General features: G+C 42.1%; 5 protein-coding genes across 11 annotated transcripts; 2 read left to right on the top strand and 3 right to left on the bottom strand.

The window, feature by feature from the left end:
* Positions 1-4482: 4482 nt before the first annotated feature.
* On the bottom strand, positions 4483-15592 carry LOC100499175 (interferon regulatory factor 8). Of its 3 annotated transcripts, XM_021613502.3 has the most exons (9): positions 15371-15592; positions 14700-14899; positions 14128-14314; positions 13217-13302; positions 9691-9862; positions 9154-9246; positions 6380-6769; positions 5762-5874; positions 4483-5014 (listed from the first exon to the last, which is right to left on the bottom strand). In XM_021613502.3, the coding sequence occupies exons 1-9, from the start codon at positions 15378-15380 to the stop codon at positions 4775-4777; spliced, it is 1491 nt and encodes a 496-aa protein (XP_021469177.3). In that variant the 5' UTR covers positions 15381-15592; the 3' UTR covers positions 4483-4774. The 3 variants fall into 3 exon arrangements, with proteins under 3 accessions (XP_021469177.3, XP_021469178.3, XP_090039270.1); XM_021613503.3 differs by lacking the exon at positions 9154-9246 and having other exon boundaries at positions 15371-15492; XM_090183144.1 differs by lacking the exon at positions 15371-15592 and having other exon boundaries at positions 14700-15168.
* A 2131-nt stretch (positions 15593-17723) lies between these two features.
* dusp22b (dual specificity phosphatase 22b) lies at positions 17724-31653 on the bottom strand. 2 transcript variants are annotated; one of them, XM_021613500.3, is made up of 7 exons: positions 31426-31653; positions 29699-29732; positions 29434-29516; positions 28569-28618; positions 27299-27373; positions 18503-18674; positions 17724-18245 (listed from the first exon to the last, which is right to left on the bottom strand). In XM_021613500.3, the coding sequence occupies exons 1-7, from the start codon at positions 31507-31509 to the stop codon at positions 18093-18095; spliced, it is 651 nt and encodes a 216-aa protein (XP_021469175.1). In that variant the 5' UTR covers positions 31510-31653; the 3' UTR covers positions 17724-18092. The 2 variants fall into 2 exon arrangements, with proteins under 2 accessions (XP_021469175.1, XP_021469176.1); XM_021613501.3 differs by having other exon boundaries at positions 31275-31484.
* Positions 31654-40811: 9158 nt separating this feature from the next.
* On the top strand, positions 40812-58155 carry LOC110530438 (receptor-interacting serine/threonine-protein kinase 1). The gene is made up of 12 exons (XM_021613499.3): positions 40812-41104; positions 41427-41636; positions 41987-42143; positions 42334-42471; positions 42863-43106; positions 44459-44608; positions 50797-50873; positions 51077-51152; positions 54894-55550; positions 55702-55854; positions 56271-56566; positions 57330-58155. The coding sequence occupies exons 2-11, from the start codon at positions 41479-41481 to the stop codon at positions 56564-56566; spliced, it is 2106 nt and encodes a 701-aa protein (XP_021469174.3). The 5' UTR covers positions 40812-41104; positions 41427-41478; the 3' UTR covers positions 57330-58155.
* Positions 58156-72960: 14805 nt separating this feature from the next.
* On the bottom strand, positions 72961-87956 carry LOC110530437 (opsin-5). The gene is made up of 6 exons (XM_021613496.3): positions 87804-87956; positions 83928-84021; positions 81385-81547; positions 79601-79728; positions 78349-78683; positions 72961-74697 (listed from the first exon to the last, which is right to left on the bottom strand). Exons 1-6 carry the CDS (start codon positions 87855-87857, stop codon positions 74011-74013), a joined length of 1461 nt encoding a protein of 486 aa, XP_021469171.3. The 5' UTR covers positions 87858-87956; the 3' UTR covers positions 72961-74010.
* A 165-nt stretch (positions 87957-88121) lies between these two features.
* LOC110530436 (E3 ubiquitin-protein ligase RNF138) lies at positions 88122-133980 on the top strand. Of its 4 annotated transcripts, none has more exons than XM_090182455.1 (8): positions 88133-88270; positions 109497-109679; positions 109910-110063; positions 116372-116520; positions 119528-119575; positions 119665-119797; positions 131973-132080; positions 132427-133980. In XM_090182455.1, the coding sequence occupies exons 2-8, from the start codon at positions 109516-109518 to the stop codon at positions 132505-132507; spliced, it is 837 nt and encodes a 278-aa protein (XP_090038581.1). In that variant the 5' UTR covers positions 88133-88270; positions 109497-109515; the 3' UTR covers positions 132508-133980. The 4 variants fall into 4 exon arrangements, with proteins under 4 accessions (XP_090038583.1, XP_090038581.1, XP_090038582.1 ...); XM_090182454.1 differs by lacking the exon at positions 88133-88270 and adding an exon at positions 106683-106788; XM_090182456.1 differs by lacking the exons at positions 109497-109679; positions 109910-110063 and having other exon boundaries at positions 88141-88270; positions 132427-132610.
* Positions 133981-144179: the final 10199 nt, after the last annotated feature.

Genomic DNA, 144179 nt, shown 5'->3' with positions numbered 1-144179 from the left:
CCCACTCCTCAGGAAAAAGCACATGACAGCCCACTTGGAGTTTGCCCAAAGGCACCTAAAGGACTCTCAGACCATGACAAACAATATTCTCTGGTCTGATGAAACCAAGATTGAACACGTTGGCATGAATGCCAAGTGTCAGGTCTGGAGGAAACCTGACACCATCCCTGCTGTGAAGCATGTTGGTGGCAGCAGCATGCTGTGGGGGATGTTTTTCAGCGGCAGGGACTGGGAGACTAGTCAAGATCGAGCGAAAGATGAATGGAGCAAAGTGCAGAGAGATCCTTGATGAAAACCTGCTCCAGAGTGCTCAGGACCTCATACTGAGGCGGAGGTTCACCTTCCAACAGGACAACAACCCTAAGCACACAGCCAAGACAACGCATGAGTGGCTTCGAGACAAGTCTCTGAATGTCCTTGAGTGGCCCAGCCAGAGTCTAGACTTGAACCCTATCGAACATCTCTGGAGAGAACTGAAAATAGCTGTGCAGCGACGATCCCCATTCAACCTGACATAACTTGAGATAATCTGCAGTGAAGAATGGTAGAAACTCCCCAAATACAGGTGTGCCAAGTTTGTGGAGTCATACCCAAGAAGACTCGAGGCTGTAATCGCTGCCAAAGGTGCTTCAACAAAGCGGTGAAGAGTGAAGGGTCTGAATACTTCCGTAAATGCTTTTTTATTTTTTTGTAAAAATATGCAAGATTTCTAAAAACCTGCTTTTGCTTTGTAATTGTGGGTTATTGTGTGTAGATTGATGAGGGGGAAAAAACAATTTAATCCATTTTAGAATAAGGCTGTAACATAACATAAAATGTTTAAAAGGTCAAGGGGTCTGAATACTTTCCAAATGCATTGTAGGTCCTACACTGACTGCACCTGGTTGGACACGGCTGGCTTCCTCCACTCGCGTTCCACATCCGTACTGCTGATATTGTGAACCGCCACATTTGGCTGCATAGCCATACTTTTGAGCTCCACAGAGGCATTCATTCGTATGTGGTAGAGAGAATACCGTGGTCACCTATAGAGACCTGCCAAGAGGAAGGATGTGCTATATAAATAAAATGTATTTGATTGATGACATTGCAGCTGTAGAATATTTAATAAACTGTCATTTTCACGAGGACAAGTGCAGTTTTTCCATAAACGTTTAATTAATAACTTGGGATTTTATTACTTGACATATCAATCGTATAGTGGGAAGGATCCTATAAATCAAGACTGTGTCAATGCATGTACCACTCTGGATAAATAAATACTGTGTCTTTGAAGATTTGTCTCTCATCATGAAACTACAATACAGACTGGATGTCTAAATAAAGTCAATTCTGAATGTCAATAGATTTTTAGGTTCAATCTCATCAATGACAACATCCTAGAACTGAGTTATCACTCATCTGTCTGGTATCCGGGGTGATCTGGTCTATGATTATATAATTGAATAAGTGGCTCTATCCTTGTAGAATGTTGTCAGCAGCATAGAACACATTGTATTGCTAAGATGCTCAAACTTAAACTTAATAGAGCTACACTCACTGACACAGGATATACTTTATCCCTCATGCCTAAACTCACTGACACAGGATATACTTTATCCCTCATGCCTTCACTCACTGACACAGGATAAACTTTATCCCTCATGCCTAAACTCACTGACACAGGATAAACTTTATCCCTCATGCCTACACTCACTGACACAGGATAACTTTAACCCTCACGCTTGCCCTCTCCAAACCGGTAAGTTGCCCCTCACTATAGCTGCACTTCTCCACATGGCCAGACTTATAGTCTTCTCCCCTTTTAATGCTCTTATGCTCATCCTTCAAAAATCCTTCATAAGGTCTGAAATAGACACCAAAGTTGACATACTGTACAAATAATTATCTAGGCTAAGTAATACTAAAATGTATCTACTGCTCTGCTAACTAGCCAGCTAAAGTGTAGTCAGTGGCTAGCTAAGACAGAGAAAAGGGACGAAAGAAGTTCCACACTGTAATGTCTGCGTCCAACTCACATTCCCAAACACTTCGATCCCGGAAACCACTTTCCAGCTCACTCTCCACATCCCAATCACTGGTATTCTAATCACCTGTTCACACACCTGCATGTCATCATCCCACACTATCTAGTTCAGTTCCTTGCACCCCATCACTGTGAGGTGTTGTTTTTTCCCGTCCTTCTCTCCTCCCGTTTTTGCCTGCCTCACTCACGACATATTTGAACTACAATTCATATTCTACCAGGCAGATGGAGTTGACAGTTTAAGGTTGTGACCATGGTGATTCCAATTTTGTTGGTTTAAATCTATCAAAAGTAAGGAGCTTTACAGACCATGAGTGGTCTTGTTGCACTACATGTAATGATGAAATAAATAACGAGTCCAAATGTATCAAATCTTCAGACACATCGTTTAGGAATCACAGTTCTGAAAGAAATATTCTTTAAGAGTCAGAAAGGGCTATTGCAAGACACTACATAAGATCATTTTTCAGTTAATATCCATTATTGACAGTTTTGGGAATTTTAAACACTTTTTTGGAGAGTTTAATATTGGGATCCTTTGCTCCGGACAAGGGCATTTCCAGGCATAGAGCTGACGTGGAAATGTATAATGTTCAAAGTGTTTTGGGGGGTAAAGCTTGTGGGCCCCATGTGGTGTGTGCTACGCCAGTGTCCTCCATCACATCCAGCTGCCAAGGGGAAACAATTTGTTATAACAGCTTCCTCCCCTCCACCACTAGACAACTGATAACAACAATTTCTCTCGAATTGGAGTTGAATATGACTGGTACATGTACAGTGCATTCTGAAAGTATTCATACCCCTTGACTTTTTCCACTTTTTGTTACGTTATAGCCTTAGTATAAAATTAATATAATTGTTTTTTCCCCTCATCAATCTACACACAATACCCCATAATGACAAGCAAAAAAAGAGATGTTCGATAGGGTTCAATTCCGGGTTCTGGCTGGCCCACTCAAGGACATTCAGAGACTTGTCCCGAAGCCCCTCCTGCATTGTCTTGGCTGTGTGCTTAGGGTTGTTGTCCTTTTGGAAGGTGAACCTTCGTCCCAGTCTGAGGTCCTGAGCGCTATGGAGCAGGTTTTCATCAAGGACCTCTCTGTGCTTTGCTCCATTCATCTTTCCCTCGATCCTGACTAGTCTCCCAGTACCTGCCGCTGAAAAACATCCCCACAGCATGATGCTGCCACCACCATGCTTCACAGCCGGGATGGTGCCAGGTTTCCTCCAGACGTGACGCTTGGCATTCATGCCAAAGAGTTCAATCTTGGTTTCATCAGGCCAGAGAATATTGTTTGTCATGGTCTGAGAGTCCTTTAGGTGCCTTTGGGCAAACTCCAAGTGGGCTGTCATGTGCCTTTTCCTGAGGACTGGCTTCCTTCTGGCCACTCTACCATAAAGGCCTGATTGGTGGAGTGCTGCAGAGATGTTTGTCCTTCTGGAAGGTTCTCCCATTTCCACAGAGTAACTCTGGAGCTCTGTCAAAGTGACAATCGGGTTCCTCTCTGAGCTCTGAGGACAATTCCTTCGACCTCATGGCTTGGTTTTTACTCTGACATGCACTATCAACTGTGGGACTGTAGACAATTCGCCAATTTCAAGTGTCATAGCAAAGGGTCTGTTTTGTATTGTGTGTAGATTCATAAGAAATAAATAATAATTGAAAACATTTCAGAATAAGGCTGTAACGTTACAAAATGTGGAAAAAGAAAAGGGGTCTGACTACTTTCCGAATGCACTGTACACCAGGGTTGCCTATTTTCAATCAGTTGTGAGATGGTGAAGTAGTAGACAATAGAAATATATGATTGGAAGATTATGGAGCCGGATAATCAAGAAAATAGAAGAATACAATAATCGTTATTCAGTTAGGTTGCATCAAAGTTACCTATTGTTGTTCATAAATAATCAAAATATGTCAAGGGATTTGTATTCAGTGCCTGGCCTTAAGTGGAGTGAACCCCTTTCATAGATTGTTTGATAATTGGGTGAAAATATACTACACAGAAATTGTCTCTGTGTGAGACACTTCAATATATCAATGATCCATTTGTATTCTTCATTCGTATACATTTGGCTTCTTCTTCCTTCTCAAGTCTTAATTTCTCATAAGGGCTACTATTCTTCCTGTGCACCTGTGACTTGTGCTTCCTGCTTCTGACAGTCCCTCTCTGCTTCACATTGGTCCCCCATCACCCACCCTAAACCCTCTACCCCAAACCACATCCTATACACTGTCACCATGTCACATGCACACAAATACACATGCATCCGATCCCTCTCGTTGAAAGAAAATGAGAGAGAGGAGAACGAGAGAGGCTAAGTAGTGGGGTTCTCCCTCCCACACCACTATCACAGGTCAGGAGCTTTCCCATCAGCACCCACAGATGTCACAGGAATACGAGTAACACACATCACCTCGTGATAGTCCTACACGCCACCTCTTGTGATAGGTATTCACTTTTTCATATCATTTAATAGAACAACAAAAAAAATGGTTGATTACAAAAATAATTGTAAGGCTGTACAAACTAGGGTAGATTCTTTAAGCGCCCCCATTTTTAACATTGATCATTGGCTCAAACTGCTGACACTCACGATGGAGGCACAGTCCAGTCTTACGTTGAAATTACAGTAAGGTATTTTAGTCCAAGACCTCAGTATACTGTACACTACTCAGGAGAAGCGATGTAAAGCTCATTGGTCAATCTACATTCATGTCCATGGCTCCTGGGGCCTGTTTGTGTGTTACTCCTGCATTTGTTGCAGGGTCCTCTGGTAGTCTCCTGGAGCTAAAGGGGAGCTCTGTTGAAGGGTCCTCTGGTAGTCTCCTGGAGCTAGAGGGGAGCTCTGTTGAAGGGTCCTCTGGTAGACTCCTGGAGCCGGAAGGGAGATCTCTGTGTGTCCCTGTAGCTCATAGTCCCTTAGGCAGTGACTGCTGCTCTGCTGGCTGAAGTATATCATGCCCCTGGCAAACATGGGCTCCACCTGAAACACATGCAGGGGTCACACCATGAATGATGAAAAATAAATAAAGATTGCTCCCATTTACCTAATCTCTCTTGGGCAGATTCTGTGTGTAAACCGAGAGAATCTGTCAGGGCTGTAATCGAATGGCTGAGATAACTAGTAGCAGTAGTTTCTGTTTTGGGGTTTTCATCTCTATTTGAAAAAATCACAATTGGGCGAAGGCGGTGCTTCAATATATACATGGGAGGGGGGGGGGGGGGTGATATCAAACCTGTGTGCGCAGTAGTTAATCATTGGAGGGGGTAGACTTTCCTTTACGAGGATGGAGACATTGCTTTCTCCCTGGTACAATGGAACTCTCAATTGTTAACACGTATTGACCCAGAAGTAAATAAGGAAGCTGACCAAATTTCACAAGAATTTATTTCTGGGTAACCAAGAATAGAAAATACCAAATCTCTCCCTTCCCCTCCCCCTTGGGCCTAACTTTCAGTTTCTGAAAATGTGTAAGGTATAAGCAATACGCACTGCACTTCTTATACCTATCCAGATCCTACAGATTTGCAAACATCGATGGGATAGGGCCAAGAGAGTGGGGGAAGAATCTATTTGGACGTGTTGATAGAGTCCTTTGTTTATCATCATGAGTAACAAGGCTATATTTTGTTTTCTTTTTATTCCAGTCTTTATCATGTTGGACTGTTATTTTAATGCACTGTTGATTCCAACCATAATAAGATAGCGAGAGTCTGTAATGTACTGTACCTGTGCTGTGATCATCTTGGCCTGGCGCTGGGGGTCCGGGTACTCGTCTCCGAAACACAGCACCACCTGGTGCCTGGGCATGGGACGGCCATGGTGGGCATACCCCTGCAGCTCTGGAAGGCAGGATGGAGGGAGTGTACAATGATTTTATCACCTTATTTCACCCACAATACACCAATTCGCCCCCTAACAGCTGAAAACATCTACTTTGCTCATGAAGGAAGGACGTTCAGCTTGAGAGAGATGGATATTGTGATTAAGTATCACTGCATGGAAAATGCTAAAAATAAAAGGTTCACAGAATGAGAAAGAGGAGTCAGAGAGAGCTTTTTCCAGTCATTTGCAAGGAAGTCATTGGTGTGAAAAATGAGTGGTTCACATGTAAACTGCAGCTAGAGACTGAGTGGTGGACCACAGGAGGTGGGCGGGGGCTGTTTCATGGAGACTCCACTGACAGGCCGCCGCTGAGAACGTGACAGGTCGCATACCCACTGATACCACAGCATGGAGAGGGACTTCACATTCTACAGTAGGTATCCTCACCACCATCATCAACGTTCAGCACCATCATCATCATCATCATCATAATCAGCTCACAATCAAAATACTGTTTCTCACCAGTGAGGAACTGCTGGGTGTCAAACAGCTTGCAGGTCTGTTCTTTCTCCAATTTATTGGGTTTGTCCGTGTAGGGTGCCAGTGGGCCTTCCCAGTACACTCGGCTCTGGCACAGCCGCTTGGCATAGAGCCCATCTAACGTCATCCACAGGAGCACGCCCCTCTCCAGGACGTTGGGTAGCTTCTCTGCCCCTCTCCTCTGAGACTGGGGGTAAGGGGAGGGGAATTGCACCGTCTCTGCACCACTATACAGCCTGTCCTCGTGGCAGAGGGAGGACGGAGAGGAAGATGAGGAGGAAGAAGAGGTGATCCGGCAGCCTTCAGGACTCGAGGTGGTTACCTTCTTGACCAGAGACTCACGGTAGAACAGGGATACGTGCAGTCGGAAGTCTGGAGGAAAGAGGGGGGAAGATGTTAGAGAAGGAACCAGTAAGTAAAAGTATTCCAAATGAAAGAAGATTGACAGCTGTCTGAAAACAAATGCATTCTTTCCATGTGTGAAGTCGTAATAAACATCTGAATCTGTTTCTGATATGAAGATGTGCCTGGGGAGTTGAAATCCCTTTCAATGGCCAAAAGTCAGTTTCTTCTTTTAGTAAATATACTCTATCTTGCAAACAGTGTATATAGAAAGAAAGTGAATGACGGACTTTAGCAAACTGCTGAACTTTACAACTTTCTTAATCAGCCGAGCTAAACATTAAATACGGTTCCATTTACAGACAATGCAAAAGGAGCCAGTTCTGTATTTTCAACACTGATAAACAGTAAATTAATTTGATATAATACTGCGTATGTTACTGTAACTGTAGTGGTCCCTGCAGTCACCCATCTAAAATATCAACAACATACATTTGAAGTCAGAAGTTTACATGCACCTAAATTGGAGTCATTAAAACTCGTTTTTCAACCAATCCACACATTTCTTGTTAACAAACTGTAGTTTTGGCAAGTCGGTTAGGACATCTACTTTGTGCATGACACAAGTAATTTTTTCCAACAATTGTTTACAGACCGATTATTTCACTTATAATTCACTGTATCACAATACCAGTGGGTCAGAAGTTTACATACACTAAGTTGACTGTGCCTTTAAACAGCTTGGGAAAATGTCATCATGGCTTTAGAAGCTTCTGATAGGCTAATTGACATAATTTGAGTCAATTGGAGGTGTAACTGTGGATGTATTTCAAGGCCTACCTTCAAACTCAGTGTCTCGTTGCTTGACATCAGGGGAAAATCAAAAGTAATCACCCAAGACCTCAGAAAGACAATTGTAGACCTCCACAAGTCTGGTTCATCCTTGGGAGGAATTTCCAAATGCCTGAAGGTACCACGTTCATCTGCACAAACAATGGTACGCAAGTATAAACACCATGGGACCACGCAGCCGTCATACCGCTCAGGAAGGAGACGCGTTCTGTCCCCTAGAGATGGACGTACTTTGGTGCAAAAAGTGCAAATAAATCCCAGAACAACAGCAAAGGACCTTGTGAAGATGCTGGAGTTAACAGGTACAAAAGTATCTATATCCACAGTAAAATGAGTCCGATATCAACATAACCTGAAAGGCCTCACAGCAAGGAAGAAGCCACTGCTCCAAAACCACCATAAAAAAAAGCCAGACTACGGTTTTCAACTGCACATGGGGACAAAGATCGTACCTCTGGTCTGATGAAACAAAAGTAGAACTGTTTGGCCATCATGACCATCGTTATGTTTGGAGGAAAAAGGGGGATGCTTGCAAGCCAAAGAACACCATCCCGACTGTGAAGCATGGGGGTCGCAGCATCATGTTGTGGGAGTGCATTGCTGCAGGAGGGACTTCACAAAATAGATGGCATCATGTGGTAGGAAAATTATGTGGCGATATGGAAGCAACATCTCAAGACACCAGTCAGGAAGTTAAAGCTTGGTTGCAAATGTGTCTTCCAAATGGACAATGACCCCAAGCATACTTCCAAAGTTGTGGCAAAATGGCTTAAGGATAACAAAGTCAAAGTATTGGAGTGGCCATCACAAAGCCCCGACCTCAATTCTATAGAAAATGTGTGAGCAGAACTGAAAAAGCATGTGTGAGCAAGGAGTCCTACAAACCTGACTCAGTTACACCAGCTCTGTCAGGAGGAATGGGCCAAAATTCACCCAATTTATTGTGGGAAGCTTGTGGAAGGCTACCCGAAACGTTTGTCCCAAATTAGACAATTTAAAGGCGATGCTACCAAATACTAATCGAGTGTATGTAAACTTCTGACCCACTGGGAATGTGATGAAATAAATAAAAGCTAAAATAAATAATTGTCTCTTCTATTATTCTGACATTTCACATTCTTAAAATAAAGTGGTGATCCTAACGGACCTAAAACAGGGCATTTTACTAGCATTAAATGTCAGGAATTGTGAAAAACTATGTATGTAAACTTCCGACTTCAACTGTATATGAATAGAATATCATTAATATGAGCACTGTTTCCAGTTCCAACACTGACAAATACCTGACCGTATTAAAAGCCAGATTAGGGAAGTAATTGTCCTATAGAAACAGCTTTTAGTTTCTGGTGGTTGGCAACACGAGATAATAATTCAGTACGCTCCACTACATCGTACTAATCTTGTCTTTGTGTCTATCTGTCATTATCACTGGTCAGTGGTGTGGAATTACAATACAATACACACATGCCGTGTGCACAATAACTGAAAAAGGACTAGAGGTGGTTGTCTTTGTGTAGCAGCAGTAGTAAATTAGTAATCTAGAAGTATAGAATAGCATGTACCAGAAAGGGTAGACATGTTGTGGTCCATTTTAAATGCTGTGGGGTGAGACTCTGAGGAAGAGTAGGAACAGAAGGAGCCAGTAAACTGATAACCTGAGGGGAGAAGATAAATAAATACTGTTGTTAACCAATGAATGGGTTTTTTCAGTGTACATATCATGGAGGATGAATTACTAGACCTTGTCTAAATTATTTCCTATCAGGAGGAACCTGACTAAAGACTATTAAATGAAGCCCTCATTATTTTGGAGAACTGGGGGTCACCAAATCATTCACTGTCAAACTGTAGCTGTTTTAACAACTTGTGTGAGTGTGCGTCACTCAGATTAACATATGTCAAATTTGTCATAGAGACCACTGACCTATACTATAGCCTTTCATTATCTGAAACCAAGTTAACATGAGAACTAGTGAAGTATGGTGTTCACATGGCTCCTCTGTACTTGCACTGAAGGACATATACTGTGGAGTCTATTCTCTCCATGATATTTTCATTCCTATAATCAGTGTCTTCCCCATGGCGATGCCATGTCTCACCGTTATCTGTGTGTGGCCCGGTGTGCCAGGGTCGGCTGAGTGGCTGTGGGTAGTGGCACTGGCTGTACTGCAGCTCTGTGTGGGGTGGCTGGTGAAGCTGAGGCTGGTCCAGTGCGTGGCTGTAATCCCTCCACTCCTTCCTCTCCTGAGGAATCATGAATCCGCCAGACACCTGGGGACAGGCCAGGGGGAGAGGAGACAGCTGTTAGTCAGGTAGTGGTGGGTTCCTGATCCACACCCAGCAGGGAGAGAGCTGTGAAGATCTTTGAAGGTACAATTGAAGTCAGAAGTTTACATACACTTAGATTGGAGTCATTAAAACTTGTTTTTCAACCACTCCACAAATTTCTTGTTAACAAACTGTAGTTTTGGCAAGTCGGTTAGGACATCTACTTTGTGCATGACACAAGTAATTTTTCCATCAATTGTTTAAAGAAAAATTATTTCACTTATAATTCACTGTATCACAATTCCAGTGGGTCAGTAGTTTACAAACACTAAGTTGACTGTACCTTTAAACAGCTTGGAAAATTCCAGAAAATTATGTTGTGGCATTAGAAGCTTCCGATAGGCTAATTGACATAATTTGAGTCAATTGGAGGTGCACCTGTGGATGTATTTCAATGCCTACCTTCAAACTCAGTGCCTCTTTGCTTGACATCATGGGAAAATCAAAAGAAATCAGCCAAGACCTCAGAAAACAATTGTAGACCTCCACAAGTCTGGTTCATCCTTGGGAGCAATTTCCAAACGCCTGAAGGTACCACATTCATCTGTACAAACAATAGTACACAAGTATAAACACCATGGGACCACGCAGCCGTCATACCGCTCAGGAAGGAGACGCGTTCTGTCTCCTAGAGATGAACGTACTTTGGACCTTGTGAAGATGCTTGAGGTAACAGGTACAAAAGTATCTATATCCACAGTAAAACGAGTCCTACAGTGCCTTGCGAAAGTATTCGGCCCCCTTGAACTTTGCGACCTTTTGCCACATTTCAGGCTTCAAACATAAAGATATAAAACTGTAGTTTTTTGTGAAGAATCAACAACAAGTGGGACACAATCATGAAGTGGAACGACATTTATTGGATATTTCAAACTTTTTTAACAAATCAAAAACTGAAAAATTGGGCGTGCAAAATTATTCAGCCCCCTTAAGTTAATACTTTGTAGCGCCACCTTTTGCTGCGATTACAGCTGTAAGTCGCTTGGGGTATGTCTCTATCAGTTTTGCACATCGAGAGACTGAATTTTCTTCCCATTCCTCCTTGCAAAACAGCTCGAGCTCAGTGAGGTTGGATGGAGAGCATTTGTGAACAGCAGTTTTCAGTTCTTTCCACAGATTCTCGATTGGATTCAGGTCTGGACTTTGACTTGGCCATTCTACACCTGGATATGTTTATTTTTGAACCATTCCATTGTAGATTTTGCTTTATGTTTTGGATCATTGTCTTGTTGGAAGACAAATCTCCGTCCCAGTCTCAGGTCTCATGCAGACTCCATCAGGTTTTCTTCCAGAATGGTCCTGTATTTGGCTCCATCCATCTTCCCATCAATTTTAACCATCTTCCCTGTCCCTGCTGAAGAAAAGCAGGCCCAAACCATGATGCTGCCACCACCATGTTTGACAGTGGGTATGGTGTGTTCAGGGTGATGAGCTGTGTTGCTTTTACGCCAAACATAACGTTTTGCATTGTTGCCAAAAAGTTCAATTTTGGTTTCATCTGACCAGAGCACCTTCTTCCACATGTTTGGTGTGTCTCCCAGGTGGCTTGTGGCAAACTTTAACCGACACTTTTTATGGATATCTTTAAGAAATGGCTTTCTTCTTGCCACTCTTCCATAAAGGCCAGATTTGTGCAATATACGACTGATTGTTGTCCTATGGACAGAGTCTCCCACCTCATCTGTAGATCTCTGCAGTTCATCCAGAGTGATCATGGGCCTCTTGGCTGCATCTCTGATCAGTCTTCTCCTTGTATGAGCTGAAAGTTTAGAGGGACGGCCAGGTCTTGGTAGATTTGCAGTGGTCTGATACTCCTTCCATTTCAATATTATCGCTTGCACAGTGCTCCTTGGGATGTTTAAAGCTTGGGAAATCTTTTTATATCCAAATCCGGCTTTAAACTTCTTCACAACATTATCTCGGACCTGCCTGGTGTGTTCCTTGTTCTTCATGATGCTCTCTGCGCTTTTAACGGACCTCTGAGACTATCACAGTGCAGGTGCATTTATACGGAGACTTGATTACACACAGCTGGATTGTATTTATCATCATTAGTCATTTAGGTCAACATTGGATCATTCAGAGATCCTCACTGAACTTCTGGAGAGAGTTTGCTGCACTGAAAGTAAAGGGGCTGGATAATTTTGCACGCCCAATTTTTCAGTTTTTGATTTGTTTAAAAAGTTTGAAATATCCAATAAATGTCGTTCCACTTCATGATTGTGTCCCACTTGTTGTTGATTCTTCACAAAAAAATACAGTTTTATATCTTTATGTTTGAAGCCTGAAATGTGGCAAAAGGTCGCAAAGTTCAAGGGGGCCGAATACTTTCGCAAGGCACTGTATATCGACATATCCTGAAAGACCTCTCAGCAAGGAAGAAGCCACCGCTCCAAAACCGCCATAAAAAAGCCAGACTACGGTTTTCAACTGTACATGGAGACAAAGATCGTACTCTTTGGAGAAATGTTATCTGGTCTGATGAAAAAAAATAGAACTGTTTGGCCATCATGACCATCGTTATGTTTGGAGGAAAAAGGGGGAGGCTTGCAAGCCAAAAAACACCATCCAAACCGTGAAGCACCGAGTGGCAGCATCATGTTGTGGAGGCGCATTGCTGCAGGAGGGACTGGTGCACTTCACAAAATAGATGGCATCATGAGGTAGGAAAATGATGTGGCGATATTGAAGCAACATCTCAAGACATCAGTCAGGAAGTTAAAGCTTGGTCGCAAATGGGTCTTCCAAATGGACAATGACCCAAGCATACTTCCAAAGTTGTGGCAAAATGGCTTAAGGACAACAAAGTCAAGGTATTGGAGTGGCCATCACAAAGCCCTGACCTCAATCCCATAGAACATTTTTGGGCAGAACTGAAAAAGTGTGTGCAAGCAACGAGGCCCACAAACCTAATTCAGTTACACCAGCTCTGTCAGGAGGAATGGGCCAAAATTCACCCAACTTATTGTAGGGAGCTTGTGGAAGGCTACCCAAAACGTTTGACCCAAGTTAAACAATTTAAAGGCACTGCTACCAAATACTAATTGAGTGTATGTAAACTTCTGACCCACTGGAAATGTGATGAAATAAATAAAAGCTGAAATAAATCATTATCTTTAGTGTTATTCTGACATTTCACATTCTTAAAATAAAGTGGTGATCCTAACTGACCTAAAACAGGGCATTTTTACTTGGATTAAATGTCAGGAAAAACTGAGTTTAAATGTATTTGGCTAAGGTGTATGTAAACTTCCGACTTCAACTGTACCTGTTGCAGGGGTAAACACATGACCTTACCTGGCTCTGTAGAGATGGGTATAGAGAGTGCATAGGGTAGCTATTGACTGAGCTCATGTGGGACGTTGTCTCTGCCATCTTGATCCCTACATTACAGAAACGTAACATTAGACATCACATCATAGAACTCTCTATGGTCTAATGTAACATTATGTGGTGGTCCCTCCAGAAATATGTATGTCCTCAATAAGAAGTCAAATCAAATGAAATTGTAATCATCTGTCAACTGTCATCCTTACAATTAGAGCCTTTTCAACAGAGTTCAAGGCCATTCAGCCTCTTCAAACAGTTGTATACAGAAACTATAGAGCCATGCGATAACATGTGTAAAGTGTGTCAACCCCTAGGTTGCAGGTTTGGCCTCGAAGAGTCAATCCTAACTGAGACTGCCATGTGAGAGTGACAAAGGGTTCTTCTGATGGTGGAGCCTTCAGCCTTTGTTATGCAAGCCTGGAGGTTAAGTATGTATGCTGTGCATTCTGCACTGGGTAACTGAAGCCTTCTAAAAAAAGTGTCAAGGCCTTTTTGGTACACACATTGGCTTCCTCTCTGCTTCCTGCCTCATCAGACGATGGAGGCAAAATGAAACATTGCCGGCTGTGTGTGTATATGTCTGCTCGGCTAGGTTCAGAGTCAGACAGCATGAGTTTGGGCTCACCCTCTATGTAAGCAGGGGGGGGGGTGTTCTAGGGAGGGGTAGACTACAGCACTTCTCAGAAGCACAAGTTACGGCAACGCAGGTGTAACTTGAACCCTAGTGCATTATTACCTTTGACACATGAAATCTCTGATATCAACTGCCAGTAGCCTATATCACTTCACTATGGTACAGTACAGTACAGTCAGAACAGTAGGCATTCATGACATGGACTTCACTTTGGTAATACTACAATAAGATGAACAAAACGTGCCTCTCTTAGCTCCCTCCGGTATGATTCTGTAGACTTTGAAAGGATCGGATATGTCCAGTTGGCTTCGCTCCACCAGCTCATCAAAGTCATTGCTTTTGTTCAGAGCACATCGCAGTCTGGTCTTCCATGTGGGGGGGTCTGGTTTGTCCACTCCTTCCCTATGTTTCCCTTTGAACAATGCCCAGGCCTGCAATAATCAACAACATAATGATTTGACTTCCTCTCTGCATTCAATTTCAATTTACCTGGCGATTAGTAAGGCATTATGGGCCTGCATCAAAATCCCCATGTCATGGTCTCTGCCTTGAATAAATACCCACTGCCTTGAACAAAGATCATCACTTGCTATACTGTAGTAAAAATCAACAGGTAGTCTATAGCAAATACTGTAAATTACACCAGACCAACTAAACTTGGTTTGGAGATAAATAAGTATGAATATGATTGAGTTAGCTATACTTTATGGGGTTCCTGCACACTATATTCAATATTCACGAGTTGTAAATAGTAACTTAAAAGTAGAAGAAAAACAATAGAAGTCGGGTAAAGTGAAGGTGTGGGTCCTAACGCACCTTGAAGAGTGCAGCATCCTCGTCACGGTTGTAATCCTGTTTGCCCGCATGTTTCCACGGAATCCTGAAAATGCTTTTCTCTTCATTCTCCCAAACCAGTCCGGGATAGATGCTGCTGTCAATCTGATCGATCAGCCACTGTCTAAGTTTCCCGTTGCCGCAGCTCACTGACAGGCCGCTGTCCCCCTCGAAGTTCATCTCTTTCGAAAAACGCATGCAATAGAAGGATGGGCATAGTGATGATGTGGGACCAATGAGTCGGTTATGCAATGCAAAAGAAACATACATTGTCAGTTGGTGTTGAGTGATGGTGGTTAATGTTATTAGGTAAATCATGTTTTTATCAAATGTATATATTATCACTGATAATTTGAGAGTATAATCATTGAGATTATTACATATGTTTAATCTCCCCCCAAAAAATCACAAACAATAAATAGGCCTAATTTAAGAATTAAACACTTCTGGATTTGTTGGTCATCTTGATTCAAAGACAATTCAATTAATATTTTGTAGGCTCATAATTGCAATCCGAAAAAAAACAATGTTAATATCACATGCATGAAATAAATAACGTAATAGCCTAGTGTTAGGTGCATCAACATCACTGCGTCAATTTCAGGACGTTTACCCTCTCGTATGTTCACTATGAATGAGAATAAACTCCTTACCTCTAACCATGTGAGCGTCTCTGAAAAGTAATGAAATCGATCTCACCGACACTGTTCTCAAGAGAGAGCATGGGATGACCTATTCTTAAATATTGTCACATCTTTATGGCGGTGTCTTGACTAGGAGGAGCCTATTCACTTTATGCGTGCAGCACTATGCGCTACATTTCTTTGAAGCTTATCAGAGAACAACCTACATACAGTAAGTAGCCTACAGTAAGTGGATGGGGAATCCCTCTCGACTGGCAAACACAGGATGCAAACACCGCCATGGAATGGAACAATTACCTGCGCTCAATATCAAAACAGAAACTCCCTAAAATCGTCATTATATCAATAGATTGCGTTACCATTCTATGTTTATACTTTAAATAGTCTACTGTATTATGAATCCTAAAATATAATGTTCTTGAGTTTACAGGGCATTTGGAAAGTATTCAGACCCCTTGACTTTTCCCACATGTTGTTAGTTACAGACTTATTCTAAAATGTATTAAATGAGTTGTTTTCCTCATCAATCTACAAACAATACCCCATCAATTCAATTGATTGGACATGATTTGGAAAGACACACACTTGTCTATGTGAGGCCCCACAGTTGACAGTGCATGTCAGAGCAAAAACCAGCCATGAGGTCGAAAGGAATTGTCTGTTGAGCTCTGAGACAGGATTGTGTCAAGGCATAGGGAAGGGTACCAAAACATTTCTGCAGCATTGAAGGTCCCCAATAACACAGTGGCCTCCATCAATCTTAAATGGAAGAGGTTTGGAACCACCAAGACTCTTCCTAGAGCTGGCCGCCCGGCCAAACTGAGCAATCGGGGGAGAAGAACTTGGTCAGGGAGGTGACCAAGAACCTGATGGTCACTTGGACAGAGGTCCAAAGTTCCTCTGTGGAGATGGGAGAACCTTCCAGAAAGACAACCATCTCTGCAGCACTCCACCAATCAGGCCTTTAAGGAAGAGTTGCCAGACTGAAGCCACTCCTCAGCAAAAGGCACATGACCGTTCGCTTACAGTTTGCCAAAAGCCACTTAAAAACTCTCAGACCATTCTCTGGTCTGATGAAACCAAGATTGCACTCTTTGGCCTGAATGCCAAGCGTCACGTCTGGAGGAAACCTGGCACAATCCCTACAGTGAGGCATGGTGGTGCCCACATCATGCTGTGGTGATATTTTTCAGCGGCAGGGGCTGGGAGACTAGTCAGGAACGAGGGAAAGATGAACAGAGCAAAGAACAGAGAGATCCTTGATGAAAACCTGCTCCAGAGCGCTCAGGGCCTCAGACACCTTCCAACAGGACAACAACCCTAAGCACACAGCCAAGACAACGCAGGAGTGGCTTCAGCACAAGTCTCTGAATGTCCTCGAGTGGCCCAGCCAGAGCCGGGACTTGAACCCGATTGAACTGAGGAGACCTGAAAATAACTGTGCAGCGACGCTCCCCATCCTACATGACAGAGCTTGAGAGGATCTGTAGAGAAGAATGGGAGAAACTCCCCAAATACAGGTGTGCAGGCTTGTAGCGTCATACCCAAGAAGATTTGAGGCTGTAATCGCTGCCATAGGTACTTCAACAAGGTACTGAGTAAAAGGTCTGAAAACCTAAGTAAATGTTGTATTTTTTTTTTTTTATATATATACATTTGGAAAAAAATCTAAAAAGCTGTTTTTGCTTTGTCATTATGGGGTATTGTATGTAAATTGATGAGGCGGGGAAACAATTGAATCCATTTTAGAACAAGGCTGTAACGTAACAAAATGTGGAAAAGGTCAAGGGGTCTGAATACTATCCGAATGCACTGTATATCATTTTCATAACTTAGTTATATTGCTTTTAAAATTGAATTTCTATTTAATTTAGTCAACCCTCCTTATATGCGAGTACAGTATTACACTGATATAGTATATTTTAGTGGAGAAGAGTGGATTAATTTCATTAACAAATAGCCTACAATATAGCCTAAATTGGTTCTACTATGGCAATACTGCTGCCCTCCAGTGGTTGTGAAATGTGCATAACCTTAAATATCATCTGGGTCTATTTCATAGACTGTGTGATATATCTATTGGAGGTCTACACTATAGGTAAGCTGATGGGTAAGCTACAGACAAATTAAATGTAGTTACTTTTCAGAACTAGTTGCACTCATGCCCAGCCCTCTCTATCCCTCCGATGCCGACAGTGAAAGTTGGCTGAATAGGTTGTTTTTACTGCTGTCATGCAAGGCTTCCTTTGCAATAGACACAAACAGGAAATAGACCCGAAACAGAGAGCACAGAGAATGTCTTTCTGTCATCACATGGTATCTGACAGCACACACAGCAGTTAATAACCATTTAATCACACAGTGACTTGAATCCTTTTATTATTGCACAAAAAGCTCACAAATGGCTTCAAGAAGAAACAAATGACATGGTAACAATATTATACATTTTCAAGATTTAGAAAAACAAGTACAAATACAGAACGTGGTATACATAGCTATATACATAAAATAGGGGTAATGAAACCAGTAGTATTAGCCATAATAAAACATCAATAAACCTTCTCAAAATGGTGCATCAATCGGCCCATCCTCCCCCAGTCTTCTCCAGCCAAGGGACAACAACAGAGAGAGAGACTGGTCCAACGGCGTACTGACAGAGAGAGAACCCCCCCTCTTGGGACCAGAGTGGTATCATCCCACAATGCAAGACTTAAGACCTGGATAAGGGGTCTCAGGTACCCTGCAATCCGGGAGGGGTGGGCGGCTCAATATTCACCTCCACCGCCACCCCGTTGGGTTTGAGACTCCTTGTCAACAGGATGCGGATGTCGTCCTCGTCATTGAAGGGACTCTCTTTGTACTCCTGCCGAAGCCACTCCCTGTACTGGAGAGACAGACAGCAACATACAGTATGTCAATACTCTTGTCTGTTGAGGCAGCTGTATTTTATTCCTCAAGTAACTACAAGGCTACTCCACTCTCTGAAGGCTTTAATGCTTAACACATAAATTTTTTATGATAAGAAACTCCTTTTTATTGAACTTCCATTCCCTCCAAGAGTGCCTGCATCTCTTACACTGTCACCTGTACCTAGACTGACATCTTTTCCCCTGTCCTCCCTCTATCCCCCTCTGTATTGACCTGGTCAGCGTGAGTGGTCTCAAACTCCTGGAGCTGGCGCTGAAACCCCAGGTTGGGGCCAGCGCAGGGCCGAGCCACCCTCACAGCAGCCAGAGCCTCCTGCCAGCCCAGCCCTGTCACTGTCATGATGTAGGCCACCACCAGGGAGACACTCCGAGACACACCCGCCAGACTGCATGGAGAGAGGAATGGATGGTTAACCTCTTAAATGTAATGGCAAAATGTAGATTCACACCTAAATAGACTTACCCAAAAGTAACTGCTATTCATGTGTAATTACATGATTCCGACATGCAAAAACACGGCATATTTGGAAAGAAGACATCTGGGAGATTATGTGGAAATGATCAGAAGATATATAGGAGTACGCAAGATCAAGCGCACACAAAATACGTTTTTTATTTTATTGACAAGCTATAAGTGAATAATTCATTACTAGAGCTGAAACACATCAGATGGCTTCTACAACATGTGAACAATATCAGAAAGCAAATGGGATTGATAGACCTAACAACTAGAAATGGGCAGATGTGGTGTCAGGTGTGGACGTTTCCAAGTGTCCCTAAACCTCTCGAAAGTGGCATATGTCTGTAAATTAGATCATTCCACTGCTAGTACATATTGTCAATCCTTAAATGCTATTAGTTCATTATAAAAACACAATGTCTACCATATCAACATTCAAGTGTCCTTTCAGCCTCTCCAAAGTGTCCGAATGTGGTAATTGCCCTGTTTTTGCACACTGGGGGTGCCTAAAAGTTATCGTTCTTTATAAAAAACGAAATGTCTTAAACACCATCCTCTCTCAAACATTGTGGTGGTTTTGGGGGACATACAGGGGATTTCAAGTGTTTTTGTAGCCTCTCCAAAGTGCCTGAACGTTTAGCCTAGGCATATCCAATGTATTGGTCTGTGGTGGTTGTGAGGTTGCTTTGGGCCCCCAATTCAACACCAGCTGCTGTTGGAAGGCCAACTGGGAGAGAGGGGTTTGACCTTTGCTTTGGCCATCTGCTTGTGGAGAATAAAAGTATTTACTGTAGCAATGTCCACAAAGTGGTAAAAAAAAAAGTATTATACCACTCCCTGGTCTTGTGGAGGACCTGGTAGTAGCCCATCAGAGCATCAGATAGGTCGACACCCCTCTTGCTGGCATTGTAGTCCTTCACAGAAACAGAAATAGGGACATTCTTCCTCACCCATCACCCATTGGCATTTTTCACGCTTCTTGAGACATGGTCGTTATTGAATGCCTTATGCTGTGTGGTGAGCATAGTTACTTCCGTAGCAGCTTGTTAGTCCTGATCCAACGTATGGCCCCCCTCTCCACAGTCTTTTCATGTTGTTTACCTTGGTCTTGGGGAAACCAATTCTGTTAGGACGAATGGTGACACAAGACCCTATTTTCTTTTTCATGAGGTCTATGAAAACTATGGGACTAGAATAAAAATGGTCCACTAAGAGCTTGTACCCACCGCCAAGTAACGGGAAGTCCATCAACTGCATAACAGAAATGGAATAATGTGTCCCTGAACAAAGGAGGGGTCAAAATCAAAAGTATCAGTCAGTATCTGGTGTGGCCACCAGCTGCATTAAGTACTGCAGTGCATCTCCTTCTAATGGACTGCACCAGATTTCCCAGTTCTTGCTGTAAGATGTTAACCCACTCTTCCACCAAGGCACCTGCAAGTTCCCAGACATTTCTGGGGGGAATGGCCCTAGCCCTCACCCTCCGATCCAACAGGTCCCAGACATGCTCAATGGGATTGAGATCTGGGCTCTTCACTGACCATGGCAGAACACTGACATTCCTGTCTTGCAGGAAATCACACACAGAACGAGCAGTACGGTTGGTGGCATTGTCATGCTGTAGGGTCATGTCAGGATGAGCCTTCAGGAAGGGTACCACATGAGGGAAGAGGATGTCTTCCCTGTAATGCACAGTGTTGAGATTGCCTTCAATGACAACATGCTCAGTCCGATGATGCTGTGACACACCCCAGACCATGACGGACCCTCCACCTCCAAATCGATCTCGCTCCAAAGTACAGGCCTCGGTGTAACGCTCTTTCCTTTCGACGATAAGCGCGAATCCGACCATCAACCCTGGTGAGACTAAACCGCGACTCGTCAGTGAAGAGCACTTTCTGCCAGGCCTGTCTGCTCCAGCAACGGTGGGTTTGTGCCCATAGGCGACGTTGCTGCTGGTGATGTCTGGTGAGGACCTGCCTTACAACAGGTCTACAAGCCCTCAGTCCAGCCTCCCTCAGCCTATTGCGGACAGTCTGAGCACTGATGGAGGAATTGAGCATTCCTGGTGTAACTCGGGCAGTTGTTGTTGCCATCCTGTACCTGTCCCGCAGGTGTGATGTTCAGATGTACCGATTTTGTGCAGGTGTTGTTACACGTGGTCTGCCACTGTGAGGATGATCAGCTGTCCGTCCTGTCTCCTTATAGCACTGTCTTAGGTACGGACATTGCACAGTACGGACATTGCAATTTATTGCCCTGGCCACATCTGCAGTCCTCATGACTCCTTGCAGCATGCCTAAGGCACGTTCACGCAGATAAGCAGGGACCCTGGGCATCTTTCTTTTGGTGTTTTTCAGAGTCAGTAGAAGGGCCTCTTTTAGTGTCCGAAGTTTTCATAACTGTGACCTTAATTGCCTACCGTCTGTAAGCTGTTAGTGTCATAACGACCGTTCCATAGGTGCATGTTCATTAATTGTTTATGGTTCATTGAACAAGCATGGGAAACAGTGTTTAAACGCTTTACAATCAAGATCTGTGAAGTTATTTGGATTTTTACAAATTATTTTTGAAAGGCAGGGTCCTGAAAAAGGGACGTTTGTTTTTTTGCTGACTTTAGATGAAAAAGTTCCACGTGTAGGCAGAGATTGAATCATCTAGCACAAAGACCTTGTAGCCCCATTTGGTCTGCTTATTTTTCATATATCGCTTCAAGCCAATTCAAGCCTTTGAGGCAACCATGCGCTCATCTATAGATAGATTTTGAGCAGGCTGGAAGTAAGTTTTGCACACCTCCACCATGTCATGATACAGGTGCTTGACTCTTGCAAGACGATCATACCCTGCAGTCCCCTTCTGGTCATTCTCCTGATACTTTTGTGGGTCACTCATGTGAATAGTATGGTTGATGACCAAGAATCGGGTTTCACTCATGATGGAGGTGGGGAACTCGAACCGATTGAGTGAGGACTTTCTCCAGTTGTCAACTAGTCTTGATACCTTTACCAGTCCCATGTAAATCACCAAGGAAGTGTAGTTGAGCATGTCACCCAAGGTGACAGGTTTTCAGGACATCTTCCTTCCCCCTGCTGCTTCTTGTCCCCATACTTGTTGGTCTTACTAATTAGTGTTCCCAGTACAGAGGTTGTAAAGTAGAGCTGAAACAGCTGTAAGGGGCTGTATGTTTCATCACTAACCAACGGTGGGCCTTTGGGTTTAAACCAAAATTGGGTTTGGGTTTAAACCAAAATTGTTCTGGTTCCTCATCATCTTCAAAGACCGTATGCCACCTGTCCTCAGTTTTCTCTCCCTCTGTTGTGCTGCTTCCACTGCCTGTCCCTCTGCCTCTCCCTCTTCTCTATTGAGGCCTAGATCTCCTCCCTGCCCCCTCACTTCCAGATGAACTTGCACAGAGGGGACTGGTGCCAGGGCCTGCAGTGGGGGTGGTAAAAGAGGAGTGGGGTCTTTGCGGAGTAGTGGTAGTAGAATCATCAGACGGGGTGATTGACACTGCAGTGGGGGTGGTAAAAGAGGAGTGGGGTCTTTGCGGAGTAGTGGTAGTAGAATCATCAGACGGGGTGATTGACACTGCAGTGGGGGTGGTTGAAGAGGAGTGGGGCTTTGTCGAGTGGTGGATGTAGAACCACCAGAAAGGGTGATTGACACAGCAGTGGGGGGGTGGACCTTGACCGTCGGGGTGGCGCTTGCAGGGAAGGGGTGGCTCCCAAAAGTCATCATCCAAATCTTCTGCATCCTCCACTCTGTGGTGAATAAAATAAAGGGATATATTGTTGTAAGACACAGAATTACAGTTGACTAAATTTACAAAACAACATTACTGTAAAGTAAAAACACCAAGCCTAAACTTTATCTGTACAGTGACTCTCATAGAAGGTGTGAAGCACACACACAATGCAAACAGTAACTCAAAGGCAGAGGTGACAACCACAACTAAACAATGGCCATGAGAGTTTAGTGGCCTCTCCAAAGTTACAAAGATGAAACTTAGAACAGCAAACAGTGAACTAATATGAAACATAGACAATAACTACTTTGGAAATATATAACATTGAAATGACTTGTTACATAGGCCTATGGTAACTAAATCCAAACCACAAAAAGCAGAACATTTGTAAAAAAAAAACAATACCTATAGTAAATATATAAAGTCATGAAAAGAATTTACTTACAGATCTAAAAGTGGATCCAATCCTTCTAGAAAGAAATCTTCGTCGGCCAAGTCGAAATCTTCGTTCCCCTTTCTTATATATTTTTTTTATTTCACCTTTATTTAACCAGGTAGGCAAGTTGAGAACAAGTTCTCATTTACAATTGCGACCTGGCCAAGATAAAGCAAAGCAGTTCGACACATACCACAACACAGTTACACATGGAGTAAAACAAACATACAGTCAATAATACAGTAGAAAAATAAGTCTATATACGACGTGAGCAAATGAGGTGAGATAAGGGAGGTAAAGGCAAAAAAAAGGGCCATGGTGGCAAAGTAAATACAATATAGCAAGTAAAACACTGGAATGGTAGATTTGCAGTGGAAGAATGTGCGAAGTAGAAATATAAATAATGGGGTGCAAAGGAGCAAAATAAATTAATAAATAAATACAGTAGGGGAAGAGGTACTTGTTTGGGCTAAATTATAGATGGGCTACGTACAGGTGCAGTAAACTGTGAGCTGCTCTGCGAGCTGGTGCTGAAAGCTAGTGAGGAAGATAAGTGTTTCCAGTTTCAGAGATTTTTGTAGTTTGTTCCAGTGACTGGCAGCAGAGAACTGGAATGAGAGGCGTCCAAAGGAAGAATTGGTTTTGGGGGTGACCAGAGAGATATACCTGCTGGAGCGCGTGCTACAGGTGGGTGATGCTATGGTGACCAGCGAGCTGAGATAAGGGGGACTTTACCTAGCAGGGTCTTGTAGATGTCGCAAGAGCGACATCATTGATGTATACAGAGAAGAGAGTTGGCCCAAGAATTGAACCCTGTGGCACCAACATAGAGACTGCCAGACGCCCGGACAACAGGCCCGGCTGGGGGCAGAGGGTGGTCTATAGCAGGCTTCACCTCTACATCACCAGAGTAACAGAGGAGGAGTAGGATAGGACGTACGGAACAGAGAGTAAAAGGAGGTTTCTGGGGCCGATAAAATAGCTTCAAGATATAATGTACAGACAAAGGTATGGTAGGATGTGAATACAGTGGAGGTAAACGTAGGCATTGAGTGATGATGAGAGAGATATTGTCTCTAGAAACATCATTGAAACCAGGTGATTTCATCGCATGTGTGGGTGGTGGAACTGAAAGGTTGGATAAGGTATAATGAGCATGGCTAGAGGCTCTACAGTGAAATAAGCCAATAAACACTAACCAGAACAGCAATGGACAAGGCATATTGACATTAAGGAGAGGCATGCTTAGTCGAGTGATCAAAAGGGTCCAGTGAGTAGTGAGGTTGGTTGGGGTCACGGCGATTCAGACAGCTAGCCGGGCCATCGGTAGCAAACTGGCAGAGGATGGAGGTCTGTTTTAAGCCACCTTGTGCGTTTCCATCGGTAGATTAGTGGGGTACCATGTGGTAGAGGGGAACAATCCAATTGGCAAAATAGATCGATAGATAGATAGATAGATAGTCATAGTGACCCAAGAAAATTGTCCAATAGACCTATTCAGATAGCAGCCGATAAGACAGCTAACGATTAGCGGGCCGAAGATGGGCGTTCAGGTAATGTCGCGACGGAGGGGCCAGTTGGATAACTCCCTCGGGCAGATAACGTCGGTAGTCCAGTCGTGAAGGCCCGGTGGGGCTCTGCATCGGCAGTAAAACGGGTCCGGATAGGTGATTGTGGTCCAGGAGTGGCTGATGGAACTCTTCACCTGGCTAGCTCCAGAATAATTGATGTTTGCTCCGGGACTGACGTAAGCCAATAGGCACTCGGATAGAAGCTAGCTAGCTGCAAGATCCAGGTGTAAATGTCCAGAGCTTGCGGTAGAAATCCGGGGATATGGAGAGAAAATTGGTCCGGTATGCTCTGGTCTGAGTCGCGTTGTACAAAACTGGCGATAGCTTTTCGAGCTAAAGGATAGCTGATGACCACCAACCGTGGTTAGCTGAATACTAACGTTAGCCAGTAAACTGGCTAGCTTCTGGCTAGCTTCTATTATGGATTTCAGATTTGAGGTGAATAATACTTTTTTTTAAATTGGTGAGGCGGGTTGCAGGAGAGTGTTTTGAAGTTGAGATTTTTAGAAAAAAAGATATATAAAAAGATATGCGAAGAAAATATGTAAATATATATTTACACGGGACACGACAAGACGAGGACAAAGGACGTCTGACTGCTATGCCATCTTGGGAATGAAGGATCCGAGTCCGACTCCAGTATTTTATTCAAAGCTTCTATGTCGGTATACTTATTCATAGTTGCTTTCTTTTTAGGTTTCTGTTCGATATTCTTAGTTTTTACCTTTTTTTACCCCTTGAGAAGCATTTTATGTTAAAGTGATGAAATCTGTTTACAATGTAATGTAGTGTGCGTCTCGTCTCTGATCCAGGTAGCAGTAGTTCGCATTACGCATTAAAGGTTCTAGGCCTTGCTTTGTCCCATCCAGGTCAACTGCATATCCCTGGAAAGCTTACCTAATTGGCTACAAGACTGTCAAGGTGCCATAGTAGCCAATTCCCTGTGTAATGGATGCCTACAGCTCGTCAGCCGGCAACATCATAGTTGCCGGCTATAGTCATTCGGTGGACATTGGCCATTCGATCTTGCCATTAAGTCATACATCATCAGATAACATTGGCAATAAGATAGATTTACTCCTACCAACCTAGGGATTAATCTAGGGATTAATTTCATATGCCCCATGTAGCGAAAACACAGACCAAATCGAAGCTTACCTTGTAAGACCCATGAGGATTTGGCATGGGTCCCCAGATCCTCAAAAAGTTCTACAGCTGCACCATCGAGAGTATCCTGACCGGTTGCATATGGCAACTGCTCGGCATCTGACCGTAAACCGCTACAGAGGGTAGTGCCTACGGCCCAGTACATCACTGGGGGGCAAGCTTCCTGCCATCCAGGACCTATATGACCTGGGGTGGCAGGTATCCTAGTGGTTAGAGCGTTGGACTAGTAACCGGAAGGTTGCAAGATCGAATCCCCGAGCTGACAAGGTAAAAATCTGTATTTCTGTCCCTGAACAAGGCAGTTAACCCACTGTTCCTAGGCCGTCATTGAAAATAAGAATTTGTCCTTAACTGACTTGCCAGGTAAAATAAATATAATAGGTGGTGTCAGAGGAAAGCCCATAAAATTGTCCCAGACCCAAGTCATATACTTGTTTTCTCTGCTAACGCACGGCAAGCGGTACTAGGACCAAAAGGCTCCTTAACAGCTTCTACCCCCATGCCATAAGACTGCTGAACAATTAATCAAATGGCCACCGGACTATTTACATTGACCCCCCCTCCATTTGTTTAGTACACTGCTGCTACTCTGTTTATTATCTAAGCATAGTCACTTCACCTCTACCTACATGTACAAATTACCTCGACTAACCTGTACCCCCTCACACTGACTCGGTACCGGTACCCCCTGTATATAGCCTCGTTATTACTTTGTTATTGTGTTACTTTTTATTATTTTTACTTTACTTTATTTTGTAAATATTTTCTTAACTCACTTCAAGCATTTCACGGTAAGGTCTACACTTGAATTCGACCCATGTGACAAATAAAGTTTGATTCGATTATAATTTGTTTGATGAAAACGTTGGGTAAAATAAACATTTTGACTCTCGGCACTGGTGATCAATAACGGTAGGTCACAGGCAGATGAATAACATATCCTTATGATCTGCGGAGTCCCGGCTTTTGGTGTTTATCAATGTATTCCGTGTTTATTCCGTTTATGCTTCACAACGCTAACCGGAATAAAGGTAGCAGCCATCTTGAAATGAGGTTATCGGCTCGGCATGCCCTTAGAAATTATTATGCCCATATATGGTAGTAAGTCACACCAAAGATTTGAAGGCGCCGATCAATTGCCAAGATACTCAGCTTTCCGCAGACATCCTGGTTTTGCAGATAGGGTCTACCATTCTCATACCAGCCCTCAATTCAATAAAACAAATCAAATAGGGTCCCCAAATATGGGGACTTTACATTTAAGAGGGAGGGATGGATAGGAGCTGGCATGGCCATGATAGAGATAAAGGGCATGGACATCAGCAGGTCATATTAATAGACAATACATTTACTTGACTTGGAAGTCAAAGATAGAGACTGTGGAGGCAACATTAGAACATTTATTTAACGGAAGGGTCTTCTGTATTTCTCAGGAGACCCTCACCAGAGATACCTCAGATAGTTGAACAACACAACACATTCAAATCAAGATTGTTGTTTGGGGAAGTTCAAGAATAGCCTTCTGTGTTATCTGTCTATGTGCTGCTTACCATAGTCACACATGGGTTCACTTGTGAGCACTCAGATTAACCCGGAGATACAGTAACAGATGGACAAAGTTTATGACTCACCAGTGGACCAGACAGCCCTCTCCTTTCAGCCGGGACTCGTGCATAAACATGATGCTCTGTTTGAAGTGCTGTGTCCTGAGAATGACACACATACAGGTTATGTACAGTCATAAGCAGGTCATAACACAATAACAAACCAGTTACCTTTCCCACAGTAGTAACAACATTGTATTTGTTGTGGAAGACAAAGCATATAGGACAAATAACATTAAATTTGCCAAAAAAGCTGTAAAACGGGCCCTCCACCCCAGTCATAGAAAGTGGGGGGATGAGTGGGTAACGACTCATAATGCTGAGAGGAGAACGACTCATAATAATGGCTGGAATGGAGTGAATGGAAAGGTGGAAAAACACACATGGAAACCATGTGTTTGATGTGTTCGATACTATTCCATTTATTCCCTTCCAACCATTACTATGGGCCCATCCTCCCTAATTACAGTGCCATCAGCCACCTGTGGTGTGCGAGCAGTGAAGGGTATGGGTGAGGGGAGGGCCGTAGGGGTGAGCATGGGTGTGTTCTTCTAGGCCCTAGGGCCATCTATCTATCCTCCTGACAGGACCAGGATGAGCAAGTGGTGTCTGTCCATCTCTGGCTAGCCAGGGCCAGATTAACATTTCACCTGCAGGTTTCACACACCTTGCTGGAGAGGCAAGGTGTGGGAGTAACAGGGGAGTTGACAGCGACATCTGGGTGCCTGGGTGTTAGTGTGTGCGTGAGTCTTTTTCGGGGGTGTTATAAAAATAGAGGCGCAGTGCAGACGGACGTGGCAACTCATAGAGAACCAGAGACTTCCTGTTCCTTCCTGCATAGAGGACCAGGCCTCCTGCATAGAGGACCAGGCCACCTGCACTCTATGCACTCAACCAAAGGAAATGTGTGTGTGCATTTGTGCATGTTTTTACAGCATCTATCTATCCACCTATTTATGTATGTATATGTTGGTATGTCGGTGCTCACTACATCTCTGCATGTTTATTGTCTTAATCCTAATGAGTAAAAAGCATTCCATGATTTCTCATTAGGGAAATAAGAAGCCGAATCGCCTAGTCAGCTGGTGATTTATTCAGTGCTTTGATTCACAGTCAACTGGTGAGCATGTGAAGCATATCATTTTCATATCAGGAGAACATGAACTAGAGACGCCCACACAGAGTGTGTGTGCTAGATAGAATGGATCTGACTGGTCTAGTCTGCTTCAGTCCGGTGCTGTTCTGTTCTGTATGGTAGCCTTGTGTACTGTGTGGTGCTGTGTGTTGGGCTACTTACAGGTTTTGTGTGGGCAGGTCCGCTGCTGAGATGCATAGATAGGTAATCTCCTGCAGGAAAACATACAACTGTTATACGCTCTAACACAATTACAATCTAACAGGCAAAGCATGCCGACAGGATCGTTGTAAACACCACTCTGTACACACTATTACATAATGCTCTCAGTCTTACAAGTGTGTCTGCAAACAATAACAACCATTATGTAAGCTTACACACCAGGTCCTATCCTATAGACTGTGTTTCTGATGTGGTGATTGCAGCTGTAGTGGGGAAGTAAAAGAACGGGACAGACTGTGCTAGTTTCTATAGGGAGTAGTAGAATATGAGAACACCAAATCCCACACAAGCTAGAGCCAGAGCACTGGGTCAGAAACTAAAAAGAATACTCCTCTCTACCGCCTACACCCTCCCACAGAGCTCATACAGGCTCCAACAAATGATTTATTTGATGTAATGTGAACCTGTTTTGTTTGGGATGGGGCCTAGTCTAATATTACACACTAAGCCACATTCCCATACTGCTGCCCCTGGACAGACTGGTCCAGGGGCAAACATATACCATGCTCTTATAGGAAGAGCAGTCATGAGGACTGACATGGGGACTGTCAATTTATTTGCTTAACCAAACTGTGTCCGCATTCTTGGATGCAAATCTTGATTTGTCACATTAACATCCATCCAAGTTGGATTTTGAAACTGGATTTTGTGTGTGCATATGCTACAGACAGGCATTAAGGAACGTGTGTTAATGCATGTGTCATTAGATCACGTACATTCATATAATATCATGCTGAAAGGAGGTCTGACGCTGTATTTAGCCATTTTGATCTAGCGAACGGTCCACTGGGAAGTGTTTTCTTACCGGCAGGATAGGGGCTGCACTGTCATGGATGGAGAGGATGTGTGTGATGTTGTTCCTCGCTAACTGCTCTCTGTCCCTCGCATCTACAGGAAAACAAGTATTGAATGACAAAACACACGAATCATCTATTAAATATTCATAGAATGTTCTCAAATATGAATGTGCCACTGAAATGTTCTGGAAGGGAAAATGGTGAAGGGGTGTCTTCATTGGTCTTATCCTTAGCTCAAGCCTTTGACCAGTACAGCTGGGAAGAAACACGTACCTTTGAAGTTTCCCAAGTACAAGTCAGGCAGGACCTATGGGAAGGTAAGACGTTGATATTATTGTGTGACCTGTTGTTTACATTCACCAGTGTTCTTAAACCTGACGCAATTACAACAAGCATTTCATTCATTACACAAATAACTAGGCTAAGCAACAATATTACTACTTAAAACACAAGCCCCTGGGCCTATACTCCTGTGCCACTATTGACAGCAAAGACGAAACTCAAATATATAGCCTGTGTTCTCAAGGAAAGACAACATGGAGGTGCAGAGACTGTATATTTAGTTTGACACCAAATACCAGAGGCGAGTGAGCTCACATAACCGACACAGTTCACTCTGATGATAGTGATAATAAGACATGTTAATGTAGGATCTGTGTGTGTGTGTATTTACCACCATTCAAAAGTTTGGGGTCACTTAGAAATGTCCTTGTTTTTGAAATATATTTTTTTTTTGTCCATCAAAATAACATAAAATTGATCAGAAATACACTGTAGACATTGTTAATGTTGTAGATGACTATTGTAGCTGGAAACGCCGTAATAATACTTGAAAGTACTACTTAAGTCGTTTTTTGGATTATCTATACTTTTTACTCCATACATTTTCCATGTCACCCAAAGGTACTCGTTACATTTTGAATGCTTAGTAGAACAGGAAAATGGTTCAATTCACACACTTATCATCCCTACTGCCTCTGATCTGGAAGGCTCACTAAACACAAATGCTTTGTTTGTAAATTATGTCTGAGTGTTGGAGTGTGACCCTGGCTATCCATAACATTCCCTTTTACTTGAGTTGTTGGGTACATTGGGTGTGTGTGTGTGTGTGTGTGTGTGGTGTGTGTGTGTGTGTGTGTGTGTGTGTGTGTGTGTGTGTTTGTGTGTGTGTGTGTGTGTGTGCGTGCGTGTGTGTGTGCCTGCGTCCCTCATACCTCTCCTCCCCCATCTCAAACCCAGCTGGAATAACAGTGATGAGAGGTGCAGAAAGCTTTTCCAATTGAAATGAGTTGATGACACCTGTTGTGTACACCAAGTACCAAGCCAACATTTGAGAAGGTCAATTGCTAAAGTATCCATGATGACACGGAGCCTACAGTATGTGATAAGACACAGCAATGCATTACACCCATAAGTAATATCATCAAATGTAGCATGCTTTGATAATTTTCAACAGAAATCTGTCCAATGTGTAGCCAAGGAGTTGGAATGTAAAAGCACAACGCCTACACACCGGGTGTGTCTACTTTGATAGACAGCCAGAGTTATTAAAGTGTACAGTGTACAGTAGCATACATACAGCGACAAACAGACACTCTTATGGCAGATGGCCTGAAGTGGAATATGGTATTATGCAATTGTGCACCGATTCAATATAAATTAGACGTAATACGTGTTCATAACACCAATAGAACACACGCATTAAACACGTTTGACTACACGCGTTTGATTGACATTCTATATTCATTGAAACCCCCTGTCTACAGAACTACTGTAGCCTACTCAGCGACCATGCGTAAACTTTGCTTTAGGAGCGCATGCATAGGCTGTATATCAACGAATAACATACCTTATTGAGCCCATTACCCATTCTAAACGAAGAATTCTGTAAAACCAACAAATGGAAATTACGGCATGTATTGTTGTACTCTTGTTTCGAGAAGTAGGTCTCCAACGGCTTTCCCGAGAGCTCCCCAAATTGCGAGCGATCGAGTACTCACACAGTCTGCAGCAGCGCTGTTCCCTAAAGCTCCCGATGTTTCAATGCTTCCTGGGATATGTAGTTTTTTCTCATCTAGAGGCATGGTCTCTGTAAATGAAGGATGGCAGGCCTACGCTTATTTTTATATTCACAATTTGTATACAGTCTATGCCACAGACTCTATGGGTAGACTTCACCGACAGTGGGCTCCAAAATGACTGGCACCCCTGACTGGCAACGCACAAACAATACTTAAAAAATATATTTAAAATATAATTAGAGATAAACTCAAAATACCAACATGTGAGAAATACTGTACATTATTAATGTTTCAATGGAACTAACCAAAATCATACAATTATTTAATACAAAATACATTTCACCAAAATCAAGGTTTCATAATTATTGGCACTCCTCACTCAGTACTTAGAGCAACCACCTCTGGCAAGGATAACAGCAAGGTTAAGTAACACATTTGGAGGGATTTTGGATCATTCCTCTACACAGATCCTTTCAAGATCCTTCACATTTTTGGGTTTCGCTTATCAACTGACCTCTTCAACTCAGCCCACAGGTTTTTGATTGGATTGAGTTCCGGCGACTGAGATGGCCATGGCAGAACATTGATTTTGTTGTCACAGAACCATTTCTGTGTGGATCTTGTGGTATATTTTGGGTCATTGTCTTGTTGGAAAGTCCACCTACGGACAAGTCCCAGCCTTCTGGCAGAGGCAACCAGATTGTCAGCCAAAATTGCCTGATACTTGGTGGAATTCATTATGCCATCAATATTAACATGTGCCCCTGTACCTCTGGAATTAAAACAGCCGCAAAACATCACTGACCCACCACCATATTTCACCGTGGGTATGAGGTGCCTCTCCTTGTATGCATCTCTGTTTTGACGCCAAACATGCCGATGCTGTATCTGACCAAAACTTTCCATTTTGGTCTCATCTGACCAGAGCACCTTCTTCCAGTCATAATTGAAATGACGTTTGGCAAACTCCAAGCGCTTGCGTCTGTGTCTTGTGATCAGAAAGGTCTGACCCCAAGACGCCACCAAGGCCTGCAATTATTTCACAGGGATTCTTGGGGATTTTATTGCTTCTCTCACCATCCTCCTCCCTATCCTCTGGGGGGGGGGGGGGGGGATGCATTTCCATCTACCCGTGAGGCTTTCAACTGTTCCATATTTTTTATCTTTAAAAAAAAGAATTGCCCTGACAATGCTCAGTGGTATAATAAATCATTCGTGAATCTTCTTGTAGCCATTACCAGATTTATGAAGGTCTATGACCATCTGTCTCTTTTGAACTGCCAGTTATTTTGTTTTTCTTCATGGTGTTGGATGACAAAAGGATATTGCATGCGTGTTACCTCATTTTTATACCCTAGTGAAACAGGAAGTGATGTAATGGCTCAATATAGTTCCTTAAGACTTAGATAAACATAAATAAGTGGAATTTAATTCCTGGTTTAATTTTGGTAGATGTCATTTACAATAATCTTTAAGGGTGCCATTAATTGTGAAACCTTGATTTGGAGGACATTGATTTTTAATTAAATCAATACATTATTTTGGTGGGTTCCATTGAAACATTAATAAAGTACAGTATTTCTCACATGTTGGTATTTTGAGTTTATCTCCATAATTATATTCTTTATATTTTTTAAAGTGTTGTTGTGCATTCTCTTGTGTCAAAACAAAAGTATTCTAATTTCACAACATACATACTCATGGGTAAAAGCCACTCACTGAACATTTTTGTTTATCATTATTATTATTTTTTCGCCTTTATTTAACCAGGTAGGCCAGTTGAGAACCAGTATTCATTCACAACTGCGACCTGGCCAAGATAACGCAAAGCAGTGTGATAAAAACAACAACACAGAGTTACAAATGGGATATACAAACGTACAGTCAATGACACAACTGAAAAATCTGTATACTGTGTGTGCAAATGAAGTAAGGAGGTAAGGCAATAAATCGGCCATAGTGGCGAAGTAATTACAATTTAGAAATTTACACTGGAGTGATATGTGTGCAGATGAGGATGTGCAAGTAGAAATACTGGTGTACAAAAGACCAGAAAAACAAAAACAAATATGGGGATGAGGTAGGTACAGTTGAAGTCGGAATTAACATACTGTACACCTTAGCAAAATATATTTAAACTCAGTTTTTCACAATTCCTGACATTTAATCCAAGTAAAAATTCCCTGTCTTAAGTCAGTTAGGAACACCACTTTATTTTAAGAATGTGAAATGTCAGAATAATAGTAGAGAGAATGATTTAGTTCAGCTTTTATTTCTTTCATCACATTCCCAGTGGGTCAGAAGTTTACATACACTCAATTAGTATTTGGTAACATTGCCTTTAAAGTTTTTAACTTGGGTCAAACGTTTCAGGCAGCCCTCAATAAGTTGGGTGAATTTTGGCCCATTCCTCCTGACAGAGCTGGTGTAACTGAGTCAGGTTGTAAGGCCTCCTTCTGCCCACACATTTTCTATAGGATTGAGGTCAGGACTTTGGTGATGGCCATTCCAATACCTTGACTTTGTTGTCCTTAAGCCATTTTGCCACAACTTTGGAAGTAGGCTTGGGGTCATTGTCCATTTGGAAGACCCATTTGCGACCAAGCTTTAACTTCATGCCTGATGTCTTGAGATGTTGCTTCAATATATCCACATAATTGTTCTCCCTCATGATGCCATTTATTTTGTGAAGTGCACCAGGCCCTCCTGCAGCAATACAATGCTACTCCTTGCTTCACGGTTGAAATGGTAATCTTCGGCTTGCAAGCCTCCCCCTTTTTCCTTAGAACATAACGATGGTCATTATGGCCAAACAGTTCTATTTTTGTTTCATCAGACCAGAGGACATTTCTCCAAAAAGTACGATCTTTGTCCCCATGTGCAGTTGCAAACCATAGTCAGGCTTTTTTATGGTTTTGGAGCAGTGGCTTCTTCCTTGCTGAGCGGCCTTTCAGTTTATGTCGATATACGACTCGTTTTACCATGGATATAGATACTTTTGTACCTGTTTCCTCCAGCATCTTCACAAGGTCTTTTGCTGTTGTTCCTGGATTGATTTGCACTTTTCGCACCAAAGTGCGTTCATCTCTAGGAGACAGAATGCGTCTCCTTTCTGAGAGGTATGACGGCTGCATGGTCCCATGGTGTTTATACTTGCGTACTATTGTTTGTACAGATTAACGTGGTACCTTCGGTCGTTTGGAAATTGCTCCCAAGGATGAATCAGACTTGTGGAGGTCTACAATTTATTTTCTGAGGTCTTGGCTGATTTATTTTGATTTTCCCTTTTTCCCACTGAGTTTGAAGGTAGGCCTTGAAATACATCCACAGGTACACCTCCAATTGTCTCAAATTATGTAAATTAGCATATCATAAGCTTCTAAACCCATGACATAATTTTCTGTAATTTTCCAAGCTGTTTAAAGGCACAGTCAACTTAGTGTATGTAAACTCCTGAGCCACTGCAATTGTGACACAGTGAATTATAAGTTAAATAATCTGTCTGTAAACAACTGTTGGAAAAATGTATTGTGTCATGCACAAAGTAGATGTCCTAACCAACTTGCCAAAACTATAGTTTGTTAACAAGAAATGTGTGAAGTGGTTGAAAAACGAGTTTGAATGACTCCAACCTAAGTCTATGTAAACTTCCAACTTCAACTGTAGTTGGTTGGATGGGCTATTTACAGATGGACTGTGTACAGCTGCAGCGATTGGTAAGCTGCTCTGACAGCTGATGCTTAAAGTTAATGAGGGAGATATAAGTCTCCAACTTCAGTGATTTTTTAAATTGGCAGCAGAGAACTGGAAGGAAAGGCGGTCAAAGGAGGTGTTGGCTTTGGGGAAGACCAGTGAAATATACCTGCTGGAGTGCGTGCTACAGGTGGGTGTTGCTATGGTGACCAGTGAGCTGAGATAAGGCGGGGCTTTACCTAGTAAAGACTTATAGATGACCTGTAGCCAGTGGGTTTGGCGACAAATATGTAGCGAGGACCAGCCAACGAGAGCATACAGGTCGCAGTGGTGGGTAGTATATGGGGCTTTGGAGACAAAATGGATGGCACTGTGATAGACTGCATCCAATTTTCTGAGTAGTGTTGGAGCCTTTTTTGTAAAAGGAAGTCAAGTCAAGGATCGGTAGGATAGTCAGTTTTACAAGGGTATGTTTGGCAGCATGAGTGAAGGAGGCTTTGTTGTGAAATAAGAAGCCGATTCTAGATTTAATTTTGGATTGGAGATGCTTAATATGAGTCTGGAAGGAGAGTTTACAGTCTAGCCAGACACCTAGGTATTTGTAGTTGTTCACATATTCTAAGTCTGAACCGTCCAGAGTGGTGATGCTAGTCAGGGGGGCGGGAGCAGGCAGCAATCAGTTGATGAGCATGCATTTCATTTAACTAGCATTTAAGAGCAGTTGGATGCCACAGAAGGAGTGTTATATGGCGTTGAAGCTAGTTTGGAGGATTGTTAACACAGTGTCCAAAGAAGGGCCAGATGTATACAGAATGGTGCCGTCTGCTTAGAGGTGGATCAAAGAATGACCCGCAGCAAGAACGACATCATTGATATATACAGAGAAAAGAGTCGGCCTGAGAATTGAACCCTGTGGCAACCCAATAGAGACTGCCAGAGTTCCGGATAACAGGCCCTCCAATTTGACACACTAAACTCTATCTGAGAAGTAGTTAGTGAACGGCAGTCATTAGAGAAACCAAGGCTGTTGAGTCTGCTGCTTTTGACAGAGTCTGGCCTTGGCCAGGTCGATGAAGACGGCTGCACAGTACTGTCTTTTATCGATGGCGGTTATGATATTGTTTAGGACCTTGAGTGTGGCTGAGGTGCACCAGTGACCAGCTCAGAAACCGGATTGCATAACGGAGATGTCACGACTTCCACCGAAGTTGGTCCCTCTCCTTGTTTGGGCGCCGTGCGGCGGTCAAAGTCACCGACCTTCTAGCCATCGCTGCTCCTCTTTTCACGTTCCTTTGGTTTTGTCTTTTGTCTTCCATCACACCTGGTTCCAATCCTATCAATTACATGTTGTGTATTTAACCCTCTGTTCCACCTCATGTCCTTGTCGGTGATTGTTAATTGCAAGAGCTCGTGCACGTCTGTCCTGGTGTGCGTCGGGTTATGTACCCATTATTTGATTGTTCTGCTTTCCGGTACTGGTGGCCTACCTTGGCTAAGGATGTGAGTGTTTATGTTTCCTCCTGCTCGGTGTGCGCCAAGTGTAAGGCTCTGAGGCACCTACCCAGAGGTAAGCTACACCCCTTACCCGTTCCACAGCGGCCTTGGTCGCACCTGTCGGTGGATTTTCTGACTGATCTTCCACTCTCACAGGGTATCACCGTGATCCTGGTCGTTGTGGATCGTCTCTCTAAGTCCTGTCGTCTCCTCCCTCTGCCAGGTCTCCCTACGACCCTACAGACTGCGGAGGCCTTGTTTACACACATCTTCCGGCACTACGGGGTGCCTGGGGATATAGTGTCTGATCGGGGTCCCCAGCTCACGTCTAGGGTCTGGAAGGCGTTCATGGAATGTCTGGGGGTCTTGATCAGTCTTACTTCAGGATTTCACCCTGAGAGTAATGGGCAGGTGAGAGAGTGAACCAGGATGTCGGTAGGTTTATGCGGTCCTATTGCCAGTACCGGCCGGGGGAGTGGGCGGCGTTCGTGCCCTGGGCCGAGATGGCACAGAACTCGCTTCGCCACTCCTCCACTAACCTCTCTCCCTTCCAGTGCGTACAGGGGTACCAGCCGGCCTTGGCATCAGGGTCAGACCGAGGTTCCTGCGGTGGACGACTGGATCAGGTGCACGGAGGAGACATGGGAAGCCGTCCGTGTCCACCGTCAGCAGGCCGTGACACTCCAAAAGAGGAATGCACCGCAGTGAGACCCCTGTGTTCACACCCCGGTGTTCTGTTTTCTGGTGGGTTTCTTGTTATTAAACTGCGCCGTTTGGAAACACAGTTTTTGCTCTCCTGCGTCTGACTTCTCTGCCGCCAGTACGCAGCCCATACAGGAGAAGATGCGGTGGGATTCGAAATGGTCGGTTATCTGGCCTGTTATTAATTACAGGACTTATTTCTTATTATTTTGGAGATGAGGCAAGCAGTGAGATACTGCAAACTTATTTTATCTGTCTTCACATAAACCATAATATATATATTGTTGAATAATTGCAATCACATATCATGACCAGTAATAACATATAGAGGGATATTTGCTTTGAATGAAAGGCTTACCAAACTTATTGAGCTTTGCTGTGGGCAGAAATTGTTACAATGCTGGCCTATACAAAATAGGCATCAGGCCAGACAATAGTACATTTAGGCCTATTGCACCCATACAGTTATTGATTAAACCACTCATTCACCCAGACTCTATTACAGGCAGACAATAAGATCCAGTTAAAACAGTGGATGCCAGGGTTACTGTAATGACCATGAAAGAGAACCCAGAGAAATGGCAAATGATGATGTGAAATACTTTGTTGTGGCTTTAGTGTGTGAGGACAGGCAAAGACTATAGCGAAGGTCGGGGGCGTTTACAGAATATAGGCAGACTCCAGATGCACTGTAGGCTTTGGCCTAACTCTGCACATTCAGTGTAGTCTAGTCACTTCCCCCAAAACCATCAGAAGACCAAAACCTTCAGAAGTGCTACAATTCAGGTGGTTTCCCATTCTGGTTTCAGAGAAAATCTGACTTTATCAATGGATCATAATCTCTTTGTTTTTGTGAGTATGTTGCTTTAATTCAGTGTGGTTTGGCTGTGTTGAGTCATTGTGCCGGTAAGGGAAAGTGTCTTGTTATTTCCTTTTTAGTGTCTGTAAAGTACTCTGAGGTAGATTATGAAAAATGTCCAGGTTATTTCGAGGGTAGCTATTTTTACCTTTAACATTTTATTGTATTTTACCTGCTGCCTGTGGTTTCCACTGCCATAGGTTTTATTGATGTACTGTATGTCATTACTTGAGAAGTCAAAAAGGTCAAAGAAGTCTTAAAAAGTAAAATTGAGACTGTCCAAAAACTAAACCATCTGGTGACAATCCTTTTAAAAAATAATCTAGTGCAGTCTTTCACAATGCCATGGCTGACATATCCTTGCTCAGCACGACCCATTGTCCATCAATGGCAAATGACTTCCAGGAACAGCCAGGCTATAAGGGTAAAGTGGCCTACATGTTTCACATGTCTCTCTCTGTCTCTCTCTCTCTGTGTTTCTCTCTCTCTCTCTCTGTTTCTCTCTCTCTCTCTGTCTCTCTCTCTCTGTTTCTCTCTCTCTGTTTCTCTCTGTCTCTCTCTCTCTGTCTCTCTCTCTCTGTCTCTCTCTCTGTTTCTCTCTCTCTCTGTCTCTCTCTCTGTTTCTCTCTCTGTTTCTCTCTCTCTCTGTTTCTCTCTCTGTTTCTCTCTCTCTCTCTCAACACACACACAAACAAAGGGTAAAGCCCCCCAAAGTCAGGCGATACTTGGTTGTGAATAACGTAATGATGATCCATGTTCTCTTCTTTGGAAGATGAACTGTGATAGAGGCATACCCCCAGTAGGCGGTGATAGTGCTTTATGTTACTGGACTATTTTTACTTTTATGGGCTTTTGCCTCCCGATCTGACATTGGCTACTATGCAATTTTATGAACATGTGAGTTGTTTTGTGACAAAAAAAGTTGTCCAACTGTGTTATCATTGAGTTTAGCCTAGCCTATTGCCCAGGCTAGGAATCCGTCTTTGACAAAAATGTTCAGCTCCATTCACACTTTATAATATAAACCGCAGAACAAAAACTTTGAAAATTGTAAAATACTGTTTTTCTCCTTGGACTTGTGGTTAGAGTGCCTTCCCTAAAGTCAATCCCTGGCCGAGTCACACCAAATACTGTACAAATGGGACCTGATGTGTCGCCTCCAAACTCGTCATCAAGCTCGAGACCCTGGGTCTCGACCCCGCCCTGTGCAACTGGGTACTGGACTTCCTGACGGGCCGCCCCCAGGTGGTGAGGGTAGGTAACAACATCTCCACCCCGCTGATCCTCAACACTGCGGCCCCACAAGGGTGCGTTCTGAGCCCTCTCCTGCACTCCCTGTTCACCCACGACTGCGTGGCCATGCACGCCTCCAACTCAATCATCAAGTTTACGGACGACACTACAGTGGAAGGCTTGATTACCAACAACGACGAGACGGCCTACAGGGAGGAGGTGAGGGCCCTCGGAGTGTGGTGTCAGGAAAATAACCTCACACTCAACGTCAACAAAACTAAGGAGATGATTGTGGACTTCAGGAAACAGCAGAGGGAGCACCCCCCTATCCACATCGATGGGACAGTAGTGGAGAGGGTAGTAAGTTTTAAGTTCCTCGGCGTACACATCACAGACAAACTGAATTGGTCTACCCACACAGACAGTGTTGTGAAGAAGGCGCAGCAGCGCCTCTTCAACCTCAGGAGGCTGAAGAAATGGGGCTTGTCACCAAAAGCACTCACAAACTTCTACAGATGCACAATCGAGAGCATCCTGCCGGGCTGTATCACCACCTGGTATGGCAACTGCTCCGCCCACAACCGTAAGGCTTTCCAGAGGGTAGTGAGGTCTGCACAACGCATCACCGGGGGCAAACTCCCTGCCCTCCAGGACACCTACACCACCCGATGTCACAGGAAGGCCATAAAGATCATCAAGGACAACAACCACCCGAGCCACTGCCTGTTCACCCCACTATCATCCAGAAGGTGAGGTCAGTACAGGTGCATCAAAGCAGGGACCGAGAGACTGAAAAACAGCTTCTATCTCAAGGCCATCAGACTGTTAAACAGCCACCACTAACATTGAGTGGCTGCTGCCAACACACTGACTCAACTCCAGCCACTTTAATAATGGGAATTGATGGAAATTGATGTAAAATATATCACTAGCCAATTTGAACAATGCTTCTTAATATAATGTTTACATACCCTACATTATTAATCTCATATGCATATGTATCTACTGTACTCTATATCATCTACTGCCTCTTTATGTAATACATGTATCAATAGCCACTTTAAACTATGGCACTTTGTTTACATACCCTACATGACTCATCTCATATGTATATACTGTACTCGATACCATCTACTGCATCTTGCCTATGCAGTTCTGTTCCATCACTCATTCATATATCTTTATGTACATATTCTTTATCCCTTTACACTTGTGTGTATAAGGTAGTAGTTTTGGAATTGTTAGGTTAGATTACTCATTGGTTATTACTGCATTGTCGGAACTAGAAGCACAAGCATTTCGCTACACTCGCATTAACATCTGCTAACCCTGTGTATGTGACAAATAAATGTGATTTTTGATTTGATTCTTGGCACTCAGCATTAAGGATATAGATTGGGGGTTAAGGCCCTGCGATAGACTAGCACCCTGTCCATTCCCCAAGCTGCCTCACGCTAAAGAAACAGAATTTGTAGGCTCCTGCCCTATGAGCCGTTCCGGCTCGCACACGGCTACTTACTTGCTGTAGTCAGTGACTATTTGCATATAAATCATATGCTCCTTTCTCGATTAGCTACACTGGTCTGCAACTAACTTCCACAACATATTTTTAGTTGTTTCACTATTGCGGAAGCAAGGCAAATCCCAGAACTATACGCCTACCCGTGGAATGAAAAGGTAGGTTATTTATCTATAATTAACGATTTAACCTACATATTTTATCCTATTGAATACATAGACCTATTTACCTTGAATATTAAACTGGATACATTATTGATGTTATCCACCCTATGTGTTGACAACTCTTTAACAGAGCAAGTTACAGTATTGGATTTGCGACTACGTCTTTCACTTCCATATTCAGTTTTGTATTTCGAGTCAATGTAACGCCGCTGAAGCTCCTCAGCCTACTCCTCCATTCGTTCGGAAATATATTATTGTTACTATTTACATGATGGGAGATTGTGATTGACCAGTAATAGAGCAATGTATCCATTAGTCTCGTATCAACGCTAGAAGGAAATATCCGACCGAGGACCGGGTAGCAAGCCATGGCTACTGCGCAGGACTCCATCTACATGAAATCCGCAGACTTAATCAAAAAGGAGCCTCTGGACTACGGTGGATTCGGTACAGTGTATCTGTGCTATCACAAAACCCTCGGCCAGGTGGTTCTGAAGACCATCTACACCGGGCCACCGCGTAATGAGTGAGTATAATGGGCTATGGTAGAGAGGATGGCCCCTGTGTCTTGACTGTCACGCTCTACTGAGTTTCATATTGTAGTCTAAACCAGCGATTCCTAAACTTTTTCACTCAGGGACTCCCTTCCAGCATTGGGAGTACCAGCGGGTAGTTCTAGGCTACACTTATCCTTTCCTGTGACAGAAAGGACGATAAAACCAGAGAAATTGGGTGTCTATACACATGTTCCTGTGATGTCTATAGTGATAAAGTAGGCTACAGTAGGCGGCCCAGTTAATACGTAGGGATACATCTCCAAGTGAACATATTTCCCTAGCTCGTAGTCTTGACCAAGCCTTCCTCCCTCTCCCTCAGGGGCAGTAAGCAGTCCCTGCTAGAGGAGGGTAGCCTGATGAGCAGACTGAACCATGAGCGGGTGGTCAGGCTGCTGGGGGTGATCCTGGAGGATGGGGACTACTCTCTGGTCATGGAGCTCCTCCCTAAAGGCAACCTGCTGGCCATGCTGGACCGGGTGAGAGGAGATCACAAAAACAATTAACTTAGTCTACAATGTCACTATATGAATGAGATTAGGTCCTGGACTCACTGCAGAGATGGAAGGTTTTCAAACAGAACTCCATATCAGATATTCTCTATGTAATATCAACAAGCTATTTTCTCTCTGGGCAAACAACTTGTATATATGCCTGTCTTTTCTCCAGGTACCTGTGCTGATATCCATCAAGGGCAGGATCATACTGGAGATTCTGGAGGGGATGGTGTACTTGATGAAGAACCGTGTCATACACAAAGATCTCAAACCAGAAAACATACTGGTGGACAAGGATTTTCACATCAAGGTACAGCACACACTGTATAATATGCTTTATTACTGTTTATATCATTGACTTTACGGTGTGTGTGTGAAGTCCCACAAGAATAGTAAACAAAGACAAATTTGACCAACTGGTCAAATGCTATTTGTAGGTGGTTACGGTTAGAATTAGGTTTAGTGTTAGGTGAGCTAGGGTTAGGAGCTAGGGTTAGGGGTTAGGGAAAATAGGATTTTGGGACAGAATTGTGGGTCCCCCACAAGGTTAGTTATGCAAGACTGTGTGTGTGTGTATACATGTGCATCTGTGTATTGATGTCTCTGTGTTCGATGTATGTGTATGAAAATGGATGTGTGTGTAATCTGTGTATGCAATGCATGTACATGTATGAATATGCATGTCTGTATCTGTGCTCCAGATTGCAGACCTGGGCCTGGCCACCTGTCAGACGTGGAGCAGGCTGACTAAGGAGGAGTCTCGCAGGCAGAGCCGGCTGGCGCGTCCTGGGGCTGGGGGAGTGGGGGGCAGGGCAGCCGGTACTCTGTGCTACATGGCTCCTGAGCACCTGGACAGCATCCACACACGCTCCTCTGAGAAGTCTGACGTCTATAGCTTCGCTATTGTCGTATGGGTCATCCTCACTGGCAGTGAGCCATATGAAAGTGAGTGTTGCTCACTCACTCTACAGAGGACTGTTGCATTCAAATGAATCTGATGCGATTTCAGCCATATATATACTGAACAAAAATGTAAATGCAACACGCAACAATTTAGAAGATTTTACTGAGTTACAGTTCGTGTAAGGAAATCAATCAATTTAAATTAATTTACTGGGCCGTAATCTATAGATTTCACATGACTGGGAATACAGATATGCATCTATTTATCAGAGATACCTTCAAAAAACCGGTAGGGCGTGTATAAGAACACCAGTCAGTATCTGGTGTGACTACCATTTGCCTCATGCAGCACGACACATCTCCTTCGCATAGAGTTGAAGAGAGTTGTCCCACTCCTCTTCAATGGCTGTGCGAAGTTGCTGAAGACTGGCGGGAACTGGAACACGCTGTCGTACACGTGATCCAGACCATCGCAAACATGCTCAATGGTTGACATGTCTGGTGGTGAGTATGCAGGCCATGGAAGAACTGTGACATTTTCAGCTTCCAGGAATTGTGTAGAGATCCTTGCGACATGGGGATGTGAATTATCATGCTGAAACATGAGGTGATGGCAACGGATGAATGGCACGGCAATGGGCCTCAGGATCTTTTCACAGTATCTCTGTGCATTCAAATTGCCATCGATAAAATGCAATTATGTTAATTTTCCATAGCTTATGCCTGCCCATGCCATAACCCCATTGCCACCATGGGGCACTCTGTTCACAATGTTGACATCAGAAAACCACTCACCCACACATCGCCATACATGTGGTCTGCAGTTGTGAGGCCGGTTGGACGTACCGTCAAATGTTCTAAAACGACATTGGAGGCGGCTTATTGTGGAGAAATTAACATTTAATTATCTGGCAACAGCTCTGGTGGGCATTCATGCAGTCAGCATTGCAATTGCACACTTCCTCAACACTTGAGACATCTCTGGCGTTGTGTTGTGTGACAAAACTGCAAATTTTAGTGTGGCCGTTTATTCTCCCCAGCACAAGGTGCACCTGTGTAATGATCATGCTGTTTAATCAGCTTCTTGATATGCCACACCTGTCAGGTGGATGGATTATCTTGTCAAAGGAGAAATGCTCACTAACAGGGATAAAAAGACAATTTGTGCACATTTGAGAGAAATAAGCTTTTTGTGCATATGGAACATTTCTGGGATCTTTTATTTCAGCTCATGAAACCAACACTTGACATGTTGAGTACATTTTTTTGTTCAGTGTAGTTTGTGAACTCAGATATATTTTATAGTAAGAGGTCCTTTGTTCTTTTTTTATGAATGGATAAGATTTGAGATCAAATTTGAATGCACTGAATTAAAATGGATAAGTGGATTTCAGATGCTCGGAGTGAGGACCATATCTGCCAGTGTGTCCGTAAAGGTGATCGTCCTGATGAAGACCTCATCTCTGCTGATACTCCTGTAGAGATCACAGAGCTAATGAAGAGATGCTGGCATCAGGATCCACAACTACGACCAACATTCCAAGGTGCATGTGCATGTGTGTAGTGAGATTGAGGTACGGGAATTCCTAAACACAGTACAATGCATTACAGTATACACAATGCCAATCAATACAATGTTATTTGTCCCAGCACAAATCATGAAACCCAAACCTAACCCCCTTGAATAGCAAGTTCAGGTCAACAGAAGCTTGGTATCTGAAAGGTCTGGCAATAGGTAACAATGCTTCGTGGGAGGCAGTTGTGTTCAGAGGGTCACTGTTTCGGGCCGAGGTTGGGGCAAGGAGAGGGACGGAAGCAATACTGTTACACGTGTACAGACATGGCATTAAAAGGGGTGTATGTTTCTCTCACATACACACACACACACACACACACACACGCACAAACACACACGTGTATATACACATACATACATACATACATGCATACATACATACATGCATACATACATACATACATACATACAGTGGGGCAAAAAAGTATTTAGTCAGCCACCAATTGTGCAAGTTCTCCCACTTAAAAAGATGAGAGGCCTGTAATTTTCATCATAGGTACACTTCAACTATGACAGACAAAATGAGGGAAAAAAATCCAGAAAATCACATTGTAGGATTTTTAATGAATTTATTTGCAAATTATGGTGGAAAATAAGTATTTGGTCAATAACAAAAGTTTATCTCAATACTTTGTTATATACCCTTTGTTGGCAATGACAGAGGTCAAACGTTTTCTGTAAGTCTTCACAAGGTTTTCACACACTATTGCTGGTATTTTGGCCCATTCCTCCATGCAGATCTCCTCTAGAGCAGTGATGTTTTGGGGCTGTTGCTGGGCAACAGGGACTTTCAACTCCCACCAAAGATTTTCTATGGGGTTGAGATCTGGAGACTGGCTAGGCCACTCCAGGACCTTGAAATGCTTCTTACGAAGCCACACCTTCGTTGCCCGGGTGGTGTGTTTGGGATCATTGTCATGCAGAAAGACCCAGCCACATTTCATCTTCAATGCCCTTGCTGATGGAAGGAGGTTTTCACTCAAACTCTCACGATACATGGCCCCATTCATTCTTTCCTTTACACGGATCAGTCGTCCTGGTCCCTTTGCAGAAAAACAGCCCCAAAGCATGATGTTTCCACCCCCATGCTTCACAGTAGGTATGGTGTTCTTTGGATGCAACTCAGCATTCTTTGTCCTCCAAACACGACAAGTTGAGCTTTTACCAAAAAGTTATATTGTGGTTTCATCTGACCATATGACATTCTCCTAATCTTCTTCTGGATCATCCAAATGCTCTCTAGCAAACTTCAGAAGGGCCTGGACATGTACTGGCTTAAGCAGGGGGACACGTCTGGCACTGCAGGATTTGAGTCCCTGGTGGCGTAGTGTGTTACTGATGGTAGGCTTTGTTACTTTGGTCCCAGCTCTCTGCAGGTCATTCACTAGGTCCCCCCGTGTGGTTCTGGGATTTTTGCTCACCGTTCTTGTGATCGTTTTGACCTCACGGGGTGAGATCTTGCGTGGAGCCCCAGATCGAGGGAGATTATCAGTGGTCTTGTATGTCTTCCATTTCCTAATAATTGCTCCCACCGTTGATTTCTTCAAACCAAGCTGCTTACCTATTGCAGATTCAGTCTTCCCAGCCTGGTGCAGGTCTACAATTTTGTTTCTGGTGTCCTTTGACAGCTCTTTGGTCTTGGCCATAGTGGAGTTTGGAGTGTGAATGTTTGAGGTTGTGGACAGGTGTCTTTTATACTGATAACAAGTTCAAACAGCTGCCATTTATACAGGTAACGAGTGGAGGACAGAGGAGCCTCTTAAAGAAGAAGTTACAGGTCTATGAGAGCCAGAAATCTTAATTGTTTGTAGGTGACGAAAATACTTATTTTCCATCGTAATTTGCAAACAAATTCATAAAAAAATCCTACAATGTGATTTTCTGGATTTCTTTTCTCATTTTGTCTGTCATAGTTGAAGTCTACCTAAAATTACAGGCCTCTCATCTTTTTAAGTGGGAGAACTTGCACAATTGGTGGCTGACTAAATACTTTTTTGCCCCACTATATATACATACATACATACTGTTGAAGTTGGGAAGTTTACATACAGTTAGGTTTGAGTCATTAAAACAAATTTTTCAACCACTCAACCACAACCAATTTTTCCAACAATTGTTTACAGACAGATTATTTTACTTATAATTCACTGTATCACAATTCCAGTGGGTCAGAAGTTTACATACACTAAGTTGACTGTGCTTATAAACAGCATGAACAATTCCAGAAAATGATGTCATGGCTTTAGAAGCTTCTGATAAGCTAATTGACATCATTTGAGTCAATTGGAGGTGTACCTGTGGATGGATTTCAAGGCCTACCTTCAAACTCAGTGCTTCTTTGCTTGACATTATGGGAAAATCAAAAGAAATCAGCCAAGACCTCAGAAAAAAATTGTAGACCTCCACAAGTCTTGTTCATCCTTGGCAGCAATTTCCAAATGCCTGAAGGTGCCACGTTCATCTGTACAAACAATAGTACGCAAGTATAAACACCATGGGACCACGTAGCCGTCATACCACTCAGGAAGGAGACGCGTTCTGCAAATCAATCCCAGAACAACAGCAAAGGACATTGTGAAGGTGCTGGAGGAAACAGTTACAAAAGTATCTATATCCACAGTAAAACGAGTCCTATATCGACATAACCTGAAAGGCCGCTCAGCAAGGAAAAAGCCACTGCTCCAAAACCTCCATAAAAAAGCCAGACTACGGTTTGAAACTGCACATGGGGACAAAGATCATACTTTTTTCAGAAATATCCTCTTGTCTGATGAAACAAGAATATAACTGTTTGGCCAAAAAGACCATCGTTATGTTTGGAGGAAAAAGGGGGAGGCTTGCAATCCGAAGAACACCATCCCAACCATGAAGCACGGGGGTGTTAGCATCACATTGTGGGGTTGCTTTGCTGCAGGAGGGACTGGTGCGCTTCACAAAATAGATGGCTTCATGAGGAAGGAAAATTACGTGTATATATGGAAGCAACATCTTAAGATATCAGCCAGGAAGTTAAAGCTTGGTCGCAAATGGGTCTTCCAAATGGACAATGACCCCAAGCATACTTCCAAAGTTGTGGCAAAATGGCTTAAGTACAACAAAGTTAAGGTATTGGAGTGGCCATCAAAGCCCTGACCTCAATCCTATAGAAAATGTGTGGGCAGAACTGAAAAAGCGTGTGCGAGCAAGGCGGCCTACAAACCTGACTCATTTACACCAGCTCTGTCAGGGGGAATGGGACAATATTCACCCAATTTAATGTGGGGAGCGTGTGGAAGGCTAACAAATATTTGACCCTTTTCACGGGTGTCGTTGGAAGTAGACCAAAGTTCAGCGTGGTGAGCATACATTTCTCCTTTTATTTAAAATGTCGTCAACAAAACGAGAAACAAAAAAGCTCCGGACTGGAGGCCGTCGGTGGAGGCTTCGTGCCATGACTCCTCACTGGAGGTTTCTTGCCATGGATCATCACTGGAGGCTTCTTGCCATGGATCATCACTGGAGGCTTCGTGCCATGGATCATCACTGGAGGCTTCGTGCCATGGATCATCACTGGAGGCTTCGTGTCATGGATCATCACTGGAGGCTTCGTGCCATGGATCATCACTGGAGGCTTCGTGCCATGGATCATCACTGGAGGCTTCGTGCCATGGATCATCACTGGAGGCTTCTTGCAATGGATCATCATTGGAGGCTTGGTGCCATAGATCATCACTGGAGGCTTCGTGCCATGGATCATCACTGGAGGCTTCTTGCCATGGCTCATCACTGGAGGCTTCGTGCCATGGATCATCACTGGAGGCTTCGTGCCATGGATCATCACTGGAGGCTTCGTGCCATGGATCACCACTGGAGGCTTCGTGCCATGGATCATAACTGGAGGCTTCGTGCCATGGATCATCACTGGAGGCTTCGTGCCATGGATCATCACTGGAGGCTTCTTGCCATGGATCATCACTGGAGGCTGTCCCTGATATATATAGAGAGAGACTCTCTACCCGGCACAGCATGAAGAGGACTGGCCACCCCTCAGCCTTGTTCCTCTAGGTTTCTTCCTAGGTCCCTGCCTTTCTAGGGTGTTTTCCCTAGCCACTGTGCTTCTGTAATGCTTGCTGTTTGGGGTTTTAGGCTGGGTTTCTGTATAAGCACTTTGTGACATCTGCTGATGTAAAAAGGGCTTTATAAATAAATGTGATTGAATTTGCAGAGCACTTATAACTTGTACATTTCAACACACATTCAAAACTACTGCAATATGCAGCATATTGGTACATGCAGATATCTTCACAAGTCAACCTTGGACCTACGAATCAATTAGTACTGCAACAAGCATCAATTCAAGCGAGCCCATGGCATTCACAAGTCTAATGTTGCATCATGGTCTAATACTGTCATGGGAATTTTCAATCCCAATGAAAATAACTATCAATCAATAGCTTTGACCAATCTCAGAGGTTTGTAAGACCATGGGTATATTAATAATAATTAGGCAAAGACTCAGCTTTATGCAAAAGATTAGTACAGTTTATTCAGAGAACGTTCTGAAGTCCATTATACAAAGGCATCCATTTTATAGCTGCGCACATACTTCCACAAAGACAGTAGGTATCCTACGCACATACATACACACAAACAGATATCCTACGCACATACATACACACAAACAGTTGGTGAGATTTATCCTTCTCCATAGTTCTCACCACTGTGTATCACTACCCAGCCGACAGTTCCATTCCCCCGAGATTAGGGGAACCTTGAGAAGTACTCCCTATGCTATCATAAGTTTCCCAGAGGCCTAGCCAGGTCGGTCCAAACACAGTTTAACCTTTCTGATCTCCCCATCCCGGATCCGGGATCGTGAATACAGACTCAAGCTCATTACCATAACGCAACGTTAACTATTCATGAAAATCGCAAATGAAATGAAATAAATATGCCATCTCTCAAGCTTAGCCTTTTGTAAACAACACTGTCATCTCAGATTTTCAAAATATGCTTCTCAACCATAGGAAAACAATCATTTGTGTAAAAGTAGCTAGCTAGCGTAGCATTTAGCGTTAGCATTAGCGTTAGCATCCAGCATGCAACATTTCAACAAAAACATAAAAGCCTTCAAATAAAATCATTTACCTTTGAAGAACTTCTGATGTTTTCAATGAGGAGACTCTCAGTTAGATAGCAGATGCTCAGTTTTTCCAAAAAGATTCTTTGTGTATTAGAAATAGCTCCGTTTTGTACATCACATTTGGCTACCAAAAAAAAACGAAAATTCAGTCCTCAAAACGCAAACTTTTTTCCAAATTAACTCCATAATATCGACTGAAAACATGGCAAACGTTGTTTAGAATCAATCCTCAAGGTGTTTTTCACATCTCTTCGATGATATATCGTTCGTGGAAGCATGGTTTCTCCTCTCAATCAAATGGAAAAATACTTGCACATGGCTTTGCGCACCAGTTTCGACGCAGGACACCAGGCGGACACTTGGAAAATGTAGTCTCTTATGGTCAATCTTCCAATGATATGCCTACAAATACGTCACAATGCTGCCGACATCTTGGGGAAATGGCAGAAGGTCTAAGCTTATTCCTGTCGCATTCACAGCCATATAAGGAGACATTAGAAAACAGAGCTTCAGAAATTCTGCTCATTTCCTGTTTCCTGTTCCTGACGTATCATCTTGGTTTCGCCTGTAGAATGAGTTCTGGGGCACTTACAGACAAAATCTTTGCAGATTCTGAAACTTCAGTGTTTTCTTTCCAAAACTGTCAAGAATATGCATAGTCGAGCATCTTTTCGTGACAAAATATCGCGCTTAAAACGGGAACGTTTTTTATCCAAAAATGAAATAGCGCCCCTAGAGATGCAACTGGTTAATTGTTCTCTGGTTTTTTTCTTCGGCACACACATACAAGTTCAAATCCTAAGCTACGCCTTGCTCAGACAGTCTGTGTTTTTCCACTATACAGATACATTGTTTAATCTAATTCTGACTAAAACTACACACATCATCAGATTATAATTTTATGATTCTAATAAATTTCATACAATTATAAGGTTTCAGAGTGGAATTATTTTATCATTATCTTTTATCAGACTATTCTGTGGCTGTTGCTATGTTAGTCATATGACTGCTCTGATTTCACGTTCTCTATACAGAGGGCTACAACACCTTCCTGCCCGTCTACAGGGAGAAGTTAGAGCCAGATGTAGAGAGGGACTCACTTGGTCTCAGAGTAAGTTGCTTGTGTGAACAAAGTGACAGCATTGTCATGAGTACATTATTGAATGAACCAAGTGCACAACAAATCAAAGACCAAAACAAATACAGTAACGAAATGAAAGATATTAATGGGTGTTTAATATTACCATAATATTACCAAATATATCATAAGGTCCATAACACTTTTTTTAACTGATCTGTTTCATTGGCATGCAGGACTTGTACGAGGGGCCAGAGGAGCTGGTGGAGAAGATGAAATCTATATCCATGTCCCCTGAGAGCCTTAAAGCAGGTGAGCAGTCTGAGCACAACGTGAGGCAGGCTTCATGACCCTGGCCCTCTATAGCTCTCAGTCTTACAAGTCTACACCGCTCTCTGCATCTTTATACATGACGTACACCTCCAGAACACTATGTCTTACAACTCCACTCACTGCCTTGTTAAACAGTGTCAGCGTGGTGTAGGCTTTGTCAAGTTTAATATATAATATACTTTGCCTGAGCAGAAAAGGGATACAACAATTCAATGGGATGGGATGCACAAAGACCTTTACTTGAATTTTTCCAGTATTTTATAGGTTCAGCAAATCCCCTTATAGTTTGGGATACCTTTAAATGTACCTTCAGGGGTCATTCAATATTCATCAATAATAAAAAGCAGTTTCTGTCTAAAGAAACAAGACTAATAAGGGAAATCCATGAACTAATAGTACAGGTAGATAGCAATAAAAACAATACTACAGAGATGCAAAATATGTTAGAGGAAAATCAAAAAGAACTGGAGGAACTTCTTCAAGAATGATCAAATCTAATCTATTACAAAAAAAAAGCAAACTGGATGGAATATGGAGAAAAATGCACAAAATTCTTCCCGAATCTCCAATACAGGAACGGTAACAAAAAGAATTGCAGAAACTCGTTACTGAAGACAGAGTCATCTATGATTCTCCGAATGGTATTTTAAAAGAGGAAGCTAATTATTTTAGGCAGATGTTCTCTTTTCCGTCTCATCCTCTCCCACTGAATGAAGATTACAGTACGGAATTCTTTCATAATAATATAAAAAATGGAAAATTAACAAAATGTACAGAAATATCAGTGCGAAGGCCAAATTACAGAGGAATAACTGTTTGAAGCTATTAAATTGTTTCAGTCTGGAAAAACCCCAGGGCTTGATGGCATACCGATAGCGGTATATCAAATATTTTTTGATATACTAAAAGCTCCATTGTTAGATTGTTTTAACTACTCCTATAGAAATGGTAGTCTGTCAGGTACTCAGCAGGAAGGTCCGATTTCTCTATTATTAAAACAAGAACCAAATATAAAGACCCGGTCTATCTAAAAAAACTGGAGGCCCCTTACACTTGCAAAATGCATAGCACTCAGAATTAAAAGGGTTTTACCAGGTATTGTTCATCCTGATCAGACAGGTTTGTTACATGAATGATACATTGGAGATAATATACTACAACTACTAGAAATAACAGAACATCATGAAACCTATAAGCAGCCAGGAATGATATTTATAGCAGATTTTGATAAAGTAAGACTGGATTTTATTTATAAATGCCTGGATGTTTTCAATTTCATTAATTCTCTTGTAAAATGGGTAAAAATAATGTATAGCAACCCCAGGTGTAAAATAGTAAATAACAGCTACTTCTCAGAGAGTTTTGAATTGTCAAGAGGAGTGTCCGCAGTCACCATACCTATTCGTTATGGCCATCAAAATGCTAGCTATTAAAATCAGATCCAATAACAACATTAGAGGATTAGAAATCCAAGGCTTAAAAACAAAGCTGTCCATGTATGCCGAGGACTCAAGTTTTATATTAAGTCTGCAAGCTAGATCCCTGCAATGTCTCATTGAAGATCTAGATAACTTTTCTGCACTCTCTGGACTACAGCCTAATTATGATAAGTGTACAATATTACGTATTGGATCCTTAAAAATACAACTTTTACATTACCCTGCAGTTTACCTATAAAATGGGCTGAGGGTGAAGTAGACATACTCTGTATTCATATCACAAAAGATAGAAATAAATAAGCTCTCCACAATGAATTTCAATAGAAACCTTGTAAAAATAGACAAGATCCTGCAACCATGGAGAGGTAAATACCTGTCTATTTATGGAAAAAATGCTCTGATTAACTCCTTAGTCATCTCAGTTTACTCACTTACTTATGGTGCTGCCTACTCCTGATGATTTGTTGAGCTTTTTTTTTTCTCGCTTTATCTGGGACGCTAAACCAGACAAAATAAAACGTACCTATCTATATAATGCATAGGAAATGGGTGGGTTGAGATTGTTAATTATAAAAGCACTAAACCTCTCTCTAAAAGCTTCACTCATTCAAAAGTTCTATTTGAACCCTAAATGGTCCTCAAGTAGATTACTAAGAAAAGCTCATCCATTGTTTAAAAATTGTCTTTTTGCCTTTGTGCAGATTGCCATGTCTCATTTTCGTTTCATTGAAAATGATACTTTTTTCAAAGTATCTGTCTTTTTCAAACAAGCATTGCAGAGCTGGCTACAATTTCAATTTCATCCCCCTGAAAAGATAGAACAAATATTATGGCTGAACTCAAATGTGCTGGGTGATAAAATATCTGTATTTATGGGAAAGATGATTGAAAAGGGTATTTTGTTTTTAAATTATATTGTAATGGTAGAGTTATGTCCTTCATGGAGTTATCAGAATTGTATTGGAAGGTCTGCTCATTCCAAGAGTACAACCAATTGAATACAGCATTGCCCCAAAAATGGAGGAGGCGGGTGGCAGCGGGAGGAGGAAGGGAACTGGTCTGTTTGCCCAATATAAAGGATCAAAACTGGCGGAGGAATAAAAATAGCATAAATAGGAAAGTATACCAGTTTCATTTGAGGACCAGGACGTTGACAACTGTGCCATACAGATTACAAAATAGTTGGGAAAAGATTTTTGATGTACCGATTCCATGGTACAGGGTGTATGAGTTGATATATAAAACAATGCTAGATTCAAGACTTCGTGCTTTTCAGCTAAAATTATTTACAGAATTCTTGCCACCAATTTTTTTAAATTATATTTGGGGCATAAAATCATCGAAGCGCTGCAGATTTGGTTGTGAAGATACAGAATCAATAGACCATTTATTTTGGTATTGCCCTCAGGTAGCCTGTTTCTGGTCTCAGGTTCAGGAATGGCTGAAAATGCATAGCATTGATCTAAAATAGACCCTAGAAATAGTACTGTTAGGAGATCTGGAGAGACCGGGTCAGTCAATTACTAATACTCTTAGTAAAAGTATTTATCTTCAACACGCAATCTGTAGATTCTATTCGATTAGATAGATTGAAATTGTACGTTAAACATATGTGAAAGATATTTGTTGTGTAGAAACACAAAGTGGGTGGCCAGCAGAGATAGATGGGATGGGCTGTGGGAAGCTGAGGGTTGGTATGTGGAATTGGAGACAAGTGGGAGTGGAGTTGCTGTGTGTGAGAGAGAATGATGGTTAAAAGATAAAGGGGGGGGAAAAAGTCTAAATAAAACATAATAAAAGTAGATTTGAATGACACTAAGTGGTAGTGTTTTATACAACTAATCTCAAATGGTTGAGGGACAGCTATTGGGGAACTGTGGGGGGATCTTGGAGGGTTCGGGTTCACAAGATTATGATCATGAAAAAGGAAATGAAGACATTTTATATCACTATCATGCACACGCACCCTCACACATAAGGATGGCTCTGTTGCATGTTTGATACATGTTTGATAGTGTCTTGATGCTGTGGTGTTTGTCCTTCATGTTATAATACTTTAATGTTACCACTTCCTTGTGTTTTTTGTAATAAATAATAAAACAAAATGTAAAAGACCTTTACTTGAGATCTTTGCCCGTTTCTAGATTTTCCATTCAAATCTCTCACTCTCATCAATAATCAAACCATTAATACGACAAGTTGGATCTTTATACGACAACACATGGATCTTAATTTAGAATTCAGCTATTCAAAATGAACCCTCTACCCCTTCTCCCTATAGACCGGCTGGCTCCCTTACTGAGCTCAGACAGTGCTAGGGCGGTTCGTATAGAGGCTGGTCCAGTGGAGGCCTGCATCGAGGACCTGAACCTCTTCCTCCCCTGTGAGCACTCCCTTATCCAGCCAGATGTCCAGGCCCTCAGCCCCACCTCGGGCATGGAGCTCAAAATGGTCAACAAACTCTCAGCCCTGGAAGTCAAACTAGCCCAGCAGTTGGAATATCACAAATACGCCAGCTACAGCCAGATGGACCAGCTTGACTTCAGCCCCTACCATAATCCTCACGCTTCCACCCCACAGCGCCTCAGCTCACAGGACCCCACCGCCAACAGAGGGCTCCCCAAAACCCAGGCCGTCCAGCCCAGCAGTGTGGAGGTGAACCCCCAACTCCGTCTTTCTAGCCTAGGAGTGTACAAGGCCGCGGACCCCTCAGGGGCCACCACACCCAGGTGCCAGCTTTCCAGCCACATGCCTGAGTCCTCCAGCAGCCCCTCTCTAAGCCAGGGCAAGTACTCCCCCCAGCAGCAGTATCCCTACGCCCAGTACTACCGCCTCCAGTCCTGGCCAGCCTACCCAGTGCCAGAGTCAGCTGCCCCAGACCTCACTGCAGGGCTGCGCCTGAACTCGTGTGCCATGGTTAGACCTCCACAGGACCCAGGTAGGGGTGAAGCACAGAGATTACAGTGCTTGATACCACTATTACCATTACTAAAGCTGATGCAGATTCCCCAATCAGCGTGATAGCGATCTACCACTTCAATTAGAAAAGCATTTATGAGAAACAGTGTGTGTGTGTGTGTTGGTTTCAGGAGGCCTGTTCATCCAGAATGCCAGAGGGATCCAGATAGGGAGCAACAATATACTCAGCATCAGGGACCACGAGTCTTACAGCAGGTCAGCCAGCTCTCTCTCCAATGGGGCAAACTCACACTCTCTACTCAAAGAGACCCTGCAGATGAACGGTAAGAATAGAAACCTGCAAAGAGGAGCCTATTTCCTGAAAATAGACATCTTCCTATCTTTCTATGTCATGTTTTCTACTTTTAGTCCCATATTTTGTATCTAGCCACAATATAAGGGTTCTTACATTGTTTGCTTACTGGAATGAATGGAAAGGTGTGTGTGTTTGATACCATACCAGCCATTTCAATGAGCCTGCCCTCCTATATCTCTTCCCAACAGCCTCCTCTGTTGGGGTTATAGTTGGGTTGGATAGTTCAACTAAGACCATGGGGCATTTATAACTGGTATTATTTAACAGTAAATTGCAATGTATCATTAATTGACATTAAATGATCAAAAACCATTATATCACAGACACAGGTCTTTAACTTCCATTTTACACAATATGTTCTGTTGTGTCCTGTCCCGTGTTCAGACGACCAGGCAGTGACTGAAGAGCACCTTGATCTCCTGAGAGAAAACATCGGGAAGGAATGGAAGCGCTGTGCCCGCCGTCTGGGCCTGAGCGAGGTGGAGGTGGACACCATCGACCAGGACTACCATCGTGACGGATTGCCTGAGAAGGTGCACCAGATGCTGGAGCGCTGGAGGATGAAGGAGGGCTATGTGGGCTGCACAGTGGGCCAGCTCTGCAGAGCACTGGAGAACTGTGTCAAAGTAGACCTGGTAAAGAAGCTTCTTCATGCCTGCAGGACCAATACTTTTCCATAGGTACAGTAGACTATCTATTCCAGTACCCCCTACCCCTAACCCAGAGAGAGACTTTCTACTCCAGCACCCACCCATTAGTGTACAGGTTATACGGAACCCAAACCGGCTGCACATGTGTGCCATCATGCATACATTTATTTTGTCCCCCCACATCAAATGTGATTACGACACGCAGGTTAAAATATCAAAAACTCTGAACCAATTATATTAATTTGGGGACAGGTCGAAAAGCTTTAAACATTTATGGCAATCTAGCTTACACTTGCTGTTGCTAGCTAATTTGTCCTGGGATATAAACATTGAGTTGTTATTTTACCTGAAATCCACAAGGTCCTCTACTTCGACAATTAATCTACAAATAAAAACGGTCAACCGAATCATTTCTAGTCATCTCTCCTGTCATGCCCTGACCTTAGAGATCCTTTTTATGTCTCTATTTTGGTTGGTCAGGGCATGAGTTGGGGTGGGCATTCTATGTTTTGTGTTTCTATGAATTTCTATTTATATGTTTTGGCCGGGTATGGTTCTCAATCAGGGACAGCTGTCTATCGTTGTCTCTGATTGGGAACCATACTTTAGGTACCCTTTTTCCCACCTGTGTTTGTGGGAAGTTGTCTTTGTTTGTTGGCACTATTGCCTTTAGCTTCACGTTTTGGTTATGGTTTATTGTTGGTTATGGTTTATTGTTTTGTGTCGGCGTCATTCTTAAATAAAGTAAAATGTACATTCACCAAGCTGCACCTTGGTCCTCATCCTTCAACAGCCGTGACAGAACTTCCTACCACCAAAGGACCAAGCAGCGTGGTAAAGAGGACTCCTGGACATGGGAGGAGATCCTGGATGGTAAGGGACCCTGGAGGCAGGCTGGGGAGTATCGCCCGTCCACGGGAGGAACTGGAGGCAGCTAAGGTGGAGAGGCAACATTGAGGGAACACGGCTGGCAAGGAAGCCAGAGAGGAAGCCCCCCCAAAACATTTTGGGGGCGGCACACGAGGAGGTCAGGTTGGAGACCTGAGCAAACTCCCCGTGCTTACCGTGGCGAGCATGTGACTGGTCAGGCCCCGTATTATGGGGTGATGCGCACTGTGTCGAGGCTGATCATTCACAGGCCGGTGTGCTCGGTGCCAGCGTCCCGCATTTGCCGGGTGGAAGCAGGCATCCAGCCAGAACGGGTGGTGCCAGCTCTGCGCTCGAGACCGCCAGTGCGCCTCCACGACCCAGTGTATCCGGTGCCGCGGCCAAGAAAGAGGCCTCCTGTATGCCTCCCCAGCCTGGTGAGTCGTACTACTGTCACACTTTGACCTTAGAGATCCTTTTTATTTCTCTATTTTGGTTTGGTCAGGGCGTGAGCTGGAGTGGGCATTCTATGTTTTGTGTTTCTAGGATTTTCTATGTTTTGACCGGGTATGGTTCTCAATCAGGGACCGCTGTCTATTGTTGGCTCTGATTGGGAACCATACTTCAGTACCCCTTTTCCCACCTGTGTTTGTGGGAAGTTGTCTTTGTTTGTTGGCACTATTGCCTTTAGCTTCACGGTTTGTATGGTTTATTGTTGGCGTCATTCTTAAATAAAGTAAAATGTACACTCACCACGCTGCACCTTGGTCCTCATCCTTCAACAGCCGTGACATCTCCTCCTTCTAGGCTTTTTCTTCTCTTGACTTTATATTGTGATTGGCAAGTTTCATAAATTAGGTGCATTACAGCGACTGACCTCGTTTGTCTTTCAGTAACCCACGTAGGTATAACCAAATGAGGAGATGGTACGTGGGTACCTGCTTCTATAAACCATTGAGGAGATGGGAGAGGCAGGATTTGCAGCGCAATCTGCGTCACAAATAGACCTGACTTCTATTTTAGCCCTTGGCAACGCAGACGCTCATTGGCGCGCACAAGCAGTGTGGGTGCAATAATTGAATAATATAGATTTCTAAAATGTATTTTATAACGCTTGCATTCGCAACGAGAGCGGTGTAGTCAGCCTATTATTTGACCATGCTGGTCATTTATGAACATCTTGGCCATGTTCTGTTATAATCTCCACCCGGCACAGCCAGAAGAGGACTCGCCACCCCTCAGCCTGGCTCCTCTCTAGGTTTCTTCCTAGGTTTTGGCCTTTCTAGGGAGTTTTTCCTAGCCACCGTGCTTTTACACCTGCATTGCTTGCTGTTTGGGGTTTTAGGCCGGGTTTCTGTACAGCACTTTGAGATATCAGCTGATGTAAGAAGTAGAGGTCGACCGATTATTATTTTTCAACGCTGATACCCATTAATGGGCCGATTTTTTTTTTTTAAACATTTTTTCATATTTTATTTTCTAAAATGTATTTATTTGTAATAATGACAATTACAACAATACTGAATGAACACTTAACTTAATATAATACATCAATAAAATCAAGTTAGCCTCAAATAATTAAACATGTTTAATTTGGTTTAAATAATGCAAAAACAAAGTGTTGGAGAAGAAAGTAGAAGTGCAATATGTGCCATATTGCTAACGTTTAAGCTCCTTGCTCAGAACATGAGAATATATGAAAGCTGGTGGTTCCTTTTTACACGAGTCTTCAATATTCCCAGGTAAGAAGTTTTAGGTTGTAGTTATTATAGGACTATTTATCTCTATACCATTTGTATTTCATTAACCTTTGACTATTGGGTGTTCTTATAGGCACTTTAGTATTGCCAGTGTAACAGCATAGCTTCTGTCCCTCCCCTCGCTCCTACCTTGGCTCGAACCAGGAATACCATGACAACAGCCACCCTCGAAGCAGCGTTACCCATGCAGAGCAAGGGGAATAACTACTCCAAGTCTCAGAGCGAGTGACGTTTGAAACGCTATTAGCGAGCACCCCGCTAACTAGCTAGCCATTTCACATCGGTTACACCAGCCTAATCTCGGGAGTTGGTAGGCTTGAGGCATAAACAGCTGCTGGCAAACGCACTAAAGTGCTGTTTGAATGAATGCTTACGAGCCTGCTGCTGCCTACCATCACTCAGTCAGACTGCTCTATCAAATCATAGACTTAATTATAACATAATAACACACAGAAATACGAGCCTTTGGTCATTAATATGGTCGAATCCGGAAACCATCTTCTCGAAAACAAGACGTTTATTCTTTCAGTGAAATACGGAACCGTTCCTTATTTTATCTAACGGGTGGCATCCATAAGTCAAAATATTCCTGTTACATTGCACAACCTTCAATGTTATGTCATAATTACGTAAAATTCTGGCAAATTAGGCGGCCCAAACTGTTGCATATACACCGACTCTGCGTGCAATGAACGCAAGAGAAGTGACACAATTTCACCTGGTTAATATTGCCTGCTAACCTGGATTTCTTTTAGCTAAATATGCAGGTTTAAAAATATATACTTCTGTGTATTGATTTTAAGAAAGGCATTGATGGTTAGGTACACATTGGAGCAACGATACGCACCGCATCGATTATATGCAACGCAGGACACGCTAGATAAACTAGTAATATCATCAACCATGTGTAGTTAACTAGTGATTATGATTGATTGATTGTTTTTATAAGATAAGTTTAATGCTAGGTAGCAACTTACCTTGGCTTACTGCATTCGCGTAACAGGCAGGCTCCTCATGAGGCAGGTGGTTAGAGCGTTGGACTAGTTAACTGTAAGGTTGCAAGATTGAATCCCCCGAGCTGACAAGGTAAAAATCTGTCGTTCTGCCCCTGAACGAGGCAGTTAACCCACCGTTCCTAGGCCGTCATTGAAAATAAGAATGTGTTCTTAACTGACTTTCCTAGTTAAATAAAGATGTTTTTAAAAAAATTGCCGAATCAGTGTCCAAAAATACAGATTTCCGATTGTTATGAAAACTTGAAATCGACCCTAATTAATCGGCCATTACGATTAAATCGGTCGACCTCTAGTAAGAAGAGCTATATAAATACATTTGATTTGAGTTGTCATTCTCAGCCCGAACCAGACAGGACCAGACCTCAAATTCTGTGAATTGATTTGGGCCGGGTGGGTTCCCGTGCTGTATCAAGAAAAAATGTACTTTGCTTTTCAAACATGCATTCAAAACACGGGGCTTTTGAGTGATTATTCAAATGGATGTTTGGCAGAAAATCTAGTTATTTATTTATTGTTTAATTATTCAAGGCTCCCTTTGTTATTTCATTTTTTTTAAATGCTTGATTGTATTTAAAGGCATGAATGACTTGTATGCTGTGGAATGACTTGAATGAATGATTGAAGTAGGCTGTTACGTTAAGACATAAAACAGGACACACTCTCACGGCTTGATGGTGGATAGATCATCCTATAAGGCTTAGGCTACTACATGAGGCAAGAGCAAAATAATAGTCTACATTGATTAAACCCTGTTAAACACTGAGTGGTGGTTTTGGGCCCTTACCGGGCCTGGTGAAAATGAATAATCAGAAAATAGAAAGTGACAGGCATTTTTCTTTTTGGAAATCGAACTCAAATCTTACTGCTGGCAATGTCATAAGAATCTTCTCCCCACTGCCCCCCATAAAAGGCCATAAATCATGGTCAAGTCACCAAAAATACAAACATTTAGTTTGCATCGAAAGGGTAAACCCTGATGGTCATTGTAAAGCAATGCCTTTCCTTCTCCATCCACATGACCTTCTATACATCCTCCACGTGCACCGTTTAGCTAGCGCATTGTTTACAATAGGAACAGTGAATGGGACAAGAAGTTTGAAGGTTCTTCACCTGTCTGGGTCTTATAGATATATATATAAAAAAAACTAACTTCAAAGCCTGATTGCTAAGGTAATTTTAAGATGTCAGGCTTGAAAATCCATTCAGCCATTTTGGCACAGCGACTCACTACCCAAACCAGACACAACTGGTTTTAAGTGGCAAAGAGACATATGATCTACTGCACAAACTGAGAATCAGACAGAGGATACAGTGGGGCAAAAAAAGTATTTAGTCAGCCAACAATTGTGCAAGTTCTCCCACTTAAAAAGATGAGAGGCCTGTAATTTATCATAGGTACACTTCAACTATGACAGACAAAATGAGGGGAAAAAAATCCAGAAAATCACATTGTAGGATTTTTTATGAATTTATTTGCAAATTATGGTGGAAAATAAGTATTTGGTCAATAACGTTTATCTCAATACTTTGTTATATACCCTTTGGTGGCAATGACAGAGGTCAAACGTTTTCTGTAAGTCATCACAAGGTTTTCACACACTTTTGCTGGTATTTTGTCCCATTCCTCCATGCAGATCTCCTCTAGAGCAGTGATGTTTTGGGGCTGTTGCTGGGCAACACGGACTTTCAACTCCCTCCAAAGATTTTCTTTGGGGTTGAGATCTGGAGACTGGCTAGGATACTCCAGGACCTTGAAATGCTTCTTACGAAGCCACTCCTTCGTTGCCCGGGCGGTGTGTTTGGGATCATTGTCATGCTGAAAGACCCAGCCACGTTTCATCTTCAATGCCCTTGCTGATGGAAAGAGGTTTTCACTCAAAATCTCACGATACATGGCCCCATTCATTCTTTCCTTTACACGGATCAGTCATCCTGGTCCCTTTGCAGAAAAACAGCCCCAAAGCATGATGTTTCCTCCCCCATGCTTCACAGTAGGTATGGTGTTCTTTGGATGCAACTCAGCATTCTTTGTCCTCCAAACACGACGAGTTGAGTTTTTACCAAAAAGTTATATTTTGGTTTCATCTGACCATATGACATTCTCCCAATCTTCTTCTGGATCATCCAAATGCTCTCTAGCAAACTTCAGACGGGCCTGGACATGTACTGGCTTAAGCAGGGGGACTCGTCTGGCACTGCAGGATTTGAGACCCTGGCGGCGTAGTGTGTTACTGACGGTAGGCTTTGTTACTTTGGTCCCAGCTCTCTGCAGGTCATTCACTAGGTCCCCCCGTGTGGTTCTGGGATTTTTGCTCACTGTTCTTGTGATCATTTTGACCCCACGGGGTGAGATCTTGCGTGGAGCCCCAGATCGAGGGAGATTATCAGTGGTCTTGTCTTCCATTTCCTAATAATTGCTCCCACCGTTGATTTCTTCAAACCAAGCTGCTTACCTATTGCAGATTCAGTCTTCCCAGCCTGGTGCAGGTCTACAATTTTATTTCTGGTGTCCTTTGACAGCTCATTGGTCTTGGCCATAGTGGAGTTTGGAATGTGACTGTTTTGAGGTTGTGGACAGGTGTCTTTTATACTGATAACAAGTTCAAACAGGTGCCATTAATACAGGTAACGAGTGGAGGACAGAGGAGCCTCTTAAAAAAGAAGATGTGATTTTCTGGATTTTTTTTCTCAATTTGTCTTTCATAGTTGAAGTGTACCTATGATGAAAATGACAGGCTTCTCTCATCTTTTTAAGTGGGAGAACTTGCACAATTGGTGGCTGACTAAATACTTTTTTGCCCCACTGTATATGGTATGGCAAATTGCCTAAACACTGCGTTCCAATGGGAATTGGTCCATGTTTAGAGCACCACCATTAGGTAAAAGTTTGAACAACATTTTTCTTAATTTTTTTAGAATTCCTTTTGGAACAGTAATTGGTTGAATAAAAAACATCAGCTGGCACACACCCAGAGAAAATAATTTTATGTAGATGGCGAATAAACTATAAGCTATAACAATAGAGTTGCACACTATATATAAACTCACAGTAATTTATTGGGTGATTTCTTTTTATAGCTTATCGAACAGTAATTGGTGACATATTTATCTCAAAACGAGACGTTCAAATCTCTTATTCCTCAAAATGTGGGACAATTGGGGGGACCCTCTGAAAAGAAAAAGTACATAAACGTTTTTGGGGGTCTGCTGTATCTCAGGTTCTGTAGTAGTCACATTGTTTATGATACCTGTATCTGAATCCCACAGTTCTTACCTTTCTAACAGTACTATATGTGTTTGTAGGACTTATAATTTTGAAACCGAAATGTACTTTGAGGGTAGTATACAATAGTGTGTGTCATTTAGAAAATGCTACTAGAGGGGCCAGAGTTTAACAGTTGATAGGCTACACTTGATTTAGACTACATTATTGCATGCTAAATGTTTCTGTTCAGTGATAGATGACCAAACAAATAAATGAGCTACCACCTTCTCTTGCCCAGCCAGAGATCAATTAACCAAATATACAGACAGAGATTCAGTGATATAAAATCACATTGATTAATTATCAGTCACAGGCTTTTGGTAGGGAGTAGGACACTGTTCATACTGTGATTTTTGGTATGTTACTTTTACCATAATTCTTTTTGAATACCCAGTTCTTTTTGAGTTAGCATTAAATATTGTACTCTCCCCTTTATTTTAGATTTGGACAAATAAACATTCTTTGGAAAAATATGAATGTCTTAACATCTGTTTCATGCTACATAGCCCTGTACAGCTTAAATAAATATCTTCTGTGAATCCATAAAGGCAGACAAATTTTGAGGCTTGATCGAAAAGATCCATATTTAATATTTGGTCCTTTATCCTGTGTAGCTACACTGGCAATGGTAGGCTGTGGAAGCAGAGTGCTTGTGGCGAATGATCTTGTTCCGTCTGCAGTGTAGGAAGATTTGCTGATACTGCACGTCTCCTGGAAAGACATGGTTGTGGTGTTACCATTTGACACTTTTGTGGAAGGGACGAAGGGAAACACACCTTTGTTGGTATCAGTGTCAACCGATTGGGACCTACAGTAAGTGTTTAGAGACAGACTAGTGTATTGTTTAGGGACAATGAGGAACTTTAGGTGCTGCTTTTGAATGGAAAGATCAGTCAACATCTGGGGGGGCTGCAGAAGTTGCCTTAGAAGGGCAGTTTTTACACATTATATATTGTTGTGTATGAGAGATTGGGGAGAAATTGCACCATTCAATACGTCTCATATACAACTTTACATTTACTGTCTCTAAGCGCAACCCCCTTCCTCATCTCAAAAACCTATTTGTAATCCTCCCCCAGCCCAATGACTTTGACAGATCATTCTTGTCAATTTTTGTAGACGTGTCTTTGCATTGTGTTTTGAGAATCTGCAGAGAGAAGAATGAAATGGTTGTGTCATTACTATTGTCTTAATACCTTTCAGTGTCCCTTGCTTGTTTTTGTCCCACAATCTTGTTGCACTCCATAAGTGCAAGGTGTGTCCCCTCCCTCATGCCGACGCTTTGGGGTATTTTTCAGCAGGGCCTGTGGAAGGACTCCAAGTAACCGGAGTTTTACAAAGAGAAAAAGGTAAGAAGAGAACAGGGGTAGTACACTCAATTGATCACTTGGACTGGAAGGTACTCTGTGGTCCTCAGGCTAACCACCTGTAACCCCATAACACAAACAATACCCAATTCATGTTTATGCCATGTTTACTATAAATGGAGCTATTTTAGCTGTCAGCTTGTAAATATTTTTGCCACCTTCCTTCACCTTGTGCAGAGCTTGGGGTTGGAATCATATTATGTACCACCTACAACAACAATAATACACAATTTAACCACCCCACCAGTTGTATAGATCTCTATTAGACTGGCGTGCTTACTATACCTAACATGGACATCGCAATATTGTCAACATGCTGTTAGCTAGTTAGCATCACTAAATTGGCAGGATCTGCTAGCCAGCTGAGAACCAACCATAAACAATTTATACACATTCATCATTACTACCAACACACCGACAGTGAGTTAGTTATATCGGCAATTCTATTTGGCTACCAGATTGAGTTAGTCTTATTTGCTAACGTTTGCTATCTTACGTTAGCCAACATTAGTCAGAGATAGAACAAAGAGACAAATATGTTTACTCTGCTGAAGGTAGCTACAAGTCTAGCAGTGACTACCAGGACTGTAAAGTTATCTAACGTAGCTAATTTACCTAGTCCAGCTAACATTATGTATAATCAGTGTAAATTATATCATAAATGGGACTGGTGGAGTTGTCACACATGCAGACAACAAAAATATATGGAAATGTCTGCTCCACTCAAAATTACAAGCAACTAATTGCAACATCACCGTAAAAATGGAAGAGGCAATTGTGAGGGGGAGAAAGTAAGGAACTTGTCTGTCCGCCCTGCATTAAAAGACCAAAATTGGTTAAAGACAATTGTGATTAAAAAAAAAAATGTATAACAGTTTCATTTGAGGACTTAAATATTTTTTTTACTGTATTTTACTGTGCTGTATAGATTGAAAATAGTTGGGAAGAGATTTTCACTGTACCGATTCTATGGCACATGGTTTAGGAACTGATACACAAAACAATGCTGGATTCAAAACAGAGTTTTTCAATTTAAATGATCTTACAAAATTCTTGCAATCAATAGAATGTTATATATATATTTATAGGGGATACAACCATCCTCTGCAGATTTTGCTGCGAAGAGGCAGGATAATTTGTTTTGGTTCTGTCCATATGTTGCTTGTTTTTGGTCGCAGGTTCATGAATGGCTGAAGAATTGCAACATTTACCTAGAGCTTTTATAGCACTGCTGGGTGATTTTAAAAAGCCATAGTCAAATCAATAAAATTAATACTCTTAGCAAAAATGTTTCTTTAATTTACAATCAGTAGAAACTATTAGAATAGAAAGTTTCTGAACTTTTGTGAAACATCAAAGCACAGCTGAAAAATATATGGCATATAGAAATCAAAACTGGATGGTGTTCAGAGATGGATGTGAGGGGTTGAGTGGAGCTGAAGGGTGGGACTAAAAAATAACAAGATAAATAATGTCAAATATATTGTGTCCGTAAAATGTGTATAGTATGTATAACATGGAAATGGAAGCCTAAGTGTTGTCCATTGGTTTACTCCAATTAGGGGAGGTGTGGTAGGGTTAGGGAAATATACAGTGCCTTGCGAAAGTATTCGGCCCCCTTGAACTTTGCGACCTTTTGCCACATTTCAGGCTTCAAACAAAGATATAAAACTGTATTTTTTTGTGAAGAATCAACAACAAGTGGGACACAATCATGAAGTGGAACGACATTTATTGGATATTTCAAACCTTTTTAACAAATCAAAAACTGAAAAATTGGGGCGTGCAAAATTATTCAGCCCCTTTACTTTCAGTGCAGCAAACTCTCTCCAGAAGTTCAGTGAGGATCTCTGAATGATCCAATGTTGACCTAAATGACTAATGATGATAAATACAATCCAGCTGTGTGTAATCAAGTCTCCGTATAAATGCACCTGCACTGTGATAGTCTCAGAGGTCTGTTAAAAGCGCAGAGAGCATCATGAAGAACAAGGAACACACCAGGCAGGTCCGAGATACTGTTGTGAAGAAGTTTAAAGCCGGATTTGGATACAAAAAGATTTCCCAAGCTTTAAACATCCCAAGGAGCACTGTGCAAGCGATAATATTGAAATGGAAGGAGTATCAGACCACTGCAAATCTACCAAGACCTGGCCGTCCCTCTAAACTTTCAGCTCATACAAGGAGAAGACTGATCAGAGATGCAGCCAAGAGGCCCATGATCACTCTGGATGAACTGCAGAGATCTACAGCTGAGGTGGGAGACTCTGTCCATAGGACAACAATCAGTCGTATATTGCACAAATCTGGCCTTTATGGAAGTGGCAAGAAGAAAGCCATTTCTTAAAGATATCCATAACAAGTGTTGTTTAAAGTTTGCCACAAGCCACCTGGGAGACACACCAAACATGTGGAAGAAGGTGCTCTGGTCAGATGAAACCAAAATGGAACTTTTTGGCAACAATGCAAAACGTTATGTTTGGCGTAAAAGCAACACAGCTGAACACACCATCCCCACTGTCAAACATGGTGGTGGCAGCATCATGGTTTGGGCCTGCTTTTCTTCAGCAGGGACAGGGAAGATGGTTAAAATTGATGGGAAGATGGATGGAGCCAAATACAGGACCATTCTGGAAGAAAACCTACCCCAAGCGACTTACAGCTGTAATCGCAGCAAAAGGTGGCGCTACAAAGTATTAACTTAAGGGGGCTGAATAATTTTGCACGCCCAATTTTTCAGTTTTTGATTTGTTAAAAAAGTTTGAAATATCCAATAAATGTCGTTCCACTTCATGATTGTGTCCCACTTGTTGTTGATTCTTCACAAAAAAATAGTTTTATATCTTTATGTTTGAACCCTGAAATGTGGCAAAAGGTCGCAAAGTTCAAGGGGGCCGAATACTTTCGCAAGGCACTGTAAGTGGGAGAAAATATATTAAAATATTTGATATATACTGTATATTTACAAAAAATATATGGGGAATTGGAAATGATGCAGACAATTACTTTGATGGAAGCCACAATCTATTTGCAATATTAAAGCTGATCTACCCACAAATAAAAAATAAAAAACATTAAGGATGGTAAAGGATGATATCGCATTACTTCTCAGCTGATGTCTAAAATCCGTTCAGCCTGCAAATCCCTCTGATAATCTTTGCTCACCATAAGCATTATAGCCGCAAACCATTGACAGCATCTGGTTAAATCTCTGGTAGGTAGAACGGTAAAAAATAAATAATTTTCACGCTTGTTTGTAATTAGCACAGCCAGACACACCACATGGGCATGATGAAACGTTAGTGGAAAACAAACAAACAAAAAAATCCCTAGGGAAGTTCTGATATTACTATGTTTTGGTTTGTTTGAAGCCATGAACCAAGTTCGTGGACATGCCCCATCTACCTAATCGTGTGGTATCTGCATTCGCTGTGAGTGCTGAACTTTGTGGTTCACTATGAGCAATTGAATACACAGGTAGTCACGGACTACAAAAAGAAAACCAGCCAAGTCACGGACACCAACGTCACACTTCCAGCCAAACTAAACACCTTCTTTGCCCGCTTTGAAGATAATACAGTGCCACCGTCGCGGCCCGCTAACAAGGACTCCCCCCCCCTTTCGATGGCTGACATGAGTAAAACATTTAAACATGTTAACCCTCGCAAGGATGCTGGCCCAGACGGCATCCCTAGCCTCATCAGAGCATGCGCAAAGCAGCTGGCTGGTGTGTTTACGGACATATTCAATCACTCCCTATCCCAGGCTGTTGTCCCCACATGCTTCAAGATGGCTAACATTGTTCCTGTACCCAAGAAGGCAAAGAACTGAACTAAATGACTACTGCCCCGTAGCACTCACTTGTCATCATGAAGTGATTTGAGAGACTAGTCAAGGATTATATCACCTCCACCTTACCGGCCACTCTAGACCCACTTCAGTTTGCATACCGCCCCAACAGGTCCACAGACGATGCAATGGCCATTGCACTGCACTATCCCATCTGGACAAGAGGAATACCTATGTAAGACTGCTGTTCATTGACTACAGCTCAGCATTCAACACCATAGTGCCCTCCAAGCTCATCATCAAGCTGGAGGCCCTGGCTCAACCCCGCCCTATTTAATTGGATTCTGGACTTCCTGACGGGCCGCCCCAGATGGTGAAGGTAGGACACCTCCACTTCACTGACCCTCAACACTGGGGCCCCATAAGGGTACGTGCTCAACCCCCTCCTGTACTCCCTGTTCACCCATGACTGTGTAGCCATGCACGCCTCCAACTCAATCATCAAGTTTGCAGACGACACAACAGTAGTGGGCTTGATTACCAACAACTACGAGACAGCCTACAGGGAGTTGAGGGCACTCGGAGTGTGGTGTCAGGAAAACAACCGCTCACTCAACTTCAACAAAACAAAAGGAGATGATTGTGGACTTCAGGAAACAGCAAAGGGAGCACCCCCCTATCCACATCGAAGGGACAGCCGTGGAGAAGGTGGAAAGTTTGATGTTCCTCGGCGTACACATCACAGACAAACTGAAATGACACACCCACACAGACAGTGTGGTGAAGAAGGCGCAACAGTGCATCTTCAACTGCAGGAGGCTGAAGAAATTTGGCTTGTCACCCAGAACCCTGAAACTTTTACAGATGCACAATCGAGAGCATCCTGTCGGGCTGTATCACAGCCTGGTATGGCAATTGCACAGCCCTCAACCGCAAGGCTCTCCAGAGGGTGGTGCGATGTGCACAATGCATCACCAGGGGCAAGTACCTGCCCTCCATGACACCTACACCACCCGATGTCACAGGAAGGCCAAAAAGATCAAGGACATCAACCACCCGAGCCACTGCCAGTTCACACCGCTACTATCCAGAAGGCGAGGTCAGTACAGGTGCATCAAAGCTGGGACCGAGAGACAGCTTCTATCGCAAGGCCATCAGACTGCTTAACAGCATTCACTAACTCAGAGAGGCTGCTGCCTACATTGAGACAATCACAAGTCACTTTATACAATGCCACTCTAAATAATGCCACTTTAATCATGTTTACATTTCTTACATTACTTATCGCGTGTTACAGTATTTTATACTTTCTATTGCACCTTACCAATGCCGCTCGGCCATCGCTCATCCATATACTTACATGTACATATTCTCATTCACCCCTTTTAGATTTGTGTGTATTAGGTAGTTGTTGGGGAATTGTTAGATATTACTGCACTGTCGGAACTAGAAGAACAAGCATTTCGCTACACTTGCATTAACAACTGCTAACCATGTGTATATGTAACAAATAACATTTGATTTGAAGTTGAAACCGGTCCTATCAGGGTCGGTCGGCTGCCCAATCTGGCTTGCCGACTGATCTTATCTTGCCGGCCGATTGGTCCAATCTGGCTACAACGTGAGGGAAGAGCAAAACCACTTGTTAAACTGTATCACAACCGGCCGTGATTGGGAGTCTCATAGGGCAGCGCACAATTGGCCCAGCGTGATCCGGGTTTCGCCGGTGTAGGCAGTCAATGTAAATATGAATTTGTTCTTAACTGACTTGACTAGTTAAATAAAAGGTTATATTAAAAATTAAAAACTACATAACATTCTAATAAAATGTTCAGATCAGCTAGTATGAGCCAGCTAGAATAAAGATGATCTTGAGCACCCACCTCAATTTAGATAACATTTTGCCAGGCTAATTATGACCAAATATCCAAAAGGAGATTCGTTGAAAAATCTATCAATGTCAGATTTTGGTTATCAAGAAGAGTCTGCATGCTTGTCTCAAAGCAGCACAATGGCTCCGGCCCAACCAAAACGGTTCTGAGGTAACCACACACGACTTTGCTGCGAATTAGTATATCGGTTGGAAATGACTTTGGGAGTAAGCAACAATTTGATACATGCCTTCAATTGCATTAGCCTACTTTATTCCAATATTGTCATCATTCAGTTGACTATAACGAAAGTGAGTTTCTCGCTCTGCATTTTTTTCTTGGCACCATGGCTGTTTCCTCTTCTCCTCACTCTGCTGCCACTCGCCTCTGACGCATTGTTCTCAACAAAAGTTTAAAACAAATATAATCTGTTTTATAGAAATCAAGCTTTTTTTTTTTACAGGTTCGGGCTCATTTATTTTATGTATTGTCGGACCGGGGCTCAGGCATTCAACTCACCGGGCTTGGTTCGGACCGGACAAAATCAGTCCGGTTGAGAACTCTACTAAAAGGTGTAGAATCTTAATTTGTGCCAGTTCGCTACAGCAAGAAAATAATCATTACGCAACTAAAAATGTGAATTATTGGAATAATGTCTCAGCACCAAAGGAGTGTAATTTTGTCATTATTCTGCCAGTATAATTGACCTTGGTCTAGGAGAGCTACATGGTTTGCAGTCAGTGCACATAGAAATAATATGAACTCATTCTAATTCTATGGGTGTGCAGCCATTTGTTCTAGCTCAGCACCAACGCACTCTGATTTAAACTAATCGTGCAATCATTCAAATTAGAGACGTTGATTATTTCGGTCAGCATTAGTACAAAATTACACCATGTAAAGTAGCTTTCTAAGAACAGAAAAGAGAAGTAGAGACATCCTGTGTACAACAAGCATGTGACCAATATAGACGTTGTTGCTGTCGCCCTGCTCTCTGCTAGAGGACAGTAGACTGTATATTCCCTGCCATTTTCCTTTCATAATCATGACGCACTAGCCGCACCGGAGGACTCCAACCTTACACTCTTTATCCAGATACAGCTGCCAGTCAGGAATTTGCTTATCCATCCATGGACGTTTTTTTTCTCCCAGTGTACGGCAAATGAAATATGAATGCTTATGAATTGAGGCAATTGCCTATTCGACAGATTAAAGGTCCTACCAATGAGCCACTGTTATTAAATTCTCTGTCTCTAGGCTAGTGTAAATGAATCGTTGTAGTGTGTTTGTAATACAGATCAGGAGACATGCATTGCAGTGGCCTCATGGGTGGAATGTTATTCATGTAATATCGGGATGCAAATTCAAAATTGAATACATTTCAACTATATTTGACATGGTACAATAAGTTATTTTTTGTAAGCCCATAACCATGTGTGTGAGGTGTATACTTTTTGTTTCCAATTAGATTTGTTTAAGACTACCAAGAAAAACTGTGACCCTTATTTAGCACACTGCACTAAAAGGTTCATGTCTGCTACTGGACATTCATGTCAGTGAAGTGTTTATTATGGTGCGTATGTGTTTTTACTCGTATTTGTGTGAGAGGTATCTCAAAAAGAGCTGGTGGTGGCACTTTTCACTGTCTGGTTAAATAAAGTCTGTTCCAGGAAGGTGTGTTTTGTCATAATTATGCTCACATCTAGTGGTTTGCAGTCCATGACTCACTAAACACCCCTCAGTCCTTGTAGTGAAGAAAACATTTAACTTTACTGGAAATACATTTTTGCATGATAGTTTTTTTTCCTTTAACAATTATTTAACACTAACACTTATGTTAAATGTGGATCTCCCATTCTACATTACATTGGGACACAATTGTTTTTCCTGTCCCGGACAAACTCCTGGCCCCGCCCCTAATGATGAACTAGTGTGCCCAGACAGCAATAACAGAACAGGACTTGGGTAGAGCCTAGATTAACTAGTTTGCCTAGGCAGCAAAAACAGAAAATTGGGTAGAGCCCAGATTATGAAATAGTTTGCTCAGACAGCAAAATAAACTTGGGTAGAGCCCAGATGCATGAGATTAGAAGACCATAGAGCAGCTGTGTTCAAGAAGCTTCTCCTTGGGGGTCGGACTCAACCAATCCCAGATCTATCCAACCCTAGTGGACCAACTCTAACCACCACATGGTTGCTGCTGTGAAACACTTTTAATTGAATGTTTTAAAATAGATTAGGGATAAGTAAGCGATAAGATCAACACATTGTTTAAAGACATTGATTTATGTTTCGTGGCAACCTTCCCATATTGTAATTCTAATATTCTAATCAAGGCTGGAGCCTGTTGCTGTCATGAATTCCCTACGCAAACAGGAGAAAATTAATCTCTGCATGAATGACTGATGACTAGATCAGCTAATGCAAACGTGGATTAGCGTCGGTTCTCCACCCAATAATTACATCCATCAATTTTAAGGTTGTTTAAATCAACATTGTTTCAGTTGCACCCAAATGATTCACTCTAAGTACAACTGTTTACTTTAACCAAGACTACAAAACAATATTTTTTTATCTTAGCATCATTATATTCTCAAATAGGAAGTTAGTAATTAAATGAATGATTAAAACACCAGAGTTCAATAGTTAGCAAGAGAGAGAAGGTGCATGGCAAGTTAGTTAAATTGTGGAAAACGGGAGGAAGGTTCAATTGCTTTGTAACAGGATTGGAGGGAATCGACATCTTGCAGATATTTTTTGGGGGGACCTGTGTGATGGAAGACATCCCATGCAGATGACTGTCATGCATATTTAACAACCAGTTCACACACACACAATGAGTCAATACCAGAAAACACATCCGTGTCTGCTTGTTTTGTCCTCCCCACTCTCTCGTTGACTTTGAATTGGACTATTTGTTTAATTGCCTTGCTCACGCTCTCCCCTCTGTGTTGCACTTTTATACAGTTGTTGAATGAGTTGTGTTATTGTTGAGTGAGTAGCAAATTCACTCGTCTATTGTAATCTCTTAAAGTATCAGTATGTACATTTGTTTGATTCTCTCTCATCTCTTTTATACATCCAGACAACAATGTAGTTTCATGTTGAGTAAAGCCACGCTGTACTAAACCAACCTGTGATCTACATTAGTAATCCAGCATCCATGTACCTGCATTAGCAACGTGTAAACAATGGTTTAAATTGGGGTGTAGAGTAAGTTGGACTGATGTGAAAGTTGGTTGGGCTTTCCATCGTCATGTGTCCAACCAATTATTACCGCACACAGAAAACAGTATTGTACCGGTTCTTCCCAATCCATCAGGTCCTTCACTTCTGTTCCACTGTAATCTCCTCCAGCCCCCATGAATCCCTGAGGGACAACCCAGGTTTTTATTAAGTAGTATGTTTTAACAAAAAGAGTCAATGTCAATCTTGACAGATAAACATATTTTAAATTATGGAATTTATTTATATATCAACTGCCAAATATAGACCAGAGATGTAAAAAAACTATAAAACCAGAATGAATATTTAACATTTTAGGGCCAGGCCACTTTAGCGTGTCCCGGCACCATCTCAAAGTTGATCCGAAGGTTGTCGATTTCTGAGGTCCTTTTGCTGTGCTTGGTGGCTCGCAGGGACTTCTTATGACACGCTTCCTGCTTCCGCATCTGTTTTTGAGTCATCGACTGCAGCTGGGGCTCTGTTGAGAGCTGATCCTGAGGTGCGTAAACTTTGGCTGAGGAGCTGGGGATGTTGGTACCGCCATGGCAACCTCTTGGGTAGTGTCTGAAGCACTCGAAGGCATCGCTGCACTTCTCGCCGGGGCTAGTGCAACCTCTGGACTCGGCCAGGGCTTGGCGGGCGGATGAGGTGGGGGAACAGGACTGGCCATGGCCCGGACGTCTACAGAACGATTGGAGGCTGACCCGGACCACCAAGTGGGAGTGGCACTTCCCCACAGCGCCCTGGGAGCAGGAGCACAGACAGCCCTTCAGAAAGGCCCTGCAAAGGCTCACCAGGTCTCGGTACATCACCCTGCGGAAGTTAGGCCTGAGCAGCAGGTAGATAATGGGGTTGTAGATGGTGGAGGACTTAGCAAACATGGCAGGCACGGCGAACGCCAAAGGTGGGATGTTATCCATGTGTCCGAACGCTGCCCACATCGACACCACGGCATAAGGGCTCCACGCTGCGAAGAAACCGATACAGACAGCGACACTCAGCTGGAGAAGAAAACATTGAAAAGAAAAGGGGGGAAGGAAAGAGAGCACAAATGTAAACAGTTCAACAAGGTCTATTGGCAGATTGCACTCCATACCCAACTGCCTGACTCCCAAGGATTACATGATTGAAACAGGCCATTGAGATTATTTTAACGTCAAGGTTTAAAGCAAGGGACATCAGAGCCTACCTGACTGCCATTGATTGGATGGAGAGAGTAAAAAATATATATAGGTGAAGCATTGTTGTATGGGTTGCTGAGGAGTATTTTTCACCCCTAATAAAAGGCCTAGTTTACAGATTTTTGAAATAAAAAATGTAAAAGCTTTGAGGGTGAGCAGTCAATAAGTTTTGCGTTCATCCAGTGTGTTACTCGGGCTCAATTTATTTTGACTCTACATTTCCATATACGTAGGAGATTCGTTTTTTTGTTTCGGCTCATTCCAAGGGGAGGAGAGTTATAGAAGCATATGTGAGTTTTTCAAAACTTGTGAATTTTAGACAACTATAAAAAATAAATAAATATGTTTTTTTTATTATTATTATTTTTTTTTTTTTAATTAGCCCATACACACACAGTGCATTCAGCAAGTATTCAGACCTTGAACTTTTTCACATTTTGTTATAGCCTTATTCTAAAATTGATAAAATATCCCCCCATCATCATCTACACACATTACCCAATAATGACAAAGCAAAAGCAGGTTTCTTAAATGTATAAAAAAGCGGAAATACCTTATTTACAGAAGTATTCAGACCCTTTGCTATGAGACGCCAAATTGAGCTCAGGTGCATCCTGTTTCCATTGATGATCCTTGAGATGTTTCTACAACTTGATTGGAGTCCACCTGTGGTAAATTCAATTGATTGGACATGATTTGGAAAAGGCACACACATTTGACAGTTCATGTCAGAGCAAAAACCAAGCCATGAGGTCGAAGGAATTGTCTGTAGAGCTCCGAAATAGGATTGTGTCGAGGCAGAGATCCGGGGAAGAGTACCAAAAAATGTCTGCATCATTTAAGGTCCGCAAGAACACAGTGGCCTCCATCATTGTTAAATTGAAGTTTGGAACCACCAAAACTCACCCTAGAGCTGGCTGCCTGGCCAATCTGAGCAATCAGGGGAGAGGTACCTTGGTCAGGGAGGTGACCAAGAACCCGATGGTCACTCTGACAGAGCTTCAGCGGTCCTCTTTGGAGATGGGAGAACCTTCCAGAAGGACAACCAACTCTGCAACACTCAATCAATCATGCCTTTATGGTAGAGTGGCCAGACGGTAGCCACTCCTCAGTAAAAGGCACATAACACTCACTTGGAGTTTGCCAAAAGGCACTTAATGGACTCTCAGACCATGAGAAAGAAGATTCTCTGGTCTGATGAAACCAAGAATGAACTCTTTGGCATGAATGTGAAGCGTCACATCTGGAGGAAACCAGGCACCATCCCTACGGTGAAGCATGGTGGTAGCAGCATGTTTTTCAACAGCTGCAGGGACTAATCACGGCTAGTCAGGATCAAGGTAAAGATGAATGGAGCAAAGTACAGAAAGATCCTTGATGAAAACCTGTTCCAGGGCGCTCAGGACCTCAGACTGGTGAAGTTTCAAGTTCCAACAGGACAAGGACCCATCCAAGATAACGCAGGAGTTGCTTCGGGACAAGTCTCTGAATGTCCTTGAGTGGCCCAGCCAGAGCCCCTTGAACAATGTCGAACATCTCTGTAGAGACCTGAGAATAGCTGTGCAGCAACGCTCCCCATCCAACCTGACAGAGCTTGATAGGATCTGAAGAGAAGAATGGGAGAAACTCCCAAATACAGGTGTGCCAAACTTGTAGCATCATACCCAAGACTCGAGGCTGTAATCACTGCCAAAGGTGCTTCAACAAAGTACTGAGTAAAGCGTCTGAATATTTATGTAAGTGATATTTCTTTATTTTTAATAAATTTGCAAAAATGTCAACCTGTTTTTGCTTTATCATTATGGGGTATTGTGTGTAGATTGAGTAAAAAAAACAATTTAATCAATTTTAGAATAAGGCTGTAACGTAACAAAATGTGGAGGAAGTCAAGGGGACTGATCACTTTCTCGTAAAAGCATGTCTGACATGTATTGGGATGCACAATCATGGATTGATTTAAACCAGTAGGAGAATCTTAAAAGTAATTATAAAACTCACAAGCAGTCAGTGCAGAGACTTTAAATCGGTAGAATGTGTGCTCTCCATCTTGTCTTGGTCAGTACCCATGCTGTAGAATTCTGTATGCTTTGCAGTGTACCAATAGCTTTCTTGGATAGACCAGACACGGCCTGACTCTCCCTGTGCTTTGGCTCCAACAATAAGTACCTCAGTCTTGTCTTGATTTAGCTGGAGAAGCTTCCAGTATTTAAATAACATATACAGTCTAATAATTTTTCCATGGAGCTAAAATCCTCTGAAACAGAAATGCAACGTTGTGTATTGTCTGCGTAGCAGTGAAAATGAATGCTGTGCTTTCTGAACAGTACCAGACCCAAAATCAAACCTCGTGGAACGCCACATGCAATATGCATTTGAGTTATGTTCACTAAGTGAGAGGTCCTGAAACCAATTTAGAACAGGACCGGAGATGCCAACCCACCTCTCCAGTCTGTCCAGAAGGACATCATGGTCAACAGTGTTGAATGCAGCACTTAAAGTACAAGGAGAGAGAGCTGTTTGGCAACTGTGTTGGCTCTAAGATCATTTAGCACTTTAAGGCTGTCTCTGTGATGTGGTGGGCCCGAAAACCTGATAGGAAATTTTCTACAGTTGGCACTTAAATAATGGAGCTGTTTGAAAACCAATTGATCCAGAACTTTGCTTAAGAATGGAAGGTTGGCGATTTAGCCATTTTTGACCAGAGCTGAAGAATATAGATTACTTTTGGAGAGAGAAACAGAGGGAGATGGGGCTGAGCGCTACAACGAGTCCCGTCTCTGAAATGCTTTGATTTGGATGGCTAGTAGATTATCCCCCAGCAGATCTGTCCTATCGCTTTGTTCCTCCAAATTAGTTTTATTCTGACCCCTGGGGCCTCTTTTTAATATGCCGATGGCGTTGGAATCAAGCCTCAGAGAAGAGAGTCCCCAGCCAGTGTGTTTCCCGATAATATTTGCACCAATAATCACAGGTATGAACGGATGAGCACGGGCCGTCACCCCTGAAGCAGGGCTGGTAGCAAGGTGAAGGTGTGTGTGTGTTCTATTGGCACATACTATACAGGACGGAGAGGATGAGGGCTCTTATAAAGCTCTTATGGGGGGATTATACAGGAACACAGTAATGCAGGAGAGGGAGAGAGAGCAAAAGGACAAAATGAAGCATCATTATTGTTAGCCATTTTCTGCAGTATTAATTAGGGAATGTCTTGAGAGTACTGACTGAGCGTCCTATTCATGACAGTAACCCAGACAGGACACGATACATCTGTATAGTGCCATTCTCCTATTCCCTGTCCAACTACAAACCTCCTATTACAATACGTGAAGTGGCCCTAGTTGTGAGTATAAAATAGGCAATTTAATTACTTTCCCAAAATGGATCAACCAATCAAATGTATTTATCCCTTTTTAAATCAACAGTTGTCACAGCATGCTTTACAGTACCCCTGTGAGACCACACCATGCTCACCTTCACAATAACATCCTGGATGTTGCTCATCTTGGTCTGCCGGGCCTCGTGATGCTCCATGGCCTTATGGGAGGCTCGGACCGTCATCAGGATGCCCGTGTAGGACGCCACGATGACACAGCAGGGCACGATGTAGCACAAGACAAAGAGCGCCGCCGTGTAGGAGCGGGCCACGGGATGCAGGTTGGACAGGCGCCAGTCGATGCAGCAGGCTGTGCCGTAGGGCTCCGGACCATACTCACCCCAGTGGGCCAGAGGGGAGCAGGCGAACACCAGGGCCCAAGCCCATGCACAGGCTATCAGTAGACGGCCGTGGACGGCGTTGAACCGGTTACCTGGACGGATGGATGGGGATATGGACAGTCACAGTTTAAAGCTGCAATATGTAACTTATTTGGCGACCCGACCCTATTCACATAAAAATTAGTTATAGATCTGTCATTCGCTTAGAAAACAAGTCAAAGAATATATCCATCGGTTCTATGCTTTCTGTTTAATTTTAACGGCTTTTACTTTCAGTTTTGTACACCAGCTTCAAACAGCTGAAAATATAATATTTTGGGTTATTGAAAATATATATTTCACAGCGCTTTAGATGGTGCAATGATTATCATAAACTGAAATTAGGCAAACCATTGTCATTTTAGCAACCAGGAAGTGGCAGCGTGATTTCTGCATATTGCACCTTTAATAGGGTAGCATAGTCATCATTAGAGAATCTGGGGTGGATTTGCGGAGGAACATGAGGTTTCTCAAAGTGAACATGTCATAGGGTAATATTTTGAGAAGTACACATTTTTCTGAACTGTTTAATGCTACGAGGGGTTATTTCCCAATTCCCAGGCCTGGATATGTAGAGTGCACATGGAATTTACTAAATATATGGATAACCATTTCAGAACAGCAATGAATAACTAAATTGTTCAAATTGGTTAAGTGTGTCTCGGGCTAAAACATCCAAGCAGATGCAATTTCAGTACCATTGCAAAAAAGGACATTCTCAGAATTTAAAACTGAATAGCACCGTTTTTTGGCAACATCATAAGCCACACTAATTGAGTGTTGGCTAGTCGCTAGTGGACACTCATTAGCCATCAAAGCAGTGGCTGATGAGTATTTGGTCACTGTGGAATTATGTAGTTCTTAAATTGTCACAGTCAATAAATCAAAAGTCACCCACTTAGGATCAGTACATTTCAAAACGATGTCAATTCCATGGGCAAGACTAAGGCCAGGCTCTTTGATAACTTACCGTAGAGAGGATAACATACTTTCACAAAACACACCATGCTCAACAGGGTGAGAGTTGTCAGACTGCAGACTCCAAACAACATGCCGCAGAACGCGTAGATCAAACACACTGTTTTCCCAAACAGCCACCTGAGAGAGGGGAGGGAGAGGAGAGAAAGGGGTAGAGGGGTAAAGACCGAGAGACGGGAGGGAGTGAAAGAGGAAAAGGAGGAAGAAAGTGTGAGAATGACCGAGACAGAAAGAAAGAGTCGGAGATGGAACACTAGTAATTTGTTTAGCACTCCACTGTGGCTTGGCAGTACTTTAAGTGGTCTTTCATGCTGAACCGAACTGCACTGTGCTGGATTGGACATTTCCTTTTCACTTGATCCTTTCCAGGAGGTTCTAGTGGATACAGTGCCTTGCGAAAGTATTCGGCCCCCTTGAACTTTGCGACCTTTTGCCACATTTCAGGCTTCAAACATAAAGATATACAACTGTATTTTTTTTGTGAAGAATCAACAACAAGTGGGACACAATCATGAAGTGGAACGACATTTATTGGATATTTCAAACCTTTTTAACAAATCAAAAACTGAAAAATTGGGCGTGCAAAATTATTCAGCCCCCTTAAGTTAATAGTTTGTAGCGCCACCTTTTGCTGCGATTATAGCTGTAAGTCGCTTGGGGTATGTCTCTATCAGTTTTGCACATCGAGAGACAAATTTCTTCCCATTCCTCCTTGCAAAACAGCTCGAGCTCAGTGAGGTTGGATGGAGAGCATTTGTGAACAGCAGTTTTCAGTTCTTTCCACAGATTCTCGATTGGATTCAGGTCTGGACTTTGACTTGGCCATTCTAACACCTGGATATGTTTATTTTTGAACCATTCCATTGTAGATTTTGCTTAATGTTTTGGATCATTGTCTTGTTGGAAGACAAATCTCCGTCCCAGTCTCAGGTCTTTTGCAGACTCCATCAGGTTTTCTTCCAGAATGGTCCTGTATTTGGCTCCATCCATCTTCCCATCAATTTTAGCCATCTTCCCTGTCCCTGCTGAAGAAAAGCAGGCCCAAACCATGATGCTGCCATGTCTTGGTAGATTTGCAGTGGTCTGATACTCCTTCCATTTCAATATTATCGCTTGCACAGTGCTCCTTGGGATGTTTAAAGCTTGGGAAATCTTTTTGTATCCAAATCCGGCTTTAAACTTCTTCACAACAGTATCTCGGACCTGACTGGTGTGTTCCTTGTTCTTCATGATGCTCTCTGCGCTTTTAACGGACCTCTGAGACTATCACAGTGCAGGTGCATTTATACGGAGACTTGATTACACACAGGTGGATTGTATTTATCATCATTAGTCATTTAGGTCAACATTGGATCATTCAGAGATCCTCACTGAACTTCTGGAGAGAGTTTGCTGCACTGAAAGTAAAGGGGCTGAATAATTTTGCACGCCCAATTTTTCAGTTTTTGATTTGTTAAAAAAGTTTGAAATATCCAATAAATGTCGTTCCACTTCATGATTGTGTTCGACTTGTTGTTGATTCTTCACAAAAAATACAGTTTTATATCTTTATGTTTGAAGCCTGAAATGTGGCAAAAGGTCGCAAAGTTCAAGGGGGCCGAATACTTTCGCAAGGCACTGTAAGTAACCAGGTCAGCACAGTTCGGCTTGGCTGGAGTGTAAAATTGCATACAGTACCAGACCTGGGTACTTCCTAATTTCACTGTTATTTGTACAGTACCTGTGGTAGATATTTGCTAGGCTTGGCTATGTAGTGTAAACAGGTGTGTGCAGTACCTATGGTAGATGCTGGAGGTGATGGCCATGGGGTAGAGGGACAGGGTTAGACTCATGTCGCTGATGGCCAGGTTGATTATGAAGAACTCAGCAGGTTTGAGCAGGTGCTTCTTTTTGTAGGAGATGTATAGCAGTGTGCTGTTGCTAAACAGAGAGCACATGCCTGCAGACCAGAGAGAGATATCACTCAGTATCCTGCTGTGAGAATTACCACAGACAGACAGCTGAAGACAACAACTAGAGGTGTATACTGTTGAGGTCGGAAGTTTACATACACCTTAGCCAAATGCATTTAAATTCAGTTTCACAATTCCTGACATTAAATTATATTAAAAAGTCCCTGTCTTAGGTCAGTTTGGATCACCACTTTATTTTAAGAATGTGAAATGTCAGAATAATAGTAGAGTGATTTATTTCAGCTTTTATTTCTTTCATCACATTCCCAATGGGTCAGAAGTTTAAATACACTCAATTATTATTTGGTAGCATTGCCTTTAAATTGTTTAACTTGGGTCATATGTTTTGGGTAGCCTTCCACAAGCTTCCCACAATAAGTTGGGTGAATTTTGGCCAATTCCTCCTGGCAGAGCTGGTGTAACGGAATCAGGTTTGTAGGCCTCCTTGCTCGCACACGCTTTTTCAGTTCTGCCCACACATTTTCTATAGGATTGAGGTCAGGGCTTTGTGATGGGCACTCAAATACCTTGACTTTGTTGTCCTTAAGCCATTTTGCCACAACTTTGGAAGTATGCTTGGGGTCATTGTCCATTTGGCAGACCCATTTGCGACCAAGCTTTTAACTTCCTGACTGATGTCTTAAGATGTTGCTTCAATATATCCACATAATTTTCCTGCCTCATGATCCCATCTATTTTGTGAAGTGGACCAGTCCCTCCTGCAGCAAAGCACCCCCACAAAATGATGCAAGCCACCCCCGTGGTTCACGGTTGGGATGGTGTTCCTCAGCTTGCAAGACTCCCCCTTTTTCCTCCAAACATAACGATGGTCACTATGGACAAACAGTTCTATTTTTGTTTCATCAGACCAGAGGACATTTCTCCAAAAAGTATGATCTTTGTCACCACGTGCAGTTGCAAAACGAAGTCTGACATTTTATGGCAGTTTTTGAGCAGTGACTTCTTCCTTGCTGGGCGGCCTTTCAAGTTATGTCGATATAGGACTCGTTTTACTGTGGATATAGATACTTTTGTACCCGTTTCCTCCAGCATCTTCACAAGGTCCTTTGCTGTTCATCTGGGATTGATTTGCACTTTTCGCACCAAAGTACGTTAATCTCTAGGAGACAGAACGTGTCTACTTCCTGAGCGGTAAAAAGACTGCGTGGTCCCATGGTGTTTATACTGGCATACTATTGTTTGTACAGATGAACGTGGTACCGTCGGGCGTTTGGAAATTGCTTCCAAGGATGATCAAGACTTGTGGAGGCCTACAAAAAAAATTATTAGATCTTGGCTGATTTCTTTTGATTTTCCCATGATGTCAAGCAAAGAGGCACTGAGTTTGAAGGTAGGCCTTGAAAGACATCCACAGGTACACCTCCAATTGACTTAAATTGTCATTTAGCCTATCAGAAGCTTCTAAAGCCATGACATAATTTTGGGGAATTTTCCAAGCTGTTTAAAGGCACAGTCAACTTAGTGTATGTAAACTTCTGACCCACTGGAATTGTGATACAGTGAATTATTAGTGAAATAATCTAAACAATTGTTGCAAAAATTACTTGGGTCACGCAAAGTAGATGTCTTAACCGACTTGCCAAAACTATAGTTTGTTAACAAGAAATGTGTGGAGTGGTTGAAAAACGAGTTTTAATGACTCCAATCTAAGTGTATGTAAATTTCCAACTTCAATTGTACATACGTAGAACTAAAAATATTAGAACAGGAATGGATGTACTGTCAAGTGGCCATCGTCTGGGGGTATGTCCATTCTAGTAATTCTATTTATATGCCTAAAAACAGTACAGTTAAGGAACATGTTTGAAATAAATACAAAATAAATCCCAGTGTTCAGAAGGAATATTAAGTGAAGTGTTCAGAGACACTGATGTGTTTTAACAGCTCTCTTCAGAGCTTAATGCTATAGTCTGTATTAGATATGAAAAGTTTCCAGTAATGCTTTCAAGATCAAAGCCTGCGGTGGAAAGCTAGCTAGTCAATCTGGGTGAGATTTCTACAGCGTTGTGGCCTTGGCGCACAACTCAACCGTCGACAGAACTAACGCCCCACGGCCTCATCTCTTTTCAGAACCCAAGATGAGACACGTATTTCTGTGTGTCTTGGGGAATACAGATTCCCTCCATACTCTTACACACAAACTTAGTCCCACTGTATAGTCTGGCATCATGTTGAGTTGGTGGACATGTCTCAGCTGAAGCAGAATTATCCTCACAGCAGGAAGCTGACAGAGTAGCTCATGTTACAGTACAATAAGATTTGAGTCAAAGCAGCGTGGCTCTGTTTTCCGTCACAGGTGGCTAACTGGGGGTGTAAGTGAATCCTTTTTGAAGAGAGCTTTCTTACCAAACACTGCATACACTATGGCTACTGTTATATCTGCTGCCACGGGTATGTTTGAAAGGAATGCAATGTCGTCAATGCTCGCTAACACACCCATCTGAAATGGAAGAGAAGAGAAAGAGTTACATAGGTGTACTGAACATGATCAATACCCTCTCTCTCACCAATATGTGGCGTTGACTACATCAAAAGAAGTTGGCTTCAATAAAATAAAAATAATCTATCTACATCCATTCATCCTCCAAGTCATGTGGTCCAGTGATGTAAGGAAAGGCCTAGTTAAGCTGCAGCTGGCCCAGAACAGTGGCATGTCTGGCTCTTTATTGTAATCAGAGGGCTAATATAAATACTATGCATGCCAGTACTATGCATGGCTAAGAGTTGAGGAGAGTGACTGTTTCTTATAAAAGTAGTGATGTAATGTGTTTCATGTTGTGTGCACCCCAGGAAGAGTAGCTGCTGCTTTCACAACAGCTAATGGGGATCCTGATAAAAAATACTAAATACCAAGAAAGGTTGAATACCTCACATGTCCAGTCTGTTTTCACCTTGGTGTACTGTGAGGTTTACTGACAAGTTTACCTTTTCCCCTCAGTGTTGCATGCAAGCAAATCAGAGAACATCCATGACCATACATCACCAAAATGTTGTATTAACAGAAAGATGACTAAGAACTATTTGAGTACATCCATTTCTCTGTGTATGTGAGACCATATTTTTTTTTACATGTATTCAATTTAGAGTTCACATGTTAACAACCACTTGTCATCTATGCATAGTCACTTGAATTAACTCTACGTGTACATACTACCTCTACTAACCGGTGCCCCCTGTATATATTGTTAGTTTTTACTGCTGCTCTTTAACAGGCAATAGCTGATGTTTTGCCGGTGTGGGATGTGGAACTGCATTGGAGGAGCTTTCCAATCGGGGAGCAGCTGCTCTTGTGATTGTAATGAAGTCACACCCTCCCACTTGTGTTAGAAATTCAGAACGAGTAGGTTATAGGCCTCTAGAAATAATGACGCTCAAATAGAAATTAATTATTTCGTTTAATGATTTTCAATCAACCTAATTGAGGTGTAGATTACACATCTGTGTTCAACTTGTAAACAAGGATGCATTGGATTTATTATTTACTTGCAACCTCTTGGTTACTAGTCAAACGTTCTAACCACTAGGCTACCTGCCGCCCCAAATGAGTGTTCGATGGACTTATTTGACAGAAGTCAATACAGCTACTCTATCAAATTGGATATTTAATGTAAAGTGTAGACCATAACACGCAATTTAGAACAGGAATGTGTTTAATTGAAATGTCTTTACTTACAATCCAATTTAACTCCGTTCAAGCCTTGAGCTTCATTTAAAAGCAGAACACGTCAGCTCTGAAAGGTAATTAATTGCAGCCATGTGCTAACTCGGATTTGATGGATCTTAATGTTTTGTAGCGGAGTTTGTCACACCTGCTGTGAATAACTTTAATCCCACCGCCTATATTTTTTTTCACTTCAGTGGAACTGAGATGATATGGAGTGATAATTAATATTGTGTGGGGTCTTTTTTATTAATGGTTATCCTGACAAAACTCAGTGGTTCAGATTTTTGCAAGCGTTTCGTGGAATCCTGGATTGGTTTATTTTTGAGGCATATAAACCCGGTCTAGAAGTGCAAGACTTCAGGATCAGAGCTCAATTGGATCATTATTCTCGAAGCATCAGCCCCAGTGGTGCTTGAATGAACAGCAAAACAGTTATTTTATTGACATGAAAAAAAATGATTCGATACCAACTCGTGCATATTCAGCTTTTTAAACTCGACGCTACAGAACTATTGAATCCCAATTTCAATAATTTCGCATGCAACAACAAAAGACGAGTAAAGGCTATTTCAAGTTCGTACCTTGTCAGAGCGTGCTGCTGGATGTAAGGTATGTTGCTTGAAAGCCCCGGAAAGTTACCTGAAGATGCTGTTATTTAGCCTCCATAATACCACATTGGTCATGTCCAGCGGTGCGGTAACCCAGGTGGTAATTCAATTGGTTGTCAAATATGCGCAGACAACAATAAACTACACGGGTCTCCGAAAGGCTGAGCGCTCATAAGTGAACGGTCCTTGAATGTGGCATAGCGCCTGTGTGTGAATTGGGCTATACTCATCGAAATCAGTCCTGTCCACCTTTTAAAGCTTACTAGACTTGATTTGTCAAAACATCATACTGAATTAATTTAACAGCATGATGCTTCTGTTCATTGCTGACGTCCAGTACAAATTCGTAGAATCCTGGAGCAAAAGGGAGCCCGGGCTTTTACGCACATTGATACTGATTCTCCAATTACCTCCCTGTGAAATCGTTTCCTGCATGCTGTGTGAGTGTCTCCCGTCATATACTATGGATGTTAACACTAGTCTAATTATTCCTACAGGCCGTGTGTACTGGTCCGTCACTATTAAATTAAATTCCAAATGGATTTTAATGTTCTGTAATTACATTGGACAACATTCCTAGAGGGTTCAATAGGTCAACAACTAGGGTGTTCAATACATTTTCAACTTTATAAAGAACTTTTTAAAAGTATTCTGATTAGGGACTATACATGATTGCGGCAGGTAGCCTAGTGGTTAGAGCGTTGGACTAGTAACAAAGGTTAACAAGGTAAAAAATATTGTTTTTGTTCTTTTATTTATTTAACCAAGTAGGCAAGTTGAGAACAAGTTCTCATTTACAATTGCGACCTGGCCAAGATAAAGCAAAGCAGTTCGACACAGAGTTACACATGGAGTAAAACAAACAGTCAATAATACAGTAGAAAAGTATATACAATGTGAGCAAATGAGGCGAGATGGGAGGTAAAGGCAAAAAAAAGGCCATGGTGGCGAAGTAAATACAATATAGCAAGTAAAACACTGGAATGGTAGATTTTCAGTGGAAGAATGTGCAAGGTAGAGATAATTGGGTGCAAAGGCGCAAAATAAATACAGTAGGGGAAGAGGTAGTTGTTTGGCCTAAATTATAGATGGGCTATGTACAGGTGCAGTAATCTGTGAGCTGCTCAAAGCTAGTGAGGGAGATATGTTTCCAGTTTCAGAGATTTTTGTAGTTCGTTCCCATCATTTGCAGCAGAGAACTGGAAGAACTGACTTGCCTAGTTAAATAAAGGTTACGAACAAATTCTTGTAATGCCAGCCTACCAAACGGCCGAAGCCCTCCTGCCGGGACGGGGGCTGGGATTGAAAATAAAAGAAAAATAGGCCACATCACATCACGACGAGACAATTTAAAGACCTATGACAAGCAAGGCAGCAACAAAACATGGTACCGGCACAAAACATGGTACAAAGATTGGGCACAGACAACAGCAAAGGGCAAGAAGGTAGCGACAACAATACATCACGCAAAGCAGACAACTCTCAGTAAGAATGTCCATGATTGAGTCCTTGAATGAAGAAATTGAGCAGTTCCAGTCGCTACCTGCAGCGAACTGAAAAGAGGAGCAACCCAGGGATGCACATTTCAAAGAAAATTATCAAACCATTGAATACAATCAGAACATGTTTTTCGAACCGAGTGGGGACGTGAGTGGAGGATGACTGCATGCAATGTTTGAAATTATAAATGAAGCCTTACATACCATTGACATGGTGTTTTCTGTCAGCCAATTATGTTTTTTTTAACTAGGCAAATCAGTTAAAAGAATTAGGCTACAACATAAGTTAATTGCATATCCCCCCACGTAACCTTAAATCGATTCGAATGTAAGGATTAAGTCAAAAGCCATACATTTTCAATTTGCCACAGAAAACGACATTGGTCATACCTTGAAAGATTAGATTAATTATACTGAAACAAATTGTATCTATGGAGACCGGGGAAGTTACCTGTTTTAAAGGTGCCACATGGTCAATCTGACATCTGCATTGACCGTGGAGCATTTACAGTGATATGGCTTCTGTAGAAGTCAGGCATTCTTACTTCTTGCGCTTCCCAGCGCAGAGCTGTTGGGAAGGAAGTGAAAGTGTTCATACAGGACCTCCCGCCCTCACTTACGGTCAACCAATCGTTAGTCTGCATTGTCAGTTCTATTTGTGACGCAAATCGCGCTGCAAGTCCTGCCTCTCCCATCTCCTCATTGGTTTATAGAAGCAGGTACCCATGTGCCATCTCCTCATTGGTTATACCCACGTGGGTGACTGAAAGATGAGTGAGGTCTGTGGCAGTAATGTACCAAATTTATGAAAGTTGCCAATCGCAATATAAAGTCAAGAGAAGAAAAAGCCTAGAAGGAAGAGCGATGACTAGAAATGTGTGAATTAATTGTCGGAGTAGAGGACCTTGTGCATTTCAGGTAAAGTAACAACTCAATATTTATATCCCAGGACAAATTACCTTGCAACAGCAAGCTAGCTAAATAAGACAAATTAGCTAGCAAGTGCAAGCTAGCTAAATTGCCATACATGTTTAATGCTTTTCAACCTGTCCCCAAATTAATATAATTGGTTCGTTTTGATATTTTTTTTTATGTTACCTTTTTTTCTCCCCAATTTCGTGGTATCCAATTGTTTTTTAGTAGCTACTATCTTGTCTCATTGCTACATCTCCCGTACGGGCTCGGGAGAGACAAAGGTTGAAAGTCATGCGTCCTCCGATACACAACCCAACCAAGCAGCACTGCACAGCGCGCATCCAACCCAGAAGCCAGCCACACCAATGTGTCAGAGGAAACACTGCGCACCTGGCAACCTGATATTTTAACCTGCGTGTTGTGATCGTGTTTGGTGTGGCGGGACAAAATACATTTATGCATGATGGCGCATGTGCGCAGCCAGTTTGGGTTCCATGTTAGCCCTTGGCAACGCAGACGCTCGCGAGCAGAGTGGGTGCAATAATTGAATAATATAGATTTCTACATTTATTTTGCAATGCTCACGCACTGTGAGTGGTGTAGTCAGCCTGTAAGGCACTGCATTGCAGTAGTAGCTGTGCTACAAGAGAACCTGGTTTGTGTCCAGGCTCTGTCGCAGCCGGCCTCAACCGGGAGACGCATGGGACGGTGCACAATTGGCCAAGCATCGTCCGGGTTAGGGGAGGGTTTGGCCAGCAGGGATGTTTTTGTCCATTGTCCCATCGTGCACTAGCAACTCCTGTGGCGGGCCGGGTGCAGTGCATGCTGACACAGTCACCTGGTGTACAGTGCTCCCTCTGACACTTTTGTGCGACTAGCTTCTGGGTTAAGTGGGCATTGTGTCAAGAAGCAGTGCGGCTTGCCTGGTTGTGTTTCGGAGGATGCACGGCTCTCAACCTTCACCTCTCCCGAGTCCAGACAGGAGTTGCAGAGATGGGACAAGACTGTACCAATTGGATGCCACGTAATTGGGGAGAAAATACGAAAGACCGGGGTTAAATTCTTTGCTCCAATCCTTCAATTAGTTTCTCCCACCTATTTGTATCCCCTCAGTTATGAAATGACAGTCTCAATAAAATGTCAAAATACCTCAAATATATTTAAAATAATTTATGCAGTCATATCAATGATTTGTTAAATACATTTGACCAAAATAATGTAAGAATAAATCCAACTTAATATGTTGCTCAAAATGTCAGTATCTTTCATGACAATAACAAAAGAGAGCAAATTAGTGATTTAACTCATTAGAAGTTAGACACTTTTTTTTTGACTTTATGGTTCTTTCACACAATGTTGTATGCATGTTCTGAGGACAGACAGCTCTGGAGCTCACAGCATAGGAATGAATCCCTTTAGATACCACGATTCGCTGGGATTGGATGCTAAGGGGGTCCGGCTTGAATTCACCCACTTAGACACAGCTACTCATCCGTAGCTTGGGAAGAAAAGGATTTCTTTGTCTTCAAACTTGTTGCGTTCTGGGTTCGTTGACTTTTTAGACCTTGGCTGCAGCTTGGGTCACGTAGTCTTGTCTATAAATTCTATACTCACAGGTTTTATACCCTTGGGTCAGAAGTGGGCGTAACTGCCTTTAGGGCAATTCTCCTGGCGTACCAAGTTAATTAATGAGGCAAGGTCTAGATTTGAGTCAAATCCAATTTTAGACAACTACCTTCACATTTCAGCTTTACCAAAACATTCTCTTTGATTTGGACATTTTCCACACAACGTACAATGTATAAACATTAACATATACTAGGGAAACTCTTCACGTTACAATGTTTTCGTAATAACGTCATCTATTAACCTTCAATAACAAAACAAAAATGACATACATTTTCATATTCCATCTATCGTCATGACCACCATTGTGGCTGACAGAAACCATTGTTCCAAAGTCCCTTTATTTCATGTTTAATGTTCTGAGGCTGGTTCTCCATTGTAACAGGACAATGGAATTTGTCTGTGGCCTGAGATTTACCAGGGGTGTGAGGGATCATAAAACCCCCACATCTTCAGACCCCTAGATCTCTCCTCCTCTGTTGGGGTTGAGAGAATCTGTAGGGTTGTGGTCTCCTGTAACCTGACCTGATTAGGACAATCATGACAGCTGGTTTGAACACTGTGCATGACAATGCCTGCCAAAACAGTATAAAATGGCAAATTATCAAATGATTTGATAATTTGCCATTCAGAAAAATTGATCTAATTAACTAATAATGCCCAAGAAGCTGGTGTTTGGCGGATATATTGGCACAGGTGTTGCTCGTCTCAGGCCTGCAAACCGTGCCAATATATCCTAAAAACACTGGCTTCGAGGACATTATCACTTTTATACAATGGGTTATTGACATATTTTCATTAATGTTATTTTGAGGAATTTATTCATACTATTTCTACCTTCCACAAGACATAGTCGCAAAACAAATCTACGGTTGCTACCCAAGCCGGCTGGTCGTTCGTTCTATTGGTTCGGTTGACGGAGACGCGACCCAATCGTTCAGTCTTTTTGTTCTGTATCTATGGGTGTGACCCAGTCATTCGTTCTAAATGTTTCATTGCCATACTGCCTAGCAACGTTCTTATACCTTGCTTGCTAGCTAGCCAACTACGGCTAATTTACAGTTACGTCAAACATTGCAGACAGAATAATAACAGTAGTTGCATTTGTTTAAGCTGTTTTCTAACATTAGTGACATTTATTTGGATTCATCCATAACATTGACCGAAAGCGGCACGATTTCGCCTGGCATAGAAAATGTGCTCTCTCGTAAGGACAGTGTTGTTCAGAGGAGCTAGCCAACAACACAGCTAACACTAACTTCAAACTGAAGCTGGAAAGACTGCAAACTAGCTGCACTTCGTTTCGTTTGCCCATTTTCAATTGACATTTCTTTGTATATCCATAAAAATGATGCCAGCTGATTCATGATTTTGACTGGCTGATAAACTCTGATAAACTTTACCCATTCACGATTAGACCCGCCCGTTGTATAATTCTGCACTAGACAGGATTCAAAACATCAGATGGGTGTTTAGAAGCTGTAGAGTGAGGAAACACCAAAAGAGAAGGTATCTAATTCTGCACTTAACAGGACTCGAAACACCTAAATAGTTTTTTTCAACCTTTCCTGTGAGTGCTCCAAGTCCCTGGAAAGGTGTTGCACAACACTTGATAAAGTGGTGTTACAACACACCATGTAATGTTTCAAAACATATCAGGATAATGTGTACAATACTCCAGCAAAATTAAAGTTTTGTCTCCTTCAAGCTGGTGGCAGCTCAGTTTCAACTAGTTGTTATAAAGCACTTAATTTTAACAGTGTACTTGGCAGTGCAGCTAAACACTGTTTTCTGAACTACACACCCTTATGTATTTATTTGGACAGTGAAGCTTAAACTTTTAATTTGGATGTATACTCCCGCCTTTTGGAATTGAGATCAAATGTTTTATATGAGGCGACAATACAGAATGCCACTTTTGATTTTAGGGTATTTTCATATCAGCGCCCCTCTATCTCTCTACGTGTAGGCCATCTTTCTGAGGCTGTCTGGTCCAAACGAGTATGACATTGTTGTCGCCCGTAGCATTAAAGGCAAGGGAAGCCAGCGAGCATCTGGCCTCCTTTGACCAAAATAATTTATAAAAAAATGTGCCTATCAGTGTCGCGCTAAACTGAGCGAGCTCGACTGTGAATGGTCCTGGTGCACCAAAAAGTGTCAAGGGAAGCCAGCTTGGTTTTGGCATCACTCCTATCAAATCGCATTGAGAGCATACGTCATTCACAGAAAAACTTGAATTGTTGTATCTCGTTGTGTTGTCCTGTGGTAGCTAGCTAAAATTGGCCCTTTCCTAAATTAGCCATGGATGGAAATATGGATTCGGACTTGTGGTTTTGCTTCATTCTCCATACTCGCCAATTATTATAATGACGATTCTGATCCAACCATTAATTCCTACATTGTTGTCCCCCTGGTCTGAGAGGATGGAAGTTCAATATGTAGCTAGATTTAGAAGGCTAATGTTAACTAGCTAAAGTTGCCCCTGAATGGAAGTTTGCCTAGCGAGCAAGCATTTTAGCCAGGTAGCCTAGGACAACAAAAAATAAAAGCATTCTACTGTATGACAGAGTGATAGACTGTTTCATCAACATGAAAAAGAAGTTGGCATTAGTGTTTTTCTACAAGTAGGATGAGACATATTATTCTTCTTGCAAGAATGCACATGCACACAGAAATCAGAACCATAGACAGCCACATCATATTTAGCTTACATTGATTGGCCAAAATTGTTTTTGGTATATTTTAGTTGTCACTGGATTAGACTAAGCAGAGGTGATTTGATGTTGAAATGGTGCTGGAATAGTGGAGGCAGCTCCTGTTTTCTTAGCCACTTGCAGTAACTCTGTGGTTCTTAGTCGATAGTTGTTTAGTGGTCCGACAATGTCGGCAACATTAACTTGCTTGGCCATGCTGTAGGTCATGTTACTGTACATGCAAATGCTTTGTGGACTTCATTGGACAAAGGTTGCTATCCGGTTTTGTGATAAAACAAAAAAGGTGTGGTTGAATTTATTCTGTCACTGTGGTTTCTTATTGTCTCCTGCCAGCGTCCAGGATAGTCATGTATGTGCCCCTGGTTTCCAGCTAAACGGACTCAAGAAGAGTTTTCACTTATCAGTAGGATTGCAAAATTGAAAAATTAAGTAAGATTCCTGCTACATCTTTTTCAGTGTGGACCCATCACACCTTTTTTATTTGCAAAATTCCAGTAACTTTTCTAAACTTCCCAGGTTTTACAGAAATCCTAGTTGGAGGATTCCGGATTTCATCTTTATCCCATTTATTCCCTCCTGATTCAGGGAGTATCAACTGAACAAAGTCCAGTGGCGAATTTAGCATGTAAATCTTGCTGGGAAAAACTTCCCAACATTGTGTTACATGCACGCCAGCAAAGCCACTACACAACACTAAACAATACATTAATTGGACTATAATGATGGTCACAAACTGGTAAGGCCTACATAAGTCCCAACAGCCATCCCAACACCTTACCGATGTTACACCTGACTAACAGCGGAGCCTTGTCTGGCAGCGAAACATTTCATTCAGCCTCATTTACTGCTTTTTACAAAAACATAGCTGACTTGCTTTAACAAATGTGATTTCTGACAATTGAGATGTACAACTATGTCATAAGGGGACGACGAGCAGATAATAAAAAAAATGTAACTAGGCAAGTCGGTTCAGAACACATTCTTATTTACAGTGACAACCTACCTCGGCCAAACCCTTACCCAGACGACTCTGGGCCAATTGTGCGCCGCCCTATGGGACTCCCAATCACGGCCGGTTGTGATACAGCCTGGAATTGAACCAGGGTCTGTAGTGATGCCTCCAGCAATGAGATGCAATTCCTTAAACCGCTGTGCCACTTCGGAGACAATCCGTAATTTTGATTAAGACATTAATGAGTGAGCTAGCGCGGACGTAGTCAATATAACTATTTGTTCAGCACTTTTGAAATGTACAGCAACAGAATTCTGAACATGGGCCGTTCTTACAGTATTCTCCCTGTACACCAAGTCAAAACCGTATGATAAATAAAGGGGGCATATAACCAGACAATGAAACATCTTACAATATAGCATGATGACATTACTCTAAAATACATGTGCACCACCAAATCAGAACAGTAGGCTAAATTATGAGGGGGAAAAGGGACCAAATTCTTAGGGTGAGGCACATGGGCTACTAACAGCTTACTACACAACATACACTTAGTATTACTTTCTTAGCTACAGTATACATATCTCCCTGGCATATTACATAATTTATCCAGCAGCATACAAGACATTTTTGGACTCCCCTTGTTGTGCTCACTTGAACAGGATTGTGGCGTGGTGGTCCTTCGTGGGAAAATTTTGTCATCAAAGTCTGGCATTCTCTGGATTTGTGGCGCATTCAAGACAACTGGGAGCACAGAAAAAACAGGTTGAATCATAACGTTAGTGATCTTCAGGTCGGAGCTTTAGAAAGAGGCCAGAGTTCCCGACTTGGAATTCTGAGTTGCATGACCATTCAACATTTATTTTCCCCAGTCGGAGCTCCCCCCCGTTCCCAGTTGTTTTGAACTCAGCAGAAATCATGCTGGATTGATAGCATGGCCAATGTTGAATGTTTATCCTTTTAAACTTGGAAAAGAGACCCTTTAAACCCAGACTTGGACCACACATCCACTCCACTGAATAGCAGGCTAATGATTGCTTTGCAATGCTTGCAGTTAGCCACTGATTTCTTCCAAACCACACATGGTTGAATTTGCGATTTCCTACTTCTTGTCTAACGTTTATTTCCAATGGCCGATGAGCACCGATACATTTTATCTTTAAGTTCTCTTCATAATTTCTCTTCATACGTAAAGGATTGAAAAGGATTTGCCAGAAGATTTTCAACTTGATTCATGATGACTGCTAGCTATGATTTTGAAAGTATGATATTGACATGTTATATCTACAGTAGCTTTTGATTGGACGTCATTTGATGTCATTTTGTCTGTGGCCAATGACCTTGAGCCGCCTTGGATGGGCATTTCTGTAACTATGGCAGTACCCAAGGTGCTTGAATTTTCGAGCTCTCCCTGTAGATTTTGCGGTGACTTAGGGTCCCCATGAGTGACAGAACACTGAGCCAATCACAGTGGAACCTGAGAACATTACCAACCACTACACTCCGTATTTCCCGCTGGCTGTCCCACCACCACAGAAATCACTGAGCTAGGCTGAAACACATGCATTTTGGAGCTACCTTACTCAAGAAAGAAAAAAAGAGACTATGTTTGTCTGCGGTTTTATTAACTCAATGATTATTTTTTTAATGCCAAAATAACATGCAAAACAGGCAAAAAAATGTTTTTTTAAAATTTATTTTTAATTTAGCTAAACCGGTGGGGCCCTCCAATGACAGGTCACCACTAGTTGTGTCTCTGTTCGTCAGTTGATCTGCCCCTTTTATTACTTTAAAATTCACAAGTTTTCATTTGAATTTGGCAAGTCAGAATTTAAATCTGACAAGACAAACATTCTGACCATCTCAAATACATTGGAGTAGCCTTGCACCCTGTTTATGAGTGCACTGCAGCCTTAGTCAAGAGGTCTGAGCCATTTGGCACAGGTGGAAGTGCACTCACTATGATTCCACTCACTCTTGTTCAGACCCCACATCGACTTTTCCTCCTCAATCACTACATTACTGTAGAAAGATTTTTTTCCCATGTACTGCATCACAGGTATATCCCCCAGTTGTTCTACATATGGGCTGCATTTTCCACATACTAAATGCATGCCTTCAGCTAACGGCTCATGCCGGCTCACATGGGACCTCCATCTGCAGAACCCAAACAGCCAAGGGCTAACCATGTGAAATAACCAGGGCTTTTTGAGATGAGAGATACTGCTAATTTAAACAGCCTCCTGCCTGCCTGATCCATAGGGCTGCTGGTGAGTATATTGGGAACGGTCAGTTAATGATGGTGTGTTTTGAATACAAAGTGTCTTCTTTTAAAGGAGGCCCTCTCCGTCTCCCCTGAGTATCTCGTGCTGCTCTCCTGATTTGAAACTATCAATATTGTGGCAAACTAGGTCAAGGAAGACTAGAAGCTGTGTTTAGGAGTATAAGAGTCTGGTTTCAGTATGGGGGGGTGAGGGATTTAAGGTCTTTACTATCACCTCACCCCTCACATAAAAATCATAGGTGTGACAAGAAGACAGAGCATATGAAGATTTTTCACTCTAAAGATGTGCTTAGTATGTTACACTCTAATGTATAGTACCAGTAGTCTGTTATTTTTGTATCTGTATTATAACAAGAAACCCCTGCTGACATGCATGTCCAGAACCTAATAGCATGTTTTATGAATGCTGTTCTAAGAATAAGATTTGCTTTCTTTACTTCGTCTGTATGCCTATGTCTTGGCTCTGTAGTCTATAGCAATTACAGGTTACAGTAGGTCAAAGTGGAGAGACAAAATGCCAGACGATGGTTTTCAGTAAAGGGGTTACCCTTTCTCCTCTACCCTCACAGACAATTATAGATGTGTGAAGAAGACAGGGAAATAATGATTGGGGGTGTGACGGAAGGAGGTCTTTCCGTGTTGATTGAAGGGTCATTACTACATTAATTTGCCAGACCTACCACTCGGATGAATTGAGCAGTTTTATTAGTGTATAAAAAAAGTGAAACAATTAGTCACAGTGGAAAAACATGTTGACTGCCATTCAAGGTGGAGTACGAATGAGGTTAACATCAAGAACACACAAACCTTTGCTGAGTTTGTATCCTTGGAATGACATAATGTACAAGACATACATTTCTGAGAATGACTTACTATACAGTCTAATCTGCCTTTTGAATAATAGATTGTCAAGGTAAAAGGAGATACTATAATGTAGTATTGTCTCACTCCAGCCTCTCATTTGTTCTCGTTCACTGTCTCTTCAACAGCAAGGCTGTTTAGGAAAATCTATCTCCCACTCTGCAAGGCAAAGAAGGTAATGGAATGTGTGCATTTCCTATCAACAGAATTTAAATTACAGCATTTCAGCAGTGACCTCTTCTCACAGCGTATTTGTTATGCTACAGTCTAAAAGTAGTTACAGTCAACCTCCAAGGCTTTCTTTGGAGCTCAATATACACTAGCTTAAAGCCCAATTTAGAGGTTCTGTCAATGCAAATACTACAGATACTAAGTTAACAAAAGTTTCTCTTTCAAAACGTGTTTCAATTACACAGTTTGAGGAAAAACAAAGTAACTGTTTCAAAAATTATTTAAATTAAGTAAGTAATGGACTACATTTTATCTGTGGTTTGTTACATAAAGATGCAACCACGTTTTTAAACGGAGTACATAACTTTAAATCAAATATTCACTTCGAAAGAGAACGTTACATTTTTCCTATTTATGTTTGCTGAATATGAGTACCATTTCTCCATCTGCTATTGTGTCTATAAATTCCATATGGTAACTGATTGCTTTGTTCTTGTTATAACCGCTTGTGAAGCTAATCATAGGATGTAGCCAGCTTGCTTTCAATAATGTTTTTACTGAACTGGCTAGCCAGCTAGTAATGTTCTTTCTTCATTAGAATTTCAATTGTGAAACCAAAATAACACACACAGGTAGGTAGCCTAGCGGTTAGCGTGTTCGCCCAGTAACCAATAAATCGCTAGTTTGATTCCCCAAGCCGACAAGGTGAAAATTCATACAATGTGCCCTTGAGCAAGGAACTTAACCTTAATTGTGGGGGGAGGGGGGGAGGGGGTGCGTGCAACTCAATATTAGGAAAGTGTTCCTAATGTTTGGTATACTCTGGATAAGCACCTACAGAATTATTAACATTACACACACTTGCAAGGACGCAGGCATGCAAATACACAAACACCCCACCTTTTTGTGACTCACTCTGTCCAAGTTTTTGAGGGGTAATAATGGCACTACATTTAGTGTTTCAAACTAATATCATTTAAGATGACGAATTGACCACACAGCACAACACAACAGAGCAAAGAATGTGCCTGTTCATGTACACTGAAAAGCAATTAACCATAAACGGAGTGGAATTTGTCACAAAGCAAACTCGGGTCCAATATCTTCAACCACAAAGAACTCAGAGAATCAGAGAACAGAGTGTTTTCCATTAGTACAACAGCTTCTTCTTTTTCTTCAATCACTGTTTCCATTGTTGTGTCAGGAGTTCTATGCAAAGGAGTGCTAGCACAACAAAATCATCAATCACAAAGCAAAGCCCTGGCAGAATTAAATAGACTTAAGTCTTTCCTCACTAAACACTCTGATTATACACCTGAATGAGGAGAGGAGCCAGAGGAGCACTAGGGTCTCCACTTTAATTTACCGCCACAGGACTGACATGTAAAGGAAAAGGCAACCGGCTGTTTGTTTTGACTACTTTTGTTCATGCTGATGTCTCAGATGAAGCAAAGACATGCATTCTCTGCGTGCCTACATTGCATTCCATGGCTCATTTCACTGAAGATTCATACATAGTCTACTATTAATGGTAAAATGGCTGCTGTGCTACTAGCTCTTAGTGAACTTTGCAGTATTTTGTTATGTGTTATTTCTTACATTACTAGGCCTGGACATTGTTTGTTATTACATACAGCCGGGAAGAACTTTTGGATAACAGAGCAGTGGTATTTCACCAGCATTATGACCAGGATTACGACTTTCCCGAATCGGATCCTTTGTTCGTACCCCCCAGGGCAATTTAATTGATTCCAGAGACTGATTTAAAACACAGCCAGCGGAAAATCAAATCAAATCAAATTTATGTATATAGCCCTTCGTACATCAGCTGATATCTCAAAGTGCTGTACAGAAACCCAGCCTAAAACCCCAAAGAGCAAGCAATGCAGGTGTAGAAGCACGGTGGCTAGGAAAAACTCCCTAGAAAGGCCAAAACCTAGGAAGAAACCTAGAGAGGAACCAGGCTATGTGGGGTGGCCAGTCCTCTTCTGGCTGTGCCGGGTGGAGATTATAACAAAACATGGTCAAGATGTTCAAATGTTCATAAATGACCAGCATGGTCGAATAATAATAAGGCAGAACAGTTGAAACTGGAGCAGCAGCACAGCCAGGTGGACTGGGGACAGCAAGGAGTCATCATGTCAGGTAGTCCTGGGGCATGGTCCTAGGGCTCAGGTCCTCCGAGAGAGAGAAAGAGAGAAGGAGAGAATTAGAGAACGCACACTTAGATTCACACAGGACACCGAATAGGACAGGAGAAGTACTCCAGATATAACAAACTGACCCTAGCCCCCCGACACATAAACTACTGCAGCATAAATACTGGAGGCTGAGACAGGAGGGGTCAGGAGACACTGTGGCCCACTCCGAGGACACCCCCGGACAGGGCCAAACAGGAAGGATATAACCCCACCCACTTTGCCAAAGCACAGCCCCCACACCACTAGAGGGATATCTTCAACCACCAACTTACCATCCTGAGACAAGGCTGAGTATAGCCCACAAAGACCTCCGCCACGGCACAACCCAAGGGGGGGGGGGGGGGCGCCAACCCAGACAGGATGACCACATCAGTGACTCAACCCACTCAGGTGACGCACCCCCTCCAGGGACGGCATGAGAGAGCCCCAGTAAAGCCAGTGACTCAGCCCCTGTAATAGGGCTAGAGGCAGAGAATCCCAGTGGAAAGAGGGGAACCGGCCAGGCAGAGACAGCAAGGGCGGTTCGTTGCTCCAGAGCCTTTCCGTTCACCCTCCCACTCCTGGGCCAGACTACACTCAATCATATGACCCACTGAAGAGATGAGTCTTCAGTAGAGACTTAAAGGTTGAGACCGAGTTTGCGTCTCTGACATGGGTAGGCAGACCGTTCCATAAAAATGGAGCTCTATAGGAAAAAGCCCTGCCTCCAGCTGTTTGCTTAAAAATTCTAGGGACAATTAGGAGGCCTGCGTCTTGTGACCGTAGCGTACGTGTAGGTATGTACGGCAGGACCAAATCAGAGAGATAGGTAGGAGCAAGCCCATGTAATGCTTTGTAGGTTAGCAGTAAAACCTTGAAATCAGCTCTTGCTTTGACAGGAAGCCAGTGTAGAGAGGCTAGCACTGGAGTAATATGATCACATTTTTTGGTTCTAGTCAGGATTCTAGCAGCCGTATTTAGCACTAACTGAAGTTTATTTAGTGCTTTATCCGGGTAGCCGGAAAGTAGAGCATTGCAGTAGTCTAACCTGGAAGTGACAAAAGCATGGATTAATTTTTCTGCATCATTTTTGGACAGAAAGTTTCTGATTTTTGCAATGTTACGTAGATGGAAAAAAGCTGTCCTTGAAATGGTCTTGATATGTTCTTCAAAAGAGAGATCAGGGTCCAGAGTAACGCCGAGGTCCTTCACAGTTTTATTTGAGACGACTGTACAACCATTAAGATTAATTGTCAGATTCAACAGAAGATCTCTTTGTTTCTTGGGACCTAGAACAAGCATCTCTGTTTTGTCCGAGTTTAAAAGTAGAAAGTTTGCAGCCATCCACTTCCTTATGTCTGAAACACATTCTTCTAGCAAGGGCAATTTTGGGGCTTCACCATGTTTAATTGAAATGTACAGCTGTGTGTCATCCGCATAGCAGTGAAAGTTAACATTATGTTTTCGAAAAACATAAGTACTCGGAGTGGACTTCTAGTCCGACTCAGGAGGCGCACACCACCCACCGCTTCCGAGTATATTACTCTCTAATGTTCAGTCTCTGGATAATAAAGTTGATGAGGTCAGGGTGAGGATTTCCTTTCAGAGAGATATCCGCGATTGTAACACTCTGTTTCACGGAAACATGGCTCTCTCGGGATATACTGTCTGAGCCTGCACATCCAGTTGGGTTCTCAGTTCATTGCGCAGACAATAATAAATATCTCTCCGGGAAGGAGGGTGGGGGTGTATGTTTCATGATTAAATACTCATGGTGTGATTGAGATAACAACATACAGGATCTCAAGTCGTTTTGTTCACCCGACCTAGAATACCTCACAATTAAATGCAGACCGTATTACCTCCAAAGCGAATTCTCTCCGGTTATAGTCACAACCGTGTATATTCCCCCTCAAGCCGATACCATGACGGCCTTCAAAGAACTTCACTGGACTTTATGCAAACTGGAAACCACATATCCTGAGGCCGCATTTTATTGTAGCTGGGGATTTTAACAAATTTGAGAAAAACATTACAGAAGTTCTATCGACACATTGAATGTAGTACTCGCGCTGCTAAAACACTCAACCACTGCTACTCCAACTTCCGGGATGCCTACAAGAACCTCCCCCATCCTCCCATCAGCAAATCTGATCACGACTCAATTTTGCTCCTCCCTTCCTATAGGCAGAAACTCAAAAAGGAAGTACCCGTGCTAAGGACTATTCAACGCTGGTCTGACCAAAAAGGAATGCACGCTTCAAGATCGTTTTGAGCATGCTGACTGGATAGCTTCTGGGAACAACATAGACGAACACACTAATACGGTGACTGAGTTTATCAGGAAGTGTATAGGAGATTGTACCCACAGACTATTTAAACCTACCCTAAACCAGAAACCATGAATAGATGGCAACATTTGCGCAAATCTGAAAGCGTGAACCATAGAATTTAACCATGGCAAGGTGACTGGGAATATGCCCGAATACAAACAGTGTAGTTATTCCCTCTAAGGAAATCAAACAGGCAAAACGTCAGTATATAGACAGAGAGGAGTTGCAATTCAACAGCTCAGACACGAGATGCATGTGGCAGGGTCTACAGACAATCACAGACTACAAAGGGAAAACAAGCCACGTCGCGGACACTGACGTCTTTCTTCCAGACAAGCTAAACACCTTCTTTGCCCACTTTGAGGATAACACAGCGCCACCGACATGGCCCGCTACCAAGGACTGTGGGCTCTCCTCCTCCATGGCCGACGTGAGTAAGATATTTAAGAGTGTTAACCCCCTTTAGCGCAGCATTCAACATCATAGTACCCTCCAAGCTCATCATTATGCTTGAGGCCCTGGGTCTGAACCCCACCCTTTGCAACTGGGTCCTGGACTTCCTGACGGGTCACCCCCAGGAGGTGAAGGCAGGAAACAACCCCTCCACTTCGCTGACCCTCAACACTGGGGCCCTGCAAGGATTCGTGCTCAGCCCCTTCCTGTACTCCCTGTTCACCCATGATTGCGTGGCCACGCACGCCTCCAACTCAATCATCAGATGACGTTTGCAGACGACACAACAGTAGCAAGCCTGATTAGGTGAGGGGCCTGGGAATGTGGTGCAGGAAAATAACCTCTCACCCAACATCAAACAACAAAGGAGCTGATCGTGAACTTCAGGAAACAAAAAAATTAGCATCTTTAGATCTCTCCAGATATCTTCAAAGGACATCTCAGATTCAGTGCTCTGACTGGACAAAGATAACAATTCCTGATTTTTGTTTAGATGTTGCCCTCAAGTAAATTCCCTTTTACTGAAATAGTGAGTTGCATGTTCTCAAGAGTCTTTTTACTTTGATTCTTTCCACTCAATGATCTTTACAAGGGAGTGTTTTACAAGGGACTTTGACAATGCTCGTTATATCCCTTAACAACATCAGTGAGTAAGGATTTGACACGTGACCATGGTGGGATTTTTAACCAACAATAGGATTCGATGAGTTCTAGCGTCTGTTGCTAGAACTTGAAACATTCTGACTGGATCACGTAATGAACCAAAGCGTCCGTTGCTATGCTGGTTGCTTGGATCTATTTTACCTCGTAGTGGTAGCGAAGGAAGGAGGACAGGGGCAGTTCTAGTTCGATTTCACCTCTTAAACGCTCGCTCAGTCCGCGCAAAGTTATTACCTCAGAATAGCCCTTATGCACATTCAATGAACAAACGTTCTAGACACACTTCCTACCGGTGTGGCAATTTCTGGTGGCGCATACTATAGAACGGAAGTCAGTCTAGTTGTTATCGACGAAATAACGTTGCCTAGAGAAAAACTGAGATAGTGGTAGTGTCTTCAGGACTTGCCTCAAATTAATATTAATGATGTACTTCGAATTGTTAAATCAGCCTCAGACTCCAGCTGGCCAGCAAGAATGAAAACGGGTTCAAGATGTATATAGGACAGAATCTACCTGAGAATGTGTGTATTTTCGTTAGCAAGGTTAAGTTATGCTTGCTAGCTATATTTGCAAGATAAAAATAATTGTTATTCATGTCTTCTACACAGTAATGTTATCTAACAAAGATACATTGACAAGGGAGATCACCGTGAGGGCTGCCTGTCACAGGTCCATGAGGAAGAGTGAAAGGCCGCACAGCATGAGAGTAGGGAAAGGTTATAGATAGCAACTAGGGACCTTGTTAAACATCTCCTGTGGGACACTGTCATCATGGTCAAAATGTGTTGGAGACAGTGTCAATGTTTAATCTTAACAATAGATTGATATTAATGATGGGTCTCAATCCCAATTTAGAATTGCCCACTTAACAGGTTATTTGGTAACGATCTGTTGATGCGGGGTGTGGTAATTTTGTTACTGAGACAATGTACTCCTGTATAGTTAAACAAACCCCAAGTTAAGAAGACTAGAGACTACTATGTTAATTGTTATTTATGGGCTGCATTCAGGCCAAAGAGTTCAACCTTGATTTCATCAGACCAGAGAATCTTGTCTTTAGGTGACTTTTGGCAAACATCAAGCAGGCTGTCATGTGCCTTTTACTGAGGAGTGGCTTCCGTCTGGCCACTCAACCATAAAGGCCTAATTGGTGGAGTGCTGCAGAGATTAATGTCCTTCTGGAAGGCTCTCCCATCTCCACAGACAAACTCTAGAGCTCTGTCAGAGTGACCATCGGGTTCTTGGTCAGCTCCCTGGTAAATCTTATGCCACAGACAAATTGCTTTTGTCCTGTTACTATGGAGAACCAGCCTCAGAACATTAAACATGAAATAAAGGGACTTTGGAACAATGGTTTCCGTCAGCCACAATGGTGGTCATGACGATAGATGGAATATGAAAATGTATGTCATTTTGTTTTGTTATTAAAGGTTAATAGATTGCATTATTACAAAAACATAGTAACGCCAACAGTTTACCTAGAATATGTTTGATGTTTATACATTGTACGTTGTGTGGAAAATGTCCAAATCAAAGAGAATGTTTTGGTAAAGATGAAATGTGTTAGTTGTCTAAAATTGGATTTGAGTAAAATCTAGACCTTGCCTCTTAACTTGGTACGCCCATAGAATTGCCCTAAACGTGGTTATGCCCACTTCTGACACGAGGGTATAAAACATGTGATTAAAGAGTTTACAGACAAGACGACGTGACTCAAGCTGCAGCCGAGGTCTAAAAAGTCAACGAAGTCAACGGTCCACGCGGAGAATCCACAGAGACCTTCCCCACGTAATTACATCCTTATATTCTGACCCATAAGAGCAACAGTTTGTGGCAAGGCTGGGGTTAGAATAAGCATAGCTGACAAATTCACCCAAATGTATATTTCTCTCGTATACTTTATCTTTTTCTCTCTTTTAAATCCCCATTTTTGGGTAACACGTGCCATAGTGTGTTGGCCCGTTATACTAAGTTCTAATCAATAGCCTAGAATGTGTTTTTGTGTATGTGTATCTTTTATCATCATTTTAGCTTTCTAGTAAATAAATACTCAACTAAGATAGGTGTGGTACAAACTCATTGGTGAGACCCGGGTCCGTGCAGATTCCCGGATTATATGACGTTCAGAACGAGATTGTAGAGGTACAGTGACTGATTTAATTAGCGGCTGTTGTAAAATCGATATTCTTTGAGTTCATTTGGGAAATAGAAACTTAATAAAAACATTTTCCCATGGTGCTCCAGGTTAATGAGTTAATAATTGCTTGATTCAGTTAATCACGCAATTAGAAACTTTTAATCATTCGATGAGCAACAGTCGTCACATTAACTAATACAATGTCACGACACATGATTTCCCTTTTTTCCAGCCTAGCATTTATTCTGGTACAGTGGGTATCAAATAAAGCCTTGCTGTCTGCCTGTTGGACCTCGGAAACAATGTTTCCTTTTGAATTTTGATCTCTGTGGACAAGACTATTTTTTTTTAACCCAAACTAAATCACAAATTACCGTCATTATCATGGAAATATTCAAGTAAATGCCAGTAAGCTAGTCAACTTTAGCCAGTTAGCTTGGGTACCCAAGCTAACTGGCTAAAGTTGACTAGCTTACTGGCATTTACATGGATATTTCCATGATAATGACGGTAATTTGTGATTTAGTTTGGGTTAAAACATTTTTTGGTTTGTCCTGCCATTGAGGTCAGAACGCTCGGATCAACCCAGTGTGCGCTCTGAACGCTCAGAGAGCGACACTCTCTACATTTACAAAATAGACAATCTGACCACGCTCTGAATTGACGAACAACCCAGAGTGCACTCTAATACACTGGAGGCAATTTAGGAACGCACCCCATATCTTCTGATGGAAAAATGAAATTGTATGAATTGATTTAGGAAAATATGTAAAATGTTGGTAACAGTTTTATAAAAGCAATAAGGCACACCAGGCAGTGCTATATCATGAATACAATCACAGGTAAATGGGACTGTACTCATGATAAAGCCTGGCGTGCTTTATTGCTTACGTATCCTCAATATCTCAATCCAACAGTGTTTGTATTCTGTAACTCAATTTGATTGTGCTACAGTTCCAGGGCATCACCATTCAAACACCTGGTCTTGATATGTTGGCCATCTGCTGTAGGCAGTGGTTGCTGAGCCAATAATATTTTCACATGGCAGTTCAGTTGACTACAGCATATTCATGAGGCCTATATAGGCCTAACCCATACCAGAACACACAGCAGTTCGATTTCCAACTTTCACAGCACTGCCAAGCAGATAGGACCACAGCTACCCACTGAGCTAGGCCACAACTCCGGATGGCACCAAACTACATGGTTCCTGGTGATGAAACCTCCATCCACTCCCCATTACACATTCATGTAGGAATGAAGATTAATGGAAAGAATAGAGGGCAAGTCCACCAGCATCCTTCCATCTACTGATCACACGATCCATAAAAAGAGATTGAACTGAACACACAATCAATGGCGATATAGAGGGAATGAGTGAGGCCTGGCTGAGTTAGCCTCCACACTGCAGGACTGACCGCTTGCAATTAGAGAAGACGTTATTAATATACATGAGCTGGAATCTTAAATGGCCAGATATTGACTCCAAGGCTGGCAGATAACATAGTAGCTGTAAAATATTTTCTCTGAAAATGAGGGCACTGTTTTGATATTGAACTTTAAAGCAGCCCAAGCGCACAGTGTAGCTTGGAGTCAATGCAGGGTGTTCAGCAGTCACTTCACTATAGGTATTAACTAAATAACAGTATCTATCAGAGGCTGTGGGCTGAATGTCTGACAGTTATCATTCCCTTACTGGTGAATAATAAATGGGAGTAAAACAAAATAAACATTGCCAGAAAATTTCAGTTTCACTTTCTGAACAGAGGAGCCTTTTTCTAAACTGTGATAATTCATAAAAGTCCCTCTAATTGTAAACATACACAATCATAATGGAGAGCATACAGTACATTAAAGAGATCCCTTTGAAGTTTTGAAATGACTTGAACATTTTCCAAAGATACGGTGCACAGAAAATAACATTAAGACGTTGTTCCAAGCCTTGTAGCTCTGAATAAGTGTTCAAAGCCAATGACTCTTGTGAGTGAATGATGTTTGAAGCTGTTAAACATTTAGGTAATTTCCAACCTTCCTCATGTCGACAGTGAAAGTGAAAACTAACTTGTCAGGGGATTTGCCGTGTTGTATTTATACTTGTCAATTCATTTTCAATCATTTAGTTACGATTCACTAAGCAGATTGTACAGGTGGTAAGTGGAATTTTTTATATAAATATGGATTTAATGTTGAGGGGAAAGACAATGTACTGCTTAAAATAATGCTTGCTTGCTTGCTTGTTTCTGTGAATGCGAGAGAGAGATAAGAGAGCCTTAGACTGGCATCACCATTTTAAAAGGTCTTTGTTATCTATAATGTTTACAGGTATATGCATGTGTGGTTTGGATGAAGTGCACTAGTACATTGTCATGCATAGCAATCTAGCAGTTTAGGTGTTCCTGACCATAATTGTTTGCTATCAAGTTGGTTGGGCAGGTTTAAGCCAGGTGTGGTAAGTTAGCGAATTAATGTGTAGCTCACCCATGCTTTCAGTCTCCCTATATAGTAGTTCTATTTGATGTAGCTCTGTCTTTTAAAGTAAAATGTACATGACTAAATATGAACATTTTAAACTAATGAATGAAATTAACTTATGTTTTCCATGGTCTAATTTTAAAAAGTTATTCTGATTCAATGCTCATTCTCATTGGTTAATAAGTGTGGGTGGGTTTGAGGAACAAAGGGATAAAGGCTGTCCTTTTCTCTCAGCTCAGGGTTAAATAACAGTTGACAATGTGCTCAGTAGCAGTTTGTAGTGTACAGGCAGTTGATTTAAGCTGTTCTGGTAGACTCTCTTTAGTCCCAGTAAGGGGAGAGTTGGGCTCTGCTTAGAACTGGAAAAGCGGTAATCTGTATTCATGATATTTTGCATTTAGGCAGTAGGAACACTATTGAGGGGCTGAGCTTTACACTCGCTGTCATTTTAGAGTTTTTCATATCCTGAACGCTGCTGCTATGGACAACTGTTTTCTAGACAAGCCATGTATCCTGAAATACTGCATCTGTAATAAATTCAAGGATGTTTTTTGTACAATCATGGGTCCTCCTCATTGTCACCTGTCACCTCCATTGGCTTCTCTGGGTCAGCTATTCTACAAAGAGAGAGTGAACATTTTGCGGTCACATTCTAATGCATTATTACTTCAATGCTTCATGACACTACCATTATAATGCCTGGCACGTTTTGTATAAATACAGTACCAGTCAAAAGTTTGGACACCTACTCATTCAAGGGTTTTTCTTCATTTCCTACATTGTAGAATAATAGTGAAGACATCAAAACTATGAAAAAACACATATGGAATCATGTAGTAACCAAAAAAGTGTTAAACAAATCCAAATATATTTTATATTATTCAAAGTAGCCAGCCTTTTCCTTGATAACAGCTTTGCACATTCTTGGCATTCTCTCAACCAGCTTAACCTGGAATGCTTTTCCAACAGTCTTGAAGGAGTTCTCACATATGCTGAGCACTTGTTGGCTGCTTTTCCTTCATTCTGCACTCCAACTCATCCCAAACCATCTCAATTGGGTTAAGATCGGGTGATTGTGGAGGCCGGGTCATCTGATGCAGCACTCCATCACTCATCTTCTTGGTCAAATAGCCCTTACACAGCCTGGAGGTGTGTTGGGTCATTGTCCTGTTAACAAAACAAATGATAGTCCCACAATGAGCAAACCAGATGTGATGGCGTATCATTGCAGAATGCTGTGGTAGCCATGCTGGCTAAGTGTGCCTTGAATTCTAAATAAATCACTGACAGTGTAACCAGCAAAGCACCATCACATCTCCTCCTATATGCTTCATGGTGGGAACTACACATGCAGAGATCATCCGTTCACCTACTCTGTGTCTCACAAAGACATGGCGGTTGGAACCAAATATCTCAAATTTGGACTCGTCAGACCAAAGGACAGATTTCCACAGGTCTAATGTCCATTGCTTGTGTTTCTTGGCCCAAGCAAGTCTCTTCTTATTGGTATCCTTTAGTAGTGGTTTCTTTGCAGCAATTCAACCATGAAGGCCTGATTCATGCAGTCTCCTCTGAACAGTTGATGTTGAGATGTGTCTGTTACTTGAACTCTGTGAAGCATTTATTTGGGCTGCAATTTCTGAGGCTGGTAACTCTAATGAACTTATCCTCTGTAGAGAGAACTCTGGGTCTTTCTTTCCTGTGGCTGTCCTCATGAGAGCCAGTTTCATCATAGTGCTTGATGGTTTTTGCGACTGCACTTGAAGAAACTTTCAAAGGTCTTGACATTTTCTGGCTTGACTGACTTTCATGTCTTAAAATGAATGATGGACTGTTGTTGAACTTTTAACAATGCACTCCTGTTAATTGAAATGCATTCCAGATTACTACCTCATGAAGCTGGTTGAGAGAATGCCAAGAGTGTGCAAAGCTGTCATCCAGGCAAAGGGTGGCTACTTTGAGGAATCTCAAATATAGAAAATATATTTTGATTTGTTCAACACTGTTTGGTTACTACCTGATTCCAGAAAGCATAATGACTAGGTACAGTGGGCCCACTGATTGTGCAAGTTCTCCCACTTAAAAAGATGAGAGGCCTGTAATTTTCATCATAGGTACACTTCAACTATGACAGACAAAATGAGAAGAAAAAAAATCCAGAAAATCACATTGTAGGATTTTTAATGAATTTATTTGCAAATTATGGTGGAAAATAAGTATTTGGTCAATAACAAAGTTTCTCAATACCATCCTGGTTGGGGACTTCCAGTAAAGTCTAATAGCATTCTGGTTGGGGACTTCCAGTAAAGTCTAAAGTCTAATAGCATTCTGGTTGGGGACATCCAGTAAACAGGTGGTGGTTTAGTCCTCATTCTCCTCACTCCAGGTTGGCAGAGTTGGGATGAATGGGAAGTGTGTGTTCTTCATCACTGGAGCCTGTGGGAGCTATGAATAATATCTGGGATGCTGCAGAGGGATCGTTGGACAGCTGCTCAGAGGAGGACTATGACTGTCCCATATGTCAGGATGTTCTGAAAACCCCCATCAGGACCAGGAACTGCAGACATGTGTAAATATACAAAACCATAACCCATAGTCAGGCCAAGGCATAGCCAGGGTCAAATAACCAAATATTTGAGATCAAATAATCCACAAAATGGCTGGCTCAGCTAGCTCAGTACTTTAGTTGCCAGATGTCTGTGATATTACCAACAAAAAAAAAGCCAACTCATTAGGATATCCTATAGCCTACAATAAAATGCAACCTTTATTAAACAATAACCATCTCTGTCCTCCCAGGTTCTGTAAAAACTGCTTCCGCCTGGCTGTGAGGGCCCAGGGGCCACACTGTCCCCTGTGCAGGGGCCCCGTATCGGAGACTGAAAAGAGAGCAATAGATGTCCAGCAGCAGATGAGGGAGAGGAAAGGACAGTGCAGGGCCTGTGGTACTACGGTAGCAGACACTATTTATTACACTTTGTTTATAATGAGCTTAAATGTTTACACTTAAATGTTTTACCTGTGTGGAGTACAGAACACATACTCAGTATTTTGCAGTGTTACCTAAATACTGAGGAGGGCATTGTTTTTCATGTTCTTCCAATGTTTCCCCTCCATTTACAGTCAAGCTAGGGGAATCCCATAGCTAGTACATGTAGTTCTTCCCCAAACCAACACTACAATCAGGTCGCTGATCAAAGGGACAACACACAGGAGGAAAACTCTGGAGTCTACACAGTATGATAAATACACTCCCAAGTGTGCTTATGATTTTCACCCCCTTAAGTCTTCCCACCATATATGAAGTATACTTTTCACCTGTAGGAATACCTTGAGGGGTTGAAATGTTAATAAACACACTTGGGACTATATTATCACAGTGTGTGTGTGTGTGTGTGTGTGTGTGTGTGTGTGTGTGTGTGTGTTCCTTTTTTGATGATGAACATTTACTTTAATATCTAACATCTGCTCAAAGCCTTTGGATATGTGTACAAGGTTATATTCCCTGATTATAGACTAATTGGATGCATTTATTTTATTTAACCTTTGTTTAACTAGGCAAGTCAGTTAAGAACAATTTCTCATTTACAATGACGGCCCGGACGACGCTGGGCCAGTTGTGCGCCGCACTATGGGACTCCCAATCAAGAGCGGATGTGGTACAGCCTGGATTTGAACCAGGGACTGTAGTGACGCCTCTTGCACTGAGATGCAGTGCCTTAGACCGCTGCGTCCATGTGTGTTAACTATTTAACTCTACTTAATTGCTTAAAAGGCCGCTGTAATTGTAAATATTGGTTATTGGTATCTTTCTTGGGGGGGCATGGAAAATATTGGATATCGGTATCTGCCAAAAATGTAATCGGTGCATCACTAAACACAACACTACATAAAGAGAGACTGAAGACAACAACATAGCATGGCAGCAACGCATGACAACACAGCATGGTAACAACATGACAACAAAATGGTAGTAACACAAAACATGGTACAAACATTATTGGGCACAGACAACAGCACAAAGGTCAAGAAGGTAGAGACAACAATACATCACGCAAATCAGCCACAACTGTCAGTAAGAGTCATGATTGAGTCTTTGAATTAAGAAATTGAGATAAAACTGTCCAGTTTGAGTGTTTGTTGCAGCCCGTTCCAGTTGCTAGCTGCAGCAATCTGAAAAGATGAGCGACCCAGGGATGTGTGTGCTTTGGGGACCTTTAACAAAATGGGACTGGCAGAATGGGTGTTGTATGTGGAGGATGAGGGCTGCAGTAGATATCTCAGATAGGGGGGAGTGAGGCCTAAGAGGGTTTATAAATAAGCATCAACCAGTGGGTCTTGCAACAGGTATACCGAGATGACCAGTTTACAAAGATTATAGAGTGCAGTGATGTGTCCTACAAGGAGCATTGGTGGCAAATCTGATGGCCGAATGGTAAAGAACATCTAGCCGATCGAGAGCACCCTTACCTGCCGATCTATAAATTATGTCTCTGTAATCCAGCATGGGTAGGATGGTCATCTGAATCAGGGTTCATTGGGCAGCTGGGGTGAAAAAGGAGCGATTACAATAGAGAATACCAAGTCTAGATTTAACTTTAGCCTGCAGCTTTGATATGTGCTGAGAGAAGGACAGTGTACTGTCTAGCCATACTCCCAAGTACTTGTATGAGTTGACTACCTCAAGCTCTAAAGCCTCAGAGGTAGTAATAACACCTGTGGAAAGAGGGGCATTCTTCTTACCAAACCACATGACCTTTGTTTGGAGATGTTCAGAACAAAGTTAAGGGTAGAGAAAGATGGTTGGACACTAAGAAAGCTTTGTTGTAGAGTGTTTAACACAAAATCCAGGGAGGGGCCAGCTGAGTATAAGACTTTCATCTGCATATAAATGGATGAGAGCGCATCCTACTGCCGGAGTTATGTTTATGTAAATTGAGAAGAGCGTGGGGCCTAGGATCATGCCTTGGTGACAGGCAGTGTCTGAGACAGCAGATGTTCTGACTTTATACACTGCACTCTTTGAGGACCCCTCGAGACACCAATACTCCTTAACTGGCCCACAAGAATGGAATGGTCTACCATATCAAAAGCTTTGGCCAAGTCAATAAAAATAGCAGTACAACATTGCTTAGAATCAAGGGAAATGGTGACATCATTGAGGACCTTTAAGGTTGCAGTGACACATCCATAACCTGAGAGGAAACCAGATTGCATACCAGAGAGAATACTATAGACATCAAAAAAGGCAGTCATTTGATTATTCACAAGTTTTTCCAACACTTTTGATAAACAGGGCAAAATAGAAATAGGGCTATAACAGCATATCTCGTGGAGGTAGATTACACAACTCTTACTTTTAGATTCATTTCATCTATCTATATTAACATTTTGGAGAGCCCTGGAATAAAGTCCTGTAAATTCAAGCCAGTAGCATATATGTGCAGCATATCTCTGTGGTTGAATCTGTTCCCGTGTTGCTGTTCTGTGTTGCCATGTTCGCGGTTTTCCAGCCAAATTGGGCCACTTTGAAAATGATGTTGCGGGTGAAAAAGTATTGGTTTTGGGCTATTTCTAAAGTACAATGCGGCCGCCATGGCGTTTCTCTTTAAAAATATATATATTTCACTATGACCTGCTGCTGACTGTCAGGCAGTGAGGCAGGCTGTTGCTGAGTGAGTGGTTGGGAGGACTGGAGGAGTGTGTGTTGAGAGAGCACTACAGATATTTGCTGAGTCAGGTGAGCGTGAGAAGAGCAGCAAGTGGGCATGTTGTGACAACTTTCTTTTACCAGTTGTAGGTAGGCTATTTAGATTGTCATTATGGAGACACCGATTTCCAAACCTTTTTCCATAAGACATTAATACGCTAGAACTGATGCACATCAAGAAATAATGCAGACAAAGTACTGGAAAATGACTTTTGGGCACACTAGAGAGCATTACATAAATCCGCTCAGAGGTGGTTTAAACTGCATTCTAATGTTGACTGCTTAAAGACAACGGTACCAAGCGAAGTGTTTTATGCATGCTCAGTTCTTGGGTCTCTGGGGCTGCCCAGAGTAGACATTTGAAATATAAGTTATGGAACTCCCTCGCGTGGTTCTTTTTAATAGGGGAAAAGTTCTCAATGCAACTGACATGAGGCTAAATGTGGAGAATTATACATTTGCCTCTGTTGGCCATCAAGTAGCCTATTCATGTATATGCCATTGCAGTATACCATTTGATACAATACAATAATGTTGAAATTATGATGTCACTGGAGTCATTGCAAATCAATTCGTGCCACTTGTGTAGCCTACCTGGAGCTGGCAAACCAATTTAATAAATAGCTTAACTTCAGTTTATTGCTGTTGTAGCCTTGTGTAATTAGGAACGCATTAGATTGACGGTAACAGTAGTCAGATTAGGCTGCAGGTAAAAATAAACACTGGCTGTTGTTGACAAGCATATTCAGTTCATAAACATTATCAATATTTCATTCAGTGATTGAAATTACAAGATCCTCAGTAACCTATTCCAGCAGACTTATTGCGAAATCGCCTTGCTAATCATGTTGAATAAATTAAACTAAGCAAACTGCTAAATCGTTCAGTTTACCTCTTGCCAACATCTTTTCTAGGCTACTGTATATTATATTAAATTAGATGTAGGCCTATCAGGGGCCATCACCTGCCATTATCTAAGCAAACTATGGCAATTTTATTATAATCATAAACCCAGAATTGAATCTGTAGCCTATGTCTATTGAAATGACAAGTCAATCTCGCAAATAGGCCATTTATAACAATTTGTAGTCTTAACATCTGGCACATAACAGCACAATTGCCAGAAAATAGCCTGACATAAGTTTTTTTTTTAATGTTCATCCAAGTGTTTTTTAGATCCTCTGTCATCACTCAAACACTCCTGTCGGATTTACCTATAGTTATGCACAAAGGGGATTTATTTTTAAACCTGGTTCGAGCCCTGAATGCTGATTGGCTGAAAGCCGTGGTATATCAGAACATATAGCAGGGGTATGACAAAACATGACTTTTTACTGTTCTAATTATATTGGTAACCATTTTATAATAGCAATAAGGCACCCCCGGGGTTTTTGGAATATGGCCAATATACCACGGCTTAGGTCTGTATCCAGGCACTCTGCGTTGTGTCACGCTTAAGAACAGACCTTTTTTTATTTTATTTTTATTTAACTAGGCAAGTCAGTTAACCTTTTTCATTACACTTTCTCACCCCGGACATTTTATATGGACAAATTACAGACTCCTCTTTTAATCTGCGTATTTCTCCAAGACTCAGTTATCCTGAGTCTGCACAAAACTGCCAGGACCTAGGATCAATGGAGACACTCAAGATTATCTCTTGACACATAGTCATGGCCTCTCAAATAGTCATGGCCTCTAAACCTTCAAGCTGCCTGCTGGACCCTATTCCAACTAAACTACCAAAAGAGCTACTTCCTGTGCTGGACCATCCTATGTTGAAAATAATAAACGGCTCTCTATCCTCAGGATGTGTACCAAACTCCCTAAAAGTGACAGTAATAAAGCCAAACCATGACCCAGACAATGTAAAAAACTATGTGCCTATATCAAATCTCCCATTCCTCAGATTTAAAAAAAAATAATCTGTTACTCAGCAACTCACTGCCTTCCTGAAGACAAATAATGTACACGAAATGCTTCAGTCTGGTTTTAGGTCCCATCATTGCATTGAGACTGCACTCGTGAAGGTGGTAAATTACCTTTAAATGGCGGCAGACCAAGGCTTTCCATCTGTCTTTGTGCTCCTAGACAACTTCTTGCCTGGTTTAGATCTTATCTGTCGGAAAGATACAGTATCAGTTAGTCTCTGTGGATGGTTTGTCCTTTTGAGTTTCAGTGTTCCTCAAGGTTCCGTTTTAGGGGCACTATTGTTTTCACTATATATTCTAACCTCTTGGTGATGTCATTCGGACACACAATGTCAACTTTCACTTCTATGTAGACAACACACAGCTGTACATTTCGATGAAATATGGTGAAGCCCAAAAATTGCCTACCTTGGAAGCCTGTGTTTCAGACATAAGGAAGTGGATGGCGACAAAACAGAGATGTTAGTTCTAGGTCCCACGAAACAATTTTGACAATTAATCTTTATGGTTGTACAGTTGTCTCAAATAAAACTGAAGGACCTCAGGGTTGCTCTGGACCCTGCTCTCTATTTTGACGAATATATCAAGAATATTTCAAGGACAGATTTTTGTCAAAAAAGGCAGAAAAGCTAATCAATGCTTTTGTCACTATTAAATTAGACTACTGCAATGCTCTACTCTCCGGCTACCTGGATAAAGCACTAAATACATTTCAGTTAGTGCTAACCACAGCTGCTAGAATTTTGACTAGAACCAAAAAATGTGATCATATTACCCAGTGCTAGCCTCTCTCTACACTGGCTTCCTGTTAAGGCTAGGGCTGATTTCAAGGTTTAACTGCTAACCTAAAAATAATTACATGGGCTTCTTCCTACCTATCTATCCGATTTGGTCCTGCCGTACATACCTACACGTACGCTACGGTCACAAGACGCAATTCTCCTTATTGTCCCTAGAATTTCCAAGCAAACCGCTGGAGGCTTTCTCCTATAGAGCTCAATTTTGATGGAATGGTGTGCCTACCCATGTGAGAGACACAGACTTGGTGTCAACCTTTAAGTCTTTACTAAAGACTCATCTCTTCAGTATGTCCTATGGTTAAATGTGTGGGGTGCGAAGGTGAACGACAAGGCACTGGTCTCACTGGCTCTCTCTACGAATCAGTTGTGCCCTCTTCAACCACTGTGGTTATTATTTGACCCTGCTGGTCATTATGAACATTGGAACATCTTGAATAACAATCTGGCCTTAATTGCCATGTACTCTTATAATCTCCACCCGGCACAGCCAGAAGAGGACTGGCCACCCCTCATAGCCTGGTTCCTCTCTAGGTTTCTCTTTAGGTTCCTGCCTTTCCCAGAGAGTTTTTCCTAGCCACCATGCTTCTACATCTGCATTGCTTGCTGTTTGTGGTTTTAGGCTGGCTTTCTGTATAGCACTTTGACATCTGCTGATGTAAAAAGGGCTTTATAAATACATTTGATTAATTTATCAACACCACCAGTGGATTAGATAACTTTGTCAATTTAGCTAATTATGGTTGCTAATTGGTTGAAAACAAAAATGTTACTTCACACATCACCCATTTTATGTGTAGACCTATGTGATTTCACTTCTCAGAAGTTTCTCAGCAAGATGAGGGTTCACTACAAAAGCTGCAGGAAGTACCTTGAGGAGTATGGCACCCCTCTTGATGCACCACCCCCACCAATTACACCAACGACTCAGGAAGTCAGCCGTGTATCTGTGGATACGATCCACATGACTGGGCAAGTATACAGAAACTGAATCCATTGAATCATTAGGTGACCAACCGTCTTGATTTGGTCTTATTTAGCAACATTTGAAATGTTTTTTTTTTTTACATTGGATAAAAGCAGAGACACAGAGCTACAAAATGGTATACATATCACACACTGAATTTGAGGAGCAACGGGAAAGTAATTCTGCTTTGAAAGTTGATAGACTTGTAACCTCACTTTTGAGAAAATGGCCTTTGAATGTTTTGGTACCTACTAGAGAGCTCTTCTTTGTCTACACCCGTTCGGCATTGTTTACACCCTCTTAAACTTTAGCCCCACCCATCTTTTTAAGGGTTGATCCAACAGCAGTCAAGCACCCAAGCTAACTGGCTAACTTGCTAACTACTTCCAGACACAAATAAGAGAACAGCTCACTGACCATTACTTGCCCTATCAGAGATGGTTAGGCTGTTTTTATATTATCCAGACCGTTGCTTCTGGCAACAATTTACGTATATTCAACAGGTGTTGAGCATTCGTAAATTTGACAGTTATCCTGCGCTCTGTTTCACTCAGACGAAAGTGCTCTGAAATTGGAGTAGATAGCCAGAGCGAATTTACCAGCTACGTCTATCAACAGTTGTCGCAGTGACATTCTATTGAAGGGAGTGTTTGTAAATTCAATCCGGAGTGCCAGAGTGCGCTTTGGGCGTTCATAAATTCAGAGTGTTTCGCACTCGGAGCGTTCAAAGCGCAAATTGATCGCTCTGGCAGATGAGTAGGGTTGATCCAAGCATTCTGACCTCACAACGGCAGTCAAGCACCCAAGCTAACTGGCAAACATTGGCTTGCTAGCTTCTTCCAGACACAAATGAGAGAACACCCCACTCTGACCATTTTACTCACCCTAGCAGAGCTGGTTAGGCTGTTTTTATGTATTCCGGAGCGTTGGTTACTGTAACTGTGCTGCTTGCAACAATTTAATCACGCTTTTTTCCCGACGTTTACTAACACCGGCCATATTCAACGGGTGTTGAGCGTTCGTGAAATAATCAATTATTCTGTACACTGGCACACTCACACGAGAGTTCACATGAAATCGGAGTAGCTGGCCAGACTGAATTTACGAACACACTGGTTACGTGCGTAGTGATGTCTTTTGTTAAGACATGTAGCTAGCGGGCTAGGTAAACAATGAACCATAATCCCAACTCATGACGCTACTACCCTGCATGAATCTGCAGGTAGCTAACTAACCAGGTTCAATGTTAGATAGCTAATATTAGGCTATAACTAGCAAAGCAAATGGCTCTGAGATACGAATAATAAGATCATACACATAATGTTAGCTAGCGAGCCAGCCAGCTAACGTTAGCTAGCTAACAGCACATTTTAACTTGAAATGAAACCACTTTACATCAAAATTAGAAAAGTGTAATATCTGAAAATGTAGCTAGCTAGACTATCTTACCCATGTGCATCATGGATCGACATGTCTACCTGTCACAGATGCCATGGTTGCCCTTAGTTTGAAGATGTAATCCAGAGACCGGTGTCTTCTCCATCTCCTTAGCTATCATACTCGAATTCCAATGATTTCAAAACTCAGTCCTCCAGAAAGTGGAGACCAACACTTATGCAGTTTTACTACACGATGCATTTTAAAAAAGCCACGTTAGATAGGATTACCTACACATACTGACTAGCTCAAATAGACAGAAGCGTGCTATATGGCAGACCAATCCAAACTCATGGCTACGGGAAGGTTGCTGACTTTTTCTGTGGCTAAACCAACTAGGCTCTTAATTTAACAATTGTATTTTTAATTTTTAGATGGCATACAAGTTTGTTATTAAGGCACATGAGTTCACATGTTCCAGAAGGCATTTTTGCCAAAAAAACACATTTTGATAAAAAAAAAAAAGTTTACATTCAAACAGCTCTCCTGTGAAGTAGTAACCTGCAACATACACCTAGTTTCCTGAAACGAGTCACAAGGATTAGTACTACTAGTAGTACTTTTAATAATACTGTAGTAGCAGAAGTAGCCTACTAGAACTGTAAATAATAGTATTAGTACTGTAGTGTGGTACTACTAATAGTAGCAAAAGGAGTAGTAGTGCTTCTGGTTAGTACCTGACTATGGTGGAAGTGTTCTAGAGTCCATAGTGCTGTCACTATCCAGAACTTTTCATGGTCAGTGAAGGTGAATACATGGCCAGAGCTGAGACCAAATCAGTTCTGCATCATTAGGCATTACCTAAGATCCAAGCTTTTAAGTAAAATAAGGTAGCATCCTAGGAATATCAATAACCAGTCACATTGGACCGTAGCATCAGCAAGAGGACAAAAACGTTCTCATCTTAATGTCCTCTTGTAACGGCATTCCTCCTCCTCCTCTTCTGGGGAGGAGAAGCAAGAAGGATCGGAGGACCAAGATGAAGCGTGGTAAGTGTTCATGACAATTTATTAAAAACGAACTGAACACTGAAATACAAAACAATACAAATACAAAACAATAAACGATGTGATGAGAACCAAAACAGTACCGTGTGGCGACAAACACTCACACAGAAACAAACACCCACCAACCAACAGTGAAACCCAGGCTACCTAAGTATGATTCTCAGTCAGATACAAAAAAAACTACAGACTGCCCACCCCAGCTCACGCCCTGACCATAAATAAAGACAAAACAAAGGAAATAAAGGTCCGAACTCTTTGATGATATATTGGCTATAGTGAATACATTTGTGAATAACTTGTGTGTTAAATAGCCAGATATACTATATGTCACAGCCTATAAGCCACAGACTTCATTCTGATTTACAGTTATGGATGCAATGTTATCATGACTTTAAATCAGCTCTCTTCCTCTGTCATTAAACATGATCTGTTAAGAGGTCCTGGAGATTAATAAAACATTTGTTTGAGAGTTTATTCTGATAGTTGAGATTAGATATTTTGATCATTGATCAAAGAATTATACTCTCAAAGTGGTGTATATTTGACTATTCATTATGTTTTCATCTAGGATTCTACCAGGACAGCCCACTCAAACACAGATATCTGAATTGGTTAGGTATGTATGATCTTACTGTCAAAATGGGTCCATGTTGTGAAATGATTGTATTTTTGTGCATGTGTTAACGATGGTGACTTGTTTCTCAGGCCCAGAGTGTTGACGTTGGGCTTCCTGGGAGGAAGGGTGTACTCCTGCCCATACTGCCCCCTGCAGGGGCTCACAGACATGAGACTGGTCCAGCACTGTGTCGGCAGCCACACAGGAGAGAATGCTCCAGCTGTGAGTGAGCCTATTCTAACTTTCACCTAACTTTCAAACATGAACCTCAATTGCAAGAGCTGCAACATGTCTTGAATAGTAATTAATGCTAGATATTATATCTATACTGAACAAAAATATAAATGCAACATGTAAATTGTTAGTCTCATGTTTCATGAGCTGAAATAAAAGATCCCAGACATTTTTCATACTCACAAAAAGCGTATTTCTCTCAAATTCTGTGCGCAAATTTTTGTTTACATCCCTGTTAGTGAGTATTTCTCCTTTGCCAAGATAATCCATCCACCTGACAGGTGTGGCATAACAATAAGTTGACTAAACAGCCTGATCAATACACAGGTGCACCTTGTGCTGGGAACAATAAAAGGCCACTCTAAAATGTGCAGTTTTGTCACACAACATAATGCCACAGATGTCTCAAGTTGAGGGAGTGTGCAATTGGCATGCTGAGTGCAGGAATGTCCACCATAGCTGCTGCTAGAGAATTGAATGCTAATTTCTCTACTATGAGCCTCATCCAACATCATTTGAAAATGTGGCAGTACGTCCAACCGGCTTCACAACTGCAGACCATGTGTAACCACACCAGCTAAGGACCTGCACTTAGGCTTCTGCACCTGTAGGATCGTCTTAGACCAGACAGCTGAAGAAACTGTTTGTACAACCAAATAATTTCTGCACAAACTGTCAGGGAATCTCATCTGCATGGTCGTTGCCTCACCAGGGTCTTGACCTGACTGCCCTTCGGGGTAGTGACTGACTTCAGTGGGCAAATGCTCACTTTTAATGGCCACTGGTATACTGGAGAAGTATGCTCTTTACAGATGAATCCATGTTTCAACTGTACCGAGGAGATGGCAGACAGCGTGTATGGCGTCGTGTCGGCGAGTGGTTTGCTGATGTCAACGTTGTGAACAGAGTGCCCCATGGTGGCGGTGGGGTTATGGTATGGGCAGGCATAAGCTACGAATAACAAACACGATCACATTTTATCAATGGCAATTTGAACGCACAGAGATACCATGACGAGCTCCTTAGTCCCATTGTCATGCCATACATCCACCGCTATCACCTCTTGTTTCATCATGATAATGCATGGTCCCATGTCGCAAGGATCTGTACACATTTCCACATTTCCGCTGAAAATGTCCCAGTTCTTCCATGGCCTGCATACTCACCAGACATGTCACCCATTGAGCATGTTTCAGTTCCTACGACAGCGTGTTTCAGTTCCTGACAATATCCAGAAACTTCTCACAGCCATTAAAGAGAAGTTGGACCACATTCCACAGGCCACAATCAACAGCCTGATCAACTCTATGCGAAGGAGATGTGTTGCGCTGCATAAGGCAAATGGTGGCCACACCAGATACTGACTGGTTTTCTGATCCACGCCTTACCTTTTTATTTTAAGGTATCTGTTCTCTCAATTCTCTCATGATTGCAGACCAAGGTAAACCCAATTGACGCCTACAAGAGGAAGTTGACCTCCACAGCATATCTGTATTCCCAGTCATGTGAAATCCATATTTTAGGGCCTGTTAGTTTTTTACTCTGTTTGTCAGAGAACTAGTTAAAGCTCAAACCAAGTTTATTTACCAAATGGGTCAAACAGCTGAAAAGACAGACATGTTTCCACCAGCCCAAGTATTTATACCTTCCTTTAGGCGGAGTCTCCTCCTTGCACCTCTAAACGCTACATCTTTGTTGCTAGACAGGAAGTTAAGTGATGTGTGTAATAAAACTGTTCGTTCTCCGTTCATCTAACCTGACCTGACCTCGGCCCACCTTCGCTGTTGCGCCTTCTTCCTCAAAGTCTGTGTGGGTGGACCATTTCAGTTTGTCAGTGGTGCACGCCAAGGAACTTAAAACTTCCCACTGCTGTCCTGTCAATGTGTAATGAATAGCATTCTTACATACAGTGGCTTGCGAATGTATTCACCCCCTTGGCATTTTTCCTATTTTGTTGCCTTACATCCTGGAATTAAAATCTATTTTTTTTGTGGTTTTTTATTGTGAAACAAGACACAAGACAAAAAAACAGAACTTGAGCGTGCATAACTATTCACCCCCCCCCCCCCCCCCCCCCCACAAAAGTCAATACTGTCATGACGTTGGCCTGGGGGTAGGTTTATGACAGTCATAAATACCTCTTTCCCTCTTTTTCCTCTCTCTACCCTACTGATGTTACATTTGCAAACCTCTTTGGTTAACATAGAGATTCTGGGAACATCAGAAGGTGGGGGGAAATGAACTATATTCTGGTAATCCGACCAATTGAACATATGCGGTGGTACTTAATGAATATGATGTCAGTTCAGTTGTCATCTGAGACGTTCTCATCAATGATAAGATGACAAACTCTACAGTGGAAAGTTTACACATCAGAGTTATCGGATTCCCATGGAATTGTTATTCAATTTAAATGTCTGAATATGAAATTATTCATGATGGGATGAAATGTGATTTTAGCTTCTAAAATGTGAGATTTGGGTTTTCATAAGGTTAGGGCTCTGCTCAATCAGTGGCCCGCCCCTGTGAAGGGACATGGGCTATAAAACCTTTCAAACTCGCCTCCTCTCCCTTCCTATATAAAGCCCTTGATGACAATGTACAGTGCCTTGCGAAAGTATTCGGCCCCCTTGAACTTTGCGACCTTTTGCCACATTTCAGGCTTCAAACATAAAGATATAAAACTATTTTTTTGTGAAGAATCAACAACAAGTGGGACACAATCATGAAGTGGAACGACATTTATTGGATATTTCAAACTTTTTAAACAAATCAAAAACTGAAAAATTGGGCGTGCAAAATTATTCAGCCCCCTTAAGTTAATACTTTGTAGCGCCACCTTTTGCTGCGATTACAGCTGTAAGTCGCTTGGGGTATGTCTCTATCAGTTTTGCACATCGAGAGACTGACATTTTTTCCCATTCCTCCTTGCAAAACAGCTCAAGCTCAGTGAGGTTGGATGGAGAGCATTTGTGAACAGCAGTTTTCAGTTCTTTCCACAGATTCTCGATTGGATTCAGGTCTGGACATTGACTTGGCCATTCTAACACCTGGATATGTTTATTTTTGAACCATTCCATTGTAGATTTTGCTTTATGTTTTGGATCATTGTCTTGTTGGAAGACAAATCTCCGTCCCAGTCTCAGGTATTTTGCAGACTCCATCAGGTTTTCTTCCAGAATGGTCCTGTATTTGGCTCCATCCATCTTCCCATCAATTTTAACCATCTTCCCTGTCCCTGTTGAAGAAAAGCAGGCCCAAACCATGATGCTGCCACCACCATGTTTGACAGTGGGGATGGTGTGTTCAGCTGTGTTGCTTTTACGCCAAACATAACGTTTTGCATTGTTGCCAAAAAGTTCAATTTTGGTTTCATCTGACCAGAGCACCTTCTTCCACATGTTTGGTGTGTCTCCCAGGTGGCTTGTGGCAAACTTTAAACGACACTTTTTATGGATATCTTTAAGAAATGGCTTTCTTCTTGCCACTTCCATAAAGGCCAGATTTGTGCAATATACGACTGATTGTTGTCCTATGGACAGAGTCTCCCACCTCAGCTGTAGATCTCTGCAGTTCATCCAGAGTGATCATGGGCCTCTTGGCTGCATCTCTGATCAGTCTTCTCCTTGTAAAAGCTGAAAGTTTAGAGGGACGGCCAGGTCTTGGTAGATTTGCAGTGGTCTGATACTCCTTCCATTTCAATATTATCGCTTGCACAGTGCTCCTTGGGATGTTTAAAGCTTGGGAAATCTTTTTGTATCCAAATCCGGCTTTAAACTTCTTCGCAACAGTATCTCGGACCTGCCTGGTGTGTTCCTTGTTCTTCATGATGCTCTCTGCGCTTTTAACGGACCTCTGAGACTATCACAGTGCAGGTGCATTTATACGGAGACTTGATTACACACAGGTGGATTGTATTTATCATCATTAGTCATTTAGGTCAACATTGGATCATTCAGAGATCCTCACTGAACTTCTGGAGAGAGTTTGCTGCACTGAAAGTAAAGGGGCTGAATAATTTTGCACGCCCAATTTTTCAGTTTTTGATTTGTTAAAAAAGTTTGAAATATCCAATAAATGTCGTTCCACTTCATGATTGTGTCCCACTTGTTGTTGATTCTTCACAAAAAAATACAGTTTTATATCTTTATGTTTGAAGCCTGAAATGTGGCAAAAGGTCGCAGAGTTCAAGAGGGCCGAATACTTTCGCAAGGCACTGTAACCTCCTGTTCCGAGGACGTGAGGACGACGGTCCGATGTCAGAATGGTTCAGATAATAACTACAGAACGAAGCCAACATCAGCGTGAGCTTTGGTTGCGAATGGTATGAACTTTGAACTCTTATTCACTACAGAAATGATACCTTCTAGCCGTTGAGTTAGCAACAGCCGCTGCAAACGAGGGTTAGGACGGAACAGACAGAGTATCCCATCTACCACACAACGACGTTACTACAACATACTCAATTTACCAGCAGAGAAATTCTTCAAAGGACTCTGTTGGGCAACACGGACTTCCATCTACCACCAACCTACCGAAGCGCAGCTCAGAGTAAATATTTATTGCATTTTCCTTTTCCAAATGGGCGGTAATTTAGAATGCATTAGATACTGTATTTACGATAGCACAGCTTCACCCTTTGTTCCTCAGTCTTCCCGCTCTTTCACTCAAACCCAGACCCTTTTCTTTTGTGTAACCAGCTGTCATATCTGTTCCGCCCGCTAGGGACCTTTTCCTTTGACGTAATTTGTAATCAAGTCATGATTTAAATATGTGTATGTGTAATTCTGTGTGATTAGTTAGGTATTTAGTAAATAAATAATTAAACCCAATTTTGTATTGCTGATTCAACTTGTTAGCCAGGGTTCGTGCAGATAAGACTGAATTAAGATGACGATTAATATTGACTACTATTGATGTAAAATATTACTAGGTCTTTAAGAGTTTATTCGAAAGATAACAGCTCTAAAAATATTATTTCGTGGTGCCCGACTCTCTAGTTAATTACATTTACATGATTAGCTCAATCAGGTAATATTAATTACGGATAAATTATTTTATAGAATAGCATGTCATATCACTTAATCTGGCATAGCCAAAGACACGACAATACTTTGTAGAGCAACCTTTTGCAGCAATTACAGCAGCAAGACTCTTGGGGTATGTCTCTATCAGCTTGGCACATCAAGCCACATGGATTTTTGCCCATTCTTCAAGGCAAAACTGCTCCAGCTCCTTCAAGTTGCATGGGTTCCGCTGGTCTACAACAATCTTTAAGTCATACCACAGATTCTCAATTGGATTGGGGTCTGGGCTGTGACTAGGCCATTCCAAGTGATTTATATTTTTCCCCTTAAACCACTCAAGTGTTTCTTTAGCAGTATGCTTAGGGTCCCAGTCTCAAATCTCTGGGAGACTGAAACAGATTTCCCTCAATTTCCCTGTATTCAGCGCCATCCACCATTCCTTCAATTCTGACCAGTTTCCCAGTCCCGCTGATGAAAAACATCCCCACAGCATGATGCTGCTACCACCATGCTTCACTGTGAGGATGGAGTTATCGGGATGATGAGAGGTGTTGGGTTTGTGCCTGACATAGCGTTTTCATTGATGGCCAAAAAGCTCAATTTTAGTCTCATCTGAGTCTCCCACATGCCTTTTGGCATACACCAAATGTGTTTGCTTATTTTTTTCTTTAAGGAAGGGCTTTTTTCTGGTCACTCTTCTGTAAAGCCCAGCTCTGTGGAGGGTATGGCTTAAAGTGGTCCTATGGACAGATACTCCAATCTCCGCTGTGGAGCTTTACAGCTCCTTCAGGGTTATCTTTGGTCTCTTTGTTGCCTCTCTGATTAATGCCCTCCTTTCCTGGTCTGTGAGTTTTGGTGGGCGGCCCTCTCTTGGCAGGTTTGTTGTGGTGCCATATTCTTTAAAACATTTTATAATGGATTTAATGGTGCTCTGTGGGATGTTCAAAGTTTCTGATATTTTTTTAGAACCCAACCCTGATCTGTACTCCACAACTTTGTCCCTGACCTGTTTGGAGAGCTCCTTGGTCTTTATGGTGCCGCTTGCTTGGTGGTGCCCCTTGCTTAGTGGTGTTGCAGACTTTGAGGCCTTTCAGAACAGGTGTGTATATCTACTGAGATCATGTGACACTTAGATTGAACACAGGTGGACTTCATTTAACTAATTATGTGACTTCTGAAGGTAATTGGTTGCACCAGATCTTACTTAGGGGCTTCATAGCAAAGGGGGCGAATACATATGCACGCACCACTTTAACTTTTTAATTTTTTTTCATTTCACTTCACCAATTTGGACTATTGTGTATGGGGGAATAGAAAAAACTCCAAGGGGGATGAATAATTTTGCAAGGCACTGTAGGCATTCCTCTTGTGCAGATGGGATAGGGCAGTGTGGTGAAGAATGCATTGTCTGTGGACCTATTGGGGCAGTTAGCAAATTGAAGTGGGTATAGCGTGATCCTTGACTAGTGTCACGGATCCCTCTGGAACTTTCATTACGCACACCTGTTCCCTATTCCCACAGATTAGGACCTGTATAAGTGTGCCTTTTGGTTTCCATCGGGCTGTCCATTATTGTTAAAATGTCCGTTGCTGCGTTTGAGTACCTGTGCTGTGTATTTTGGCTTTCGTGCCATTGTGGATTGCGCAGATGATTACGGGTCTCGTCCCGTGTGTTAATCAATGTGCGCGTGTGTTATTTATCCGAGGTACCCCTCGCTCTTTTGTTTTGGATTCCTACCCTGTGTGTTATGTGTTTGTTTGGTCTTCGTCCCCGTGCCTTTTACATGGCCTTAATTTGGGCTTAATAAAAAACCTTAGGCGCAAGAATGTGTAATGTATTCCCCATCACCTTGCCATGGTTAAATGCGGTGCTTCCTGCTTTCAGTTTTGCGTGAATGCTGCCATCTATCCACGGTTGCTCGTTAGGGTAGGTTTTAATAGTCACAATGGGTACAACATCTCCTATACACTTCTTGATAAACTCGGTGAACGTCTCGGTGTACACGTCCATATTATTCCCAGAAGCTACCCGGAACATATTCCAGTCAGCGTGATCAAAACAATCTTGAAGCGTGGATTCCGATTGGTCAGACCAGCGTTGAATAGTCCTTAGCAAGGGCGCTTCCTGTTTTAGTTTCTGCCTATAGGAAGGGGGGAGCAAAATGGAGTCTTAGTCAGATTTGCCAAAAGGAGGGCAGGGGAGGGCCTTGTATGCATCCTGGAAATTAAAATAAGAATGGTCCAGTGTTTTTCCAGCACAAGTGCAACAGTCAATATGCTGAAAGAATTTAGGTGGCCTTTTCCTCAAAATTTGCATTGTTAAAATCCCCAGCTACAATAAATGCAGCCTCAAGATAAATGGTTTCCAGTTTGCATAAAGTCCAGTGAAGTTCCTTGAGGGATGTTGTGGTATCGGCTTGAGGGGGGATATACGTTCGGCATATGATTGCCAGGAATTCTAAGTCAGCTGAACAAAAGGACTTGAGTTCTTGCATGTTCTTACCATGACACCATGAGTCATTAACCATGAAGCATACACTCCCCGCCCTTCTTCTTCCCAGAGAGATATTTATTCCTGTCAGCGCGATGCACTGAGAATGTAGGTGGCTGTACAGACTGACAGTATATCCCGAGAGAGCCATGTTTTCGTGAAACAGAGTACAGTGCCTTGCGAAAGTATTCGGCCCCCTTGAACTTTGCGACCTTTTGCCACATTTCAGGCTTCAAACATAAAGATATAAAACTGTATTTTTTTGTGAAGAATCAACAACAAGTGGGACACAATCATGAAGTGAAACGACATTTATTGGATATTTCAAACTTTTTTAACAAATCAAAAACTGAAAAATTGGGCGTGCAAAATTATTCAGCCCCCTTAAGTTAATACTTTTTAGCGCCACCTTTTGCTGTGATTACAGCTGTAAGTCGCTTGGGGTATGTCTCTATCAGTTTTACACATCGAGAGACTGAATTTTTTTCCCATTCCTCCTTGCAAAACAGTTCAAACTCAGTGAGGTTGGATGGAGAGCATTTGTGAACAGCAGTTTTCAGTTCTTTCCACAGATTCTCGTATGGATTCAGGTCTGGACTTTGACTTGGCCATTCTAACACCTGGATATGTTTATTTTTGAACCATTCCATCGTAGATTTTGCTTTATGTTTTGGATCATTGTCTTGTTGGAAGACAAATCTCCGTCCCAGTCTCAGGTCTTTTGCAGACTCCATCAGGTTTTCTTCCAGAATGGTCCTGTATTTGGCTCCATCCATCTTCCCATCAATTTTAACCATCTTCCCTGTCCCTGCTGAAGAAAAGCAGGCCCAAACCATGATGCTGCCACCACCATGTTTGACAATGGGCATGGTGTGTTCAGGGTGATGAGCTGTGTTGCTTTTACGCCAAACATAACGTTTTGCATTGTTGCCAAAAAGTTCAATTTTGGTTTCATCTGACCAGAGCACCTTCTGCCACATGTTTGGTGTGTCTCCCAGGTGGCTTGTGGCAAACTTTAAACGACACTTTTTATGGATATCTTTAAGAAATGGCTTTCTTCTTGCCACTCTTCCATAAAGGCCAGATTTGTGCAATATACGACTGATTGTTGTCCTATGGACAGAGTCTCCCACCTCAGCTGTAGATCTCTGCAGTTCATCCAGAGTGATCATGGGCCTCTTGGCTGCATCTCTGATCAGTCTTCTCCTTGAATGAGCTGAAAGTTTAGAGGGACGGCCAGGTCTTGGTAGATTTGCAGTGGTCTGATACTCCTTCCATTTCAATATTATCGCTTGCACAGTGCTCCTTGGGATGTTTAAAGCTTGGGAAATCTTTTGTATCCAAATCCGGCTTTAAACTTCTTCACAACAGTATCTCGGACCTGCCTGGTGTGTTCCTTGTTCTTCATGATGCTCTCTGCGCTTTTAACGGACCTCTGAGACTATCACAGTGCAGGTGCATTTATACGGAGACTTGATTACACACAGGTGGATTGTATTTATCATCATTAGTCATTTAGGTCAACATTGGATCATTCAGAGATCCTCACTGAACTTCTGGAGAGAGTTTGCTGCACTGAAAGTAAAGGGGCTGAATAATTTTGCACGCCCAATTTTTCCGTTTTTGATTTGTTAAAAAAGTTTGAAATATCCAATAAATGTCGTTCCACTTCATGATTGTGTCCCACTTGTTGTTGATTCTTCACAAAAAAATACAGTTCTATATCTTTATGTTTGAAGCCTGAAATGTGGCAAAAGGTCGCAAAGTTCAAGGGGGCCGAATACTTTCGCAAGGCACTGTATGTTACAATCCCCAATGTCTCTCTGGAAAGCAGCCCTTGCCCTGATCTCGTCAACTTTGTTATCTAGGTACTGGACATTAGCGAGTAATATACTCCGAAGCGGTGGGTGGTGTGTGCACATCCTAAGTCTGACTAGAAGACCGCTCCGACTCCCTCTTCTCCGGCGATGTTGTTTTGGGTCGGCCTCTGGAATCAGTTCAAATGCCCTAGGTGGTGCAGACAAAGGATCCACTTCGGGAAAGTCGTATTCATGGTCGTAGTGTTGGTAAGTTGACGCCGCTCTGATATCCTAGAATTCTTCCCGGCTGTGTGTAATAACACATAAGATTGGGTTGAGGTCAGCTAATCCCTCTCCTTCTTGGTCAAATAACCCATACACAGCTTGGAGGTGTTTTGGGTCATTGTCCTGTTGAAAAACAAATGATAGTCCCACTAAGTGCAAACCAAATGGGATAGCGTATCGCTGCAGAATGCTATGGTAGCCATGCTGGTTAAGTGTAACTTGAATTCTAAATAAATCACTGACACTGTCACCAGCAAAGCACCCCCACAGCATCACACCTCCTCTTCCATGCTTCATGGTGGGAACCATACATGCAGAGAACATCCGTTCACCTACTCTATGTCTCACAAAGACACAGTGGTTCGAACCAAAAATCTCAAATTTGGTCTCATCAGACCAAAAGACAGATTTCCACTGGTCTAATGTTCATTGCTTGTGTTTCTCGGCCCAAGCATGTCTCTTCTTATTATTGGTGTCCTTTAGTAGTGGTTTCTTTGCATCAATTCGACCATGAAGGCCTGAACAGTTGATGTTGAGATCTGTCTGTTACTTGATCTCTGAAGCACTTATTTTGGCTGCAATCTGAGGTGCAGTTAAATGTTGATTTCTGAGGCTGGTAACTCTAATGAACTTATCCTCTGCAGTAGATGTAACTCTGGGTCTTCCTTTCCTGTGGCGGTCCTCATGAGAGGCAGTTTCATCATAACGCTTGATGGTTTTTGCGACTGCGTTTAAAGAAACTTTCACTGAATCCACATTGACTGAACTTCATGTGTTAAATTAATTATCAACTGTCGTTTCTCTTTGCTTATTTGAGCTGTTCTTGCCATAATATGGACAAATAGGGCTATTTTCTGTATAACACCCCTACCTTGTCACAACACAAATGATTGGCTCACATGCATTAAAAAGGGAAGAAATTCCACAAATTAACTTTTAACAAGTCACACCTGTTAATTTAAATGCATTTCAGGTGACTACCTCAAAGCTGGTTGAGAGAATGCCAAGAGTGTGCAAAACGGTCAAGGCAAAGGGTGGCTACTTTGAAGAATCTCAAATATAAAATACACTGCTCAAAAAAATAAAGGGAACACTAAAATAACACATCCTAGATCTGAATGAATGAAATATTCTTATTAAATATGTTTTTCTTTACATAGTTGAATGTGCTGACAACAAAATCACACAAAAAGTATCAATAGAAATCAAATTTATCAACCCATGGAGGTCTGGATTTGGAGTCACACTCAAAATTAAAGTGGAAAACCACACTACAGGCTGATCCAACTTTGATGTAATGTCCTTAAAAGAAGTCAAAATGAGGCTCAGTAGTGTGTGTGGCCTCCACATCGGGCCCTCATACCACCCTCATGTAGTCTGTTTCTGACCATTTGAGCAGACATATGCACATTTGTGGCCTGCTGGAGGTCATTTTGCAGGGCTCTGGCAGTGCTCCTCCTGCTCCTCCTTGCACAAAGGCAGAGGTAGCGGTCCTGCTGCTGGGTTGTTGCCCTCCTACGGCCTCCTCCACGTCTCCTGATGTATTGGCCTGTCTCCTGGTAGCGCCTCCATGCTCTGGACACTATGCTGACAGACACAGCAAACCTTCTTGCCACATCTCGCATTGATGTGCCATCCTGGATGACCTGAGCCACTTGTGTGGGTTGTAGACTCCGTCTCATGCTACCACTAGAGTGAAAGCACCGGCAGCATTCAAAAGTGACCAAAACATCAGCCAGGAAGCATAGGAACTGAGAAGTGGTCTGTGGTCCCCACCTGCAGAACCACTCCTTTATTGGGGGTGTCTTGCTAAATGCCTATAATTTCCATCTGTTGTCTATTCCATTTGCACAACAGCATGTGAAATGTATTGTCAATCAGTGTTGCTTCCTAAGTGGACAGTTTGATTTCACAGAAGTGTGATTGACTTGGAGTTACATTGTGTTGTTTAAGTGTTCCCTTTATTTTTTTGAGCAGTGTATATTTTTGATTTGTCTAACACTTTTTTGGTTACTACATGACTCCATATGTGTTATTTCATAGTTTTGATGTCTTCACTATTATTCTACAATGTAGAAAATAATAAAATACAGAAAAACCCTTGAGTTGGCGTGTCCAAACTGTACCTTCCTCATGCATGTAAATATTATCTTCTAGTATAGCAAGTATTTCAAACTAGAACCCAACAGGCCTCATTATGTATTTAAAATGTATTTAAACTTTTACTTAACTAGGCAAGTCACCCTCCTCTAACCCGGATGGCGCTGGGCCAAATGTGCTCCGCCCTATGGGACTCCTGATGATTGCCAGCTGTGATACAGCCTGGGATCGTACCAGGATCTGTAGTGACGCCTCGAGCACTGAGATGCAGTGCCTTTAGACTACTGCGCCACTCGGGAGTCAATTTACTGATTTCCTTATATGAACTGTACAGTAACTCGTGAAAATCTGAAATTGTCGCATGTTGCGTTTTATATTTTTGTTCAGTGTAAAAATTATTGGGATGTGCATTAGGATGTGCTGTTTGTTCTGTTTGGGAAGTCACCCCCTCTCTCCTCTAGGTGTGTCCCATCTGTGCTGCCACTGTTTGGGGCAATGCTAGTTACTGCAGCCGAAACCTCATCGGTCACCTGGCTATCAGGCATTGTTTCAGCTATGACACCTACATGGTGAGTGTCTCATAATCTTTCTCTGAAGTTATGCCAAGGAGTTCCATAGAGAAAAACAAATGGATCACGATTTCCAAGAAATTCTTCCTAGAAATTCTTCAGAGGAAAACATTGTCCTGTTCTTGACAGCACTGTAACTCAATGCATTTTAAATTGCAACAGGCTGACTTTGCATTATTCTCACATACAGTACATACCATCATGTCTACTCTAGATGGTAGCTTAGAACACAATAGCTAATTTCCCTTCTAATTGTTGTGTCGTGTATTTTGTACATACCATAAACAAAGATGGTTCATGTTTGTTGATGTCCTACTTTTTACGGAATCCTCCTGTATGTTCCCAGAATGTAGGGGAAGACGATTACACCCAACTCTGCCTTGCCATTCAGCAGTCACTGCGACAAGGCACCGGCATCACAGAGTGACAACAAGACCCTAAGAGAGCTACACATTATGTTCCAACACAATACCTACCTCTTCAACCGCTCCTTGCCACATCAATGCGGTCTATGATGTTACTTATTGTATCTGTTACGGATACAAGTATCCTGTGTGTGTATCCTGTTTCTTTTCTCTCCTTCTCCCCTCAAAGGTGGCAATCATCATCATTCCCCAATCAGAAGACACACCTCCTCCTGTTTCCATTACCCAATCACATCCCCTTTCCCTTGGTTTAAAAACCCATTCAGTTGTTTCCTCTGGAGCTCGATCTCTCTATATCGCTATCGCTCTCTATATCGCTATCGCTCTCTATATCGCTCTCGCTCTCTATATATCTCTCGCTCTCTATATCTTGCTCTCTATATTGCTCTCTATATCTTGCTCTCTATCTCTCGCTCTCTATATCGCTCTCGATATCTCTCTCTATATCTTGCTCTCTATATCTCTCTCTATATATCTCTCTATATCTTGCTCTCTGTATCTGTCTCTATATCTCTCTCTATATATCTCTCTATATCTTGTATATCTCTCTATATCTTGCTCTCTAAATCTCTCTCTATATCTCTCTATATCTTGCTCTCTATATCTCTCGCTCTCTATATCGCTCTCGCTCTCTATCGCTCTCGCTCTCTATCGCTCTCTATTTATCTCTCGCTCTCTATATCGCTCTCTATATCTTGCTCTCTATATCTTGCTCTCTATATCTCTCACTCTCTATATCTCTCTCTATATATCTCTCTATATCTTGCTCTCTATATCTCTCTCTATATATCTCTCTATATCTTACTCTCTATATCTCTCGCTCTCTATATCGCTCTCGCTCTCTATATCGCTCTCTATATCTTGCTCTCTATATCTCTCGCTCTCTATATCACTCTCTATATCTCTCGCTCTCTGTCTCTCTCTATATATCTCTCTATATCTTGCTCTCTATATATATCTCTCTCTATCTTACTCTCTATATCTCTCGCTCTCTATATCGCTCTCGCTCTCTATATCGCTCTCGCTCTCTATATCGCTCTCGCTCTCTATCGCTCTCTATATCGCTCTCTATATATCTCTCGCTCTCTATATATCTCTCGCTCTCTATATCGCTCTCGCTCTCTATATCGCTCTCGCTCTCTATCGCTCTCTATATCGCTCTCTATATATCTCTCGCTCTCTATATCGCTCTCGCTCTCTATATCGCTCTCGCTCTCTATATCGCTCTCGCTCTCTATCGCTCTCTATATCGCTCTCTATATATCTCTCACTCTCTATATCGCTCTCTATATCTTGCTCTCTATATTTGTATAGATACGCTGTATTTTTGGTTAGTTAGTTAGCTGTATTGAAGTAGGCTAGTCTAGTTTAGGGGTGTATTTGGATATTTGTTTCTTTCCTTGGGTCCAGCTCAGCCCCTTTTCCTGCCCCCCTTTACCATGTGTTTATCAAATAAACCTTGAGTTTGACGGTGATTTAGTTGTCTGTGGTTTTTCGTTCTCACTGTTACTTTGTCACTATTATTTTTGTATTTTTTATTTCACCTTTATTTAACCAGGTAGGCTAGTTGAGAACAAGTTCTCATTTACAACTGCGACCTGGCCAAGATAAAGCATAGCAGTGTGAACAGACAACAACACAGAGTTATGGGTGGGTGTTGCCATCGTGACCAGTGAACTGAGATAAGGCGGAGCTTTACCTAACATGGACTTGTAGATGACCTGGAGCCAGTGGGTCTGGCGACGAATATGTAGCAAGTGCCAGCCGACTAGAGCATACAGGTCGCAGTGGTGGGTGGTATAAGGTGCTTTAGTAACAAAACGGATGGCACTGTGATAAACTGCATCCAGTTTGCTGAGTAGAGTATTGGAAGCTATTTTGTAGATGACATCGCCGAAGTCGAGGATCTGTAGGATAGTCAGTTTTACTAGGGTAAGTTTGGCAGCGTGAATGAAGGAGGCTTTGTTGCGGAAAAGAAATCAGACTCTAGATTTGAATTTAGATTGGAGATGTTTGATATGAGTCTGGAAGGAGAGTTTACAGTCTAGCCAGACACCTAGGTACTTATAGATGTCCACATATTCTAGGTCGGAACCATCCAGGGTGGTGATGCTAGTCGGGCGTGCGGGTGCAGGCAGCGAACGGTTGAAAAGCATGCATTTGGTTTTACTAGCGTTCAAGAGCAGTTGGAGGCCACGAAAGGAGTGTTGTATGGCATTGAAGCTCGTTTGGAGGTTAGAAAGCACAGTGAAATAAATAAATAAATAATACTTTGCATGAGTTATGGGTCTCGTTACCATCCCCTCCCTAGACTGCCAGGCCAAAGGGATTCGTAACAGTATCGTATGTTCCTGGAAAGCAATTGCATATCCCTTCTGTGAGTTGTTTCTCTGTATTCCATTTTCATTCCACTTTCACACAATGTGTCCATTACAGTAGGTCTAGTCCTTGGTGGGTTCTTCAAGTTAAAGTTTACAATAGAGTGTGTGATTATTTACAGTTAGTCAGGCAGATCTATGTAAAGGTTCTACTCATGAAATCATGTTCACAGACAAGTTTTGCTGTGGGGCATCCAATGCTCATAGAACATGGATCTGTACTGAGTGGACAAAACAATAGGAACACTTCTTTCCATGACCTAGACTGACCAGGTGAGTACAGGTGAAAGCTATGATCCCTTATTTCACCAGTTATATCCACTGTAGATGATTTGATTAGGATCTATTGTAGTTATAATTTGGACTAATCTTCCAAGAGTCCTTAAACATTAAAATACAATTTATAATATGATCACATTTTCACATATAAAACACTGTTACAAACAACAGATAAAATACACTGATATATTGACCAGATAAATACAGAATGATTCCTTCATCTACCATAGTATTACACAACCTTACGGTTTATTGTAATGAAATGGTTCTAAAGAGGAGGAAGGGGAGTGCTACTAAGGTACACAATAGTACATTTTGGTAGACAGAAGGTGCTCTTTGGTAAAAGGGGTGAATAAGTCATGAAAAAGAAAGGACCAAGGCACTCTTCATATAATTAATTAAAATGCCTTTATTTGTATGGCATGTTCAATAGAAACAAAGTTTTACAAATCTGATGTGTTTCGGCTGCATGGCCTTCGTCAGGGAGTACAACGAAATAATACAATGTCCTCTTTTGAACAGCTTTTCCAATCAGCCCTAAATGGAAGAGGGACTGGTTACAAAATTGATTGGACACACCTAGTAAGCAATACTATACACATTAAAAAGTGAAATACTGTAGCTATGTTATCAAAAAATTCAACTCCAAGCTAGAAGTATCAGAATGCCTAGAAAGGTAGTTTTAAACTTATATGACTGGGAGAAGTGTCAAGAATAAGAGAGCAATATATTCCATAGTACACTAGAACACAGCAAACATGAACAACAGCAGTCTAAACATAGCTGAGGGCAATTGGGCAAAATGTCCACTAGATGACAGCAAATGGACCTATCACTACCCTACAGGAAGGGTGAGAAATCCATATCTTCATTTAAACCATGGTACTTAGTGTCCTGTAGCTTGTAAATCCATATCTTCATTTAAACCAGGGTACTTAGTGGACTGTAGTTTGTAAATCCATATCTTCATTTAAACCAGGGTACTTAGTGGCCTGTAGTTTGTAAATCCATATCTTCATTTAAACCAGGGTACTTAGTGGCCTGTAGTTTGTAAATCCATATCTTCATTTAAACCAGGGTACTTAGTGGACTGTAGTTTGTAAATCTAAAAACTTTCCCTTTGGTTTAGCTGTTTAAGACGGTCCCATTTTCTAATTGAGGCCGGAACATGATCAATACCCATAGCTTGTATGGAGGCAGGGTTGCCGTGGTGTAAGGACTTGTAGTGCCTTACCATGGGGTAGTCTTCATTGCCTACCCGTATGGCGTACTTGTGTTCCGCTAAGGGGTCTTGAAGGTGTCTCTTTGTCCGTCCAATGTAGAACACCTTGCACTGTGGACATTCCAATCTATAGATGACATGGGTGGTTTTGCAGTTAATGAAATGCTTGATGTAATACACTATTTTAGAAGTTGTGTCAACAGAATACTTTTTTTCTGTGCAATATTTCTGCAATGGTTGTAATGGTTACATTTAAAAGAGCCCTTAGGTTTGTGGTCAAGCCAAGTTTTGTTTTAGTCACCAGGAAGATAACTGTGGAATAATTTGTCATTTAGTGTAGGACATCTCTTAAAGCTTATGACTGGTGGCTCTGGGAAGACTTGGCGTAGTAGCATATCACTTTGGATGATTCCCCAATTGTTTTTAATGATTATTATGTTCTCTGCTTCAGTGCTGTATTTTGTAACAGAATACACTCTCTCTGATGTATCACAAGGCACTCTCCTTTGCAACAAGTTCTCTCTGTCAGATATTCCAGCTCTTATACCTGCATCTTTCAGGACCTAAACATGCCATACAAATAAAGGCATTTTAATTTAACATGAAGAGTGCCTTGGTCCTCCTTTCTTTTTGCGTTTTAAAGTATTGCTTGAATTTATATATTGAACGTTTTTTGGTTTGCTCAGACAAATGATTAAATTCATTATTGCTCTGATTCAAAATGTTATTCTGCCAATGTATCTTTTCTGCCAGGATAACACATGGGTGGTGGACAATCTATTCTTAGTATTGACTGAATGTCTGTCTCTTACCAACTGAATACTGTTGTGAATGGAGTTTGGTTGTTTTAAAAGATGTACATTGTGAAATAAAATAAGCATGTTTTTTTCAATTATCTTATGGATTAATGACCAAGTAAAAGCACTGTGCATGACAACAACAGAATAATAATTTCTCCACCTTAAAACAATCCTTGCTGCTTTGTTCTGTTCTATCTGCAGCCTCCTAATTTCACCTGCTGATGCATTTCCAGAGACCATAGAACAGTAGTTCATCTGACTCCCAATTCATGCTTGGGATGTTTGCTTAAGAATATTTCCCAGTAAATATTTAGGTATCCTTCTGATCATGCATACAGTTAATTAAAAAACAAAACACAGTTTAGTTATTTGAGACGACCGTGATAAGCAGTTGTCTAGCTGCACCCCTAGTAGTTTGGTTTCTGACACTTCCTGAATTTGTACTCCCCAATTTGCGATAAGCATGCTGATTGGCTGTGATCAGATCATTCTTTTTTCCATATACTCCCATATTTGGGATGGCAGGTAGCCTAGTGGTCAGTGTTGGGCAAGTAACAAAAGGTTGCTAGATCAAATCCCAGAGCTGATAAGGTACAAATCTGTCGTTCTGCCCCACTGTTCCTAGGCTGTCATTGTAAATAAGAATTTGTTCTTAACTGACTTGCCTAGTTAAATGAAGGTTAAATAAATAAAATATTTGTCTACTCACAATAACCTCCAATATCTTACTGAGTGAAGGGAGTAGACTAATTGGTTGACTATTGGCACAAGTAATGGGTTATTTGCTATTGGGATTGGATACAGTTTAGCATGCTTCCATACATTTGGAAATGTCCCCCTTTCCAGTGACTAATTAAATATGTATTTCAGTGGAGCTGCAATCTGGGGAGCAGCATAGCGAAGTAAAAAATTGAAGGGGTGGAGAAAAGTTAAAGATGGATTTTTAAGCCTTGCGAACTTTTGAGACATGGCTTGTGTATGTGTGCAATTGCGGGTGAACGGGCAAGACACTATAATTAAGTGCCTTTGAACGGGGTATGGTAGTAGGTGCCAGGCACACCGGTTTGAGTGTGTCAGGAAACTGCAACGCTGTTTTTTCCACACTCAACAGTTTCCTGTGTGTATCAAGAATGGTCCAACACCCAAAGGACATCCAGCCAACTTGAAACAACTGTGGGAAGCATTGGAGTCAACATGGGCCAGCATCCCTGTGGAATGTTTTCGACATCTTGTAGAGCCTGACAAATTGAGGCTGCTCTGAGGGCAAAAGAGGGTGCAAAATAAAATTAGGAAGGCGTTCCTAATATTTTGTATATTATAGAGGCTATTGCAGCACCTATCAACCAAACAGACTTTCTCTCCCTTGAGGTTCCCAATAACTGCCAGTGTGATATGCTTGTTAGCAACTGTCCTGCCATACTTGTTGTTTTATTTATGTATGTCTGGTATGTGTTAGACAAATCATATAGCTAAACTGGCAAACTATTACTAATGCTGTCAATCTGGTGGTAAAGTAGTGAAATATACATTTTAATTTCTTCTTGTCACCGTCAGTATAAGTATTGATAATTGCAATGTAGGTTGTCACTGTTCATAACGATCTGACACTTTTTAATGACAAGACATGATTAAACACAACTAAATGTTTCCCTGTTTGAGCTTTGTGAACAATAATGCAGCAGTGTGATTTCAAATGTGATTGTTCAAGTGTATTTTGATAATTTTGCATTAAACATTTACTTCCCTCAAACTGTTTTCTTAAATAGTCTCAAGTGTCTTCACCTATATCATCTGCATATACAGTAAGGTCAACAATTATTGAGCAAGAAAGACTGTATAAAATAAATAATACAAATATTGAGCTATATTGTGTGCTGGAACAAATGTGGAAATTATATTTCGTACTAATAAACTCAGCAAAAAAATAAATGTCCCTTTTTCAGGACCCTGTCTTTCAAAGATAATTTGTAAAAATCCAAATAACTTCACAGATCAACAGTGTAAAGGTTTTAAACACTGTTTCCCATGCTTGTTCAATTAACCATAAACAATTAATGAACATGCACCTGTGGAATGGTCATTAAGACACTAACAACTTACAGACGGTAGGCAATTAGGGTCACAGTTACAAAAACTTAGGACACTAAAGAGGCCTTTCTACTGACTCTGGAAAAACACCAATAAGAAAAATGCCCAAGGTCCCTGCTCATCGGTGTGAATGTGCCTTAGTTATGCTGCAAGGAGGCATGAGGACTGCAGATGTGGCCAGGGCAATTGCAATGTCCGTACTGTGAGATGCCTAAGACAGCGCTACAGGATGGACAGCTGATCGTCCTCACAAAGGCAGACCACGTGTAAAAACACCTGCACAGAATCGGTACATCCGAACATCACACCTGCCGGACAGGTACAGGATGGCAACAACAACTGCCCGAGTTACACCAGGAACACACAATTCCTCCATCAGTGCTCAGACTGTCCGCAATAGGCTGAGAGAGGCTGGACTGAGGACTTGTAGGCCTGTTGTAAGGCAGGTCCTCACCAGACATCACCGGCAGCAACATCGCCTATGGGCACAAACCCATTGTCGCTGGACCAGACAGGCCTGGCAAAAAGTGCTCTTCACTGATGAGTCGCGGTTTTGTCTCACCAGGAATGATGGTCGGATTCATGTTCATCATCGAAGGAATGAGCGTTACACCGAGGCCTGTACTCTGGAGCAGGAATGATTTGGAGGTGGAGGGTCCGTCATGGTCTGGGGCGGTGTGTCACAGCATCATCGGACTGAGCTTGTTGTCATTGAAGGCAATCTCAATGCTGTGTGTAACAGGGAAGCCATCCTTCTCCCTCATGTGGTACCCTTCCTGCAGGCTCATCCTGACATGACCCTCCAGAATGACAATGCCACCTGCCATACTGCTCGTTCTGTGTGTGATTTCCTGCAAGACAGGAATGTCAGTGTTCTGCCATGGCCAGCGAAGAGCCCGGATTTCAAACCCATTGAGTAAGTCTGGGACCTGTTGGATCGGAGGGTGAGGGCTAGGGCCATTCCCCCCAGAAATGCCACACCAGATACTGACTGTTACTTTTGATTTTGACCCCCCCTTTGTTCAGCGACACATTATTCCATTTCTTTTAGTCACATGTCTGTGGAGACATAAAATGTATGTCTCAGTTGTTGAATCTTGTTATGTTCATACAAATATTTACACGTGAAGTTTGCTGAAAATAAATGCAGTTGACAGTGAGAGGACGTTTCTTTTTTGCTGAGTTTACAAGTTTAAAAAAAAGATAGGGCTCAATTATTTTCAATAGCTTTCAATACCTCACCTTACGAGGACAACGGCACTGAGCCTTTTCATCAAATATTTTATGAGAATAGAGGTTTTGGCATCGAAACATGGGAACAAATGCAGAAAAGTACCTCATACCTACTGGATCTTTGATGTTATGGAGCTATTTTGCTTCCACTGGTCCTGGGGCCTTTAAGGTCAACGGCAACATGAACGTTACTCAGTAACAGGACATTTGAACCAAAAACCTGGTTGCCTCTGCCAGGAGTGGATCTCCCAGTGAGACAATAACACAAAACATTCAAGGATCTTCTTTATTTTGACTATTTTCTACATTGTATAATAATAGTGAAGACATCAAAAATATGAATTAACACTTATGGAATCATGTAGTAGCCAAACCAGTGTTAAACAAATCAAAAATATATTTACTTTCTGAGATTTTTCCAAGTACCCACCCTTTGCCTTGATGACAGCTTTGCACACTCTTGGCATTCTCTCAACCAGCTTTATGAGGTAGTCACCTGGAATGCAATTCAAATAGCAGGTGTGCCTTGTTAAAAGTTAATTTGTGGAATTTATTTCCTTCCTAATGTGTTTGAGCTAATCAGTTGTTGTGACAAGGTATTTTTTTTAAGTGTAACAAGTTCTTAATTCCAAACCCTAACCCGGACGACTCTATGGGTCTCCCAATCACGGCCGGTTGTAATACAGCCTGGAATCTCCACCCAGCACAGCCAGAAGAGGACTGGCCACCCATCAGAGCCTGGTTCCTCTCTAGGTTTCTTCCTGGGTTCCTGACTTTCTAGAGAGTTTTTCCAAGCCACTGTGCTTCTACATCTGCATTGCTTGCTGTTTGGGGTTTTAGGCTGGGTTTCTGTACCAGGGTCTGTAATTACGCCTAGCACTAATATGCAGTGCCGTAGACTGCTACGCCACTCGGGAGCCACAGGTAGGGGTGGTATACAGAAGACAGTTCTATTTGGTAAAAGACCCAAGTCCATATTATGGCAAGAACAGCTCAAATAAGCAAAGAGAAACAACAATCCATCATTACTTTAAGACATGAATGTCAGTCATTCCGGAAAATGTCAAGACCTTTGAAAGTTTCTTCAAGTGCAGTCGCAAAAAACATCAAGCGCTATGATTAAATTGGCTCTCATGAGGACAGCCACAGGAAAGGAAGATCCAGTGTTACCTCTGCTGCAGAGGATAAGTTCATTAGAGTTACCAGCCTCAGAAATCGGCATTTAACTGCACCTCAGACTGCAGCCAAAATAAATTATTCACAGAGTTCAAGTAACAGACACATCTCAACATCAACTGTTCAGAGGAGACAGTGTGAATCAGGCCTTCATGGTTGAATTGATGCAAAGAAACCACTACTAAATGGCATCAATAATAAGAAGAAGAAGTCTTGCTTGGGCCGAGAAACACGAGCGATGGAAATTAGACTGGTGGAAATCTGTCCTTTGGCCCGATTAATCCAAATTTGAGTTTCTTGGTTCCAATCGCTTTGTCTTTGTGATCTCTGCATGTGTGGTTCCCACCATGAAGCATGGAGGAGGAAGGGTGATGGTGTGCAGGTGCCCTGCTGGTAAGGAACACTTAACCAGCATGGCTACCACAGCATTCTGCAGGGATACGCCATCCCATCTGGTTTGCCCTTGGTGCGACTATAATTAGTTTTTCAACATGGCAATGACCCAAACCACACCTCCAGGCTGTGTAAGGGCTATTTGACCAAGAAGGAGAGCGATGGAATGCTGCATCAGATGACCTGGCCTCCACAATCACTCGACCTTAACCCAATTGAAATGGTTTGGGATGAGTTGGAGCGCAGAGTGAAGGAAAAGCAGCCAACAAGTGCTCAGCATATGTGGAAACTCCTTCAAGACTGTTGGAAAATCATTCCAGGTTAAGTGACTACCTCATGAAGCTGGTTGAGAGAATGCCAAGAGTGTGCAAAGCTGTAAATGTTTTATTTTACCTTTATTTAACCAGGTAGGCCATTTGAGAACAAGTTCTCATTTACAAGTGCGACTTGGCCAAGATAAAGCAAAGCAGTGCGAAAACAACAACAACACAGTTACACATGGAATAAACAAACGTACAGTCAATAAAACAATAAAACATCTGTATGCAGTGTGTGCAAATGAAGTAAAGAGGTAAGGCAATAAATAGGCCATAGTGGTGAAATAATTACAATTTAGCAATTAACACTGGAGTAATAGATGTCTCCAACTTCAGTGATTTTTGCAATTCGTTCCAGTCATTGGCAGCAGAAAACTGGAAGGAAAGGTTGGCTTTGGGGAAGACCAGTGAAATATACCTGCTGGAGCGTGTGCTACAGGTGGGTGTTGCTATGGTGACCAGTGAGCTGAGATAAGGCAGAGCTTTACCTAGCAAAGACTTATAGATGACCTGGAGCCAGTGGGTTTGGCAACGAATATGTAGCGAGGACCAGCCAACGAGAGCATACAGGTCGCAATGGTGGGTAGTATATGGGGCTTTGGTGACAAAACGGATGGCACTGTGATAGACTGCATCCAATATGCTGAGTAGAGTGTTGGAAGCTATAATTTGTAAATGACATCGCCGAAGTCAAGGATCGGCAGGATATTCAGTTGTACAAGGGTATGTTTGGCAGCATGAGTGAAGGATGCTTTGTTGCAAAATAGGAAGCCGATTCTAGATTAAATTTTTTTGATTGGAGATGCTTAATATGAGTCTGGAAGGAGAGTTTATAGTCTAGCCAGACACCTAGGGTATTTGTAGTTGTCCACATATTCTAAGTCAGAACCGTCCAGAGTAGTGATGCTGGTTGGGCGGGCGGGTGAGGGCAGCTATTGGTTGAAGGGCATGCATTTAGTTTTACTAGCATTTAAGAGCAGTTGGAGGCCATGGAAGGAGTGTTGTATGGCATTGAAGCTCGTCTGGAGGTTTATTAACACAGTGTCCAAAGAAGGGCCATAAGTATACAGAATGGTGTCCTCTGCGTAGCGGTGGATCAAAGAATCACCCGCAAGAAGAGCGACATCATTGATATATACAGAGAAGAGAGTCGGCCCAAGAATTTAACCCTGTGGCACCCCCATAGAGACTGACAGAGGTCCGTACAACAGTCCCTCCGATTTGACACACTGAACTCTATCTGAGAAGTACAGTGCCTTTGGAAAGTATTCGGCCCCCTTGAACTTTGCGACCTTTTGCCACATTTCAGGCTTCAAACATAAAGATATAAAAATGTATTTTTTTGTGAAGAATCAACAACAAGTGGGACACAATCATGAAGTGGAACGACATTTATTGGATATTTCAAACTTTTTTAACAATTCAAAAACTGAAAAATTGGCCGTGCAAAATTATTCAGCCCCCTTAAGTTAATACTTTGTAGCGCCACCTTTTGCTGCGATTACAGCTGTAAGTCGCTTGGGGTATGTCTCTATCAGTTTTGCACATCGAGAGACTGAATTTTTTTCCCATTACTCCTTGCAAAACAGCTCGAGCTCAGTGAGGTTGGATGGAGAGCATTTGTGAACAGCAGTTTTCAGTTCTTTCCACAGATTCTCAATTGGATTCAGGTCTGGACTTTGACTTTGCCATTCTAACACCTGGATATGTTTATTTTTGAACCATTCCATTGTAGATTTTGCTTTATGTTTTGGATCATTGTCTTGTTGGAAGACAAATCTCCGTCCC

The sequence above is a fragment of the Oncorhynchus mykiss genome, chromosome 8 (genome assembly GCF_057628025.1).
Source record: "Oncorhynchus mykiss isolate SJ-2025 chromosome 8, ASM5762802v1, whole genome shotgun sequence".
Taxonomy (NCBI): Eukaryota; Metazoa; Chordata; class Actinopteri; order Salmoniformes; family Salmonidae; genus Oncorhynchus; species Oncorhynchus mykiss.
This window is presented reverse-complemented; position numbering and strand designations above follow the sequence as displayed.

Bases quoted from the DNA above. Each gene is read 5' to 3' on its own strand.
- dusp22b (XM_021613500.3), bottom strand. From the start codon at position 31,509: ATGCCTCTAGATGAGAAAAAACTACATATCCCAGGAAGCATTGAAACA. The intron at 29,517-29,698 runs GTACGTGTTTCT...GTTTTCCTGTAG, and splicing joins GTACTTGGGAAACTTCAAAG to ATGCGAGGGACAGAGAGCAG. The intron at 18,675-27,298 runs GTGAGTCATAAA...CTCTCCATGCAG, and splicing joins GAGGGCTGTCTGGTCCACTG to TCTGGCGGGTGTGTCTCGGA.
- LOC100499175 (XM_090183144.1), bottom strand. From the start codon at position 15,035: ATGATTTACCTAATAACATTAACCACCATCACTCAACACCAACTGACA. The intron at 14,315-14,699 runs GTGCGTTAGGAC...TGATTATTGCAG, and splicing joins AGGATGCTGCACTCTTCAAG to GCCTGGGCATTGTTCAAAGG. The intron at 6,770-9,153 runs GTACATGCTATT...TCTTTCCTCCAG, and splicing joins CAACATGTCTACCCTTTCTG to ACTTCCGACTGCACGTATCC.
- LOC110530438 (XM_021613499.3), top strand. From the start codon at position 41,479: ATGGCTACTGCGCAGGACTCCATCTACATGAAATCCGCAGACTTAATC. The intron at 41,637-41,986 runs GTGAGTATAATG...CCTCTCCCTCAG, and splicing joins ACCGGGCCACCGCGTAATGA to GGGCAGTAAGCAGTCCCTGC. The intron at 44,609-50,796 runs GTGCATGTGCAT...TTCTCTATACAG, and splicing joins ACTACGACCAACATTCCAAG to AGGGCTACAACACCTTCCTG.
- LOC110530436 (XM_090182455.1), top strand. From the start codon at position 109,516: ATGGGAAGTGTGTGTTCTTCATCACTGGAGCCTGTGGGAGCTATGAAT. The intron at 119,576-119,664 runs GTATGTATGATC...CTTGTTTCTCAG, and splicing joins CAGATATCTGAATTGGTTAG to GCCCAGAGTGTTGACGTTGG. The intron at 132,081-132,426 runs GTGAGTGTCTCA...GTATGTTCCCAG, and splicing joins TCAGCTATGACACCTACATG to AATGTAGGGGAAGACGATTA.
- LOC110530437 (XM_021613496.3), bottom strand. From the start codon at position 87,857: ATGCTCCACGGTCAATGCAGATGTCAGATTGACCATGTGGCACCTTTA. The intron at 81,548-83,927 runs GTAAGAAAGCTC...TCTGGTCTGCAG, and splicing joins CATAGTGTATGCAGTGTTTG to GCATGTGCTCTCTGTTTAGC. The intron at 74,698-78,348 runs GTGAGCATGGTG...TTTCTTCTCCAG, and splicing joins TCCAGGATGTTATTGTGAAG to CTGAGTGTCGCTGTCTGTAT.